This window comes from Podarcis vaucheri (genome assembly GCF_965113315.1).
Source record: "Podarcis vaucheri genome assembly, chromosome: 13".
Lineage (NCBI taxonomy): Eukaryota > Metazoa > Chordata > Lepidosauria > Squamata > Lacertidae > Podarcis > Podarcis vaucheri.
Window position 1 is genome coordinate 16,326,785 of NC_138751.1, and position 110,368 is coordinate 16,437,152.

General features: G+C 44.9%; 4 protein-coding genes across 20 annotated transcripts; all 4 read right to left on the reverse strand.

Annotated features, from left to right (window-relative positions):
• Positions 1-280: 280 nt before the first annotated feature.
• LOC309517118 (NACHT, LRR and PYD domains-containing protein 1a allele 5-like) lies at positions 281-11,686 on the reverse strand. 5 transcript variants are annotated; one of them, XM_082196181.1, is made up of 10 exons: positions 10,894-11,686; positions 10,444-10,854; positions 10,043-10,164; positions 8,966-9,030; positions 6,145-6,368; positions 5,224-5,477; positions 4,654-4,782; positions 3,919-4,060; positions 3,796-3,825; positions 2,826-3,395 (listed from the first exon to the last, which is right to left on the reverse strand). In XM_082196181.1, exons 1-10 carry the CDS (start codon positions 11,438-11,440, stop codon positions 3,103-3,105), a joined length of 2,217 nt encoding a protein of 738 aa, XP_082052307.1. In that variant the 5' UTR covers positions 11,441-11,686; the 3' UTR covers positions 2,826-3,102. The 5 variants fall into 5 exon arrangements, with proteins under 5 accessions (XP_082052308.1, XP_082052307.1, XP_082052305.1 ...); XM_082196182.1 differs by lacking the exon at positions 2,826-3,395 and adding an exon at positions 281-498 and having other exon boundaries at positions 10,444-11,686; XM_082196179.1 differs by having other exon boundaries at positions 3,796-3,822; positions 10,444-11,686.
• Positions 11,687-12,318: 632 nt separating this feature from the next.
• On the reverse strand, positions 12,319-31,912 carry LOC309517191 (uncharacterized protein). 4 transcript variants are annotated; one of them, XR_014213173.1, is made up of 21 exons: positions 30,940-31,912; positions 29,991-30,263; positions 29,528-29,639; positions 27,602-27,854; positions 27,338-27,487; positions 26,601-26,665; positions 25,993-26,216; positions 25,256-25,509; positions 24,723-24,851; positions 24,068-24,197; positions 23,931-23,966; positions 23,275-23,381; positions 22,842-22,916; positions 22,223-22,287; positions 20,129-20,352; positions 19,540-19,784; positions 18,442-18,564; positions 18,127-18,268; positions 17,962-18,012; positions 14,785-15,249; positions 12,319-14,614 (listed from the first exon to the last, which is right to left on the reverse strand). XR_014213173.1 is itself a non-coding variant. In XM_082196285.1 (20 exons), the coding sequence occupies exons 1-20, from the start codon at positions 31,355-31,357 to the stop codon at positions 14,969-14,971; spliced, it is 3,354 nt and encodes a 1,117-aa protein (XP_082052411.1). In that variant the 5' UTR covers positions 31,358-31,912; the 3' UTR covers positions 12,319-14,968. The 4 variants fall into 4 exon arrangements, 3 of the variants coding, with proteins under 3 accessions (XP_082052411.1, XP_082052410.1, XP_082052412.1); XM_082196285.1 differs by having other exon boundaries at positions 12,319-15,249; positions 29,528-29,636; XM_082196284.1 differs by having other exon boundaries at positions 12,319-15,249.
• Positions 31,913-33,064: 1,152 nt separating this feature from the next.
• On the reverse strand, positions 33,065-52,922 carry LOC309517193 (uncharacterized protein; the record flags this gene model as incomplete). Its single annotated transcript, XM_082196287.1, has 15 exons — positions 33,065-35,602; positions 36,678-36,747; positions 38,349-38,384; positions 38,499-38,640; positions 38,795-38,920; positions 40,121-40,374; positions 40,772-40,995; positions 41,987-42,051; positions 42,240-42,306; positions 46,150-46,214; positions 47,055-47,170; positions 47,259-47,554; positions 48,531-48,645; positions 51,324-51,596; positions 52,586-52,922. The coding sequence occupies 15 exons, from the start codon at positions 52,920-52,922 to the stop codon at positions 35,323-35,325; spliced, it is 2,466 nt and encodes an 821-aa protein (XP_082052413.1). The 3' UTR covers positions 33,065-35,322.
• A 2,444-nt stretch (positions 52,923-55,366) lies between these two features.
• LOC309517195 (uncharacterized protein) lies at positions 55,367-106,936 on the reverse strand. 10 transcript variants are annotated; one of them, XM_082196297.1, is made up of 13 exons: positions 106,360-106,929; positions 105,036-105,308; positions 93,540-93,654; positions 91,526-91,815; positions 91,346-91,430; positions 70,624-70,847; positions 69,776-70,020; positions 68,625-68,747; positions 68,314-68,455; positions 68,160-68,210; positions 58,425-58,494; positions 56,826-57,107; positions 55,367-56,235 (listed from the first exon to the last, which is right to left on the reverse strand). In XM_082196297.1, exons 1-13 carry the CDS (start codon positions 106,697-106,699, stop codon positions 56,205-56,207), a joined length of 2,271 nt encoding a protein of 756 aa, XP_082052423.1. In that variant the 5' UTR covers positions 106,700-106,929; the 3' UTR covers positions 55,367-56,204. The 10 variants fall into 10 exon arrangements, 9 of the variants coding, with proteins under 9 accessions (XP_082052423.1, XP_082052422.1, XP_082052419.1 ...); XM_082196296.1 differs by having other exon boundaries at positions 93,540-93,651; positions 106,345-106,929; XM_082196293.1 differs by having other exon boundaries at positions 106,345-106,929.
• Positions 106,937-110,368: the final 3,432 nt, after the last annotated feature.

Below are 110,368 nucleotides of genomic sequence, written 5' to 3' on the forward strand. Positions count from 1 at the left end.
TGGGCGAACTGCAGAGTAACTTCTTCTCTGGGAAATTGTTTGCAAGACCACAGGTCTTCTCCTTCACATCTCTCATCGAGACAACAGAGTCCTTCAAAACTGTCAACAAACTCATGTAAGACCCCAAGTTAATATCAGTATTCCATTAATGTACAAAATATACCTTTAATTAGCCATCCTAGTTACTATATCATTCCGTCTCCAGCGTCAAACTCAGGCCTGTGCCATTCATATTTCGAAGGCCTTCTAGGGGAATGGATAGCAGCAGAAAAAGGCAAAATAAGGTTTGATTAAATTTATTGTGGCAGGGAGTTCTGTAGAGCCTCAAGTATAAAAACTAAAGGAGCACAAATACCTAAACCTGTTCACTAAGGGAACTGTATGAATTTGCCCTTGGACTTCTTGAGTTCCTCCTCCCCAAGTCCTTCAAGATGTCTAAAAGATGGCTGTGGATGATCTTCACCATCACACCCATTCAAAGTCAGCACCAGCTGAGCCCTGTAGAAAAGCACAAAACAGGAGAGGCTGCATGTGGGAATTGTGGATAGTAGGAGAGGATATATTGATTAAATATTATCCTTCCTAACTCAAGCTAGTGAGTCATACAGCAGAGTTCATTCCCTTCTACACACAGCAGGAAGCTAGGTGTAAGTGGCTCCTGCCCTGCTTTGCTGCTTTAAAGCGAGCTGTGGAGTAGGGAGGGAGGGACAGGCTCACTTTAAAGCAGCAAAGAGGGAGAGGAGCCGTTTACACGAGAGGAGGCTGCTGGGATTCCTGTGTCAGGTCCATCCAGGGGTGTGCTGCCTCCCTGCTCGTCGCTCCTTGAGCGCGCATGCTAAAGAAACATAGAGCTCCTGTCCCTCTCTGTCTCACTCTGATATTATACTGGTAGTTTATTAAATAGTTGAGTACAACATTTGATTCAGAATATCCCCCCCCCCCCGTTTTCCTCCTCTAAAAACTAGGTGCGTCTTATGGTCAGATGCGTCTTATGGAGCAAAAAATATGGTATATTCCTGGTAAGACCCCTTTGATTCCCTCCTAAAATAAAAAAAAACACAAGAGTCTTCATTATAAGTAATGAAATGTTTACTCACATTCAGTTCAAAGTATGATCCCAGAAATAATAATAATAATAATAATAATAATAATAATAATAATAATAATAATAATAATTTATTATTTATACCCTGCCCATCTGGCTGGGTTTCCCCAGCCAATTTGGGCAGCTCCCAACTGAATATTAAAAACACAATACAGCATACAAAACATTATAAGTTCCCTAAACAGGGCTGCCTTCAGATGTCTTTTAAAACTAGAATAGTTGCTTATTTCCTTGACATCTGATGGGAGAGCGTTGCACAGGGCAGGCGCCACTACTGAGAAGGCCCTGTGCCTGGTTCCCTGTAACCTCACTTCTCGCAGTGAGGGAACTGCCAGAAGGCCCTCGGCACTGGATCTCAGTGTCTAGGCTGAACAATGGAGGTGGAGACATTCCTTCAGTTATACAGGACCGAGGCCATTTGGGGCTTTAAAGGTCAGCATCAACACTTTGAATTGTGCTCGGAAACATACTGGAAGCCAATACATGCCTCTCAGGACTAGTGTGGCTTACATCCTTGTAAGGATGGGCCTATGTGCTGCTGGCAGAGAGCCAGCAGACAGCATCAAATGCACCAGGAGCAGTGGCCAAAATAGGAGAGAAGAGATGGTTGCATGACTGGGCCTTTTGTTAGGTCTGCAAGGGTCATGCTCATCTACTTGGTCACATGCAGGGGGAGAAAGCTCCAGACCAGGTGTAACAGGAAATTCTACCTTGGCTGGAGTAACACTTCCTGTGTCCACTCTAGGGAAACAAGAAATGTTGTATTTGACTGCTCCAGTGGATTACATCCCACACTGCAGAGGTAAACAGGAAGGAGTGTCTCATTCTGTTGCCATTTCCAGTCCCTCTAGTTAGTGTGAGGGAGGCAGGGGGCTCAGCCTGAGGCCCAGAGTCCAGCCTGGAGCAGCCCCTGTTGCAATTCTTTCTCCCCACTTCTTCGCTACACTGCAGAAGGAACTCTTCTGGAGATCTCTTCAGCCTGTGAAGCTCTTTGAGGACTTCTTTTCTGCCTTGCTTAGTGCTTGCTGGTTTTGCAGTGCTTCGTTTTTGCTGGACTGTTGAGAGAAAAGTTAGGGTGGGAAGAAGCTGAAAGAAAAGCTGAGGGGACACAGTTAAGTGACAGAGGATCAGGCTTGTTATATATACTGTATATATATATATATATATATATATATATATATATATATATATATATATGAAACAACTGTGAGATTTGGGCAATTTCCTGCCATTCTGTTGTGCTCCCATAACTCTGGTTTTCAGAAATAACTGTGACACTTTTTCTATCAATCTAAAACCAGAACTTATCTGATTTAGGTTGAAAAACCTGTCAGCCTAAAATCCTTGTACGTTTTCTGATAGCTCACTGCTGATGACTGGGGTGTGTGTGTTTAAATGCTGCTCGATTTGGCAGTGGGCGTGCCTGTTCCCTGCTGGTGCAGCCAAAGCAAGCAGTCCCCTTATTTTTAAGACACCTGCTTAGGGAGAGACATCTCCCTCATGCTGCTGGTGCTTGCAATAAGCAAGTTTCTTTCTCCCACTCTTCTCTGGTGATGGACAAACTGGAAAAGGACAAGGCTCAGCCAGCAGCAATTGCTGATTTTGATGGCAATGGATTGAGGATTAATTTTGTAAATTAAAATTTAAACCTCCTGTCCCACACGTGTTTGAGAAACAGGCTGTGAAGCCCTTTTAGCAGAATAAAAAAAACCCCTAACCCTAGGAATTAGGCAATTGCACCTGTTTATTTGTGGTCAGCTGACCTCCCCTTCTTTGTCCTCATTGCTAAGAATGAACCACATGTTTTAGTAAGATAAACAAAAGAGAGCTCATGCAGGGGCAAATACATAATATTATTTCCTTTGTTGGAAATCCCCCCCCCAAGCATTAAGGAAGTGACCTCATACGGTCCCTTCTTTATTGATTAAGGAAGAACTGAAGTCACATAGTACATGCAGTTGGAGTTCCTGTTGTCTCTGTTTGACTTCATTGTGGTCTCATTTCCCTTCCAGTTCATCAAAAAGATATGGATTTCTGTTCTTCAGTACTTTGTAAAGCAGATCCTTGCAATAGCGGTTCCAACTTGGCGCCAGCATGTAGAGCGCCCTCATTTTCTCTTGGTTGGTTCCCTTCGAAGAGATCATTTCATACTGCTCATTATTCAGAATGGTGCCAAGGAGCATATCCAGCACCGCTTCAACGTTGCTGGTCCGCTGGATCAGCTCTTCCCGGTGTTGCTCAATGAAATGTTGTTTTGATGAGACTGGCATTGGATGAGGTGGGCTTGCCTCTGTCAGACAAAAATAAAAGAAAATGCTCTTTTTAAAAAATGGCTTCAGAGGATGTTTCAAGACAGTGAGCTCTAGAGAGAGGTGATCAAAGTAGAAGGCGTAGTTTGTCTTCGAGCTGTCCTGCCTCCCAGACATTTATAGGGATAGAAAATGGCTGAGAATATGAGAAATAACTCATGGCATGTTCCAGAGGCACTGCTGAGGAACAGTGCAGTAGTCTCTATGTAGCCACTAGCAGCTGGAAGAGAGAGAGAGAGACACAGAGAGAATGAGTAGATGCATGAAGCAAGCAGAGACTTCAAGGATGACTTCCAAATCTCACTCTAAAATTTCCCATAGTGAATATGCACCACTCCAGATGTGCAACCCTGGGTAGGCTATTACTGCATTCCTACTGACCTTCTGTTGGGTTAGAAGATTTCAGCTCTTCTGAAAGAGAACAGGGAAGATGCAGTCAGAGAGTGCATGTGTCCTTTTCAAGCTATGGTCTAATCTTGCGGTCTTCCCTTGAGCAAAGCTCACCTTGTCTCACAAAGGCCTCCCAGATGAGTTCATCCCTTTTCTTCTCTATCAGGTTGAAGTGGAACTTATCTTGCCTGTGTTCAGCATAGAGTTCAAGGTACTGCTGCTCCATGTCTGCATGCAAATATTGAAGCTCCAGTTCCTGTGGGAAAGAGGGAAAGCTGTGTGATTATGGCTTAGCCCATGGTCTACCAATTTTAAGGGGAGTAAATAAGAAGAAGAGAGTTTGGATTTGATATCCCGCCTTTCACTCCCCTTCAGGAGTCTCAAAGCGGCTAACATTCTCCTTTCCCTTCCTCCCCCACAACAAACACTCTGAGAGGTGAGTGGGGCTGAGAGACTTCACAGAAGTGTGACTGACCCAAGGTCACCCAGCAGCTGCATGTGGAGGAGCGGAGACGCGAACCCGGTTTCCCAGATTACGTGACTACCGCTCTTAACCACTACACCACATTGGCTCACCAGAGAGAGAAGACCCATTTTTTCTTGCCCACCTCCCTTTAGGTCTATTAGCTCACATGCCCTCTTTTCACCTTTGGGGTAGCCTATCTTGTTCCGGCAAGCACAACAGCTGCAGGACTTGGCTCAGCCTCATAGCACCACCCCACCCATTGCTGCTATCCCTCGTGGGAAGTGCATCCAATAAGAGGTTGAAGGGATCCTGGTATAGCTGTCCCCTTCTCATACCACACAGACTCCCTCCAGGTAACACTTTCCATCATTTTTGCGTCTTACCTTGGGGCAAATTTCAACATCATCTAACTTCTGCACAAAGAAGCGAGAGCCAATCCTCAGAGGCTTGAGGATGACAGAGGGTTTATCCAATCTCCACGAAGGGCATTTCCCTTCTTTCTCATGGACTGTCTGGGAAGCACAAACAGAGTGATTTTTGAGACATGCAAGGGAGATGCCAAGCTGCTAAGCCAATTCCAAGCCTCACTTCAGGGAAGACTTCCAAGTCAACATGCTGCATAACCTGGCATTAAGGTATTTTCTTTACACAATTCGATGACAACACTGTGTCTAGAGAAGAAGACAGTCATTTGGCTTCTGCCCAGCAAAGGAAATGGGTTTATTTTTATACTGGATATTTGAATACTAATGCTGGTGGGGGGCAACTGCTAATGTGGGTTCATGTTTGCTAGAACTTCAATCAATCAATCAATCAATCAATATCAATCAATCAATCAATCAATCAATCAATCAATCCAAGCACACCTTGATGAATGAGTTTGCCCACAGTTATTGCATCTAATTATATTGCAAGTCTCGTGCCACTTAGCAGAGTGAAAGATTCCCAATTACCTTTCTTAGAGAAGAGTCGTTTGGGAGGAGGTATAGGTGGAATTTTTGAGCTGGAACTTCAAGCACTTGATAGAGCAGTGTGATGCAGTGGACCTTCATCTTCCGTTTAAACCAAGGCTTTTTGAAAACTACTCCACGGGAAGAGAACTTGGGGTTTCTCAACACAGCATGACGTGACCCCACTCTGCTTGGCTTTTCTAGACTCATCCCCTCTTCCACAAAATGTCCAATGTAGACTTGGGAGCTGTCCCCATCTGTAAAAAAAGGAACACAAATGGAATATGGGTCAATAATAGGTAGCTTGCTTAGGGCAGTGGCTCTGGAGGTTATCTAAACATTTTTCAAAAAATAATTTTTATTAAGAATTTCATCATAACAAATTATCAAAAACATATCATCTTCATTTCCCCCATTTTCCCCTTCCCCCTCCCCAAGAAAAACCCTCCCTCCCTCCCTCCCTCCCTCCCTCCCTCCCTCCCTCCCTCCCTCCCCCCAAGACTTCCCTCAGCTCCTCTCTCTGATTTTTCAACACATATTATTCTCTGCATAATATAAACTTGTAAAGGTCCTTAATTTATCTGTCTATTATGTTAGCAATAATAAATTTGTGTATGTTTATTCAAAACCTGCCAAGGAGTCCAGTTCATTTTGTTGTTGTTTTAAGTAATTTGTAAAATGTTCCCATTCTTCTTTAAAGCCAGATATCTCCTCCTGCACACTAGCCCTTCTCTTTTCTGCACCAGCCCTCCTGGTAACAGTTCCTTCCTGTTTACCCGCCATCTCTGAGTCAAAACAGGTAATGTTGTACTTGACTGCTCCCAGTGGATTACATCCCACACATGTTATATCGTATTCTTGTTTAGTATTCATTCCTCCAGTTACAGTTATACCATTGGAAGGTTCCCCACCCCCCTACCGTACCTGCAAGGCACAGGAAGTGAGGGAAGTGAACGGCTGCCACAGCCTCGAGTGGATCCGCTTGGATGTTGAGCAAAGGACCAGCGACAGACAACCTCTGTGCATCCCTTCCATTCAGATGCTTGTGCCATGAATCAAAGTGGTATGTTATGGTGACACCCGCTCCCACCTCAAATATGAGATCAATGTAGTAGCACTGAAAGGAGCCAGCCTCAAGGGAGCACAACCTGAATGCAACAAAGAGAAAGATGAAAGGAACAGTGCAGTGGCGTAGCGTGGGTTGTCAGCACCCGGGGCAAGGCAAGTAATTTGCGCCCCCTAACCTGTGGATTTGCGCCCCCTAACTCGTGGATTTGCACCCCCTAACCCTAACCCCCAGATGTTGCGCCCGGTGCGGCCGGCCCCCCCTGCACCCCCCCACGCTACGCCACTGGAACAGTGATCAGTGCAGTTTCCCCTGCTGTTCAGGGACGCGGACTTATAAAAAATATTGGGGGGCCCCGGGAAAGCTCATGAATAATAAATAAGCTCATGAATATGCAAATAATGTGGCGCCGCCTCCTCGTGAGCGAATAGGGGAGAGCGTGCTGCGCCTATTAATCAGCTCCGGAACAGCTGATATGCGGGAAACGCGGGGCTAGTCGGAGAAGAGAGGGCGAGCCCCCTCTGCTCCGGCCCTAAACCGCTGAAACCGCCAGGAGGAAGGAAATTCCCCCCGGCAGTGCCTTGGCAGTGGCGGTGGTGCTGCGAAGCAGCGAGGCAGGAGCCCGGCCCCCGCCCCCAGGGATTCCCTAAACTCGCGGGGGACGGCCGGGGCTCTCCGACTAGGGCGCGCGGCTGGCTGGCTGGCTGGCGAGGGAGCAGGTGGGGAGGAGGCGGGGGATGGCGGCGGCGCTCTGCTGGAAGGGCGCCCGAGATTATTGGGGGGGCTGAGCCCCCCCAAAATTTTTTTTGAGGGGGCTCGAGCCCCCTCAGGCCCCATGGAGTCGGCACTTATGCTGCTGTTCTATTAGATCAGGGGTGGCCAGCTCCCAAGAGACTGTGATCTACTCACAGAGTTAAAAACTGGCAGTGATCTACCCACTTTTTGGGGGTTCAGGCCAAAGTAGCTGAGCTTTTTTCAGGGAGGAGGAAAGCCCCATTTTGGGGGGGGGTGCAGGGGGAAAATGTTGAGCTTTTTTTTAGAGGAGTTGTTAAGGGTTTTTTTGGGGGGAGCTGGTGATCTACCACAGACGTCCAGTGATCTACCGGTAGATCAGGATCTACCTGTTGGACATGACTGTATTAGATGTATCTGTAGCTCATCTCACAACTATTAATATGTACGGCCTGCATGTTCTTCTCATACTAATGACAATGTAGTAAAGGTCAATACCACCTGCATGTTCTGCTTCTTTGCTCTTGGCTCATCTGCATCTGATGCAGCTGTTGTGGGATGTGAAACACAAGAGCAGTTAAGTACAACATTCCTAGAGTGAACATGTTTACACATGGAGAGGAATGATTGTCCAGCCAGCAGATAAACTTCCTGTTTCCTTCTGGGCTGGGACAGACTTCCTTTGTATGTGACTAGAGGTGGGCGTGGCCTCACCTGTGCAGGTAACGACAAAAGCACAGGGCAGGGCAGCCATCTCTCTCTCTGTGACTACTTTTGTCGAAGAAGCAACATCTGCTTAGCCAAAGATGCTCTTTTGGCCTCCAGCCAAGAGAGGACAAAGGGACTGTATGTTTATGGGATAGTTTCCAGGTGTATGTTACTTTTCTAAGCTAAGTCTGCCTTCTGGGATCTGATTGTGAACAGAATGTGAGTAAACTTTTTATACTTTTAAATAAGACTGTGTCGTGTCTTATCTTTTATGAGGGAATAAGGGGGAAATACCAGAACAGTTATTATAGAGGCTTTAGCGAGCCTGAGCAAACACATCTGCTGTGAGTTTAAAAAGGGGAATGTTACCCTGCTAAATTGTGAACTTGTTTACACAACTTGGAAAGGCTATAATCAAACAATATATCCTCTCCTGCATCCCTGAACATTTCCACAGCTGTATGGGTGGCAGACCTATGCAAATAACATATTGGAAGCTGTATGGGGATGAGGAGAGTTGATTAGAAGGGTAAGGATAAGAAAAATATGGGCTCCCTTTGAAAGCTCTTTGCTACACAGTGGCCAAGTATAGGGATGAAGCTTTAAGTAAAGAGAATCTCCCAAGCAAACATCTTGCCACACACACGCAGCATTTTGTCATAGAGAAGTATTTTGGCTACAAGACTGCCCAGGAAGTAAGTAAGGCTTCTTTCGGTACTGGAAAAAAATGCTTTTAAATGCTGGAACTAACAAAAGGTTGTGTGAGTGACTCTTAGTAATTCTCTCAACCAGCCAAATCCAGTGAGCATGGGGAGGGCTCCAGTCTCCCTTCCATTACCATGGCAGATAAGCTTTTCTGTAACAGAATTCACTCACCGCACAATCACAACATGCTGTCACAGATGTAAGCTGGTTATATGAAGACCATGAGACCCCAGAGATGTACCTAGGGTCTTTTGTGCCCTTGCAAGGAGCTGTATCATCAACCCCACCCCCCTGCAAATCACGTTGCCTTTGTGCTGCAGTACGAGAAGGGTGGGAAACTTCTGTGTCTGATCTCTCTGAGATGCCGCCACACACACACACATATACATTGTATATTTCTGGGGCGATTTTGGGTATGCCTCCGTGAGACCCACATTAGTTGAATGTGTTCTGTAGTACCTTTCCCAGAATTGTCAGCAGACAATTCAGTGTTGAAAACATTATTTGAATGCAGAGATTGTAAAAAGATCTCACCTGTAGATTTCATGGTTCCTTTGTGAATCCCAAACCACATCTGGTATGATTCTCTCTGGAAGATCCTGTGGCAAAGCAGTAATGATTAATATTTATGCCATACTGCCCATCCTATCTGAAAATATAGGCATTCTTATCTTCTTGCAGTGCCCTAGTTCCTACACCAAGGAGCACTGCTTGAGTCCCTATAGAAACACTAAATGCTATTTCACAGCATCTGCCTTTGGTGTTTGTTTTGGCAGTGAGCTATAGTATGGTGATTACAGGCATTGTCTTTTCTTTTCTTTTTAATCTAGACTTTTACCCAAAAATGTTTACAGAATATTTGCCATTCTTTCCAAAGATCTCAGTGTACTTACCAAAGGCAGATGTAACCCAAAAATATTAAATTACCTGCACTCTCTAGGTAAGGAAAGATAAGGATGGGTGGGTGTGCAAGGAAGTAGTGAACCAACATTTTGTAGTCATATCAATGCATTTGCATGCAGGTACACACCCTCCTCTTTAGTCAAAGAATTGCCTCCTGCTCCTTCAGACACTGGGGACAGGTTGAAATCTGAAGAATTCTATTGAAACATGGGATTATTGCAAACTGCTAACATCATAGTATAGATCCCACACAGAACATTTCCACGCTATATACAGCAATCACAATAGGAGTGCGTGCAGTTGGCCATTTGCAGCTCACAACAAAAAACAACAACAATTATTTGTGTTGGAGACACCTGTCCATTCCAAGTACAGTGGTACCTCGGTTTACATACGCTTCAGGTTATAGACTCCGCTAACCCAGAAATAGTACCTCAGGTTAAGCACTTTGCTTCAGGATGGGAACAGAAATCATGCTCCGGCGGCGCAGCGGCAGCAGGAGACCCCATTAGCTAAAGTAGTGCTTCAGGTTAAGAACAGTTTCAGGTTAAGAACGAACCTCCTGAACAAATTTAGTACTTAACCTGAGGTACCACTGTAATTCGTGTTGAATAGCAAACCCACAAACTTACCTAAGCTTGAAATTCAAATTCACAAGTTAGGTGTTAAAAGGGGCTAATACAAATCAGGATGAGTCCAGTCCTTTACCTCTCTAGGACACTGGTAGCAAAATACACTTTTCCTGGAATTTGCAGGACTTGTCTTTCGGCACTGCCCTTTCTCTGCAAATAGAGGGGATTCTGATACTTGCACCGAGAACTCAGGAATGCCTGTAAAAACAAGTGATTTATTTTCCCACATGGCTGCTGTGAAAATGAAGAAGCAAACCTTGAAGATTAGACAAATGTGAAGTGAATTTCACCTTGTTCTGCTTGTATGAGGAATAGGGGAAAGGCCTACTGAGTTCAGATTGGGACTGTAAACCTTTGGGTCGTCAGGAAATGGAATGCAAAAAGTAGAGATGGTACTAATTCGGATGTTAACCCAATCTCTTCTCTCTCTCTCTCTCTCTCTCTCTCTCTCTCCTTTCCCCTTTCCGAGGTCCTTACTTGCCCTTCCACGGAGAAGCTTGTCCGCCTGCGGCTGGCAGTCGATGGCCTTCAGCACCTTGGCTGCCACCTCCACGGCACCATCCACATCATAGTGTCTGAGCAGCAGATGGCAGAGAGTCCAAGCACCACGTTCCTGCAGCAGCCAGTCCTGGGTGACCTGGAGATCGCCCATCGGAATGTAGAAATGGCAGAGTTCGCCCTTGAACTTTTTTAGCTCGGACTCATCTAAACTCTCCAGGGTGCACGCCAGGAGACCATAGATGGCTCTATTATAGGTCAAATGGTGACCTGACAGCAGAAATGATTTCATTGGGAGCCCAGAATCCTCTTCAGAAGAGCTCCAAGAATGAACCGCAGGGGCCAGAGACTTCCCCAAGCAGAGGGTACTGCAGTTCCCCACCTGGATGCCTGAAAGGAAGAGGTTTTCTCTCCCAGAGATAAAGTCACCATAGATGTCAGCAGGTTTGTAGGCATCATTGGGGACATAAGGGTTGTATCCTTCAAAGCCCAGAGCACCGAACAAGGGGAAGTGTATTTGCCTCAGTTGGGCTCTTGGCCTTTCAGAGTCATAAGTGCCAGAGTAGTATCCTTCAAGGTCCAGGGCATCCTCCGAGAAGATGTGTTTTTTTCTCTGCAACGCGCCTCTCTCCCCCATTGCGCCCTGCCCCCCCAAAGTCTCTGGGGCGCTCACTGAACGGCGCGAAGGGCTATAGACGGGGAGGATCCACAGCATTCCACCGCCTGCCCTCAGAGATCTTCCAACGACCCTGACCGACTCCTCTCTCCTTACCGGGCTGCTACTTCCTCTTCCCTCGGGCAGAGAAGCTCTGCGCCGATTTCTGTCCTCTGTCTGTGGGCCGCCCGCCCGCATTCTCGGTCGCGTGGCGTGTCGCGTCCGTAGAGAAGGAACCCCGCTTCCGACACCACCGGACTCGACGGCGGGGACGGAGCCCGCGATTGCCGCGAGCACGTTCGAAGGGGCGTCTTCCTGCATCTGATTTTCCCAAGCAGGAGCTCAACCCGCTCTGCTGCTACCTATCAGTCTTGTCCCGCTCTTGCTTCCTCCTAGTCAGAAGGAGGAGTGTCAGAAAAAGCCCGGGGGCGGGCTCCTCTGAGGTCGCTTTCCTATTCGTAGCTGTCAACGTTTCCTTTTTTAAAAGGGAAATTCCGTTATTCAGAATAGGATTCCTCGCAAGAAAAGAGAAAAGCTGACAGCTATTGTTTAGTCGTTTAGTCGTGTCCGACTCTTCGTGACCCCATGCACCAGAGCGCCAGGCACTCTTGTCTTCCACTGCCTCCCGCAGTTTGATCAGACTCATGTTTGTAGCTTCGAGAACACTGTCCAACCATCTCGTCCTCTGTCGTCCCCTTCTCCTTGCGCCCTCCATCTTTCCCAACATCAGGGTCTTTTCCAGGGAGTCTTCTCTTCTCATAAGGTGGCCAAAGTATTGGAGCCTCAGCTTCAGGATCTGTCCTTCCAGTGAGCACTCAGGGCTGATTTCCTTAAGAATGGATACGTTTGATCTCCTTGCAGTCCATGGCACTCTCAAGAGTCTCCTCCAGTACCATAATTCAAAAGCATCAATTCTTCGGCAATCAGCCTTCTTTATGGTCCAGCTCTCACTTCCAGCTATGCTTGACAGCTATGCCTCTGGATTTTTTCGCTGGCAGCGGATTTGTGGCAACGCCGACAGAGAATTTATGGCAGTGCTTTTTTCTTAAAAAATGTTTAGGGGTACTCTCATTTTAACTCAAGAAAACTATCATTTTATTGTTCAAATTGGGGAAAATTAAATACAGTAAATGGACAAAAGTACAAAGAGTCACAAAATGTTTAGGGTATACATGCCCCTGTGGCCTTCCCAGAAAAAAGCATTAATTTATGATATTAAAAGGAAATCTGAGGTGGAGTCTTTTCCCCAGTTTTGAATATCAAAGGTTGTCATAAGACTCACTGCAGGTAAAGCAAGCAGGCAAACAAAAAAAGCAGAATATATCTGTGGAAACGAGGATAGTGGGAAGCAAGCAAAATGATCAAGGGTCTGGAAACCAAGCCTTAAGAGGAAGGGTTGATGGAGCTGGGTATGTTTACCCTAGAAAAGAGGAGACTGAGAGGAGATAGCTGTCTTCAAATATCTAGAGGGCTGTCACATGGAAGAGGGAACAAGCCTGTGTTCTGTTCTAGAGGGAAGGACTCAAACCAATGGCTTCAAGTTACAAGAAAATTCTGACAATACACCAGGAAGACCTTTTGGACAGTAAGAGCTGTTTGACAGTGGAATGGCTAAAGAAACATTGGAATAGAACCCAAAAAGCACTATAAGTTGGAACAATTTCTCTGTATTTTTTGGATGTCTTGTGGTTTAATTTTAACTGATTTTATCCAGCTGTATTTTATATTGCTAAGTTGCTTTGAGACTTTTTTGTATAGAGACTAGGAAATGTAATAACTAATCATAATCATAAATATTCTTGTTGCTCTCTCCTTTCCAGTGCTCCTGCTCAGCCCTGAGTTTAAGTGAGTGTGCAAGGGCCCCCAGGAAGGAAGGACTCCAAAACCCGCTCAAGATTTTCCTGGGATGTTTTGGTTAGCTCTGAGTTTCTCCAATACTGGGTGCCACTGCCCCATCTTGCGCTGCAGCTGATTTTATGGGTAATGAAATTTATACATGCTTGGCTATTCCAGGAATTGTATCTCTTCTGGATCTATGAATTAGAAGGAGGTTGAGGCATATAACCTACCGCCCCCCCCCCTCAAACTTATAACAGTTATGTAGCAGGATCTCTGTCTCAGCTGGCTGGTTCCTGTCTTGGCTGGTCTGGATCAGGATTGTCTGTGTAAATTGGCCATCATGACTCAGCCAAAGCTGAGTTTTTCCAGTGCTCTAACCCAGGGGTCAGCAACCTTTTCCAGCTGTGGGCCGGTCCACCGTCCTTCAGATCATGTGGGGGGGCGGACTATATTTTGAAAATAAAAATAAAAATGAATGAATTTCTATGCCCCACAAATAACCCCGAGATGCATTTTAAATAAAAGGACCGTGGGCTGGATTGAGAAGGGGATTGGGTCTTAGGTTGCCTACCCCTGGGTTAGGGTATTCAAAGGGGTGTTCTAAGGGTTAGGGACAGCCCAAACAAACCATTTGCTAATCTTAATGCCCTGACCGTGCAGTGAAGGAAAAGACAGCTTTTAGGTAACCTGGTCTGCAGTTGTTTAGAGCTTTGCATGTAAGTAGCAAGACCTTAGCGCAGGCTCAGTAGCTAATAGGTGGACTCCACAGACCTTTTAGCATGGGTGTGATTTGTTCCTGATGAGGAAAGGCCACTCAGCCTCCACAACCCATTAGAATAAATGGGTTTAATTATTCTTCATTGACACTAGACAGCAGTATGATGCATTTTCTATTTGACTGTCAGCTAATTTAATAAGAAATTCATTACAGAAACAGGAAAGTCCAGCTGCAAAAATAAGTCACAAAACTAATTTATTTGCAAGTGATAGTTTAGTATTTTCAACACAGCAACACCTGCACCCTTTGAACCAGGAAAGCAATTCATCAGTGGCGTAGCTAGCCACTTGGGTGCCCGTGCCGGTGCACACGCCCTGCGCCTGGGGGCAGGGTGAGTCACCCATGGGGGCAGGGCAAGCTGTCCATAGGGTGGGGTGAGCTGGGGCACACTGCGTGGAACCTCCATGGGGTCCACCCACCACCTCCAGTGGGCAGATGCAAGCCCCATGGTGCTGTTTTGGGCAGCACGGAGCCTGCAGGCACCCGAGCCACTATGGCAGTCCTAGAGCCATGCCGCCTCTGAGGTCACGGCTCCATCGTCTGAAGTAAAATGTACAAGGAGGAGGATAATGAAGCCTTGAGGAGGGTTGGGCAGCAGCTGCAAGAGGCTCCGCAACTCAACTTTGTGCTGATGGATGGTGGCCAATGAGGGCTGCGGTTGTGGTGTGAAGTTGTTGTTGTTGTCGTTGTCCTCCTCCTCCTTGGAGCAATGGAAGCCCACGAGACCCAACTGTAGCTCAACTGTGGAGGCATTCAGTCTCACTCTCTCTTCCTCACACAGTAGTTCGAAGGAGAATGAGGTGACAGTGGAGTGTCGCACAACCCCAACCATCCAGTGTCCACTCCCAATGACATCAGCACCAACAAAGCTGAAGGCCCTAATGAGAGTGGGGGGAGAGTGGGGGAGAGAAATAAAGCTGATCATAGGGAGCGGGGGTGTTACAGCTCCATGTGAGAGTGCCTCTCAATCTACAGCAGAACATCATAGAGAGGTGGGGATGAGAATGGTATCTGGGCAACTGCCTAAGGGAGCAAAGGGGTGACATACTTGACAGAGTAGAGAACAGCCTCCTCCAATCACACTCCAGTTCTTATGGGAATATTGGAGGGTATGCATGTAAGTTCTTGGGAAAATACATGGTATGGCTTTGTCTTCAGGAGTCCCCTAGCAATAAGGAGGTGGATTTCTGGTGCCTTGAAAAGGGTCTTGTCTTCTGCCTTCCCTTGGGGCCTCATTGCCCTTCCAGGTCTTTCACGAGATGTGGGTTTTTGTCCTTCAGTGCCTCATACAGCTTATTCTTGCACTGGAGGTCCCAGCTTGGCACAAGCTTGTAGAGCTCTCGCATCTTGTCTGGGTTAGTTTCCTGGGCAATGATTTTTTGGTATTGCTCCTCACTGAGGACGGAGTTATGCAAACTATCCAGCACTGGTTCCACTGGGATGGTCCGTTGGATTAGCGCCTCCCTGTGCCGCTCGATGAAGTGCACGTTGGAAGAGTTTGGAAACTGCGGCCCTGCCAGGAAAGAGAGAAAGAATGGAAATCTTGCTACAGGTTCACACTGCAGGCTTAAGACTGGTTCCCCAACTCATTACCTCTTCCCCCATGTCCTGGGAATTGTAGTTCCATGAGGGGAGGGATCGTGAACAGAGCATTACTAGTAGCTAACCTGCCTAAAATTCCCAGAATTCACTGGGCAAAGCCATAACTGTTGAAGAAGTATAAAACTGAAATAAGTGAGAGCTGTTGGAAGGGAGCCAAGGCTGGGGCCAGCCCTACCATTAGGGAGAGTGAGGTGGCATCATAATTTGGGGTATCATAAACGACAGCAAATTGTCAGGCAATTAATTCATTACTATTTCACATAGTATTATATTTAGCTTTATCTTTTCTTACTTTAAAGCCCAGGAATTGATAGAGGGTGGGACTGAATGACACTTGGAACCCCTCCAAACTCTACAAATTCTATGCTTCTATTATTGTTGTTATCATTACTGAACCCAGCTTTCTTCCACAGAGGCAATTTTCCTCACTATCTAAATTCCACTATCCCCATATGGCCTAGGACCCTCATACTTATGGGACCTCCTCTCCTGGAATGCCTCGCGGAGGACCTTACGGTCCACAAACAATAACACCTTGGAGGTCCCGGGCCTCAAGGAGGTTAGACTGGCCTTCTCAGCCCTGGCCCCAGCCTGGTGGAACGCTATGTCGCAAGAGACCAGGGCCTTGCGGCACTTGACATCTTTCTGCAGAGCCTGCAAGATTGAGTTGTTCCTCCAGGCCTTTGGTCTGGGCCCAATCTGACCCCCCTCTTTTTACAAGACCCTGCATGTAAGTGACCTCTCTCACTCCTCCAGCCGGGTCATATAAGACCAGTACAAATAACACGGCCTGGTGAGCACTTAATTTTCCCAACCCCTATAGTTATAATTCGTGGGTTGCCATCATTCTGATCTTAACTTGTTTTTAAGCTGTATTTTAATCGATTGTATGACTTTATGTTTTAATGTATTATATACTTTGATGTTAGCAACCCTGAGCCCAGTCCTGGACGGGGAGGGCTGGATATAAATAAAATTTATGATGATGATGCCATGAAAACCTTATCCACAAGGCCTCTGTCCTTGGAAGAAGACAAAGTTATGGAACGTTGTCTCACAGATTTATGAATTATGCTTACAGTATCACTTCATAACAAATGACAATAAGAGCAAGTAACAGTTCATATTTTAAGAACTGCCACTCACTTTAAAATTGAGAAGCTCACACTGTAAAACCTAGAGTGAGGAGATCAATGTCAGCAAAAGCTGTTCTGCTTGCCGGATGGAACAATTCTCTTAGTTTCCCTCTGAACTGTGTTCTGCGGATTATTGTGACCCTCCAGAGAGGACTTGAGGGAGAGTGACAAGGTGGATATTGAGGAGAAAGTCCCATTGCATTAGTGGGAGCCCTTCTGATGCCATGTCAGATTAGTTGCATCTGGGTAAAAAATGTTCTTAAATACCTAGGTGAGTTGAAAGATCTTCATCTGGCACTAAACAAAACAATAAACCCAGACAACCTTGTCTAAGAAGGCGGTTGAATAAAGTTACAGTGGTACCTTGGTTCTCAAACTCAATCCGTTACGGAAGTCGGTTCCAAAACCAAAGCATTCCAAAACAAAAGGTGCACTTTCCCATAGAAAGTAATGCAAAATGGATTAATCCATTCCAGACTCTTAAAAACAACCCCTAAAACAGCAATTTAACATGAATTTTACTATCTAACGAGATCATTGGTCCATAAAATGAAAGCAGTAATCAATGTAAGGTAAGGTAAGGTAAGGTAAGGTAAAGGGACCCCTGACCATTAGGTCCAGTCGTGACCGACTCTGGGGTTGCGGCGCTCATCTTGCTTTATTGGCCAAGGGAGCTGGTGTACAGCTTCCAGGTCATGTGGCCAGCATGACTAGGCCACTTCTGGCGCACCAGAGCAGCGCACGGAAACGCCGTTTACCTTCCCGCCGGAGTGGTACCTAATTATCTACTTGCACTTTGCTAGGTTGGCAGGAGCAGGGATCGGGCAATGGGAGCTCACCCCATCGCGGGGATTCAAACCGTTGACCTTCTGATCAGCAAGTCCTAGGCTCTGTGGTTTAACCCACAGTGCCACCCACGTCCCTAATAATCAATGTACTGTACTATAAAAAAAGTAAGACGATATTGTAGATGATTAAAAAAAATATATCTTACCTGCACTGATGATAGCCATTGTTTGGATGGGGGGCTTTTATCCATTTCTGCAGTCACACAATCAATCAATCAATCAATCAATCAATCAGTCAGTAGCTGAATTGGGTTCCACACAGTCACAAAAACAAATTAACTGGAAAAGCCTCAAAAACCAAAATGCAAAATAAATAGCAGAAACAAAAGTGCCAAACTTAATCCATTCTGAAAGTCTGTTTAACTTCCAAAATGTTTGAAAACCTAGGCGCAGCTTCTGATTGGTGCAGGCACCCCAGAAACAATAGCCGACAGCCGCATCAGATGTTCAGTTTCCGAAAATTGTTCGAAAACCAGAACACTTACTTCCGGGTTTTTGGCATTTGAGAACCTAGGTACCACTGTAAAAAAGTTATTTTTCATTTTTGTGCAGTGTATGTTCTACTGTGTCACCAGCACTTCCTATTGGGAGGAAGATAAGATACAAGTACAATGAAAGAAACAATTAAAACCTGCTGACCTTGGGCTGGGTGTATAATAGGAGAACCCATCTGCCCTGAAGTTAACTCATCTGAAAATCAAGAAGAAAAAGTCAGTCAAAGAGGGAATGTGACCCGTGGTCCTTTTCCATCCTGCTTCCCAAGATATGACTCAACCTCACGATCATCCCTTGTTCAAAACTCACTTTTTTTTAAATGGGCCTTCCAAACAACTTCAGTCGTGCCCTTCTTCATCAGGTAGAAGTTGAACTTCTCTTGCATTTGTTCAGCAGACAGTTCTACGTACTGCTGCAGTTTCTCTGCATCTAGGTATTGAAGATGCAGTTCCTGTGGGAAAGAATGAAACCTCTGTAGGTGTGAATCTGGTTTGGCCCAACCCACCATTCCAAGGGAGTCAGATTTAAGGGTGAAGAAGGATCCTCGTTGAATTTCTCCCATTCTCAGACTTCACAGTCTTGGTTCTGCCCCATCAAAAAACCACCATCATCTTCATGTCTCACCTCAGGATTCACTGTGACATCCTCTGGAGTACTAAGAGAGACCTGAGAGCCAATCATCAGAGGTTTCAGGGTCACAGGGGGTTTCTCTATTCTCTTTGAATTTACTTCACGCTTATCGACCGCCTGGGAAGGGTAAAGAAAGTCACTTTTGACATACGCAGAGAGGGAACAAAATTTTTGGAAGACTAGATGCCTACAACATTATTGGCATTGTAGCACCAGGTAATGCAGGAATGGGGAACCTGGTGTCCCCCAGATGTTGTTGGACTCATATCCTCCCCAACAAACATGGGCCAAGGATGATGGGTTTCATAGTTCAAGCACATCTGCAGAGACATAGATTCTCCATATGCAATATAAAGAAAATTAAACCACTATGGCAATAGAAACTAAAATGTGGAGCGGAGATTTCCTGGCCTCATGAGGAACTGAAGGAAGCCAAGGCTCTTGGACTGGGCAGCCTGAACGATGAAGTGGCCAAGAGGTACCATGAATCCTGGGTCCACCTGCATCTTCTCTTGATGAGACCATGCAGGAAACCACAGAAGCCATGAAACTTCATTATTTGAATGAAGCATAAGAAGACATTTTAAGGAAAAGTTTAAATTGAGAAGGCAATATGATAGTGTGCTTTATCTCCCATGTGTCAACACTGCAAATCAGGAAGAATGTTTTTCCTCAGGAGTTATCTGAGAAAGCTCGTAACTACCAAGCTGATTCCTTAATGAACGAAGCAGTATTTGTTCATTGCTAAATACGTTTACTCTGAAGGAAGTGTTACTGATTTCAATGAAGGCTTGCAGGAGAATGTGCTTAGGATTTCACAAGTCAGTGACAACCCGTTTGTTTAGAGAACCAGACAGGCTGTGTAACAAATGAAAAGGGCATATTTCAATATTGGAAAAATCACTTTAAACCAACAGTGCTGGTGGGAAGCTAAGTAACCCAGCATTGGGCAACTTGCTAATCTTCTCTCTACTGGCATGTTGATGTTGGGTAGAAGAGATCAAGTCCAACAATTGTGCATAGTCGGGGTTAATATGATCAAGCAAATGATCCAGGCAATCGGGAATACCAGAGATGGAGATTCCTGGTTACCTTTATTATCGAAGGGTCATTGGGCAGAAGGTACAGGTGAAATGTTGGCGTTTCCAGCTGAAGCCTATGATAGAGCAGTACAACAGTGTTGATCTTTTGCTTAAACCACTTTTTGAAAACGACTCCAAGGGAAGAGAACTTGGGGTTTTCCAACACAGCATGGTGAGGCTCCACTCTGTCTGGTTTCTCCAGCCTCATCTCCCCTTCCACAAAATGTGCAATGTAGACATGGGAACTATCTTCACCTGAAAAGACAAACATGTTAGCAGTGGGAAAGTGACAAAAATATCATCACTTAACCCTCCCTATTTCATGCAAGTATTCATTTTCTCATTGTAATTTAAGAGGTTTATAACATCATTTCATAGGACAATATGCTTGCATGGCAGCTTAAAACAGAATGCAAATCACAGAAAATAATAAAACAGCACAGTTGGAACATTTTGAAAAATTGAAACAAATCACAAAAGTCTGGTATGCCAGCACTCCTGACCTCTAGAACCCACCCATAGCATTCTGGAAACATCAATGGACATTTAGGACTCCTCCTATTATGGTTATAATGCTGGAAACTTCTCCCCTGACATACCTTCAAGGCACAAGAAGTGAGGGATGCAAATGGATGCCACAGCCTCTGCTGCATCCACCTTAAAGTTGAGCAGAGGGCCAGCGACATGCAACTCCTCAGTGTTCTGTTCTTCCAGGAGCTTTGGCCATGAATCAAAGTAGTATGTTAAGGTCACAGCTTCTTTCACTTCACATATGAGACCAGTATCATCGCAATGGAAGGAGCCAGCCTCAGTCGAGCGCACTCTGAATGGCACAAAGAGAAAGATGAAAAGGAAAAGGGGACCCCACTCGGTGTACTTTGGGATCTCCAATTTCAGCAGCTCCCTGAGCAATGCCAAAATTCAGCACCTTACCCATGCCTCTCGCACTCCATTCTGAATAATAGTTGTGGCATCTCCTGCAGAGACCCTCAGGCTCCACACCCAGTGCAGCTGAAATGGCCGTGCTCCCCTAAATTTGCCTTTGAATAGCTGACATTTGGGTTGTTGAACCAAACTGTGGGAATGTTGAGGGTGGCAAGAGAGGGTATATTGATTATTAATATCCTAACTTGCGCTAGCAAGTTTCTTTATTTAGCAAAGTGCATTCCCCTTCTTACGCAGCAGAAACTGGTTGCAGACTCGTGTGTGTCTCTTAAGACTATAGGCAATTCAATCTGGCTTGTCCAGATTGAGATGTATTCTATTATTCCTGGTAAAACCCCTTTAGGTAAAGGTAAAGGACCCCTGACAGTTAAGTCCAGTCAAAGACGACTCTGGGGTTGCGGTGTTCATCTTGCTTTACTGGCCGAGAGAGCCGGCATTTGTCCGCAGACAGTTTTTCTGGGTCATGTGGCCAGCATGACTAAACCGCTTTTGGCAAAACCAGAGCGGCGCACGGAAATGCCATTTACCTTCCCGCCAGAGCAGTACCTATTTATCCACTTGCACTTTGACCTGCTAGGTTGGCTGATTAAAGACCCCTTTAATCCCTCCTAAAAGAATAAAGACACTGCAGTCTTATTCATAAGTGCTAAAAAGTTGTTTACTTACATTCAAAGAGAACATGGTGTGAATCCTGAAGGCAGGCTTAAGGCTTAAAGTTACAAGTATGTACGTACAATGTGCACTTACCCCATATCGGGGAATAACCCAATGCTGGCTGAGAGCCAGCAGTGCAGTCCAAGCTGGAAGCAGGTCGAAGGTGAAAGGTGAAAGAGAGAGGACGGGTGCATGACTTGGCCTCTTATCAGGTCTGGTAAGGTCACAACCACCTGCTAGTCACATGCAAGAGGAAGGATGCTCCAGCCAAGTGCAACAGGAAGTTCAGCTGGCTGGACCCAACATTCCCCTGCATGTCCACTCTAGCAAAACAAGCAATGTTGTATTTGACTGCTCTGGTGGATTACATCCCACAAAAACTAGTAGAGAAGAACAAGATAAATTGATTTTGGGGCAATGGCAATAATGCCAAGGAAGGGACAGGGGACAAGAGGAGCTGAAATGACTCCCTTGCTTCAAGAAACTCATTGGGTTATCTTGGGCCAGTCACTGCCTCTTAGCCTAAAGTACGGTACCTCACAGAGTTGTGAGGGGAAAATGGAGAGGGGAAAACCATGCATGCCAACTTGAACTCCTTGGGAGAAAGGTGGAATATTTTTAAGGAAAAGAAACAACAATTCCTCCAAAAATCCAGACTCCAGATTTTTCACCTTTCTCAAACTCTGCATCCTTCTTTTGATGCTACCCCAACCTGAAAAGGGGGTGGGATATATACAACTGGAAGTTAGCAACAGCAGTGCTTCAATGTAATGTTTTTCCCCAGCTCTGCTCCATGGAACCAAGGAATTCCTCAGTGAAGACATCAGGAATGGTGGTTAAGCTTCCTTCAGAGAGAATTTGTCCACCACAACTGACCATTCACTGCAATATGCAGATCACAGATGTACTCTGCATATGTTTTACCAATAACCACCATATGTGGTGACTGTGAGCCCCACAGAAACCAGATGTGCTCTGTTGGACAATTCAAAGTAGAAACCACTCCCTGAGGGGAGAATGTTTCAAAAGGTCTGAGAGAGATAGAGATGATAGAGATAGAGATAGAGAGATAGCGAGAGAGAGAGATCACACACCTGTAAGCTTCATGGCCCCTTTCTGAGTCCCAAACCACCTCTGGTTTTATTTTTTCTGGAAGATCCTATAATGAAACCATAATCATTCATGTAGATGCCAGAATCCACATCCCATCTGGAAACGGGGCGTTATTGTCTGTTCCTAAGACCCTTGAGACCACACCCTTCTAAAACAGATGTGACACAGGAAGATCCCACACTAAACCGGAATCACAGCATTAGAGTTCTGCAGTAGTGCAATGATCTTTTTCGATGGAAAGTGTTTAAGCACTGGAAAATATGGGACGATTTGAAATGTGACATCAACTGGACCACCCGTAAGATAAGAGCGAGGCAAGATGATTCCCAACTAAATGGAAACACAGTGTGCTAAGTGTGCATTCCAATGACTCTCACCATGAGTTATTAGCACAAGGAAACAGCTGTTTAGATGCAGCCTTATTTCCTGCTACCAGGCTCTAGCTTTGAATAACAAATATGTAAATAATTACCTAAGATGGGATAGTTGCTAACTTTAAGGGACTAGAAATTTAAATTCAGTGGCTTCATGTTAAAAATATCTTTGTGTACCTTATTCCTGTGGGCGGGAAATGCACATCAAGACATGTCAGCCTCTTACCTCACTGGGACACCGGCCACACGGCACACTTTCCCCAAAACCTGCTAAGTTCTCCATCTTCATGCTTCCTTCCCTCTGTAAATATGAGCAAAGCAAGATGATTCCCAACTAAATGTAAGCACAGCAAGGCAAGAAGATTCCACATGAAATTGGAATCACATAATTACAATTGCGCAGAAATGCAATGCTTTGTTTTTTATTATTTTTTTTAGCACTAGGAGCAACCTGTTTGGAAACAGCCTTGTGGCTCAATACCAGCAATTAGTGCCGACTAGCAAGATGATTAATTAATGTACAAAAATACCTAAAGAGGGACAAGGGCTTTTTACAGTGCACAAGAAATTCAAATTCAGAACCTTTCTGTTAGGAGTACCAATATAGGCTTCATTATCATGGGTGGTCAATGCAAATGAGAAGAATGCCCACCCTTTACCTCACTGAGACACCAGTTGCTTGTGATAATCTCCCCAGAACCTACTGGGTTCTCCATCTTCATGCTTCTTTGTTCCCCTTCATATAAGGGGGATTCTGAGTGTGGTGCTGTAAAAGAATGACAATTATTTGCCTGCTATGACTTTTGGAAGTTGGTTTGCAGGGTGAACACATAAAAATACAGTATTTCTTAAGAACCCATAGGATGTGAAGAGTAGTGCCTTGTGTGAGGCCAAAATTCCCTCACCTCTCTCTTTCCATACTACTCAATTCACTATGTTATAGTTGCAAAGCCCTGCAGTACCCTCTAGGAACCAGTCTCACTGCCCAAAATTCGCCTCTGGTGTGGATTGTGGCTAATGCCATGTTTCTGTCTCAGGGTTGGCCCAATACATTTTTCTACCTGAGTCAAACCAGAAAATACCCCCTATGTAACCTGATTAAGACACTGAACAGAAACCAGGTGATCACTACTACCCACTATGATCTTAGAAACATCCTCTTAATCCTTAAAAAACAAAAAAGAGTATTTCTTCAGTGTTGCTGAGAGCACATTGAGCAGCAGGTTGGCCTTGGTGACTTCCAAAGTCTGTTCCAACCCCAAAAGCTCAGCCTTGGTCAACCTCGTGGTAGAGCCATCTCATCTCTCCTACTGACCTTGTTCTGGATGTGGGCCTGAAAACTTCAGCTCCTCTGAAAGAGACCAGGAAAGAGGCAGTCAGATGGGATGTCCTTTCCAGCCTGCCCCCTGAGCTATGGCCCAACCTTATGGTCCTCCCTCAGCCAAAGCTCACCTTGCCTCACATGGGCTTCCCAGACCAGTTCATTCGTGCTCCTCTCTATCAGGTTGAAGTTGAGCTTGCCTTGCATGAATTCAGCACTGATTTCGAGGAACTGCTCCTCCATGTATTGAAGCTCCAGTTCCTGTGAAAAAGCTCTGTAGGTGTGAATGTGACTTAACTGATGGACATTTTATCTCCAAATGCTGAGAAGAAGCTGAACTGAACTAGCAGACTTTACTCTGGGCATAATCACACTCAGACTCTGGGTTTAGGAGATGCAAACAGCCATGGTTGTTTTTGCATCTCAGCAGGAGAGACACCAAAAATGTCTCCTTTACCAAGATGAGGATGAAGAAAAAGGAAGTAGTAAATGACATATCAGTGTAGCACCTGAGAGGACGTCAGCACAGGTTAGGTCAGACAAGACAATCTAGGAAACCGGGAAGTCTCTGTCCTCCTCTGCCTCCCTTTCCCCATGCAGACATATCTGCCTCAAGTGCAAGCTGAGATGCATCCCAACACTTCCAATGTAATTCCCCCACCTCCCCACCATTCAAAAGGGGGTACACAAAAGACTGAAGGGATCCTGGTTTGCTTCCTCCCATTGTTAAACCTCATAGCCTTGGTTCCCTCCAGACAACCCCTGTAATCATCTCTGGTCTCCTACCTCAGGGCAGACTGTGACGCCATCTAAATTTTGGATGAAGACGCGAGAGCCAATCTTCAAAGGCTTGAGTGCTCCGGAGGGTTTTGGCAGTCTCCTTGAAGGCCACATTTCCTCAAATTTATAGACATTCTGGGAACGGCAAACATGGTCACTTTGGAGACATGAAAGGAAGACACCAAATCTATGGAACACAGGGTCCCTTTGCTTACTCCTGGATCTCGGATAGAGAGAGATGTCTCCTCTCCCAAGGATGGCATGGAGAAGAAGGAAGTAGAAGTCAGCAACCCAAAGAATTTCACTCTAGCCTGAAGGAAGGTCAGCAAAGGTTAAAGGACAGTCTAGGAAAACTTAGAGAGTCCTCTCTCTAACTACTTTCACCCATGCAGCTACATCAGCCTTCAGCACATATGGAGTTGCATCTCAGCACTTCCAACAGAACAGACATTCAATAGTATCATTGTTTTCATAATCAAAATCAGACTAATAATCTAGCCTGCCCGGAACACAAATCAGAGTTGGAGATTCTTAGTTACCTTTCTTAGGGAAGAGTCATTGGGTAGGAGGTACAGGTGGAATTTTGGGACTGAGATTTCCAGCTCCTGATAGAGCAGTGCCATGGCGTGGACCATTATCTTCCGCTTAAACAATGCCTTTTTGAAGATGACCCCACAGGTATAGAAGAGGGGGGCTTTCAATACAGCATGATACGGCTGCACGCGATCTGGCTTCTTCAGCCTCATCTTTCCTTCAACAAAATGTGCTATGTAGACATGGGAACTGTCTTTTCCTGAAAAGAAACACAAGGGAAACATGGGCAAACAGTTCACTATACTGTAGACTTGAGTTTGGGTGAGAAAACTCACCCCTTCTCCCTTCCTGTTTAATGCAAGTCAAGCCATTGGCCTGATCCAGCAGACCCATTCTATGTTCTTAAGTGTTTATTTTGTTATCATAATCTAGAGGTGTTTTTAAAAGCCCACGTTACAGAGCAATGTCCTCCCAAAGCAAGTTACAGTACAAAATACAGTATACAGCAAGTCATACAGTACATATAGAGTAAGTCAAAGAAAAAAGCAGAATTTTTGCAAAAAGACAGAATTCTTACAAAATCAAAAGAAGCCACAAAAGGCAGATAAAGCATTGTGATCCACTGAACCAGCCCATAGCATTATTCAGCCATTAAGGAATGTACATGATAGACAAAAGGAAGAATCTTAAACAGGAATGAGTATTAACACACTATTATTGGAAGCTTTTCTTCCTACCATACCTGTAAGACACAAGAAGTGAGGGAAGTGAACTTCTGCCACAGCTTCTTCTGGATCCGCTTGGATGTTGAGCAAAGGACCAGCAACAGCCAGCTCTATCATTTGCCATTCGTGCAGGTGTTGAGTCCATGAATCAAAGTAGTATGTTATGGTCACAGCTCCCCTTACCTTAAATATAAGGTCAGTACAACAGCAAAGGAAAGAGCCAGCTTCAGTGAAGCAAAATCTTAAGGCAAGAAAGACAAAAGGGGTTGAAAGAGATTGATGCATCTTCCTCTACTGTTCCGGCTGATACTCTTATAAGCAATTTGGGGGTCATGTCAAATGTGCTCTCTTGATAACAATGATCATTAGCAGTATTTCAGTCCAGCATTGACTGGAATTTTGGTACTTAACTTTTGGCTCTTCATCTGATACTGTGCTGTGGCATGGGGGTAGCCAAGATTTATGTTAGGGGGTACATGCTTTATGTCCACTACTCATCTTCCACAGCGATGTGCACCCACAGGGGCAAGCAGAGTATGCCTTAGAGAGCATCACAATGTGGGAGCATCACCATATCCATATGCAATGCAGAAAACATTCTCTGATGGTAGGAAGTACTACTCACCTGTAAGTTTCATGGCTCATTTGTGAATCCCAAACTTTCTCTGGTCTTATCTTTCCTGGAAGCTCCTATAACAAAGAATAAAGGGTCCAAACTGATACCATATTCCTCCTCCCATCTGAAAATAGAAACACCCACTATGACCACATCAAGGATCCCTTCTTGAGCTCCACCCCACAGCTCCACATTGCTAAAAGCTCTTTATACCTGCTGCATTCTGTATTCATTTTTAGTATAGTAGTTGGACCTGTGCTGAATTCTGAAATACTGTGTGAACTGCTGATCCATTAAAAAAAAACTTTAAAAGAAGATATAATCTTCCAAAATATCTCATTATGGTGATTATAGCATGGCTGCAACCCAAACATCCATTAACATTTCCTCCCTAAGTACTGATGGGGGGTGGGGGAAGGGGACACTGTGGGTTGGCACTTGGTGTCCATCCATACCAGATTCTCCCACTCTCCTTTCACCCAGAGAATTATTTCTGGAGACACCTGTGGACATGGCAGTATTGGAAAGTTCTGTACCACAATGCATGCAAACGAAGAAAGATTTAAGCTCCGGGAAACAGGAGGATTGAAATGTAACAAATGGCTGGACCCCCCACAAAATATGAGTGAGGCAAGAAGATTCCAAACTAAACTGGATACACAGTGTCATAAGTGCCCATTGCCCATTTGCCATGGTTTATTAGCACATGGAGCCCCCTGTTTTGATGCAGCCAGTACAAACCTTACCTCGCTGGGACACTGGATGCACATGACGCTTTCTCCAGGATCTTCAGAATGCTCCATTTTCTGGTTCCTCGTTTCCTTTCTGAATAGGAGGGATTCAGACTGCAGCACTGACTGGTCAGAAACCTGGACTTTATTTTTAAACCAATATGACTGTTGTGAAAATGAAGAAAGGTGCAAAAAAATGACCTTGAGGAATAAGAATGACATGAAGTCAAATCCACCCAGTACTGCAAATAGTAGGATCAGAACAGAAGCTGGACGTACCATTTCTAAACATTCCAGGAACCGACAACAAGCTTGTTCTCCCCTTTCCAGGATTATACTTAGCAATTTTTTGATTTTCTCTTTAGAATCTTTCTCCATTTTGAAAACATCCTTGTATTCTTGTAGTGTGATGACAGAGCAAGAGTGTAGGGTGTGCAAAACGAAGTCTAGGTCCTCTTCAAGAATTTCAATCAACTGTTCTCTTCCCTTGCAGATCATCTCATCACTAAAGAATGCGTATCTTTTCAACGACCTGTGGCAGAAACAGAAGCAGGGGAAGAACTGGAACCTGGTTAGGTGGCCAACTTGCAGCCAGTGGACCATCGGTAGCTCTCAGGTGCACACCTTGGGGCCCACCAAGACTTGGGGAACCTTGCCTTCTTTTCTTAGCCTTAAGCTGTGCAATTTCACCATCATAATCAGGTGTGCCAGCAGGTGAAGAGGGAGCTAAAAGCGTACGTGTGAAATGAGCGGAGGGGAAAGTGGTGTGTGCAAGAGAGAGTGGGAATGAGAATTGTGAAGGTGGGTGTGTCTGTGCACATATCTGAGCAAGTGTGCAGCCCCCAACACACTACTCACCTGCACACACAACCCTCAGGGATAAAAAGATTGCCCTGCTATCCCCTATTCTAGAACAACAACAACAACAACAAATTTATACCCTGTCCATCTGGCTGGGTTTTCCCAGCCACTCTGGGCAGCTCCCAAGAGAATATTAAAAACATGATAAAACATCAAACATTAAAAACTTCCCTAAACAGGGCTGCCTTCAGATTTCTTCTAAAAGTCAGATAGTTGTTTACTTCCTTCCTTGACATCTGATGGGAGTCTATGAAATAGACTCCCTCGAATATCCTCCCAGTAACCCCAGTCAGTTCTTATCTTTAGTCCTTATCTTAGCATTATTATCTTTATATGGGCAGGATGGGGGAGGCTGAGAAACAGTCCCCACAGTGGCTTCGTTGTAGAGGCAAAATCTAACCCGGACTTCCCTGTTTCACAGCTCACTATATTCCAGTGGCTCTGCACTTTTATGGTTGTGGAGTGAGGACGGCCTGAAAAGTATCTGGCAGCCTGACAGCTTCAGCAGAAAATATGCACTTTGGTTTTACTGCCCAACGGTTGACTTGGAAAGTCATCTGTGGGCAGGAAACGGAAAGGTTCAACATGGTGATTTTAAAAATATTCTTTCTTCCAAGCAGCCTTTTCCTTTAAAAAGCACACACACAATTATTAAATTGGCGCTAAAGCATTTATTTGTTTTAAGCAGAAGAGCTTGCTAAATTACTTACAATGTTTACAGTGGTACTTCGGGTTAAGTACTTAATTCGTTCCGGAGGTCTGTTCTTAACCTGAAACTGTTCTTACCCTGAAGCACCACTTTAGCTAATGGGGCCTCCTATATACTTTTCAGATATATACATTTCACTGATTTTGACATTTTAAAACTTTACTTCCTTCCCCTTCTTTCTGCAGTTCCTTAAATTTATTTTCAATATTTTCTGCATATCCAGATTAACTTAACTTGCTCATGTATTTATCTTCTTTATATATATACTCTTATGTAGCTGCAGGTTATTACAATAATCCTGCCAGTATTTTTATCTGTTTACAATTTATCTGTAAATATTCAATAAACCATTTCCATTATTTTATATAAAAAAGTTTGTTATCTTGGTTTGTTACTCTTCCGGTAAGTTTCTCCATTTCTGCATATTCTATAAGTTTCTGTATCCATTCTTCCTTTGCTTGGACGACTTCTTTCCATTTTGGGGCAAGTAACATTCTTGTCATATAATGTTTAAAATTGAAGCGTTTTGCATTTGTTTTGCATTGAGAGTGTAGTTTGGTGTAGTGTTAACTGAGAGGGGAAAACACATTGCTAAAATGGTGGCTTCAGTCACTTAAGTAAAGTGTAGAAATTACCCTTTGGTGGCTCTTTCTGATGAAAGCAGCTCCTCCAGACCTTGAATAATTTTTGAAGACAATACTACAGCTGTCCGATGCCTTGAAACATGTGTTTGGGCGGGTTGCTCTCCTGTTAGATATATTGAGAAAGTGAGTACACACAAACAGTTTTAGTTAATCAAGCCCATGGCTTAGCTGAAGTTCTGCCACAACCTTCAGGGCCAGGAGGCATATGTAAGCAGAGGGGAAGGGATAATATTGTTCTGAAGTGATGGCATTGATTTTATAAAATCATTGTGAAACTTGAAGAGATTCTGATTTCAGAGTCTTCCCTCCGATTTTGTCCAGAATACATATTCAGAATGCTGCACAGATTTGAGACACACCCAAAGCCCTTCCAAGAAGCTTCCTTTACACCCAGCCCCACTCTTAGAAGAAGACCATCAGACTCAGCCAATGTTCTCCCTTCCAAGTTCCTTACCTTTCCCGATGAGACGAAAGAGCCATTCTGGCAAGGGCTCACATTCAATGGCCTTCAGCACCTCTGACACCACCTCCACAGAATAATCCTCAGCACAGTATGTAAGCAGCAATTCTGTGAGCTCCCAAAGATTTGCTTCCTCCAGCAACCCCTTGGGGATACTGACATAGCCTTCCTTGAAGGGGAACACGCTGAGTTTATCCTTGAACGTCTTCAGATCTGACTCCTTCAAGGTTTTCAGGGTGACCAGCAGGCATAAATGTGTAATCCTTACTGTTGGAATTATTGGTGTTAGTAGCAGTATTGAACAGCAAAAACCCAGCGTTCCTACATTCCCCTTCCCCTTCTCTTCCTGTTGGAAAACCTTGAATAGGTAGCACTAAGTGGGAAAGGGCCGTGGATCAGTGGTAGATCACATGCATACAAAGGATCCCAGGTTGAATCCCTAGCATCTCCAGACAGGGCTGGGAAATATTCCTGCCTAAAACCTTGGAATGAGCTGGACCAACTGGTCCAATGTGCCCTAAGGCAGCTTTCCATCTTTCTATGTTTTCCAATGATTCCAGCAATTCAGCCTGACTCAGAAGACAGAAAAAACTCCAAGGGGGTTAGGAAGGCCTGAAGACTCTATTAATTTACATGCCTCTTCTTAGCTATTTGCAGGCTTCAAACTCTCTTGGGGCAGCCCTAGCTCCGACAAAGCTTCTTTCTGGTCTAGATGGAGGGCAGAGGGATGTGTGAAAATATTAGCCCACTTTCGGCAGGTAACATTGACACCCGTCATTCTGCTCCCTTTCACTGCTGGCCCTGCCTAACATTGGCCTTGGCTGGAAAAGTTGCCCCACCCCTGGGCGACTACAGCCATGGGAAGGAGCTGTCAGTACAAACAGAACCCCGAGGTGTCACCACCACCAGCCGGATGGATCCACCCCTCTCCGGAGATCCTTACTTAGCCTGATGAACACAAAGAGAGAGCCCACCGGGGGCTTGTAGTCCATCGCCTGCAGCACCAGCGCCGTCACCTCCACCGCATAAGCCTCGCCATAGTAGTGGATTAATAGATCCCGGAGCTGCCGAGCATCGGCTTCCCTCAGCAACCTTTTGGGGATTCTTCCGACGCCCTCCTTGACCGGGAATCTGAGCAGTTCGCCCTTGAATTTCCTCCAGTCCTCGTCCCGCAAGTCCAGCAATGTGCCCAGAAGGAGGAGCGCGGCGCAGTGAATCGCCCAAGGCTGCGGCTCCAGAAAGAGCGAGGGACCCGCTTTGGGCAGCCGCGTCGCGGGGAAAATGCTGCCCTCGTCGTCCCCCTTTCTGGGGGGAGCTGTGAAGGAGAGGGCCGGGAGATTGAGGACGATCTTCTTCGACATCGCGCTTCTTCCCCGCCAGCCCCAGCGCAGCAGAAACCACGGCCACCCAAAGACCCAGATCTGGAGACTCTGCCAAGGGAAGTGGGTGCCAACTCGCGGCGCCTGACTCCCCGGGGGAGAAAGGCTTGGCGCGAGGGCAGCAGCGGGAAACCCGCTCCGAGCGCCGACGGCTCTCTCTCTTCTCCTGGTCTCTTTCTGTTCCCTTTGGCGAAGAAACTCGCCTTAAAGATCCTTCCCTCCGGCAGCTGCAGGAGACTCGAGGGCGGGGTTTCGCTTCACCATTCGAGCTCACCTGCTGCCCAGCCCTGCGCTGGAAGAACTTGGCCCAGAGGTTCCTCGAGGAAAGACTCCGAAGCGCAATTCTCCGAAGGGAAGAGAATTCGCTCGCGCGCTCTCTTTGCGCAGGATCTGAAGCAGGGATGAGCGGCCGGACAGTGGGACAGGAAAACGCTGAGTGTGCGAGAAGAAACTACTCGTCCTTCGCGAATTTAACCCTAACCCTAACCCCCCCAAAAAAGCAATACTGTATTTTGTTATGGTGCTGGGACGCGTCTGAGAGGTAAACCATGGTTCCCAGGATTCTTCTTGGGGGTGGCCTTGAGATGCGGGTCGGCAGCTTCTAGCGCTTTTGTTGTGCTCTGCAGCGCTAGTTTTCTTTCTCCTTTGGGGAATGTTATTACTAATTCCCGACCCACAAAGGGCTGGAGGAACTCCTTAACCCAGTCCCCCGGTAAGTTTTGTGACCCAACAAGTATTATTACTATTTTTTAACATACAAGCATGTGATTGCAACAGGTAAAATATTCTCTCTAAGCAGATTCAACAGCCACGCGGCTGCACCTTCTGTGTTACAATAAGTAATTGCCTCAGTTATTCCAGCGATTAATATTCCATTTCTGCACCCACATCCTGTCCCCTGGCAGGTCTCAGAAACGAATTCAAGACCTCTATATCCTCCCTGAAAGGATGTGAGGAGGGGAGAGAGGCGTATCCTCAGCATCCTATAGAGCTGGAGGGAGTTTTGTAGGCCATGTGGCCTGAGGCAGAAAATCCAGCCCTACAGCATGTTCAGCAGGTGGCTGAACTGAAGCCCTCCAGTGAGGAAGCTTCTCAGCCCACGAATTGGCTCCATGAAACCATAGGATAAATTCACAAAGAGCCAGTGTGGTGTAGTGGTTAAGAGCGGTAGTCACGTAATCTGGGAAACCGGGTTCGTGTCTCCGCTCCTCCACATGCAGCTGCTGGGTGACCTTGGGCCAGTCACACTTCTTTGAAGTCTCTCAGCCCCACTCACCTCACAGAGTGTTTGTTGTGGGGGAGGAAGGGAAAGGAGAATGTTAGCCGCTTTGAGACTCCTGAAGGGGAGTGAAAGGCGGGATATCAAATCCAAACTCTTCTTCTTCTTCTTCTTCCTGCTGACATTAATAGAAACAAGTCCAGGTATGTATTTTAGGGCACTGTTTTGTGAAGTATTCTCTGCATTTCCCCCATGCTTTTTGAAACTCTTGTCTAGTGTGATCTCTAATTGCCTCTGTTAATCTAGCCAGTTCAATATACTCTAACAGTTTGTCTTGCCAGTCCTTTTTTGTTGTCACAGTTTCTTTTTTCCAGTTTTTAGCAATTTGTGGATATTTAGGTTATAATTAGAAAAATCTTAATAATTATTCATAAACAAACAGCTTATAAGAAGTAAATAAAAAGGCCAGATACAGGATAAAGGAAGTATTTTATTTGGTTGTTTGTATTGTTGTTTGTTATGCTCATTGTATGTTATGTTCACATTTAATGAGGGTGGATTTCTGTATTGGGGGGTGGGAGGTTTATGTTAGGTTGTAAATAAAATTCCAATAAAAATTAAAAAGAAAAGAAAAGAAACCATAGGATAAATCACCAGATAAAACTCTTCCTGCAGCTTCTTGCAAATGCCAAGCTGCATAAGCGACCAGGTGATTTTCTGCAGGAACCCACAAGCCCAAAGGTCATGTATGTATGAATTCATGCCAAACCTTTCTCTACCTTGCTGTCAACAAGGAAGAGATCACCGCCCTGCAGTGCATTATACTGCTTATAATGTTTACTCTTGTTTACAGTAACTCTCATGCATCAGCAGACTTTATTATCTGGATTGGTAGGCATAAAACTAAAGTTCAACTCCTCTCCTCCCGATTTTTATGGCAAGGAAAAAAACCACGTATAAAATATAAACTGTTAACAGACACCAAAGAGAGGGGTGGATTTGGACTTCCGGATTGGAGAATTTACTACCAGGCTGCATGCTTAGGATGGATAAAAGACTGGGTTGTGCTAGACAAAACAGAGATTCTAGACTTGGCAGGATGGAACAACCGCTTTGGATGGCATGCCTATTTAATTTACAATAAAGGGGCAGTAAATAGGGACATCCTGAACCACATAGTCAGGAAGTCTCTATATAAAGTGTGGACAAATTACTGATGGTTGTTAGAACCTAAGATACCATGGTGGGTATCCCCACTAGAAATATTGGCGGTGGTAAATATGGAAAAGGGCTGGCCAACATATCAACAGTTACTAATAAAAGAGCACGGTGAGATAAAAATAAGACCCTATGGAGAGGTTAAGAACTGTTGTAACAGCTGGCTACAATATCACCAGGTATTGCTTATCTTCAACCAAGAAAAAAAAAAAGGATTTGAACAAAAAATGATAACGATAACGATAACGATATCTTTATTGTCATTGTCCCTTGCAGAACAATGAAATTGAAAAACTACACAAAACTACCACAAAACTACATAAAAAACTACATAAAACTACATAAAACATTCAAAAACCCCTAAAAACTCTAAAACCCCATTTTAAAATACACTATACTACAGAGACCCCTTATGCTGCGTTTAGAACCAGAATTGCATTAGCGTAGAAACTGTTTCTCAGGCGGCTAGTCCTGGCCTTTATAACCCTATACCTTCTTCCAGAAGGCAGAAGCTGAAAGAGATCATTTATGGGGTGCGTACTATCCTGTGCTATCTCTGCTGCTTTCTTATGGCACCTGGCAGCATAGATTTGATCTAAGGTGGGAAGAGTGCACCCAATAATTCTCTCTGCAGTCTTTACAACTCTGGATAGCATTGTTTTTTCCCTGGCTGTGCAGCTCCCAAACCACACACACAGGACCGTAAGTTAGTACGCTCTCCACAGTGCAATGGTAAAATGCCATCAACAGGTCCTTTGAGAGATTGTTTTTCCGGAGGATTCTCAGAAAATATAACCTCTGCTGTGCTCTCTTCACCAGGTCTTTGCTGTTCTCTCCCCAGGTTAGGTCATCTCTCAACTCCATTCCCAGAAATCGAAACACTGAGACCTGTTCCACGCACTTCCCCTCAATAATAAGTGGCTGAATATTCAATTTCCATTTCCTAAAGTCTAAACATCAAAATTATAAAGTGAACTTCCGCAACCAAAGAGGAAAATATCGAAATTATACACCTTGCTCCTTGAATGGGAAGTGAAAGATGAGGTAATAAAAGAACCAATGATAAAATGGTCACAAGAGCTGGGCCAGACAATTCATTTAGACAGATGGGAAAGATTATGGAAAACTGATATAAATTTTACAGTGTGCTATTCGATTAAGGAAAATATAATGAAGATGTTTTACTGCTGGTAGCTCACCCAGTGAAACTATAAAAATGTATAAAAAACGATCAAATCTCCGTTGGAGATGCAAAACAGAGGTGGGGACGATTTATTATATGTGGTGGGGGTGCAAAGTGGTGAAACAATTCTGGATTATGATACATGAAGAGCTTAAAAAGATATTTAGGAGTTCAATCTTTAAAAAACCAGAGGCATTTTTTGCTTGGTTTAGTATCAAGTGACATTCCTAATCTCCCTCCACTCACAGGGTGGTGTGGGGCTGGGGTAGGTGACAATCCCTTTGCCCTACCTCACAACGAATTCCATAAGCTGGGACTCCTCCTTTCTCACCCAGTGAGGCTGAGGAACTTCTTTGCCTCATCCCTGCAGTTGATAGCTCTGAGGACATCAGCCGTCACCTGCACGGCATAATCCTCCATGTAGAAACTCAGGAGGAGTTGGCTCAGGTCCATGACATCTGCCTTCTTCAGCCGCCCCAGAGGAATGTTGTTGTGGCCCTCACTGACAGGGAACTCATGGAGCTTGAGCTTGAATTTCTTGAGTTCGTCTTCACCCAAGTTCTCCAGAGTAGACACCAGGCAGTCTCTGATGCTCCTCACTGTCGCTCTGCATTGTCACCCCCAGACGCAGGGAAAAGCAGGCATAAAACAAAAGAAGTTCAGCAAAGGGACCCAGGAAGGACTCCTGATTATTTGGAGGTGCTGCTATAACTTCCAAAACTTAGATCAGCACAGAGGGAGTGGGAAGAACTGTAGCTGGAGGGGGTTCTAAAGCTTGGAGAGCCATCTTCGATTGCTGAGCAGAACACCTTAAAGAGCAACTCTCCTGCCTACTCTTTGAAGATTGCAAAGCAACAGCGCTAGCATGGGTGGAACTTCCATGCAGAGTGCAAGGCAACATGTCTACCCCTCTCCACACTACTGCAGGGAGTGTAAGGGAGTGCGGGAGAGAGGCACCATGCACATCTGTTTCTGTGTGAGAATGTACAGTTAACTCCCAACTTACACAGATTTCACTTATATGTATGTGACCCCCCCAACCAAGGAGATAAGTTACTAACCAACCTTTAGAAGACATCTGAAGGCTAGTCTTGTATAGGGAAGTTTCTTAATGTTTCATGTTTTATTATGTTTTTATATATGCTGGAAGCCACCCAGAGTGGCTGGGGAAACCCAGTCAGATGGGCAGGATATGATGATGATGATGATGATGATGATGATTAAATAGGGCATCCCTATTTTCATCAGTTAAACGCAATGCAGAAAGCCAAAAAGTGCTTCTGTACCAGGAAGATCCTGCACAAAGAAGTTTTTAAGCTCTCCACCTTGCTTATGGGGCTCTGGGAGAATCTCACATGGGCTCTGGTGGCTCTCATGAGAGAGATCAAACACCGGCTCAAAGCAAACCAGCTGAAGTCTACAGTGCATCAAGATGAAATTGACTGAGAAGATGGAACTAAGAGTAATTTGCACTAAGCTTTTTCAGCCAGCCTTAGGTGACTCTCTGTAACTATTATTTAAAGATATTGTAACTTCATTAAGGCAAATGTAAATAAGTCTTAAAGAAACTGTAATGTACCTCCCCACCCCCGCCCAATATCTGCTACCTTCCAGACACAACTGCCTCATTATTCTAATGGTAGTACTGGAAACGGAGTGTGAGAGAAAGGATCAGGCCCTACCTGCTTTCCACTCCATGTCCTGAGTCAGTTCTTCTGGGTGGTGCATTGGCGAGTGTGCCATCACGAGAGGCTGGAAAGAAGAGAGAGTGAGGATACGTACAATGCAAGCAGGTACCTTTGAGAAGACGAATGATCATGGTGAGAGATGAACCCAGGACTTCCAAATATCATCTAAATTGCTCTTCACTCTTCCCCAGTCATGATCCCAAGCATAGGCACCAACTATAGGGGGCCCTGGGGGTCAAGCCCCCCCCCCACAAAAGCTCGGCACCCACAGCGTGGACTCCAACATGACTTCTGGTACAAACTGGCAGTCTCGTCAAAGGTCTCACTAGGCCTTGTACATGATCTCCAAGGCCCTGTGAGGCCTCTGAGATCATGCCTGAGGCCCTACCAGGTCTTCCAGTTTATGTTGATGTTATGTGATGTCACAATGTCATGTTACGTCGTGGGTGCCATTGGGCACCCATAACCTGGGGCCCAAATTGGCACCTATAATCCCAAGAAGGGAGCTGAAAACCAGCAAGTAAACAATGGCTGGGGAAGAAAGTCAGGAATGCAGAAGCTCTTTCAATGTGAAGAATTTGCAGAGGAAGCTTGGCAGGCATTGCAGTGAGCAATCTAGTCAGAAAAATCCTGTTCTTATGGGTGCTGGGAGTTGTAAGGAGATCCTTAATGATTGAGTTCATATTGTGGGATGTAAACACAGGAGCAGTCAATGACAACATTCCTAGAGTGTACATGTTACAACATGGGAAGGGATGTCTGTCCAGCAAGCAGGTAAACTTCCTGGGGACGGACTTCCTCCACATGTGACCAGAGGTGGGTGTGGCCTCACCTGTGCAGGTAATGACAAAAAGCACAGGGCAGGCAGCCATCTCTCTCTCTCTCTCTCTCTGCCATCACCTTTCGAAGAAGCAGGATGCCCTCTTGGCTCTCAGCCAAGAGAGGAGAGGGCTATCTTCCTATAAGATAGATTCTAAGTGTATTTTACCTTTTTAAGCCTGTCTGCCATCTGGGATCATATTGTGAACAGATCGTGAGTAAACTCTTTTATACTTTTATAAAGACTGTGTTGTGTCTTGTATTTTAAGAGGGAACAAAGGGGAAATTACCAGAGTAATTATTATAGAGGTTCTAGCGAACCTGTGCACACGTTACCGTTGCGAACTTAAAGGGGAATGTTTATAAACTCTGCTGATATTTTGGAAACTTGTTAGCACAAGTTGGATAAGGATATAATTAGTCAATATATCCTCTCCTGCACCCCAGAACATTCCCACACATATGACTCTTGAGGTGATACAAAGTGGACTTTAAATGTATGGTGCACTACTAGAAGCCTACTGTGGGTGACCACCCCACATGATGACCCCTGATCTGTCATGATCTCCAGAGATCTGATAATGTATAGGGAAGTTTTTAATGTGTGATGTTTTACTGTGTTTGATGTTTTAATTTGTTGGAAGCTGTTTATTCTTATTGTTATCTTCATGTGACAGAAAAAGTCCATGAAGCCAAGTTAACTCATCCCTATTTCAGAATGTTACAATTTCCGTTGCTGTACCATGTAGGTAGTACCATATCACCAGCCACTCTTGTGCTCCCATTGGGAGAAAGAGAAGGGATACAGGTTAAGCAAAAGGAAATAAGTCATTAAAACCTGCTGACCTTGTGTTGAATTCATCTCATCTGAATTTAACTCCTCTGAAAGAGAACAGGAAAGAGACAGTCAGACAGGGAATGTGACTAGTGGTCCTTTTTCATTCTGCCTCCCAAGCCACAATCCAGATTGTGGTCCTTCACTGAAAAAACCCTCACCTCGTTTCACATGGGCCTTCCAAACAAGCTTATTTGTGTGCTTCTCTATCAGACAGAAGTTGAACTTGTCTTGTATTTGCTCAGCAGACAGTTCTAGGTACTGCTGCAGCTTCTCTGCATCCAGGTATTGAAACTCCAGTTCCTGTGGGAAAGAATGAAACCTCTGTAGATGTGAATAGGGCTTAGTATACCACCCAGTTCTAAGGGAGTCAAATTAAAGGGTAGAGAAAGATCCTGGTATAGTTTCTCCCATTCTGGGTTCTCCCCCGGCAAAACCTTTCTTCTTTGTTTCTCACCTCAGGACAGACAGTGACATCATTTGTCTCTACGAAGAAGCGAGAGCCAATCGTTAGAGGTCTTAGGGTCCGAGGGGGTTTCTCTATTCTGCGTGAAGGACAATTTACTTCATGTTCATCAACTGCCTGTGACGGACAAACAATGTTACTTTTGAGACATACAAAGAGGGCACCAAACTGCTAAAAGCTGGATCCCTACCTCTGCTTTGGCATTCTCACAGCACATAAATATTGAATATTGTGCATTTGGAAGTGAGAGGACGAAATAAAAATTGCCCAGTGTGAAAATATGTTTCAAAATGTTTACTATCAGAACTTGATCTAAAATAAACTTTCAACAATAATGTTACATTATAGTTGCATACTAGTATCATGTGCTGATCCCAGCACAGGTAAAAATATCTTAGAAATATAAACATCTTCATTCAGAGCTGAAATCAAAGCTCTACCTCTCCCATTCCAGCCTCCACTAAGCCTGAGGCTGCATTCTAGAGAGAGAATCACACATCCTTTCTCTTTGGTTCTTCAGACACAGAGCTAATTCACACAACCAAAATGGAGACCTGTTACGGAATACCTCATGATCTAACTCGTGACAGAGTGGTAGAGATACATTCTCACTAATCATTAACTGTTAGGCACTCTGCAGCTCAGTAGAAGTTTCCATAACATGTTGCACTTTTAGTACTACACATACAGAGTTATTTTCCATTTCAATGTGCAATTAAAGAATTATACTTAACAATACAGCCACCTTTCCTGATGAGACAACCCAGGAAACCATAGAAGGCATGACACTTTGACCAAAACATAGGACAGTATTCTGAGGAGCAGTTGAAATTGAGAAGGCAACTCAACATTTCCCTCATGAGTTCTTGGAGAAAGCTCCTAGTAAATACCAAACCAATTCCTAAACAAAGTAAGATGAATTTCTTCATTGCTAAATACATTTATTTTGAAGGAATCTCCATTAACTTCAGAGAAGGCTGAGTGTACTTAGAAATAGTAGCATAAGGATATTTTGTTTTCACAATTCAGTGACAATGCTGTTGTCTATGGAACCAGGCATGGCATTTGCCCTCTGGAAAGGAGGTTGCCTAGCACTTTTAAACATCACTACTGGTGCAAACCAAAGTAACTCAGTGAAGGGCAACTACTAATCTCTCTAGGGGCATGTTGATGTTGATGAGCAGTTTGGCAAATGAGTTCATGAACCATGACACACTCTGATGCATAATTTTGCATAGCTACTCTGTCAGGCTTCCTATGTTCAGGCAAATGATCCAGGCTGTCTGGAATACCAATCAGTTGCAGAATCCTGATTACCTTTCTCACAGAAGAGTCATTGGGTAGGAGGTATAGGTGAAATGTTGGTGCCTTGAATCGAAGCATTTGATAGAGCAGTGCCACAGTGTGGACCTTAATCTTTCGCTTAAACCATGACTTTCTGAAAATGGCTCCACGGGGAGAGAAGGTAGGATTTTCCAACACAACATGATATGGTCCCACTCTGTCTGGCCTCTCCAGTACCATCCCTTCTTCAACAAAGTGAGCAACATGGACTTGGGAACTGTCTTCACCTGAAAAGGAGCACAAAGGAATAATAAAGAAACCTGTTACAAGTGGGAAAGGGTGAATTTGAGTCTGGGTGACATAACTCATCACCCTGCCTGTTAATGCAGGCATGTACTGTATTGTGTTGTTGTCATCATCATCATCATAATCTAAGCCCCCCCCCCGTCTCCTTACAGGCAATGTCCTCTCAAGGCAGCTCACAAAGAAAATATAGAAATCATAGGAAATAAATAGCAGAGTTAAAATTGCAAAATTGAAACCAAGTACAAAAGATAGGTAAGTGAGCACTATTGATCCATAGAACCAACACTGCTGGCCTCATAGCATTCCTGATCCATTATTCTTGCTAAGGATTCTACCTATTTTGGTTGTACTATTGGAAGCCTTTGTTTCCTAGCATACCTTCAAGACACAGAAAATGAGGGAAGTGAACGGCTGACACAGCCTCCACTGGATCCACTTCAATGTTGAGCAGAGGGCCAGCAACATGCCACTCCTCGGTGGTCTGTCCTTCCAGGTGCTTAGGCCACGAATCAAAGTGGTAGGTTATGGTCACAGCTTCTTTCACCTCACATATGAGATCAGTCTCTAAACAATAGAAGGAGCCAGCCTTTGTGAAGCGCACACTGAATGCCACAAAGAGAAAGACAAAAGGGGAAGTAGGTTGGACATGGATAAAGATAATTTATATTGTTCTAATTTACCATACTTTTCCGTCTATTAGATGCCCCTGTGTATAAGGGACCCCCCCCATTTTGGGGGACTCAGTTTTGAGAAAATGAGGGGAAATGGCCCAAAGTTGTTGAGTCTCTCCCCCACATGCAGCTGCGGGCAGGAAACACTCCCTAGATCATTTCCCGTGAGCAGGTACGGAGTGTTTCCCTCGTGCAGCAGCACCAGGGGGAGTTGTGCTCCAGCCAGCCAGTGCCCCCAGATCACCCCCTGCTCGCTGTGGCATTGGGAGAAGCTGCATGCCACCAGCCAGTGCCCCCAGATCGCTCCCCATGCGCAGCAGCATCTCTCCCCATGCCACTATCCGTGTATTGGATGACTCCAGTTTTTTAACATATTTTTGTGTCAAAAAAACTCATCCAATACATAGAAAAATATGGTATATTTTTCGCAGGAGATGTTTCATATAATGAATTAGAAGTTGAAACTTTTAGGGAAGGAAACCTCCTGGGCAAGCATCATTCTACACACTCAGCATTATTCCATGGAGAAGCAGGTTTGCTGTGAGGCTGCCCTGTGAGTAAAAAAACTAGGTGGACTTGATAACTCTCATGGTCCCTTCCAACTCTACAGTTCTATAGTTATAGTCTATGATGCTACCCATATCTTCAACTGGATAAACAACTGGATATGTGCAACAGAATTGCTCCAGAGTAATGTTTTCCCCCCAACTGTGTTCCAAGAAACCTAGAAGCTCCTCATTGAAGATATCAGTGAGAACTTGCCCATCATGACAGATCTTTCATTGCAATGTGCAGGTCTCTAGTGTAATTGCATACATTTTAGAAAACACCACCATGTGTGATGACTATGAGATCAACATGTACCAAATGTGTTCCATGGTCTCTGAATCCCAAAAGGAAACAGTTCAAAAAGATCACTCACCTGTATTTTTCATGGCCCTTTTCTGAGTCCCAAAACACCTCTGGTCTCATTTTTTCTGGAAGATCCTGTAACACAGCAATCGTTAATATGGCTGCCAGACCTTTTGTCCTATCTGAAAACAGAGCATTCTTGTCTAAGACCCCTGCAGCCACACCAAGGAGTACTACTTAAAGCCAAACCCACAACTACACAAAAGGCTGATGTTCTCATTAGGTCAACTGGGGTGCAGACCTAAGAGGCATGCAGTACTGACCTTTCTCACCTCACATATGAGATCTGTGTCACAGCAACAGAAGAAGCCAGCCTCAGTGGAGCCCACTCTGAATGGCAAAAGGGAAAGATGAAAGGGGAATCAGGTTGAACATGGATAACTTCCTCCACTGGTCTAAATGATATTTTGGCAGGAGATGCTTCACATGCTGATATAAGGAGGTAAAAAATTGATAGAAGGATATCTCCTGGTGAAGCACAACTGAAGAACAACTGCTATGAGGCCACCCAATAAATAAAAAAGGTGTTTTTTCTTATACTGAGCTGTTTTTAAAATGGTGTCTTAAAACAGAGCAAAGCAAGCTGGTGAAAGAAACTACTAATCTTCTGTTTACCTGTGTGTTGATGATACTAGAATGCCAGGGAAATTTATCATACTCAGTAACCATGGTAAGAGTTCTGTAACCCATGTACCCATTTAGCTCTAACCACTGGACCAAAAAGCACACTGTTTTAAAGTGATGGGGAGGAGCCAGTTCTAATAAGGGAAACAGCCACTATCACATCTAGTTTGGGCCGTGGTAGCTGTAACAGCTCGTTGCATGTTATTTAAATAGGAAAGTTCTGGTGAAAAGCCCAAAACATGTATGTGCATGCCGTATTTTTCGTCCCATAGGACGCACCTGGTTTTTTTGGGGGGAAATAAAGGAATTTCCCCCCCTTTATTTTCCCCCAAAAGCAGGTCGGGGAAACAGAACCAGGTCAAGGAACAGCGGGATGGCGGCGCTGCGCCTCCCTGCTGTCCCCCGAGCTTGTGGGCTGGCCGATGTCTGCCTGGCATGAGGGGCGCTCTGCATCAGGGCGCCCCTCGCGCTGGGCAGCAGGCTGCTATCCGCAGCGTGGGGAGCCTTGCGGGGAACTCCTGCAGGGCTCCAACACACTGCAGATGTCTGCCCGGCGTGGGGGGCGCTCTGCTTCAGGGAGCCCCTCGCGCCAGGCGGCAGGCTGCTATCCGCAGCCTAGACATCCCTGCGGGACCTCCTGCAGGGCTGCCTAGGCTGCGGATGTGTTCCTGAAGCCTGGAGAGCGAGAGGGGTCGGTGCGCACCGACCCCTCTCGCCCTCCAAGCTTCAGCAAAAGCCTGCATTCGCCCCATAGGACGCACCCAGATTTCCCTTTCATTTTTGGAGGGGAAAAAGTGTGTCCTATAGGGCGAAAAATACGGTACATTGATTGATTGATTGATTGATTGATTGATTGATTTTTTTTACCCAGGCTTTACCATTATCTCCCAGGGTAGGTTATGTGGGATGTAACATAAGCAGTCAAGTACAACACTTCCTGTTTGCCCAGAGTGGACATGCGGGGGGGGGGTGTTACTCCAGCCAGGAGGACTTCCTGTCAAACCTGGTCTGGAGCTTCCTCCCCCTGCATGTGACCAGGTAAATGGGTATGACCCTGGGAGACCCCATAAAAGGGCTAGCCATGCAGCCATCTCCCCCCTTCTTTTTGTTCTTCTTCTTTTGATGCTGATACTGATGTATTTTGCTGTCTGCTGGCTCTCAGCCAGCAGCACAAGGGGCTCATTCCCATATGGGATGAACTCAAACTCTGTTCTGTAACTACAAGCTTAAGCCTGCCTTCAGGGATCCAACTGTGAACTGGAAATTATGATAAGTATAGAGTACATAAGATCTTTACAAACCACATAATAAAAAATTCCCTGTTTAGAGTTTGGGGAAAATATAAAAGACTCTATATTGGATATCGCCAGTTGAAGCAAACATGGTAAAAAAGAAGAACATGAAAGGAGACCGGATAACATATAATTCTTTATTGTTAGAAGAGGACGGCCAAATTAAATTTAGAAAATATGAGGAGATAAAAGACCAGCTTTCTGGTTGGTTGGAATACCATCAAATATACAAAATATTTAAACAAGATAAAAAGACTTGATTTGATCATCAGCCCTCTAAACAGAATTAATAAATAATAAAATCAGGGTAATTTCGAGAATATATCGGCTCCTCCTGGAATGGAAAGTTAAGGAGGTGATGGTTAAGGCAACAATGATTAGTTAGGCACAGGACATTGGACGTCCAATAATGATGGCCAAATGGGAAGAGCTTTGGAGAACAAATATGAAATTTACAGCGTGTTATAACATTAAAAAAAAATGTTAAAGATGCAGCACAGGTGGTACCTCACCCCCACAAGACTATCGAAGATGTATAAAAAATTAGCGAATACTTGTTGGAGGTATGGTGGGAGTAATGGCGACATGTATCATACGTGGTGGACATGTAGGAAGATCAAAGTATTCTGGGGCTTAATTTACGAGGAGTTGAAAAAAATGTTTGGAATAACTTTTTTAAAAAGACCAGAGGCATTTCTGTTAAGCCTTGTTGGCAGGGACATCCCGATGGCCTTTAGGAAGGTATTCTTATATGCAACAGCCGCAGATCAGACTTTGGTGGCAAAGGGGTGGAAGGAACAAGAAGCCCCGACAATAACGGACTGGCATTACAAGCTACAAGAATTTGCTGAAATGGTGCAGTTAACAAATACCCTGAGAGGCGATTCAAAACAAAAATTTATGTAAAAGTGGGATAGGCATAAAACATATGTTAAAAAATACAGTAATGGTTCGCTATCTATGCTAGCATTTGATTGACGTTGGAGCGAGAATGAGTTGAGAAATAAGACTAAAAGCACATATTGATGTAGGAATGTATTAGATAAAATGTAAAGAAATATACAATAATAAGAGTACATTCATTTGTAAAAAAGGAATATACAACGGAATAGACAGGAAGTCTAGTCTGTTGGTATGTATATGATCTTTTTTGGGGGGAAATTGTTTTTGTTTTTTCTCTTTGTTCTTTCTTTCTTTTTGTTTTATTTTCTTTCTAGGTATATAAAATTTGTATATAATTTTTGTATACATGTTGGAAATTATATTATAGTAAGTCCTGTAATGTAATATGTCAACATTTACTGATGTAATATAAGAATGTTAAATAAAATGCAAATTCAAAAAAGAAGAAGAAAAGAAAAACAAGCAGGTCAGTTCTGTACCTGCCTTGGTCCCAGTTGTCTTTTGTCCTCAGAGGGCCCCTGGTCTGGATCCTCTCACATAGAATGAGATGGGCAAGTTGCACTTGAGAACATCTGACCATGAAATATCAAAGAATGCAGAAAGCTACTCAAGACTAACAAGAGAACTGTGCACACCTATACTCCTTTATGTGAGTATTGGCTTAGAGATGTGGAAACACAACTCCAATACCTCAACTGAAAAAAATGGCATGAATGGTTCTTTTTCTAGTAGGAAAGAACAAAAAAATAGATTTTAGGGGAGTGGCAAGAAAGCTTAGGAAATGGCAGGGAGGCAGGGAGGTAAGGAGACAACTCCTTTCCTTCAAGAAGCTCCTTGGGCCAGTCACTGCCTCATAGCCTAAAGTACCTCATAGGGTTCTTGTGAGGGTAAAATGCAGAGAGGAAAACCATGCATGTCACCTTGAACTCCTTGGGAGAAAGGTGGGATATGACTTAAATCAAATCAATAAAAATATATTTAAGGAGGAGAAACAACAATTCCTCAAAAAATGCAGAGTTCCATATTTTTCACCCTCCTGGAAATAATAAGCAACAGCAATGCTCCAAGGTAATGCTTTTCCAGCTGTATTTGAGGGACCCAGGAGTTCCTCAGTGAAGAGATCAGGACTGGTGGGTAAGCTTCCTTCAGAGAGAATTTTCCCACCATGGCCAACTGTTCATTGCAACGTGCAGAACATACTGTAGATGTACTCTGTGTGTGTTTTAGGGAGCACCACCATATCTGATGACTGTGAGACCCACAGAAACCAGATGTGCTCTGTGGAACAATTAAATGTAAAAACCGTTCCCTGAATGGAAAAGGTTTTTAAATGTCTGATGGAGAGGTCACTCACCTGTGTGCTTCGTTGCCGCTTTCTGAGTCCGAAACCACCTCTGGTTTTATTTTTTCTGGAAGATCCTATAATGAAACTGTAATCATTTATGTGGATGCCAGAATGTCGATCCCATCTGAAAAGGCAGCATTCTTGTCTGTTTCTAACACCCCTGTGACCACACCAAGGGGCACTGCTTGAGCTCAAAGCCACAACTACACACTGCTACAGCTTCTTCTTCACCTGCTGTGCTTTGTATTCATTTTGGCCACAGTAGATTAACCTAGACTGATTCCTGAAGTAAAGTGTGTTACTTAATTGCTGATAATAGCATTATTTTTTAAATGTATGTTTAATACAACATTTCCCCTTTTCATTGTAAGATCTCATTACACTGAAACACATTCAATAATATTCATCATCCAGATAAGTAGGGATAACAGCAAAGCAGTATCCTGGAATTTAGAACATATGCATGTAACCAGGAGTCAAGATGCACTCAGAGAATTATTTTCTGGAGACAGGTGTCCACACAGTGGCATCTGAAGATGCCTATCATGAGTTGAATGCGTGTTAATAAAAAATGTTTACAACACTGAAAAATATAGGAGGATAGCAGATGGATGACCACATCAAGTGGGCCCCTTTAAAACTAATGTGACACAAGAAGATTCCACAGTAAACTGGAATCACATCATTACAATGACAATAAAGATATTATTATTATTATTATTAGCACCTGGCTAGATGCAGCCTTATTTCCCGCTACCAGCCATTAGCAAATATGTAAATAATTACCAAGGATGGGATAAATGCTATCCTTAGGGAACTAGAAATTTAAATTCAGTGGCTTCATGTTAAAAATATCAATGTGTACCTTATTCCTGTGGGTGAAAAATGCACATCAATAGAGGTCAGCCTCTTACCTCCCTGAGAGGTAACAGGACACTTTCCCCAGAACCTGCTGGGTTCTCCAGCTTCCTGCTTTCTTCCCACTGTGGCGCTATATGGCCAAGTGTCGGTAATGGAATTTGATCCAAACCTGTAAAAGGAAGACAGTTATTTGCCTGACATGACTGTTGCAAGGAGGAAGTAAGTTGAACTGCCCTTGAAGTTTAAGTCAAACTCACCATGCCTTGCACACAGCAAAATCAGAACTGAACCTGGACGTACAATTTCTATGCATTCCAGGAACCTGCAACAAGCTTGCTCCCCTCTTTCCTGGATTATACTCAGCAATTTTTTACTTTTCCTCTTTAAAAATTTCCACATTTTGAAAATGTCTCTGTATTCTTTCAGAGTGATGACATAGCAAAAGCATAGCACGTCTAAAAAAAGTTCAATATCCGCTTTAAGAATTTCCATTAATTGTTTTCTTCCCTTGCAGATCATCTCATCACTAGAGATTGTGGATCTTTCCAATGACCTGTGGTAGAAACATTTATTTTATTTAGGCAACAGAAGGTGGGGAGAGGAGAATTTGAACGTAGTTAGGATACAGACTGCTCCCTTACCATAAATGCCAACCAGGGTCCTTAGGCCAAACCCCCAATAATTTTCTTCTGGGAACACAACCCCTCAATATTTTCTCCCCACCACTGCCCACCCACCTGCCTTCCTGTCTCCCTCCCTTGGTTTGCTGTCTACCCCCAGCCAACCATCACTCTCTGTTTCTGTTTCACTCTCAGGTATACTGGGCCAAGGCCACCTAGGGCTTTAAAGGTCAGCACCAACACTTTGAATTGTGCTCGGAAACGTACTGGGAGCCAATGTAGGTCTTTCAGGACTGGTGGTCTCAGTGACCACTCCCAGTCACCAGTCTAGCTGCCATATTCTGGATTAATTGTTGTTTCTGGGTCACCTTCAAAGGTAGCCCCACATAGAGTGCATTGCAGTAGTCCAAACAGGAGATAACTAGGTATGCATCATTCAGTGAGACAGTCTGCAGATAGGTAGGGTCTCATCCTGCATACCAGATGAAGCTGGTAGACAGCTGCCCTGGACACAGAATTGACCTGCGCTTCCATGGACAGCTTTGAGTCCAATATGACCTCCATGTTGCACACCTGGTCCTTCAGGGGCACAGTTACCCCATTCAGGACCAGGTAGTTGTCCAAACCAGCCTGCCCCCTGTCCCCCCAAAACAGTACTTCTGTCTTGTCAGGATTCAACCTCAATCTGTTAGCTGCCATCCATCCTCCAACCACCTCCAGACACTTGTTAAATTAGTGGTAAGCATTTTTGTTTTAAGCAGGAGAGCTTGCGAACTGACTTGTATTGTTTTAAGATCAATAGATTTTACATTTGCTTTGGATTGGAAGGGTTAGTTGAGAGGGGGAAAACATTGCTAAAGCTGTAGCTAAAATTGTGGCTTCAGTCAATTATATAAGTACAGAAATTACCCTTTGGTGGCTTTTTCTGACGGAACCAGTTCCTTCAGAGCTTGATTAATTATTGACGACAAGAATTCAGCTGACCGGTGCCTTGAAACATGCATTTCACAAAGTCGCTCTGCTGCTAGATATTGAGAAAGTGAGTGCACATCAGAAGTGTTACTGAGTCAAACCCTTGGCCTATTTGAATCGGAGAAGAAGTCAAGATGAAACTGAACTGTCTCTTCCCAGTTTCACCTGGGCTAGCATTTATCATGGCATGGGAGTTCTTATCAGGAAAGAGATGGCCATGAAAAGGCCTCCTAGGAGCAACTGCAAACTCATGGGAACCATAGTTCATAGTGGAATGAGTTTTTTGCTCTATGGTTTAACCCACAGCGCCACCCACGTCCCGGAAACCAGGTTAGGGACCAATAATTTCTTTAGCTCAATTACCAATTTACCAATGGTTGTATGATGAGACATTATCTCCTGATTGACAGGAGCCCAGCACAGCTGAACTTTGTTTAGTCTTACAGACCTTGAGATCTAAAGGCTCCCCGCTTTGACATGTACCAGGCTTTTGAGCTGTATATTACTTAATTGCCTCTTGCACCTTTTCGAACCCAATCCACATTCAACCCCCAGCTGTGCCAGGATCTGCAAATCAGATAACATCTCTTCCTGCCCAAAGTCAGGATGCAATTTGATTCACACTTCTAAAGACAGAGTTTTACAATTAAAGAGACCAGATACACATTCCCCAGAAGGCCACAGTTTTAACTCTCCCACAATGCCTCACTCCTGCATGAACCAACGTTTAACATACCAAGTGTTATGTACTGAGTTCAATAGGATCCAAACTACAGCAGGCTGATTGGTCCTAGAACAATAGGATCCAAAAGGCAGCAGTCTGATTGGTCCTAGAACAATAGGATTCAGAATGCAGCAGTATGATTGGTTGGCAGGAACCACCCAATCCTGCTCCAGATAGAAGTGAATCCACAACCTGATTGGCTTACAGTAGAATTCCGGAATTAGCCAATCATGGGCAGCCTATTGTGTAAATAATGTATATAAAGCAGATACTGTGAGGGGACTTTCATTCATTCCTCCTCACCACTATGAGCTGAATAAAGAGCATGAAATCACTTTGCGACTCTGAGTATATTTCACCAAGGTTTCCCAACTTCACTACAGAAGGGCTATGAGGGCCGACCAAAGTTGTTAACCTTTTTTTAGGATTGAAGTAGTTGAGGTTTTTTAGGATTTTTTTTTACCCCAGGAAATAAACTGCCATGGAAGGGGCTGGATTAAACCAACCGATGGACTGGATTAGGCCCCTGAAATGGACTTTGGACATGCCTGGTATAGAAGGATTCACTTCCATCTCATACAGGTCAGCCTTCCAGTGATGTGGAGATATCATTTTGGGTGTCCTAGAGCGTAATATGGGATGCATACACACGACTTGCTCATTCTTTCCAACATTATTTTGGCTGTTAATGTCATGGGTGACCGACTGAAGGCACAAAGGTGGAGTAGACAATCCCAACAAGAAAGAAAAGTGGGAGGCATCTAAAGAAACCAGTGTGGCTGCATAAGGAGCTTACAGATGAGCTGAGAGTAAAGAAGGGCATGTATAAGAAATGTAAGAAAGGGAAATCACAATGGAGGAGTATATACAAGTAGCCAGTGCTTTTTTAAAAAAAAGTATTTACGGGTACTCTCATTTTCATATTCATATTGAAATACTGCCCCTCAATGAAGCCAAACTTAGATTCACAAAAAGTTTAGGCATATGTGTACCCCTGAACCCCCCCCCAAAAGCACTGCAAGTAGCCCATAGTTGCAGGGTGAAGGTCAGGCTGGCTAAAGCTCAGAGTGAGCTCAGGCTTGCAATAGAGATTAAAAATAATTTTAAAAGGTTTCTCAGGCTATGTTTGAAGCAAGAGAAAGAACAAGTAAGTGATAGGTCTCTGCGTGGAGAAGACAGAGAAATGCTATTGAGTGACAGAAATAAGGTGTAACTGCTCAACACCTCCTTTGCCTCTGTCTTTTCCCAAAAGAAAAGCACTGCTCAACTTGCAACAATAACATAATAAATTTTGTAAGGAGGGAGCTGTAGCCCAAGATAGGAAAGAGGTGGTTGGGGAACACCTAGCTACTTAAAATAAATTCAAATCTCCAGGGCTGATGAGCTGCACCCAAGTGTACTATAGGAGTTTACAGAAGTAATCTCAGAGCCTCTGACTATAATCTTTGAGAATTCTTGGAGAACAGGTGTATGTTTAGCTTGGAAAAGAGGAGACTGAGAGGAGATATGATAGCCATCTTCAAATATCTAATGGGCTGTCACATGGAGGAGGGAGCATGCTTGTTTTCTCCTGCTCTTGAGGGTAGGACACGAACCAATGGCTTCAAGTTACAAGAAAGGAGATTATGACTAAATACCAGGAAGAACTTTCTGACAGTAAGAGCTGTTCAGCAGTGCAAGTGACTCCCTTGGGCGGTGACGGTCTCTCCTTCCTTGGAGGTTTATCAGCAGAGGTTCTAACAAATAATCAACTTGCTTCCTATAAGTTGAAAAGCGAATGTGCTCTGCTATTTATCACTAGCGTGAGGAGTGATACTATCAAAACAATATATCATCTCCAACCTTCCTTAACATTCCCACAATGTCAAGAAGACATATTCAGATTGGCACAAAGGTTTCACACACACACACACACACACACACACACACACAGCCCTGCTCAAGAAGCCTCCTCTCCACCCAGTCCCATCAGACTCAGCCAAGGTTCTCCCTTCCAAGTTCCTTACCTTTCCTGGTGAAACAAGAGCGACATTCTGGCACCGGCTCACAGTCAAAGGCTTTCAGCACCTCTGAGGCCACTTCCACGGCATAATCCTCATCACAGTATGCAAGAAGCAGTTCTGTGAGCTCCCAAGCATTTGCTTTCTTCAGCAGTTTCCTGGGGATACTGACATAGCCTTCCTTGACGGGGAACATGCTGAGATCCTTCTTGAACTTCTTCAGATCTGACTCCTTCAAGGTATTCAGTGCGGCCAGCAGCCATAAATGTGTAATCTGCACTGCGGGGATTATTGATGTTAGTAGAAGTATTGAACAGAAAAATCCAGCATTCCTACATCGCCCTTCTCTTCCTGTTGGAGCACATTGAATAGGTAGCAATTTCAGACTGGACTAAGTAGGGAAGGGCTGTGGATTTGTAGGTGATCACATGCATGCAAAGGATCCCAGGTTTAATCCCTGGATATCTCCAGATAGGGCTTGGAAAGATTCCTGCCTAAATCCCTGGAACGAACTAGATGGACCCAGTGGCCCAATGTGCCCGAAGGCAGCTTGCCATCCTTCTAGCCTCTCAGGTGATTGAAGGAGCTCAGCCTGGCCCAGAAGAGAGAAGCTGATCCAGGAGGGTTTGAAGACTCTCTTAACTTACAGGCCTCTTCTTAACACTTTGCAGGCTTATACGTTTATCTCACACCCAAAGAGCCAAAGGGGGCAGAGGGGTGTGGGAAAACGCCACCTCACTTTACACAGGGAAGATTTACACCCATCATTCTGCTGATTTCACCCTGGCCCTGCCCCTTTGGCTCTTTTTTCCTGCTCTGGAGGGTAGGACTCGAGGCAATGGCTTCAAGCTGCAAAAAAAAAAAAAAAAAAAAAAAAAAGGAGATTCCGACTAAACATTCGGAAAAACCTTCTGACAGTAAGAGCTGTTCAGCAGTGGAACAGACTCCCACATGAGGTGGTGGACTCTCCTTCCTTGGAGGTTTTTAAGCAGAGGTTGGATGGCCATCCATCTGCCATGGATGCTTTAGCTGAAATCCCTAAATTTCAAGGGGTTGGACTAGATCTCCCTTGGGGTCCCTTCCAACTCTTAGATCCTGTGATTCTTTGGAATGTTACCCAGGAGGATATGGGGACTCGAGCAGGAAAGGTTTCCCCACCCAAGGACGAAGGCAACCATGGGAGGGAGCTGCGCTCTCGGTACAGACAGAACCCGCGGGGTCAGCACCATTAGTCGGATCGAGCCCCCGCCCCGCTCCCAGTCCCTTACTTAGGCAGGTGATAACCGAGGCATCTTCCACCAGCGGCTTGTAGTCAATTTCCTGCAGCACTAGGGCCGTCACCTCCACGGCATAGGCCTCTCCGTAGAAGCCAATCAGCAGCTCTACGAGCTGCACAGCATCGGCTTCCTGGAGCAACTCCTCGCGGATTCTTCCGACGCCCTCCTTGAATGGGAATCTGAGCAGTTCGCCCTTGAATTTCTCAATGTCCCCCTCCCTCAACTGCTGCAAGGTGTCCAGAAGGAGAAAAGCGGCGGATTGCATATCCCTCATGAGGGCACGCGACGGATTTGTGGAAAAGAAGAACTTAGTCCCCATTGCGCTCATTCTGCACCAGCCCAGCAACAACCTCGGCCAGAGAAAAACTCAGAAGATCTGGAGACTGTGCCAAGGCAGAGAGGCAGGTGGGCGCGATCCCCGGGCCAAGTCGCCTGGAAAGAGAGAGGCCTGGCCGGTGAGCAGCAGAAAACCCGCTCCGAGAGCCCCGTCTCTTGCCCTGCGCGTCGCCTTCTTTTCCCTTTGACGAGGAAACTCTTGGAGATCCTTCCCTCCGGCAGCAGCAGGAGACTGGAGGGCGGGGAGGGCGGAAGGGGCGTCTTTCCAGCAGCTCGCCTTTCGGGCTCCCCAGCCCAGCCCTGCGTTGGAAGAACTTGGCTGAGCGGTTCTTGGGGGAAGACCTCCGAAGGCAGCCCTCGCAAGATTTACAGGGGCGCTTTGGCTGCAAGACGGGGGGGGGGGAGAGAATCCGCTCTTGGTCTCCCTTTGCGCAGGATCTGAAGCCGGGAGGAGCGGCAAGGAGGCAGAGCAGGAAAATGTGGGAGCGCGCGAGAAAGACCTGCTCGTCCTTTGGAAATCTAACGCACCCCACCCAAAGAAAAGGAACCTGTGATTTTGTTCAGGGTGCTGGGACTTGTAGATCTCTCAGAGGTGAACTATGGTTTCCAGGATTCTTCCTGGGTGTGGGCTTGAAATGCGTGCCTTCTGGCACTTGTGCTGCGCTCTCGGAGGCTAGTTTCTTTTGAGGAGGACACAGCGCTCCCCTCCAAGAAATGCAGAAAGAATACCCACCCCGCATGTCAGCCATGTCATGCCCCACCTTGTAAGGGCTGCAGCTGAGGAGACTGGCACAGAAAAACCAAAGAGCCCACATTTTCCACACACACACACACACACACACACACACACACACAGCGTGGCAATCGAGCGCACTGGAATAGAACCAGCTTAGGCAGTGAATTATTTTTTAACTGCATGAGGCATAATCCTGCCACAGAAACTTTCATTTACTTGCGGCGTGGCAGCCAAGATACTAAACCTGCTGGGTGGGGGTCAGGAGTGCCAACTTGAAAAACACATGCGGGGGCGGAGAAGCCCAGCCCTGCGATGCATACACTGTCAGTCAGCATTTCTTAGTGCAGAGAGTATTGATATGATGTGTAGAGATCTTTCCTATTCTACTTAATTCAAGAGTCATGGATTGAATGTCAATGACTGTCAACTTTTTTTGGGGGGTATCATATTTTATGGGGGGGCAAAGGGTCCTTGGCCACTAGGAGTTGGCTCCTATGACCTCCAGCGAGGGAGCTCCCCACCCCAGGAATTGGCTCCATGAATCCATATGAGAAATTTCCTAATAAAACCCTTCCAGCAGTTTCATGCAAATGCTAAGCTGCATCAGAAACCAGATGGATCGCTGCAGGAGTCCACAAGCCCAATGCTCATATACGGATTCATCCATGCCTGATCTTTCTCCACCTTGCTGCCTACAAGGAAGAGATCACTGGCCCAGCCTTTGTTTACAGTAACCTGCCTGAAATCCTCATGCTACCAGGAAACTTTATTAGCTGGGTTGGTAGGCATAAAACTAAAGTTCAAAGTACAATGTAGGGCAGGTGTAAATCATAGAAATATAGAGTCCTTGTGCCCTCGGAAGATGTTTGCAGAAACACTTTGGACGTTTGTACTCAAGATCTATTGATGCTGAGGAATCACCATGCTAGAATCAGTCAGGGTGATTTCAGAGGGACAGACATGCTACAAAGGGGGAAATACAAGCCTGGGTTAGAAACCAAGCAACCCTATCTCTCTTCCTGTGTTCCACCACATTATATTTAATACAACTTAGAATTCCTGCTGCTGTGGGTATTTTCAGATGGGGTGTCATGGCACCTGGAGTTACTTGAGGAACATTCAGGGGAGGTGTGCTTTCATTACGGTAACTTGCAACCCTTATCTTCCTGCATTCTCATTCTCTCTCTCTCTCTCTCTCTCTCTCTCTCTCTCTCTCTCTCATTCTGAGGAACATTCAGGAGAGCCGGCTGCTTTAACTTGCAACACATTACCTTCCCAAAATAAAACAGTGACAAAACAAGAGGGGAACACTTTTGCATGACTGTTTATATTCTGAAAATCTCCCCCCTCCAAACAAAAATCCTCCCCAGCTTCAGTAACTAACAGTTCCTTAGTTTTACACAGAGGGCTTGAGAAATGCAAGAAACTAAAAAGTAGCTTGATGGTGTGTGTGTGTGCAGGAGAATGTTGCAGGAAAGGATCATGTCTGCATGTGTGTCCAGTGCTGTGTGTTTCTTGGTTTTCCTTCTCCACGGTAAAAAAAAAAAATCTGCTTCTGATTGTAATCTTGTTTTGCCCTCTCCATGCCCCCCACCCAACCAAAGGGAAGCTGGGCTGCCATGTGGAGTGCATCAGCTCAGCCCTGCAGAGCAGTGGCGTTTCTTGGCTTCCCTTCAACACATGCACTCCCACTTACATGTGTGCCAAAAATAGGGGTGGGACGGAATGGAGAGATTCCCCAGTACATGTGCCTTGTAGCAGAACCCCAGCGTCAGTGGCTCCCATAGGGGAGCTGCAGAAAGGATGAGTGGCTGGTCAAGGAAGCCGTGGACTTAAAAAGGTTGAAAACCACAGGGCGAGGTGAGACACAGGAAGTGAGGAAAGTGTATGGAACTGCTTGGACCAGCAACAAGGAATTGTCTTCCATTTGTGCAGATGCTTAGGCCATGAATCAAAGTGGTATGATATGATCAAAGATCCTCTTATCTCACATAGGAGATCAGTATCGCCGCAAAGTAAGGAGTCAGCCTCTGTGGAGCACACTCTGAATGTGAGGAAGCCAGGAAAGCAATTCACCCAGCAGTCTGTGTGCCCAGCTCACACCCAGCTGTCCATGTTGCCAGTCACTGAAGCACCCACTACCAGGATCCCTCTGGCCTCTGGAAAAATATCCTTAGAACGTGAAACAACTTCTTTGTTGAGACAGACCTGCTCAGAGAGCTAAAGCTGACAAGTGTTTTAATATGCACTTTACTTTTATAAAGCTATATTTTTCACCACTGATATTATTCATGTTTTATTCATTTTTAATTTCTGACTTTTATCAGAAATTTTAATGTTTATTTGGTATTCTTAAGAAACTGTGAAGGGATTTTTTACAACTAAGTGGTATACACATTCAATTTTTAAAAAATTGACAGCTGAAGAGCACTAGTTCATGTGCGGGTTGCAGCCATAAGAACACATGTTCTGCTAGACAGTACAGGGCTAGTATACACAGAGTTCTTGAACTTCCTAGAGAGGACTCTGTGTGTGTGGTCATTTCCTTTGGCTCCTCTGGGCAGGAACTCTGTAAAAAAGTAGACAATTATTTATATTTCCTTCTGCCTGTGACAAGACTCTCTCTTTCCACCATGCCTTCAAGCTGAGCAGACCTGTGTGGTTGAGGCTCCTACTTTCAGCCATGTTTGCTAAGACTACTGCAATTTTATTGTAACTTAGAAGTATTTTTCTGCATACTATATTACTTTTTCTGTATATGCTGCTTGCATGGAAATGTAAGGAAAGCCTTTTCCAATTATCTTACTAAAATGTGTGGTTCATTCTCTGCAATGGAGGTGAAGAGGAGGAAGGTAAGCAGACTGCAATTGAAAGGGATTGAATGGTGGGTTTGCTTAATTCCTAAGCTTTAGTAAACTGCAAAACTCATAGGTGCTTGCGAAAAAGGCTTCACAGCTAGATTTCATTTGCATTTCTCCCACACACTTAGAAGAGGGGGTTTAGATCGAAATCTACAGATTTAATCCTCAATCCATCTCTCATAGTTTGGCTATCCCTGATGTATCACTTTCCTCCTTCCGGCTCCTTAGCCCCCAAGTAGGGATGATCTGAATTGCTGTCCATGTTGGGGGTGGGCTGCCAGCATTCCTCTTTTCTTACCCCTTCCTGCAATGCCTGAGGAGCCTCTCTGCCTCATCCCTGCAGTTGATGGTTCTGAGCACCTCAGCTGTCACCTGCGCGGCATAATCCCCTGTATAGAAATTCAGCAGAAGCAGGCTCAGGTCCACCACATCTGCCTCCTCCAGTGTCCCTCGGGGGATGTTGTCATAGCCCTTCTTAACAGGAAACTCATGGAGCTTGAGCTTGAACTTCTTGAGTTCGTTCTCTCGCAAGTTCTCCAGGGTGGACACCAGGCTGTCTGTGATGGTCTTCTCCATCCCTCTGCATTGTCACCCCCCAGAGGCAGGAAAAAACAGACACGCTCTCAAGATTCAAAATGGACCACCCGTCTAAAAAGGTTGGCGACTCCTGCTTTAAATACTGTGATAAAGGATTGTAAGCTACATTTATTAAAGCAAATGTAAGTATGCCTTAAAAAACAGTAACGAAACAAAGTAGAGTATTCATTGTGGGATGTGAAACACAAGAGCAGTCAAGTACAACATTCCTAGAGTGAACATGTTTACACATGGGGAGGGATGTTTGTCCAGCCAGCAGGTAAACTTCCTGTTTCCTTCTGGGCTGAAACAGACTTCCTCTGCATGTGACTAGAGGTGGGTGTGGCCTCACCTGTGCAGGCAATGACAAAAGCACTGGGCAGGGCAGTCATCTCTCTCTCTTTCTCCGCATGCATCGAAGAAACAGCATCTACTAAGCCAAAGATGCCCTCTTGGCTTCCAGCCAAGAGAGAACAAAGGGACTGTCTTCTTAAGAGATAGATTCCAAGTGTATGTTACTTCATTAAGCTAAGTCTGCCTTCTGGGATCTGACTGTGAACAGAATGTGAGTAAACTCTTTTTATACTTTTGTAAAAGACTGTGTCGTCTCTTCTATTTAAGAGGGAATAAGGGGAAATTACCAGAATAGTTATTATAGAGGCTTTAGCGAGCCTGAGCAAACGCAGCCGCTGCAAACTTAAAATAAAGGGGAATGTTACTCTGCTGAAATTGTGGAACTTGTTAACACAAGTTAGATAAGGATATAATCAGACAATATATCATCTCCTGCATCCCTGAACATTCCCACATTCATCCCATCATACCTTTATAGATTAGAATAAATCAAGAATATAGTTACATTTATTTCATTAAAACAGTCTCTGGCTGGCTTTGTATCACATCAAAATTACCATAGCTAGTGGGATACAGTTCAAGGCATTGGCAAAGAGCAGAGTACAGGTAAATGTTGGCTTGGGTTAGGTGAATCTGCAGCAGTAGATAAAAGCTCCAGCCATAAAAAAATTGGTGCTCCCCCCCCCATTTGGTGGAATATCTCTCTCTCTCTCTCTCTCTCTCTCTCTCTCTCTCTCTCTCTCTCTCTCTTTACAGGAACACACATATCTGTCTTCAGAAGTGTTCATCATACATGCAATTTCCCCGAGAATTTATCTGAATTCTGAGTAACGACTTTCAGAGCCTCCCCATTGCTTCCCATCCTCCAATACCCGTTGCCCACCTGAGGCAGCTGCTTCACTGTGCCTAATGGCAAGATGGGTCTTTTTTGGTGAAATGGAGTGGGGGAGAAAGGGTTAAGCCTTACCTGCCTTCCGCACCATGTCCAGGGTTAGTTCTGCTGAATGATGCATTGCTTGGTGTGCAGCCACAAGCACCTGGGAAGGTGAAGAGGGAGGGAATACATACAAAGCAAGCAGGGACAAGGAATAAAATGAGCATGGTGGGAGATGAGCCCAAGACTTCCAAATCACATGCAAGTTTCTCTTGGATATGTTAAGAACTGATACTCAGTTTAAAATGGAGAAGCTCACACTGTAAAACTTCAAGGGAGGAATTCAGCGCCAGCAAAGGCAGTTCTGCTTGCCAGATGGGACAATTTCCCGACTCTTCCCTCTGAACTCTGTTCTGCAGAGTTTTATGACCCTCCAGAGAAGATTGAGGTGAGGAGGGCGAGGAGAGGACAAAGTCCCATTGCCCTGGTGGTGCCTTGTGCTGCCATGCTGAATTAGTTGAATCTGGGTGGGAAACGTCTGTAAAAAAAACCTAGCTGAGTTGAAAGGACATTTGGAGAGTAAAGAACCCTCTGGAGAGGGAGGGAACTTTTTTCTCTGAAGCTAAAATGACCTGGACAAGGATTGACCAAATTTGGGTAACTAGTTGTATGGCACCGAAGATAAAAAAAGCAGAAATCTGCCCAAAGACTTGCTCCGACCATAACGCAGTGAAGATGGAGATGAAACTAACAACAACTGGAACCTTCAGATGGAGGATGAAGGACACCCTATTTAGAGATGAAGAGATCTACAAAAAGGCCCAAAAAGCATTGAAAGATTATTTCGAGATAAATTTGAGAACTGATGTGGAAAAAAGAATAATTTGGGACGCTAGCAAGGCCGTGATGCGAGGTTTCCTAATACAACAAAATTCCATAAAGAGGAAAAAACAGAATGAGAGGAAAGAAAAACTTCTGGAAAAGATAAAGGAAGCTGAAAAGAAATTGAGGTCTAAACCAAAGTCTCATGAGATTTTGAGAGAAATAAAGTATTATCAGACGCAATATATGGAACTGATGAATCAAGAGATAGAATGGAAGATAAAGCAAATGAGACAAAGAACATTTGAATCGGCAGACAAATGTGGGAAACTCCTGTCATGGCAACTGAAAAAGAGACAAAAATTGAATACTGTGACAAGTCTGGAAATGGAAGGAAAAATTATCCACAAACCAAATGAGATAAATAACTGCTTTCAAAGTTTCTTTAGGAAACTATATGCACAAGGGCCGGTTAATGAGCAGGAAATAGAAGAATTTATTAAAAAGTACGGATTACCAAAGATCTCAGATCAAAGTAAAAGGATTTTGAATGGGAAAATAACAGGACAAGAAATAGAGGATGCCATTCAGAAGATGAAACTGGGAAAATCTCCAGGACCAGATGGTTTGACTGCTAGATATTACAAGGCATTGAAGGAATGGATAATACAACCATTGAAGGAGGTCTGTAATGAAATTTTGGAAGGGAAAAAGGCACCCGAATCGTGGAAAGAAGCTTTCATTTCACTTATACCGAAAACAGAGACTGAAAAGAACCAGGTTAAAAACTACCGCCCTATATCATTACTTAACGTGGATTACAAAATTTTTGCAGACATTTTAGCAAAAAGACTGAAGAGAGTTTTGGTGGAGGAGATTCATAAGGACCAAACAGGCTTTCTCCCAGGGAGACATATGTCAGACAATGTAAGGAACATTATAGACATTTTAGAGTTGTTGGAAGTAAATATTAATAGAAAGGCAGTGATAATTTTTGTGGATGCGGAGAAAGCCTTTGATAACATTTGCTGGACCTTTATGAAGAAGAATCTTCAAGGGATGGGGGTAGGCCAAGGATTTGAAAACGGTATAGGTGCTATATACTTTAAGCAAAAAGCAAAGTTGATTGTCAACAATGTGGTTACGGAAGAGATTCCTATAGAAAAAGGTACACGACAGGGATGCCCAATATCACCCTTACTTTTTATAACAGTCCTGGAGGTTTTGCTAAACATGATTAGAGGGGACCAACTGGTTAAAGGTGTTCAGCTCAGAGCTAAAAACTATAAACTAAGGGCATTTGCAGATGACTTAGTATTGACTTTGCAACAGCCAGAGACTAGTACCAAAAGAGTTCTAGAACTAATTGAGAAATTTGGTCAAGTAGCAGGATTCAAACTGAACATGCAAAAAACCAAAATGTTAGAGAAAAATCTAACAATGGCAGAAAAAGAGAAGTTTCAGAGTGAAACAGGTTTAACAATAACAAAAAAGGTGAAATACCTGGGTGTGAACTTGACTTCTAAAAATGCAAACCTATTTAAAGACAATTACGATAAATGTTGGACAGAGGTGAAGAAAGATCTAGAAATATGGTCAAGGTTGAGACTTTCCTTGTTAGGCCGAATTGCTGTTATTAAGATGAATGTATTGCCTAGAATGTTGTTTTTATTCCAGACACTCCAGATCTTGGATAAGATGGACTGTTTCAAGAGGTGGCAAAAAGACATATCAAAATTTGTCTGGCAGGGCAAAAAGCCCAGAATAAACTTCAAGATCTTAACTGATGCAAAAGACAGAGGGGGTTTTGCCCTGCCGGACTTGAGACTTTATTATGAATCGGCAGCTTTTTGCTGGCTGAAACAATGGCTACTTCTTGAGAATACAGACATTTTGGATCTGGAAGGGTATGACAATAGATTTGGTTGGCATGCATACTGTCAGGGAACTGACATCAGAGGAAAGGGAGGTGGTAGGGCTCCCAGAGACTGGGAGAGAGTCAGCAGCTAAAGCAGGGACAAGGAGGGGGAGCGAGGGGTCTCTGGAGGAGGAGCTCAGTAATGCTGAGAGAGACGCAGCAGCCCAGGCAGGAAACAGCAGGGGAGAGAAAGGGGTGAGAGACACTTCCAGCGAAAATAGCGGGGAGGTGTCAGAAGCAACTGCAGGGAGACCCATGCTTCGCCGGAAGCTGCTACGTCGTGAGTCCAGGAGACGCGTTTCCGTTAAGGAACTTCTTTGCTGGAAGCGCTTCCGCAGGCAGCCACTGTCAGACTCTACTAGTGACTAGAGCAGACATGTCTGAGGAGCTCTGTCACACACAGAGGTTTGTGGGGCCGCACAAACTCTGAAGGGGCACTATTTTAAGCACAAGCAGCTAATCATCCCCTGACAGCAGTCTGACAGTCTCTGTATGCTGCCTGTGCAGGAGAAAGCATCATGAGCAACCCAGCCGGAACCGGAGAGGCAGGGGTTGGAGCTGGTCCAAGCTTGGAGGAAAGGTATCAAGCTCTGGAGGTCCAACTTGCGCTGCAGACGGCGAGGCTCGAGGAGAGAAGGGCTCAGGATGCTGACAAAAAGGGGAGAACCACTCAGTTCCCCAGAAAGGTACCAGGATTGGTGCAGAAGTTTGGGGGGGACCCCAAGGATTACCATGCCTTTAGGACTGAGATGCAATATGCCCTGAATGTGCAGTTTGATGAGTTCCCTGATGAGGAATCGCGAGTTGCTTTCGTAATTGGGCATCTTGAGAAGGGGGCGCGGGACTGGGTTCGACCCCTGATGGCAACGCACAACGATATCCTAAAGGACACTATGAAATTCTTTCGTGCAATGGATATCATGTTTTCCAGCGATATTGAGGAAGGGGTGGTGCGCAGACAGCTAATGGCTTGCAAGCAGGGAAGCAGATCTGTCCGTGAGTACTGGACTGAATTTACCATGCTGATTCACCGATTGGGGTGGGATTTATCGGCAGCACCCATTCAGATGCTATTTGAAGAAGGTCTTTCTTCAGCTGTGAAAGACGAGCTGGCCAGGAGCCCCAGGGCGGTGTCTATGGATCAGCTGACCAAATCTGCGCTGACCATTGGAGCGCGCCAGGAGGCAAGAGCCTTGGAGAGGCGGGAAGGGAGAGGGGAACGTTGGAAGGAGTTACGCATTCCAGACATTCCTGAGCCAGCTTTCCCGCCGGCAGAGCCGATGGAAATCGGAACAGCCCGCGCGCGCGCAGTTTCAAAGCCCAGTGAGGGGGCGAAGAAGGAGGGAAAGGGAGCCCGGAAATGCTATCTCTGCCAACAGCCAGGCCACTTTGCCAGAGTCTGCCCCCAGAGGAAGGAATGGCAAGGGATGGTGGGAGCAGTTGAGGGGGGAGAGCAGGGAGAAACGGAGCAGGTAAAAGCCAACGCCTGGTTGCCAACGTCAGGGCACTGCAGCCAGGCCAAAGAGCAGTGAAAGTGCCCGTGCCAGAAGCTCCTCGACCTGCTCTAGTGATTGAAGTGTCGCTAGAGCTGCAAAATGGACACCCCCTAAAAATAAAGGCGCTGTTGGACTCAGGCAGCTCCTGCAATTTTATGAGCAAGGAGTTTGCTGCTGAACATCAGATACAGACTATCCCTTTAAGCAACCCCCTGCAGGTGACCACGATCGATGGCAGGGAACTGTTGGGAGGAGGAGTTAGCTTGCAGACCGTCCCAATGATAATGAGGGTGGCAAGGCACACAGAACTGATAGCGTTTAATGTGGCCACCTTGGGAGGCGCTCCCATTATTTTGGGAATGAGCTGGCTAGCCTTACATGATCCGCTGGTGGGCTGGCATCAAAGAGTGGTTTCCTTCGGTTCAGCACATTGCTTAGAACACTGCAGGGGGGAAAAGGGGTCAGCAGGGGCCCAAGCCACCCTAGCAGGGACTGAAGTAATGGGGAAGGGGAAGGTGCCACCACAGTATGCTGATCTCAGCGACGTGTTCAGCGAGAAGGAAGCTGACCAACTACCCCCGCATAGGCCCTTTGATTGCCAGATCAATTTACTCCCTGGAGCACAGCTTCCTGTAGGCAAGTTGTATGCCATGTCAGACAGGGAAATGCAGGAGTTGCGAGCGTTCATTGACAAGAACCTGAAGAGAGGCTTCATCAGAGAGTCCAAGGCAGCGGGGGGTAGCCCAGTGTTTTTTGTGGATAAAAAAAACACGGACAAGCCGAGGCTGGTATGTGACTTTCGGCGCCTAAATGCAGTGACAGAGCCGGCGGCTTTTCCTATGCCCAGGATTGATGATATTTTGACCAGGGTGCGAAAAGGAAAGATTTTTACAAAGCTGGACCTAAGGGGGGCGTACAACCTGATACGTATAAGGAAAGGGGATGAATGGAAGACCACCATGTTCACCCCTTTGGGGGCATTTGAATACCTCGTTATGCCTTTTGGATTACAAACAGGCTCCGCGTGTTTTCAAGCCTTCATGAACCACGTACTGGGGCCTTTGCTCTACAAGAATTGTGTGGCCTTCTTAGATGACGTGTTGGTGTATTCGGAGAATGAGGAGCAACATGTGAGAGACGTCAGAGAAGTGTTGAGCAGGCTGCAAGCCAACAGACTGTGGGTGAAACTGGAGAAGTGTCAGTTTCATACCAAGGAGGTGGAATTCCTGGGGTACCGCTTGTCAGACAAGGGGTTGGCCATGGACCCCGGCAAGGTTCAAGCGGTGCTGGAATGGAAAACACCCAAGACCAAGAAGGATGTGCAGAGGTTCCTAGGGTTTGGAAACTTTTATCGTAAGTTCATCCGAAACTTCGCCCACCTGACGGCGCCCATCACGGACTGTCTCAGCAGTAAAAAGAAGTTTGTTTGGACGGGGGAGGCGGAGCGAGCGTTTGAGGAACTGAAAAGGGCCTTCGCCTCTGATGAACAACTTCTACATGTGGATTTACAAAAAAAGCTGAGGGTCGAAACAGACGCTTCTGACAGAGCCATAGGGGCGGTGCTTCTTCTGCAGCCGGGGAAGGAGGGGTCAGAGTGGCGACCGTGTGCCTTCTTTTCGCGAAAGCTGAACAAATCTGAGAGGAACTACACGGTGTACGACCGGGAACTTCTTGCGATTCATGAGGCCTTCCGGAGATGGAGGCACCTGCTAATTGGTGCACAACAGAAGGTGCAAGTGTGCACGGACCATAAGAATCTAGAGTATTGGAGAACTGCGCGAGTGCTCAACCAACGGCAGTTGAGATGGGCCCAGGAGTTCTCCAAATTTAACTTTGAGATTTGTTACGTACCAGGCCCGGAGAACGTTAGGGCGGACGCTCTCTCACGCAAACCTGAATATTTGGAGGGAGAGGGTGCACCCGAAGAGACCCATGTCATTCCCGAGGACCGCTGGGTGTGTGGGGCGGCCTTGGTGGGGCAAAGGGAACTGGTAGAGGGAACGGTGCAGGATGAATACGCCCAGGACAAACTCAGGGGTCTCAGGAGGGAGGGAGACAAACTCGGGGGTTTTGAGGAGAGAAATGGGGCGTTGTACTATAAGGGAGCGTTATACATACCTGAAGGGGAATTGAGGGAAAAGGTACTCAAGCAACTGCACGATAGCCCCACAGCAGGGCATTTTGGGCAACACAAAACCATGTGGCTGGTTACCAGGGAATTCTGGTGGCCCAAGGTCAGGGAAGATGTGCGGGAATATGTGAGAGGGTGTGACCGATGCCAACGAGCCAAGGGGGAGAGGCGGGCACCGGCAGGTTTATTAGAACCACTACCCACGCCGGAAAGGCCATGGGAGGCAGTGGCCATAGATTTCATGACTGATCTGCCCAGGTCCAAAGGGAAAACAGCCATTATGGTTGTGGTAGACCTGTTAACCAAGATGGCCCACTTTATAGCCTGCTCACATGCGGTCACAGCGGAAGAAACCGCTAAATTGTTTGTGGAAAATGTGTTTAGGCTGCATGGCGCCCCCTTGAGGGTGGTTTCTGACCGAGGGAAACAATTTACTTCCAGGTTCTGGAGGAAGCTCATGAGCTTATTGCATGTAGAGGTGAATTTCTCTACGGCCCGTCATCCAGAAACCAACGGGCAGGCGGAAAGAGCTAATGGTGTCCTCCAGCAATATTTGAGGTGTTATGTGAATGACAGAGAGAATGATTGGGTGGAGAAGCTGGCGTTGGCAGAATTTGCCTACAACAATGCAGAGAACGTGTCCACGGGGATGAGCCCTTTTTTGGCTAATCCCGGGTGTCATCCCCGAGCCTTCCCAGGGGGGGAAGGGGAGAACTGGAGCGTTCCAGCAGCAGAACAGTTCGTTGAAGAAATGGAAGCGATCCATCGCCAGCTCCAACTTAATTTAAACAGGGCGAAGGAGGAATATAAGAGGCAGGCAGACAAAACCAGAAGGGAAGGGGAAAGCATTAGGGTGGGGGACCAGGTGTGGCTGTCCACCCAAGGGTTACCATTTAAAGGAGGTTGTAAGAAGTTAAGACCCAAAAGACTGGGCCCATTTGAAGTCACGCAACAGGTCAACCCAGTGGCTTTCAGACTCCGGTTACCGAACCACATGAAGTTGCACCCAGTGTTCCACAGGTCGTTGCTGTCACCGTATATAGGGGACAGAGAGGGGAGGGTCAATAGGGGACCAGCTATGGAGGAAAAAGAACACAGCTACCATGTAGCGGAGATTCTCGATTCCAGGTGGAAGGGAGAGCAAGTAGAGTATTTGGTAATGTGGGAAGGGGAGCCGGAGTCGGAAAACACCTGGGTCAGGGCAGAGGATGTAGATGACGAGGTTTTGATTGAAACTTTTCATCAGAGATTCCCTCGAAAACCCCAGCCAGTGGCGAGGTTCCGGAGGGAATACTTTGCCACCACCGACGAAGAAGAAGAGTTGGAGGGGTTCTCTGATTCCGAGGTGGAGGAGGATTCAGCGAGTCGGAACGAAGACCGATGGAGGGAAATGTTCGAGACGTCTGAAGATGAAGAGGATTCTTTTCGGGGTTTCAGCTCCTCACCGCCCAGAGGAGAGAGTAGGGGCGGGGGAGAAGGGGGCCCTGGAGGGGAGGTGGATGTCAGGGAACTGACATCAGAGGAAAGGGAGGTGGTAGGGCTCCCAGAGACTGGGAGAGAGTCAGCAGCTAAAGCAGGGACAAGGAGGGGGAGCGAGGGGTCTCTGGAGGAGGAGCTCAGTAATGCTGAGAGAGACGCAGCAGCCCAGGCAGGAAACAGCAGGGGAGAGAAAGGGGTGAGAGACACTTCCAGCGAAAATAGCGGGGAGGTGTCAGAAGCAACTGCAGGGAGACCCATGCTTCGCCGGAAGCTGCCACGTCGTGAGTCCAGGAGACGCGTTTCCGTTAAGGAACTTCTTTGCTGGAAGCGCTTCCGCAGGCAGCCACTGTCAGACTCTACTAGTGACTAGAGCAGACATGTCTGAGGAGCTCTGTCACACACAGAGGTTTGTGGGGCCGCACAAACTCTGAAGGGGCACAATTTTAAGCACAAGCAGCTAATCATCCCCTGACACATACATATGGTATGATAAGGTAAAACTGCATAAAGGCTTTAAAAACCATATTGTTAGGAAAGCACTGTATAATGTCTGGATAAGATATAAGGATCTACTGGAAAGTAAAACTCCCAGGTGGTTATCACCAATGGAGGCTAAAGAGATAAAAAAACTAAATATGGAGTCCAAATGGCCAAAGTATTGTGAAATTTTAGAACAAGATGGTGAAAGAGTTAAATTGCAGAGTTTTGACAAATTAAAGTCCAAAGTACGAGACTGGTTGCACTACCATCAGATAAACGAGGTATTTAAACAGGACAGGAAAATAGGTTTCCAGATGGAGAGGTCGAAATTAGAAACAGAATTGTTAGAACCCAATACTAAGAACTTGTCGAGAATGTACAATTTGCTGCTGAAGTGGAATATACAAGATGAAACAGTAAAATCAGCCATGATCAAATGGGCACAAGACATAGGTCATGACATAATGTTTGATGATTGGGAACAGTTATGGAATACAGGTGTTAAGTTTACAGCTTGTAATGCATTGAGAGAGAATATAATGAAAATGATCTATAGGTGGTACATGACCCCAGTCAAACTTGCAAAAATTTATCATTTGCCCAGTAATAAATGTTGGAAATGTAATGAGACTGAAGGTACCTTCTATCACCTTTGGTGGACCTGCCCGAGGGTAAAGGCCTACTGGGAAATGATCTATAATGAAATTTTAAAAGTCCTTAAACGGACATTTTTGAAAAAACCAGAGGCCTTTCTCCTGGGCATGGTGGGCCAATTGGTGTCAAGGAAGGACAAAACATTTTTTATGTATGCTACCACAGCGGCAAGAATTCTTCTGGCAAAGTATTGGAAGACGCAGCAGCTACCCACTCTGGAAGAATGGCAAGCGAAGGTGATTGAGTACATGGGAATGGCAGAGATGACCGGCAGAATCCGTGACCAGGGGAGTGAGACGGTGGAAGAAGACTGGAAGAAATTTAAAAAATATCTTAAAGACTGTTGTAAGATTGATGATGGCTGAGATGTTATGGTCATAAGAAATAGAGAATTGCAGCTGTAAATCATAACTTTAAAGAATGTAAAATGAAAATGAGCGAATCAATTGAACGAAGGGTTGCTGAGAAAGGGTTAACATAAGGATGCAGAAAAAGGGAGGTATGGGGAAGTCCGGGAAATAAGGTGTATGAAAATAAGTTTAAGTAATTATACATGTTTATTTGTTTGTATGTTTTGTATTGTTTTGTTTTGTTTTATTATTTGTTTTATTATATGTTTGGAAAATTAATAAAAATTATTATAAAAAAAATAAATGAAAGATTTTCATCTGGCGCCAAACCAAATGATAAGCCCAGACCACCTTATCCAGGAGGGCTGTTGTTGAATAAAGTCACAAACGTTACTTTTTATCTTCCTGCAGTTCATCTGCTACTGTATCCTCAGCCCTCTCTGCTCCTATTGGGAGGAAAGTGGGATACAAATACAAGGGAAATTAAAACCTGCTGACCTTGTGCTGGGTGTAGAATAGGAGAATCCAGCTCCCCTGAAATTAACTCTTCTGAAAAAGAATAAGAAAGAGGCAGTCAAAGAGGGAATGCCACCAGTGGTCCTTTTCTATCCTGCCTCCTTGATCCTGCTATGATCCCTTGATCAAAACTCACTTTTTTTTAAATGCGCCTCCCAAACAATTTCAGTGGTGCCCTTCTTCATCAGGTAGAAGTTGAACTTGTCTTGCATTTGCTCAGCAGACAGTTCTACGTACTGCTGCAGTTTCTCTGCATCCAGGTATTGAAACTCCAGTTCCTGTGGGAAAGAATGAAACCTCTGTAAGTCTGAATCTGGCTTAGCCCAACCCACCATTCCGAGGGAGTCAAATTAAAGGGTGAAGAGGGATTCTGGTTGAATTTCTCCCATTCTCAGACTTCACAGTTTGACTCTCCCCCAGTAAAACCTTTCGTCATATTTGTCTCACCTTAGGATAGACTGTGACATCCTCTGAAGCCTTCAAAGATACCTGAGAACCAATCATCAGCGGTTTCAGGGTCACAGGGGGTTTCTCTATTCTCTTTGAATTTACTTCACGCTTTTCGACCGCCTGGGAATGGCAAATAAATTCACTTTTTAGATATGCAAAGGGGGAACCAAACTTCTTGAAGACTGGATCCCTACAACCTTCTTGGCACCGTAACACCAGCTAAGGCAGGAACGGGGAACCTGATGGCCTCCAGATGTTGTTGGACTCAAATCAACCCTAACCAGCTTGGTTCAGGGATGATGGATGCTGTAGTCCAAGAGCACCGGCAGATACACAGATTCCACATCTGCAGTATGAAGAAGATTAAACCACTATGGCACCAGAAACTACACATGGGGAACTCAAGCCAGAGCTCTTGAACTGGGCAGCCTGAACTAAGCCTGAGCAAGTTGGCAGAGAGGTACCAGCAATCCTGCGTCCACCTCATCTTCTCTTGATGAGACCATGCAGGAAACCACAGAAGCCATAAAACCTCAATATCTGAATGAAGCATGAGAAGACATTTTTAAGAAAAGTTCAAATTGAGAATGTAATATGATAATGTGCTTTATCTCCCATGTGCCAACACTGCAAATCAGGAAGAATGTTCTTATAGACAGTTCTTATAGACAGTTCATAATTACCAAGCTGATTCCTTAATGAACAAAGCTGAATTTGTTCATCAATAAATCTGAAGGAAGTCTTACTTATTTCAGTGAAGGCTTCCAAGAAAATGTGCTTAGAATTTTGTTTTCACAAGTCAGTGACAACAACGTTTGTTTAGAGAACCAGACAGGATATTTGGCCTCTAGCAAGCAGGGTGGCTAACAAAGGAAAAGGGTGTATTTCAATATTGCAAACTTCACTTTGAAACAACAGTGTTGGTGAGAAGCTAAGTCACCCAGTGGAGGGCAACTGTGAATCTTCTCTCAAGTAGCATGTTGATGTTGGCTAGAAGTTTGGTAAAACAGATCAAGTCCAACAAAGGTAAGTACAGTTCATGCACCCTAATGTATAATTTTGCATAGCTATTCTGTCAGGGTTAGAGTGATCAAGCAAAAGATCCAGGTAATCTGCAATACCAATCAAAGTTGGAGATTCCAAGTTACCTTTACTATAGAAGAGTCATTCGGTAGGAGGTACAGGTGAAACGTTGGTGTTTCCAGTCGAAGTCTCTGATAGAGCAGTACGACAGTGTTGATCTTTTGCTTAAACCACTTTTTGAAAACGACTCCAAGGGAAGAGAACTTGCGGTTTTCCAACACAGCATGGTGAGGCTCCACTCTGTCTGGCTTCTCCAGCCTCATCTCCCCTTCAACAAAATGTGCAACGTAGACATGGGAACTGTCGTCACCTGAAAAGACAAGCATGTTAGCAGTGGGAAAGTGGGAAATAGGGAACCCCTCACTATTCCAGCTCCTGCCAACCTAGCAGTTTGAAAGCACATCAAATTGCAAGTAGAGAAATAGGTACTGCTCCGGTCGGAAGGTAAACAGCGTTTCCGTGTGCTGCTCTGGTTTCACCAGAAGCGGCTTAGTCATGCTGGCCACATGACCCAGAAAAACTGTCTGCAGACAAATGCCAGCTCCCTCAGCCAGTAAAGCATGATGAGCGTTGCAACCCCAGAGTTGTCTGCAACTGGACTTAATTGTCAGGGGTCCTTTACCTTTTTATTTCATGCAAACATTTATTTTCTTATTGTCTTTTAAGAGGTTTATAACATTGTTTCACAGGACAATATGGCACATGGCAGCTTAGAATGCAAATCACAGAAAATAATAAAACAGCACAGTTGGAACATTTTGAAAAAATATAAAAGACTGGTAAGCGAGGACTACTGACTTCTAGAATCCACACCGCAGACCCCATAGCATTCTGGAAACGTCAATGGAAGTTATTCCTGTTTAGGATTCCTCCTATTATGGTTATAATGCTGGTAACTTTCCCCCGGCCATACCTTCAAGACACAAGAAGTGAGGGACGTGAATGGCAGCCACAGCTTCTACTGCATCTACTTTAATGTTGAGCAGAGGGCCAGCGACATGCAACTCCTCAGTGGACTGTTCTTCCAGGTGCTTAGGCCATGAATCAAAGTGGTATGTTACAGTCACAGCTTCTTTCACATCACATATGAGATTTGTATCTCCACAACGGAAGGAGCCAGCCTCAGTGGAGCGCACTCTGAATGGTACAAAGGGAAAGATGAAAGGGGAGTCAGGTTGAACATGAATTGGGAGAACTTCCCCTGCTGGTCTAAACTGATATTTTTGCAGGAGATGCTTCAAACGCTGAGTTATGGAGGTAAAAAATAGATGGAAGGATATCTCCTGGTCAAGCATTACTCAGCTAAAACACAAGTGTTGTCAGGTCACCCAATAAATAAAAAAGGTGGTTTTTCTTATACTGAGAAGGTGTTTTTAAAATGGTGCCTTCATGCAGAGCAAAGCAAGCTGGTGAAAGTAACTACTCATCTTCTGTTTACCCTTGTGTTGATGATACTAGAACATCAGGGAAATTTCTCATACTCGGTAAGCAGGGCAAGAGTTCTGTAACCCATGTACCCATTTAGCTCTAAACACCAGACCAAAAAGCACACTGCTTTAAAGTGATGGGGAGGGAAACCATGCATGCCACCTTGAACTCTTTGGGAGAAATATGGGGTATAACTTAAATCATATCAATAAAATATTTTTAAGAAAAAATGCAGAGTTCTATATTTGTTCACCCTTCTGGAAATAATAAGCAACAGCAATGCTCCAAGGTAATGATTTTCCAGCTGTATTTGAGGGACCCAGGAGTTCCTCAATGAAGAGATCAAGATTGGTTCACAAGCTTCCTTCAGAGAGAATTTGCCCACCATGCCACTACAACGTGTAAAACATAGATGTATGTTTTAGAGAGCGCCATCATATGTGATGACTGTGAGACCCACAGAAACTAGATGTGCTCTGTGGAACAATTAAATGTAGAAACCATTCCCTGAAGGGAAAAGGTTTTAAAATGTCTGATGGAGAGATCACTCACCTGTATGCTCTGTTGCCCCTTTCTGAGTCCCAAACCACCTCTGGTTTTATTTTTTCTGGAAGACCCTATAATGAAAATATAATCATTTATGTGGATGCCAGAATGTGGATCCCATCTGAAAAGACGGCATTCTTGTCTGTTTCTAACACTCCTGTGACCACACCAAGGAGCACTGCTTGAGGCCAAAGCCACAACTATACAGTGGTACCTCTGGTTACATACGCTTCAGGTTACATACGCTTCAGGTTACTGACTCTGCTAACCCAGAAATAGTGCTTCAGGTTAAGAACTTTGCTTCAGGATGAGAACAGAAATCGTGCAGCGGCGGTGTAGCGGCAGCAGGAGAACCCATATGCTAAAGTGGTGCTTCAGGTTAAAAACAGTTTCAGGTTAAGTACGGACCTCTGTACTTAACCCGAGGTACCACTGTACACTGCTACAGCTTCTTCTTCACCTGCTGTGCTCTGTATTCATTTTGGCCACAGTAGACTAACCTAGACTGATTATTAAAATCAGCATTATTAAAAAATGTTTTTCTGATTTTAAGATCTCATTATACTGACACACATTCAATAATATTCATCATCCAACTAAGTAGGGATAACACAGAAGCAGCATCCTGGAATTTAGAACCAATCCATCCATGATTCCTGTGGGCGGGAAATGCACATCAAGACAGGTCAGCCTCTTACCTCACTGGGACACCAGCCACATAGGACACTTTCCCCAGGACCTGCCGGGTTCTCTATCTTTATGCTTCCTTCCCGCTGTGGCTCTATTGGGCCAGCTGCCTTGAGTGGAGTTTGATCCAAAGCTGTAAAAGGAAGACAATTATTTGCCTGACACGACTGTTGCAAGGAGGAACTTAGTTGAACTGTCCTTGAAGTTTAAGAACTCGAAGTCAAACTCACCATGCATTGCAGAGAGCAGAATCAGAACTGAACCTGGACGTACCATTTCTACACATTCCAGGAACCTGCAACAAGCTTGCTCCCCTCTTTCTTGGATTATACTCAGCAATTCTTTACTTTTCCACTTTAAATTTTTCAACATTTTTAAAAAGTTTCTGTATTCTTTCAGTGTGATAACAAAGCAAGAGTATAGCACGTCATAAAAAAGTTCAATATCCGATTCAAGAATTTCCATTAATTGCTTTCTTCCATTGCAGATCATCTCATTACCAGAGATTGTAGATCTTTCCAATGACCTGTGGCAAAGACATTTATTTTATTTAGGCAACAGAAGGTGGGGAGAGGAGAATTAGAACGTAGTTAGGATGCAGACTGCTCCCTTACCATAAATGCCAACCAGGGTCCTTAGGGCAACCCTCCAATAATTTTCTTCTGGTGACACAACCCCCTCAATATTTTCTCCCCACCACTGCCCACCCACCTGCCTTCCCATCTCCCTCCCTTGGTTTGCTGTCTACCCCCAGCCAGGCATCACTCTCTCTTTCTGGCTTTCTTCCAGGAGGAGCAAAGTGGGACACAGCAGTGGCAGAAGGTGCATGTGAGGGTGCGGTTTGTGTGTGTCCATTCCCCACCTGGCTGCCCACCCCTCCATCCATTGCTCCCTCGCTTCCTCTGTGTGTGGCACCCTCCTGTGGTGGGGACAACCCCCCCCACTCAACCCAGTGAGCATGCCTGGCCAGTGGGTGATGACAGGCATGGGCAAGGCCGGGTGCCAGGCTGAGAGGAGGCAGCTGACTGAGGGAGAGAGGAAGGCAGACGAAGAACCCTGGCCATGTTGCCAACACCAACACTGACTGCCTACACTCGATGCACCTGCCTGGGTGCACACCTGACACCTGACTTGACTGGCCTACCCCACCTAAATTCATATTATCATCATGTTATGATGAAACTATGCTAATTTGTCATATTACTATGAAATTGCTTTTGTAGTTGGCTTATGGGTTGCCCTCTAGCCTCCCACCTCAGGGTTGCCTCAAGTTTATGTGAACCATATCACACTTTGCTGTGGTCCTTTTCTTCAACCTTCCCCCAATCTTTGGGTTCCCTGCCCCTTAGGGGCTCGTTTCCCCGAAACAAATTCCAATCCTTACCGTGCCCTCCCAACTCGTCCCTCCACGGGGCGGGAGTGAGATGATAATCCCAGCCAAGCTATCCTGACTGTGAGCCATTCACTGACGACCACTTTGTCCCCCAAGCAACTGGAAAGTTCCCTGCCCTCAGACCAGCTTAATGTGACATGCAGGGCTGGAGGGTTAAAGGTCTTTCAGATACCAAGAGTCATTTGCTGGGGAGGCTGTAGCTCTTGCTTTCCTGCTTCAACAGCAGGTGTACTAGAACAGATGGCCCACTGAGTTCCCTCCAGGTCTTGTACAGTGGTACCTCGGTCTATGAACTTAATCCATTCCTGAAGTACTTTCTTATAACGACTCTGTTCTTAAACTGAGGCGTGCTTTCCCTAATGAGGCCTCCCGCCACCGGTGCCCTTCCACCATTCGGCTTCCGTTCTTAGACGGAGGTAAAGTTTGCAAACCACAACACTACTTCCAGTTTTGCGGAGTTCGTAAACCAAATAGTTCCTAAGCAGGACTGTTCATAAACTGAGGTACCTCTGTATTCTATGACACAGATAGGATTCCTGCAGCTAGTGGACCACAGGTAGTCCTCAGAAACACTCCCTGGAGCCTTCCAAGGCCTGTGGAGCCCTGCCTCCGTTTCCCAGCTACTAAGCTGTGTGATGGTGCCTTCATCAGGCGTGACAGTAAGTTGAGAGGGAGCTGAAAGTGTGTGGTTTCTGAGAGATGAGAGAAAGTGAGTGGAGGGGAAAGTTGCACGTGTGTGGGATGGAAAGGGCATTGTGAAGTTTATGCGTCTGATTGAGTGTGAAGCCCCCAACCCACCACTCACTCCCACATGCAGCCCTCAGGGCTAAAGAGATGGTCCTGTCATCCCCTGTTCTATGTAATACAGGAACTTGAATATCCTTCATAAAGTTCTATCATAATAAAGTTCTATCTTTATTATGTCAACATTATTACATTTATATTGGCTGCTCTCTCTCTCTCTCTCTCTCTCTCTCTCTCTCTGTGTGTGTGTGTGTGTGTGTGTGTGTGTGTGGAGACTGAGAAACTGTTCACATAGTGACTATCTTACAGAGCTGGACTTTTTGCTTCACTGCTCCCTGTACTCTGCTGGCTCCACTCCTCTAAGGTTGTAGACTGAGGTGTTTAAAGTATCTGGCAACCTGCCAGCACCAGCAGAACATATGCATAATAATAATAATAATAATAATAATAATAATAATAATAATAATAATAATTTATTACTTATACCCCACCGATCTGGCCAGGCCTCCCCACCACTCTGGGTGACTCCCAACAGAATATTAAAAACACAATAAAAGTTCAAACATTAAAACTTCCCTAAACAGGGCTGCCTTCAGATATCTTCTGAGAGTCAGATAGTTGTTTATATCCTTGAAATCTGGTGGGAGCGTGTTCCACAGGACGGGTGCCACTACCGAGAAGGCCCTCTGCCTGGTACTCTGTAACCTCACTTCTCACATTGAGGGAACCACCAGAAGGCCCACGGCGCTGGACCTCAGTGTCCTGGCAGAACGATGGGGGTGGAGACGCCAAGGCCATCTAGGGCTTTAAAGGTCACCACCAACACTTTGAATTGTGCTTGGAAATATACTGGGAGGCAATGTAGGTCTTTCAGGACTGGTGGTCTCAGTGACCACTCCCAGTCACCAGTCTAGCTGCCACATTCTGGATTAATTGTTGTTTCCGGGTCACCTTCAAAGGTAGTCCAAGTAGGAGATAACCACGGTATGCATCACTCAGGTGAAACAGTCTGCGGGTAGGTAGGGTCTCAGCCTGGAGCTGGTAGACAGCTGCCCTGGACACAGAATTGACCTGTGCTTCCATGGACAGCTGTGAGTCCAATATGACTCCCAGGCTGCGCACCTGGTCCTTCAGGGGCACAGTTACCCCATTCAGGACCAGGTAGTCGTCCAAACCGGCCTGCCCCCTGTCCCCCCAAAACAGTACTTCTGTCTTGTCAGGATTCAACCTCAATCTGTTAGCTGCCATCCACCCTCCAACCACCTCCAGACACTTATTAAATTAGTGCTAAAACATTTTTGTTTCTAGCAGGAGAGCTTGCAAACTGACTTGTTTTGTTTTAAGATCAATAGATTTTACATTTGCTTTGGATTGGAAGGGTTAGTTGAGAGGGGGAAAACATTGCTAAAGCTGTAGCTAAAATTGTGGCTTCAGTCAATTATATAAGTACAGAAATTACCCTTTGGTGGCTTTTTCTGACGGAACCAGTTCCTCCAGAGCTTGATTAATTTTTGACGACAAGAATTCAGCTGGCCGGTGCCTTGAAACATGCATTTCACAAAGTCGTTCTGCTGCTAGATATTGAGAAAGTGAGTGCACATCAGAAGTGTTACTGAGTCAAACCCTTGGCCTATTTGAATTGGAGAAGAAGTCAAGTTGGATTGAACCGTCTTCCCAGTTTCACCTGGGCTAGCATTTATCCTGGCATGGGAGTTCTTATCAGGAAAGAGATGGCCATGAAAAGGCCTCCTAGGAGCAACTGCAAACTCATGGGAACCATAGTTCATAGTGGAATGAGTTTCTTGCTTCCCAAAACAAAACTATCATATTTGCCAGCAGCAGGTATACCTTCCTGGGAAAGGGCTGTCTGGCTGAAATTCTCCCTGCACCAAGAGGCATAAGTGAGCAGTGAGAAATCATATACCGGTAACACCCACAATTCCTTTTCCCTTATTTTTCACCATTATTTGGCATCAACACACATATTAGGCATTGTATTGCCTGAAAGACAGCACTGGTATAGATTACAGTGGTGTCCAAACTTTTTTCAAAGAGGGCCAGATTTGATGAAGTGAAGGGCTGTGAGGGCCGACCAAAGGGCCGTCCAAAGTTGTTAACTGCCACAGGAGGGGCCGGATTAAACCAACCAATGGGCTGGATTAGGCCCCCAAAACGGACTTTTTGGATGCTGTGATTACTAAAACCCGGCATGGTTTTATCCAAAACAAGTCATGTCAAACTAATCTCATTTCTTTTTTTGATGGAGTTACAAGCTTTGTGGATCAGGAGAATGCTGTGGGCATTGTGAAACTTGATTTCAGGAAGGCTTTTGACAAAGTCTCCCCTGATATTCTTTTGACAAAGCCGGTAATAGTGTGGATTCAACAAGGTAACTGTTAGGTGGATTTGTAGCTGGTTGACTGACTGAACCCAAACAGTGCTCATTAATGCTCATAATCCGGGGGGTGGGGGTGACAAGTGGTGTGCTGCAGGATTCTGTCCTGGGCCTGTTGTTGTCTAGCATCTTTATAAATGACTTGCATGAAGGAATTGAAGCAATGCTAATCAAACTTGCAGGAGGCAAACTGGGAGGGGTGGCTAATGTTGCAGAAGACAGAATCAGGATTCAAGATAACCTTAACAGAATGAAGAACTGGGCCCAAACTAATAACATAAGTTTCAATAGGCACAAATGTAAGGTTCTGCACTTAGGCAGAAAGAGTCAGCAGTGTGATACAGCAGCAAAAAATGGCTAATGCTATTCTAGGCTGAATCAGCAGAAGTCTATTGTCCAGATCAAGGGAAATAATAGTATGACTTTATTTTGCCTTGGTCAAACCACATCTAGAATACTGTGTCCAGTTCTGGGCACCACAACATAAGAAGGATGTTGACAAGCTGGAACGTGTACAGAGGGGGGCAACCAAGATGATCAAGGGTCTGGAAATCAAGCCTTATGAGGAGCGCTTGAAGTAACTGGCTGTGTTTAGCCTGGAAAAGAGGAAACTGAGAGGAGATATGACAGCCATCTTCAAATATTTTATGGGCTGTAAACGGAGGGAGCATGTTTGTTTTCTCCTGCTCTTGAGGGTAGGACACGAACCAATGTCTTCAAGTTACAAGAAAGGAGATTATGACTAAATATCAGGAAGAACTTTCTGACAGTAAGAGCTGTTCAGCAGTGCAACTGACACCCTTGGTCAAAACAAAATGAAAAAATTCCTTCCTGTAGCACCCTAGAGCAGTGTTTCCCAAACGTTTTTGGGCAACGGCACACCTGTTTACCGGAAAAAAATCTCGCGGCACACCACCATTAAAGCCCCGCCCCGTGACTTCAGCGCGTAGCGTCACGCCGGGAGGGACGCACAAAAGTGAACGTTTTTTCCCTTCCCCTTGCTGGGGTGGGAGGAGGCAGCAGAGCGAGGGACTGAGGGACGGCGGCAGCTGAGGCGGCGGCGGCTGTTGTGGTGGTGGCGGCGATAGCGGGCGGAGGAGGAGCCGTCGCCGGGAGTTGCTGCTGCTGGTGTTGCTGCTGCTGCCCGGACATGCCGGCCTCCTCCTCCTCCGCTGTCTCGCGCTCCTCCCTTTTGCGCGCGCTGCCCCGCCGCTCGGCACCACCACCGCGGAGCCGCCCCCGGCTCGACGCGGATCCTCGCCGCCGCCGCCTTTCGCCGCCCGACTCGCCCGACTCCCTCCCACGGCACACCAGCCGGTGTCTCACGGCACACTAGTGTGCCGCGGAACACCGGTTGGGAAACACTGCCCTAGAGACCAACTAAGTTACTTATTGGTATGAGCTTTCTTGTGCATGCACACTTCTTCAGATGACTCCCTTGGGCGGTGATGGTCTCTCCTTCCTTGGAGGTTTTTCAGCAGAGGTTCTAACAAATCATCAACTTGCTTCCAATAAGTTGCAAAGGGAATGTGCTCTGCTATTTATCACTAGCGTGAGTGAGGAGGGATAATATCAAAACAATATATCATCTCCTACCTTCCTTAACATTCCCACAATGTCAAAAATACATATTCAGATTGGCACATAGGTTACACACACACACACACACACACACACACACACAGCCCTGCTCAAGAAGCCTCCTCTCCACCCAGTCCCATCAGACTCAGCCAACGTTCTCCCTTCCAAGTTCCTTACCTTCCCTGGTGAAACTCGGGGGACATTCTGGCAGGGGCTCACGGTCAAAGGCTTTCAGCACCTCTGAAGCCACTTCCACAGCATAATCCTCATCACAGTATGCAAGAAGCAGTTCTGTGAGCTCCCAAGCATTTGCTTTCTGCAGCAGTTTCCTGGGGATTCTGACATAGCCTTCCTTGACGGGGAACATGCTGAGATCCTTCTTGAACTTCTTCAGATCTGACTCCTTCAATGTATTCAGTGTGGCCAGCAGGCATAATTGTGTAAACTGCACTGTGGTGATTATTGATGTTAGTAGAAGTATTGAACAGAAAAATCCAGCATTCCTACATCACCCTTGTCTTCCTGTTGGAGCACATTGAATAGGTAGCACTTTCAGACTGGACTAAGTAGGGAAGGGCTGTGGATTCGTAGTAGATCACATGCATGCAAAGGATCCCAGGTTTAATCCCTGGATATCTCCAGATAGGGCTTGGAAAGATTCCTGCCTAAATCCCTGGAACGAACTAGATGGACCCAGTGGCCCTATGTGCCCGAAGACAGCTTCCCATCCTTCTAGCCTCTCAGGTGATTGAAGGAGCTCAGCCTGGCCCAGAAGAGAGAAGGTGATCCAGGAGGGTTTGAAGACTCTCTTGACTTCCAGGCCTCTTCTCAACACTTTGGAGGCTTCTACAATTATTTCCCACCCTGTTTCTGATGTTCCTTCTTCCCAGGTGGGGAGCGGATGTCGTATAGTGTTTTGCCTCAGGTGCTAACATGTCCTGGGCCAGCCCTGGTTTAGATGGAGGGCAGAGGGGTGTGGGAAGACGCCACCTCACTTTGAACACAGGGAAGATTTACATCCATCATTCTGCTCATTTCACCCTGCCCCTGCCCCTTCGACTCTATCTATCATGGATGCTTTAGCTGAAATCCCTAAATTGGAGGGGGTTGGACTAGATGTCCCTTGGGGTCCCTTCCAACTCTTAGATCCTATGATTCTTTGGAATGTTGCCCAGGAGGATATGCGACTCTTCTGCTCGAAAGGTTTCCCCACCCAAGGACGAAGGCAACCATGGGAGGTTGACAGAACCCGCGAGGTGTCAGCACCATCAGTCGGATCGAACCCCCGCCCCGCTCCCAGTCCCTTACTTAGGCAGCTGACAGCGAGGGGATGGTCCGCCGGAGGATTGTAGTCCATCGCCTGCAGCACCAGGGCCGTCACCTCCACAGCATAAGCCTCACCATAGTAGCCCATCAGCTGGTCACTGAGCTGCCAAGCATCGGCTTCCTTCAGCAACCTTTTGGGGATTCTTCTGACGCCCTCCTTGAATGGGAACCTGAGTAGTTCGTCCTTGAATTTCTCCCTGTCCCCATCCCGGAAGCTCAGCAAGGTGCCCAGAAGAAGGAGAGCGGCGGATTGACTCTCCTCGATCTCAGTATTTAAGAGAATGAAGCGACTCGACGGATTTCTGGAAAAGACTAACTTCTTCGCCATTGCGCTCCTCCCTCACCAGCCCCAGCCCAGCAAAAGCCTCGACCAGAGGAAAACCTCAAAGGTCTGGAGACTTTGTCAAGGCAGAGACGCAGGTGGACCCGATCCCCGTGCGAACTCGCCGTGGCTGATGCCCTGGAGGAGAAAGGCGTGGCCGGTGGACAGCAGGAAGCCCGCTCCGAGAGCCCCGTCTCTTGCCCTGCGCGTCGCTTTCTGCTCCCTTTGGCAAGGAAACTCTTGGAGATTCTTCCCTCTGGCAGGAACAGGAGACTCGAGGGCGGGGAGGGCGGGGAGGGCGACAGGGACGTCTTTCCAGCAGCTCACCTTTCGGGCTCCCCAGCCCCGCCCTGCGTTGGAAGAACTGAGAGGTTCTCGGCGGAAGATCTCCGAAGGCAGCCCTCGCAAGATTTGCAGGGGTGAAGAGAATCTGCTCTTGTTTTGAGGAGGTCATAGCACTGCCCTCCAAGAAATACAGAATAACACCCCCGCTGTAATCATGCCCATTTTCCAGACACGCACACAGCATGGCAATCGAGCGCAATGGAATACAGTAGAACAAAGTCAGACTGTGAGCGCTTTTATTTTTTAATTGCATGAGGCATAATCCTGCCACAGAAACTTTCATTTACTTACTGCGTGACAGTCAAATATTAAATCGGGGGTGGTGGCGGTCCAGGGGTGCCAATTTGAAAAACACATTAGGGGGGCAGTCAAGCCCAGCCCTGCATAATCAATCACATGACGCAATGCACATGCTGTCAGTTTGCATTTCTTAATGCGGAAAGTATTGATACGATGTGTAGAGATCTTCCCTATTCTACTTAATTCAAGAGGGTTCTGGAAGCTTCTCTGTGTGAAAGAAACAAGCAGAAGGTTCATGCCCATCAACTAGGGTAGGTGGTGGGGTGGGGAAAGCTCCCTAAAATATTTTCTTGGGCAGCCGAAGACCTCATAGCCCCTAGGAGTTGGCTCCTATGCTGGGGGTTCAAGGGAGCTCTGACTGCTGCCACTGCTTCTCCTCACTTCTAATGTATAACCATGACAAGATCAGCTTCCTCCAGAATCAGAGCTATTGCAGCAGCTTAAATAAGGCAAGAGCAGCCCTGGCTACCTAGGACCTCTGTTAGGTCCAAAAGCACTCCAAAGGGTGAGACTGCTTCTTAAAAAACCTGTTATCACCAGGTTGGACATACCTTTACTTCTGGATGAAGACATAGGCAAAGTAGGTGTTGAGTAGTTTTGCCTTTTCTCTGTCATCCAATAGTATTTTTCCATGTTCCCCATGCAGAAGATCTACCACTTGCTTGTTCTTCCTCTTACTTCAGACTAGAAATGGGAAGGCCTGGAAAAAACCTGGAAAAATTGAAAAAACACACAGTCTTTTTCTGTCCCCCCCCCCCAAGCCATTTGGAAAAAACGGAAAACAACTTAGTTTCCCCCATTTTTTCCTGTTTTTTTTCCAGGCCTTCCCATCTCTACTTCGGGCATAGCCAAAGAAACCTTTTTTAAAATTATTTTTAACATCTTGCAAGCCTCAGCTCATTCTGAGCTTTCGGCAGCCTGACTCCCCCCCTGAAACTGTTGGCTACTCATGTATATTCTTTCTTTGAGATTTCGCCTTTCTTATACATGCCCTTCTTAACTCTCAGCTCACCTGTAAGCCCCTTATGCAGCCATACCGATTTCCTTAGATGCCTCCCACTTTTCTTTCTTGTTGGTATTGTCTGCATTTGGGCCTTAAATATTTCTCCCTTTAGAAACTCCCATCCTTCTTGGACTTCCTTCTCATTGAATATTTCTGACCACGGGATGAAACCCATTAGATCCTTCAGCTTTTCAAAATTGGTCCGGAGTGCATGTCTGACTCTGTATCCTGAAACTAGGAGAACATGATCACTTCCCCTCAAGTTTCTGAGCACTTTGACTTCATCAGTCAGTTCCTCCCTATTGGTAAGGACCTGGTCCAAGACAGATGATCCCCTTGTTGGTTCTTCCACCTTCTAGGAAATGAATTTGTCAGTGATGCAATGGAGGAATTTGTCAGACCTTACACTCTTGGCAGAGTTTGAGTCTGCACAGATATTGGGGAAGCTGAACTCCCCCACGATAACTATTTCTCTCCTTTTGGAATGTTTGGTAATCTGCTCTAATAAGGCATCATCCAAGTCTTCAAGTCTGGCTTGGCGGTCTATAGCAGACATCCACAGTAAGATCACTGTTGTCTCTCTCTCCTACAATTTTTACCCATATCTGCTTTTCATGCTCCAGGTCATGGATTTTTTCTGAAGTGTACACATCCTTTTTATATAATGCTACTTTGCCTCCCTTCCTGATTGGTCTATTCCTTTTGAACAGCTTATACGCCTCAGTTCCTACAGTCCAGTCATGAGTCTCAGCCCACCAGAATTCAGTAATGCCTATCAAGTCGTATTTGCCATCCTGGATAAAAAGCTCTGGTTCATCTTGTTTGTTTCCCATGCTCTGTGCATTATGGAGAGACAACTGAAACCATGAGTTGTTCCCTGCTGCTGCTTCCTTCCTGCAGTTTCTTGCCCTTTAGCAGGTTTCTGGAGCATCACCTTCGTTTCCTGTGACTAAACTAATATCCTTAGTCAGGAGATGCTTCAGCTGAGATTCCTGCATTGCAGGAGGTTGGACTAGATTACCCTTGATGTCTCTTCCAACTCTAAGATTCTATGATTCTAATGAGATTCACCAGCCTAACACTGCAGATTTTGCTTACACAAGGGTTGCAGCAGGTAACCGGCCCACTTATCCCAGTAATTAATATCCAGATTCTTCACCTACAACTTGTCTGCAGAAAAGTCTCAGACAAGAATATAGGAGGAACCTCCACACCCTCCCTGAAATAATGTGAGGAGGGAAGAGAGGAGTATCATCAGCATCCTATAGAGCTGGAGGGAATTTTCTAGGTCATCTGGCCTGATGCAGAAAATCCAGCCCTACAGCATGTTCAGCAGGTGGCTGTCAAGAGTTTTCCTGAAGACTACCAGCAGGGGTGCCAACTTGAAAAAAATATGGGGGGGCAGATAAACCCCACCCCACATAATCGATCACAGTATGTGGTTTACACACACCATTTGAATGACATTGTCTGTCACCTTTAGGGGGGTCCTCAACTATTTTATGGGGGGACAAATGGTCCTTGGCCACTAGGACTTGGCTCCTATGACCTCCACTGAGGGAGCTCCCCACCCCAGGATTTGGCTCCATGAAACCTTATGAGAAATTTCCAAATAAAACTATTCCAGCAGTTTCATGCAAATGCTAAGCTGCATCTCTGCAGGAGCCCACAAGCCCAATGCTTATATACGGATTCATCCATGGCCAATGTTTCTCATCCTTGCTGCCTACAAAGAAGAGATCACTTTGCTACAGTGCAGATTATGCCTCCATAACATGCAGTGCTTCAGTGTTTACTCTTGCTGAGGCCTAGCCTTTGTTTATAATAACCTGCCTGAATTCTTCATGCTACCAGCAAACGTTATTAACTGGGTTGGTTGGCATAAAACTAAAGTTCAAAAATGCAGCTTCACATCTCCCTACAATGTAGGGCAGGGCCAGGTATGAGAAAGCAGCAGGTGTGAATCATAGAAATATAGAGTCCTTGTGCCCTGGGAAGATGTTTGCAGAAACACTTTGGAGGTTTGTACTCAAGAACTACTGATGCTGAGGAATCACCATGCTATAATAAATCAGGGTGATTTCAGAGGGACAGACATGCTACAAAGGGGGAAATACAAGCCTGGGTTTAGAAACCAAGCACCCCTATTTCTCTTTCTGTGTTCCACCACATTATATTCAATTCAACTTAGAATTCCTGCTGCTGTGGGTATTTTCAGATGGTGTGTCATGGCACCCTGGGGTGACTTGAGGAACATTCAGGGGAGCCGTCCTTTCATTAACTTGCAACCCTGATCTTCCTGCTCTCTCTCTCTCTCTCTCTCTCTCTCTCTCTCTCTCTCTCATTCTGAGGAACATTCAGGGGAGCTGGCAACTTTAACTTTCAACCCATTATCTTCCCGAAATAAAACAGTGACCAAAAAAGTGGCACACACTTTTGCATGACTGTTTATATTCTGAAAATCTCCCTCCTCCAAACAAAAAACCCTCCCCAGCTTCAGTAACTAACAGTTCCTTAGTTTTACACAGAGGGCTTGAGAAATGCAAGAAACCAACAAAGTAGCTCGATGTGTGTGTGTGTGTGTGTGTGTGTGTGTGTGTGCACGCACACACGCCCCATAAAGAGGGATTTAAAAATAACCCTGAAAGTGAGTTGTGTCTTTTGTTTTTCTTACTCCTTCTACCTTCAACATTCCCCCTCCCCTTCATCTCTACCTCTCCCCCCAGGCAACCCCCTCCTCCTTAACAGTCAGCCAGCTTTATGGGGACAGGGAGAATGTTGCAGGAAAGGATCATGTCTGCATGTGTGTCCAGTGCTGTGTGTTTCTTGCTTTTCCTTCTCTACGGTAACAAAAAAAATCTGCTTCTGATTGTAATCTTGTTTTGCCCTCTCCATGCCCAACCAAAGGGAAGCTGGGCTGCCATGTGGAGTCCATCAGCTCAGCCCTGCAGAGCAGTGGCGTTTCTTGGCTTCCCGTCAACACATGCACTCCCACTTACATGTGTGCCAAAAATAGGGGTGGGACGGAATGGAGAGATTCCCCAGTACATGTGCCTTGTAGCAGATCCCCAGTGTAAGTGTGGTTGGTCAAGGAAGAATGTGTAGTTGGTCAAGGAAGCTGTGGACTCAAAAGGGTTGAAAACCACTGGGCGATGAGAGACACAGGAAGTGAGGATAGTGTATGGAACTGCTTGGACCAACAACAAGGAATTGTCTTCCATTTGTGCAGGTGCTCAGGCCATGAATCAAAGTGGTATGTTATGGTCACTGATCCTCTCATCTCACATAGGAGATCAGTATCGCTGCAAAGGAAGCAGTGAGCCTTTGTGGAGCACAATCTGAATGTGAGGAAGCCAGGAAAGCAATTGACCCAGCAGTCTGTGTGCCCAGCTCAGACCCAGCTGTCCATGTTGCCAGTCATTGAAGCACCCACTACCAGGATCCCTCTGGCCTCTGGAAAAATATCCTCAGAACGTGAAACAACTTCTTTGTTGAGACAGGCCTGCTCAGAGAGCTAAAGCTGACAAGTGTTTTAATATGCACTTTACTTTTATAAAGTTATATTTTTAACTACTGATATTATTCATATTTTGATTTTTTAAAATCATTTTTAATTTCCAACTTTTATCAGAAATTTTAATATTTGGTATTCTTAAGAAACTGTGAAGGGATTTTTTACAACTAAGTGGTATACACATTCAATTTTTTAAAAATTGACAGCTGAAGAGCACTAATTTGTGTGGGGGTTGCAGCCATAAGAACACATGTTCTGCTAGACAGTACAGGGCTAGTATACAGAGAGTTCTTGAACTTCCTAGAGAGGACTCTCTGTGTGTGGTCACTTCCTTTGGCTCCTCTGGGCAGGAACTCTGTAAAAAAGTAGACAATTCTTTATATTTCCTTCTGCCTGTGACAAGACTCTCTCTTTCCACCATGCCTTCAAGCTGAGCAGACCTGTGTGGTTGAGGCTCCTACTTGCAGCCATGTTTGCTAAGACTACTGCAATTTTATTGTAACTTAGAAGTATTTTTCTGCATACTATACTACTTTTTCTGTATATGCTGCTTGCATGGAAATGTAAGGAAAGCCTTTTCCAATTATCTTACTAAAATGTGTGGTTCATTCTCTGCAATGGAGGTGAAGAGGAGGAAGGTACGCAGACTGCAATTGAAAGGGATAGAATGGTGGGTTTGCTTAATTCCTAAGCTTTAGTAAACTGCAAAACTCATAGGTGCTTGCGAAAAAGGCTTCACAGCTAGATTTCATTTGCATTTCTCCCACACACTTAGAAGAGGAGGTTTAGATCGAAATCTACAGATTTAATCCTCCATCCATCTCCCATAGTTTGGCTCATGTATCATGTATCACTTTCCTCCTTGCGGCTCCTTAGCCCCCAAGTAGGGATGTTCTGAATTGCTGTCCATGTTGGGGGTGGGCTGCCAGCATTCCTCTTTTCTTACCCCTTCCTGCAATGCCTGAGGAGCCTCTCTGCCTCATCCCTGCAGTTGATGGTTCTGAGCACCTCAGCTGTCACCTGCGCGGCATAATCCCTTGTATAGAAATTCAGCAGAAGCAGGCTCAGGTCCACCACATCTGCCTCCTCCAGTGTCCCTCGGGGGATGTTGTCATAGCCCTTCTTAACAGGAAACTCATGGAGCTTGAGCTTGAACTTCTTGAGTTCGTTCTCTCGCAAGTTCTCCAGGGTGGACACCAGGCTGTCTGTGATGGTCTTCTCCATCCCTCTGCATTGTCACCCCCCAGAGGCAGGAAAAAACAGACACGCTCTCAAGATTCAAAATGGACCACCCGTCTAAAAAGGTTGGCGACTCCTGGTTTAAATACTGAGATAAAGGACTGTAAGCTACATTTATTAAAGCAAATGTAAGTATGCCTTTAAAAACAATAACAAACTGAAGCAGAGTATTCATCCCATCATACCTTTATAGATTAGAATAAATCAAGAATATAATGTTACATTTATTTTATTAAAACAGTGTCTGGCTGGCTTTGTACCACATCAAAATTACCATAGCTAGTGGGATACAGTTCAAGGCATTGGTAAAGAGCAGAGTACAGGTAAATGTTGGCTTGGGTTAGGTGAATCTGCAGCGGTAGATAAAAGCTCCAGCCATAAAGAAATTGGTGCATTTCCCCACATTTGGTGGAATCGCTCGCTCTCTCTCTTTACAGGAACACACAGATCTGTCTTCAGAAGTGTTCATCATACATGCAATTTCCCCAAGAATTTATCTGAATTCTGAGTAACGACTTTCAGAGCCTCCCCATTGCTTCCCATCCTCCAATACCCGTTGCCCACCTGAGGCAGCTGCTTCACTGTGCCTAATGGCAAGATGGGTCTTTTTTGGTGAAATGGAGTGGGGGAGAAAGGGTTAAGCCTTACCTGCCTTCTGCACCATGTCCAGAGTTAGTTCTGCTGAATGATGCATTGCTTGGTGTGCAGCCACAAGCACCTGGGAAGGTGAAGAGGGAGGGAATACATACAAAGCAAGCAGGGACAAGGAATAACATGAGCATGGTGGGAGATGAGCCCAAGACTTCCAAATCACATCCAAGTTTCTCTTGGATATGTTAAGAAATGATACTCAATTTAAAATGGAGAAGCTCACACTGTAAAACTTCAAGGGAGGAATTCAACGCCAGCAAAGGCAGTTCTGCTTGTCAGATGGGATAATTTCCCGACTCCTGCCTCTGAACTCTGTTCTGCAGAGTTTTATGACCCTCCAGGGAAGATTGAGGCAAGCAGGGCAAGGAGAGGACAAAGTCCCATTGCCCTGGTGGTGCCTTGTGCTGCCATGCTGAATTAGTTGAATCTGGGTGGGAAACGTCTGTAAAAAAAACCTAGCTGAGTTGAAAGATTTTCATCTGGCACCAAACCAAATGATAAGCCCAGACCACCTTATCCAGGAGGGCTGTTGTTGAATAAAGTCACAAACGTTACTTTTTATTTTCCTGCAGTTCATCTGCTACTGTATCCTCAGCCCTCTCTGCTCCTATTGGGAGGAAAGTGGGATACAAATACAAGGGAAATTAAAACCTGCTGACCTTGTGCTGGGTGTAGAATAGGAGAATCCAGCTCCCCTGAAATTAACTCTTCTGAAAAAGAATAAGAAAGAGGCAGTCAAAGAGGGAATGCCACCAGTGGTCCTTTTCTATCCTGCCTCCTTGATCCTGCTATGATCCCTTGATCAAAACTCACTTTTTTTTAAATGTGCCTCCCAAACAATTTCAGTGGTGCCCTTCTTCATCAGGTAGAAGTTGAACTTGTCTTGCATTTGCTCAGCAGACAGTTCTACGTACTGCTGCAGTTTCTCTGCATCCAGGTATTGAAACTTCAGTTCCTGTGGGAAAGAATGAAACCTCTGTAAGTGTGAATCTGGCTTAGCCCAGCCCACCATTCCGAGGGAGTCAAATTAAAGGGTGAAGAGGGATTCTGGTTGAATTTCTCCCATTCTCAGACTTCACAGTTTGACTCTCCCCCAGTAAAACCTTTCGTCATATTTGTCTCACCTTAGGATAAACTGTGACATCCTCTGAAGCCTTCAAAGATACCTGAGAACCAATCATCAGCGGTTTCAGGGTCACAGGGGGTTTCTCTATTCTCTTTGAATTTACTTCACGCTTTTCGACTGCCTGGGAATGGCAAATAAATTCACTTGTTAGATATGCAAAGAGGGAACCAAACTTCTTGAAGACTGGATCCCTACGACCTTCTTGACACCGTAACACCAGCTAAGGCAGGAATGGGGAACCTGATGCCCTCCAGATGTTGTTGGACTCAAATCAACCCCAACCAGCTGGGGTCAGGGATGATGGATGCTGTAGTCCAAGAGCACCGGCAGATACTCAGATTCCACATCTGCAGTATGAAGAAGATTAAACCACTATGGCACCAGAAATTACACATGGGGAAGTCCAACAAAGATAAGTACAGTTCATGCACCCTAATGAATAATTTTGCATAGGTATTCTCTCATGGTTAGAGTGAGCAAGCAAAAGATCCAGGTAATCTGCAACACCAATCAAATTTGGAGATTCCAAGTTACCTTTACTATAGAAGGGTCATTTGGCAGGAGGTACAGGTGAAATGTTGGTGTTTCCAGTCGAAGTCTCTGATAGAGCAGTACGACAGTGTTGATCTTTTGCTTAAACCACTTTTTGAAAATGACTCCAAGGGAAGAGAACTTGGGGTTTTCCAACACAGCATGGTGAGGCTCCACTCTGTCTGGTTTCTCCAGCCTCATCTCCCCTTCAACAAAATGTGCAACGTAGACATGGGAACTGTCGTCACCTGAAAAGACAAGCATCTTAGCAGTGGGAAAGTGAAACTTAACCCCCCCCCCATTTCAGCTCCTGCCAGTTCGAAACACGTCAAGTGCAAGTAGATAAATAGGTACTGCTCCGGCAGGAAGGTAAACAGCGTTTCCGTGCGCTGCTCTGGTTCGCCAGAAGCAGCTTAGTCATGCTGGCCACATGACATGAAAAAACTGTCTGCGGACAAACACCGGCTCCCTCAGCCAGTAAGGTGAGATGAGCGCTGCAACCTCAGAGTTGTCTGCGACTGGACTTAATTGTCAAGGGTGCTTTACCTTATTATTTCACGCAAACATTTATTTTCCTATTGTCTTTTAAGAGGTTTATAATGTTGTTCCACAGGACAATATGCTTACAACAGAATGCAAATGCAAATCAAAGAAAATAAAACAGCACAGTTGGAACATTTTGAAAAATTACAAAAGACTGGAAAGCCAGCACTACTGATTTCTAGACTCCACACCGCAGGCCCCATAGCATTCTGGAAATGTCAATGGAAGTTATTCCTGTTTAGGATTCCGCCTATTATGGTTATAATGCTGGGGACTTTTCCCCTGCCATACCTTCAAGACACAAGAAGTGAGGGACGTGAATGGCGGCCACAGCTTCTACTGCATCTACTTTAATGTTGAGCAGAGGGCCAGCGACATGCAACTCCTCAGTGGTCTGTTCTTCCAGGTGCTTAGGCCATGAATCAAAGTAGTATGTTACGGTCACAGCTTCTTTCACTTCACATATGAGATCCGTATTACCGCAAAGGAAGGAGCCAGCCTCAGTGGAGTGCACCCTGAATGGCACAAAGGGAAAGATGAAAGTGGAATCAGGTTGAACATTGTATTTGAGAGCAGAAGCAGTAAAGGAGTCTAGAAATGTTGTGAAATGCTGAAAAGCTGCAGAATCATTTAGCATGTTGAATCACTGAATCCTGAGGATGAGTCATTCTCTGTATAAATATTGTATCTGTTTGCAGGCAGACCCAGTGTCTCTGGTGACTCTGTCTGCAGTGACTGTCTGAGCTTTGTGAAGCGTGTGCACACTGAAGACTCTGTGTGACTCTAACTTTGTGTATGCTCTAAAGCTAACTTAATCTTCTGTTCACTATGCTGTGAGAGCCAGTGTGGTGTTGTGGTAAGAGCGATGGACTCGTAATCTGGTGAACCGGGTTTGCGTCCCCGCTTCTCTGGCTGACCTTGGTCACACTTTGAAGTCTCTCAGTCTCACTCACCTCAAAGAGTGCTTGTTGTGGGGGAGGAAGGGAAAGGAGAATGTTAGCCGCTTTGAGACTCCTTAAAGGGAGTGAATGGCAGGATATTTATTTTAACTCAGTAAAACGTTTATTCTTTTACTGAAGAAGATTCTGCGTTATTAATTTACGCTGCACGTCAAACATGAATTGGGAGAACTTCCACACCTGGTCTAATTGATATTTTTGCAGGAGATGCTTCACACGCTGAGTTATGGAGGTAAAAAATTGATAGAAGGACATCTCCTGGTCAAGCATCACTCAACTGAAGCACAAGTGCTATGAGGCCACCCAATAAGTAAAAAAGGTGGTTTTTCTTATACCGAGAAGCTGTTTTTAAAATGGTGCCTTCATGCAGAGCAAAGCAAGCTGGTGAAAGTAACTACTCATCTTCTGTTTACCCTTGTGTTGATGATACTAGAACATCAGGGAAATTTCTCATACTCGGTAAGCAGGGCAAGAGTTCTGTAACCCATGAACCCATTTAGCTCTAAACACCAGACCAAAAAGGACACTGCTTTAAAGTGATTGGGAGGGAAACCATGCATGCCACCTTGAACTCTTTGGGAGAAAGGTGGGGTATAACATAAATCATATCAAATGTTCTTAAGGAGGAGAAACAACAGTTCCTCAAAAAATAAATAAATGCAGAGTTCCATATTTTTCACTCCCTGTGAAATAGTAAGGAACAGCAATGCTCCAAGGTAATGATTTTCCAGCTGTGTTTGAGGGACCCAGGAGTTCCTCAGTGAAGAGATCAGGATTGGTGGGTAAGCTTCCTTCAGAGGGAATTTGCCCACCATGGCCAACTGTTAATTGCAACGTGCAGAACATAGTGTAGATGTACTCTGTGTATGTTTTAGGGAGCACCACCATATCTGATGACTGTGAGACCCACAGAAACCAGATGTGCTCTGTGGAACAATTAAATGTAAAAACCATTCCCTGAATGGAAAAGGTTTTTAAATGTCTGATGGAGAGATCACTCACCTGTATGCTTCGTCGCCCCTTTCTGAGTCCCAAAGCACCTCTGGCTCTATTGGGCCAGCTGCCTTGAGTGGAGTTTGATCCAAATCTGTAAAAGGAAGACAATTATTTGCCTGATGACTGTTGTAAGGAGGAAGTTAGTTGAACTGCCCTTGAAGTTTAAGAACTCGAAGTCAAACTCACCATGCATTGCAGAGAGCAGAATCAGAATGGTACCTGGAAGTGCCATTTCTAAACATTCCAGGAACCTGCAACAAGCTTGCTCCCCCCTTTCCTGGATTAGACTCAGCAATTTTTCACTTTTTAAAATTCTCAACATTTCGCAAATTTCTCTGTATTCTTTCAGAGTGATGACATAGAAATAGTATAGCACATCTACAAAATGTTCAATATCCGGTTCAAGAATTTCCATTAATTGTTTTCTTCCCTTGCAGATCATCTCATTACTAGAGATTGTGGATCTTTCCAATGACCTGTGGAAGAAACATTTATTTTATTTAGGTGACAGAAGGCGGGGAGAGGAGAATTAGAACGTAGTTAGGATGCAGACTGCTCCCTTACCATAAATGCCAACCAGGGTCCTTAGGGCAACCCCCTAATAATTTTCTTCTGGGGACACAACCCCTCAATATTTTCTCCCCACCACTGCCCACCCACCTGCCTTCCCATCTCCCTCCCTTGGTTTGCTGTCTACCCCCATCCAGGCATCACTCTCTGTTTCTGGCTTTCCTCCAGGAGGAGCAAAGTGGGACGCAGCAGTGGCGGGGGGGGGGGTGGATGTGAGTGTGTGGTTTGTGTGTGTTTGTCTCCTACCTGGCTTCCCATCCCTCCATCCATTGCTCACTCCCTCCCTCTGTGTGGCACCCTCCTGCAGTGGGGACAGCCCCCACCCAACCTACCATGGTGGCAGCCTGAGCAAAGATGAGCATGCCTGGCCAGTGGGTGATGACAGGCATGGGCAAGGCGGATGCCTGGCTGAGAGGAGGCAGCTGACGTAGGGACAGAGGGAGGCAGAGCAAGCACCCTGGCCGTGCTGCAAACACCAACACCGACTGCCTACACTCAATGCAGCTGCCTGGGTGCACACTGGCCTGACACCAGACTTAGTGCAGCAAGGGGGCGGGGGCAGGGGAAGTAGGCAGGCCTGCCCCACCCATATTTTGTTTAAGTTGGCGCCACTGTCTCTCACACGGAATCAAACTGTTGGCCCACCTAAATTCATATTATCATCATGTTATGATGAAACTATGCTAATTTGTCATATTATTATGAAGTTGCTTTTGTAGTGTTTGAAATTGGCTTATGGGTTGCCCTCTAGCCTCCCACCTCAGGGTTGCCTCAAGTTTATGTGAACCATACCACTCCTTGCTGTGGTCCTTTCCTTCAACCTTCCCCCAATCTTTGGGTTCCCTGCCCCCTAGGGCTTCTTTCCCCCAAAACAAATTCCAATCCTTACCGTGCCCTCCCAACTCGTCCCTCCACGGGGCGGGAGTGAGATGATAATCCCAGCCGAGCTATCCTGACTGTGGGCCATTTGCTGACAACCACTTTGTCCCCCAAGCAACTGGAAAGTTCCCTGCCCTCAGACCAGCTTAATGTGGCATACAGGGCTGGAGGGTTTAAAAGGTCTTTCAGATACCAAGAGTCATTTGCTGGGGAGGCTGTAGCTCTTGCTTTTCGACTTCAAGCAGCAGTTGGACTAGAATAGATGGCCCACCGAGTTCCCTCCAGGTCTGGTATTCTATGACACAGGCAGGATACCTGCAGCCAGTGGACCACAGGTAGCCCTCGGATGCACTCCCTGGGGCCTTCCAAGGCCTGTGGAGCCCTGCCTCCACTCCCCAGCTGCTAAGCAGTAGTCCACTGGCTGCAGGTACCCTGCCTGTGTCATAGAATTCTATTCTAGTCCAACTGCTGCTTGAAGCCGAAAAGCAAGAGCTACAGCCTCCCCACACAGAAAGTGGGAAAGGTCCAAAATAGCAATTTTCAAAGTTTTTTTTCCCCAAGCAGGGGCACACACACATTTATTAAATTTGTGCTAAAGCATTTTTGTTTTAAGCAGGAAAGCTTGTATTGTTTTAAGATTAATGGATTTTACGTTTGTTTTGGATTGGAAGGGTTAGCTGAGAGGGGAAAACATTGCTATAATTGTAGCTAAAATGGTGGCTTCCATCAATTATATAAGTACAGAAATTACCCTTTGGTGGCTTTTTCTGATGTAACCAGTTCCTCCTGAGCTTGATTAATTTTTGACGACAAGAATTCAGCTGGCCGGTGCCTTGAAACATGCATTTTGCAAAGTCGCTCTGCTGCTAGATATTGAGAAAGTGAGTGCATGTCAACAGCTTTACTGAGTCCTTTCCCCTTTCTACATATTTTTAACCATTATTTGGCACTGACACACAGATTTGGCATTGTATTGCACGAAAGACAACATTGGTATAGAAAGGATTCACTTCCGTCTCATACAGGTCAGTCTGCCAGTGATGTGGAGGTATCGTTTTGGGTGGCCTAAAGCTTAATGTGGAATGCATACTTCTTTCCAACACTACTTTGGCTGTTAATGTCATGGGTGACATACTGAAGGCACAAAGGCAGACAACACCAACATGAAAGAAAAGTGGGAGGCATCTAAGAAAACTTATTAAGAATTATAGACCAATTTCACTACTAAAGATGGATTATAAAATATTTACAGGTATCCTGGCTAACAGGCTAAAAAAATTCTTAAACAGGGTAATAGGAAATGATCAAGCCGGCTTTTTACCGGGGAGGCAAATAAGAAATAATACAATGACTTACTGGAATATACATAAATGAAACCAAGCAAAAAGGTAGCAATGATACTGGAAGAAGGCTTTCGACAGCATATCGTGGAACTTCTTAATTACCGTAAAACTTTTGAGAGCTTGAGAATAGGAAACAACATCATGAATGGAATTAAGGCAATTTATGACAACCAGAAAGCCAAAATAATTATAATGAAATCACTGAAGAATTTAATATAGAAAGAGGGACTAGACAAAGTTGTCCCTTGTCCCCACTCTTATTTATCACAACGTTGGAGACTCTCTTAATAGCAATAAGGAAAGACCAGGAAATAAGGGGCATCCATTTAGGTAGCCGATATTACAAGGTGAAGGCATTTGCTCATGATGTGATTATTACTATAGTCATACCTCATGTTACGTCCGCTTCATGTTACATTCTTTCAGGTTACATCCCACAGTGACCCGGAAGTACCATAAAGGGTTACTTCCGGGTTTCACCACTCGTGCATGCACACAAGTGCAAAATGACATCCCGTTCGCAACCAGAGGTACCACTGTTCTGAAAACCCAATTGAAGGCATACAAAAAGCACTAGTGAAAATGAATGAATTTGGCGAAGTCTCGGGATTTAAACTGAATAAAAATAAATCTAAATTATTAACAAAAATATGGAAGAGATGGAACAAGAGGACCTAGAAAGAATAACGGGTCTAAAGATCACAAATAAAGTAAACTACCAGGGGGTCTGGATTACAAATAAGAACACTAATTTATTTAAAGACAATTACATAAAAAATTGGAAGGAAATTAAAGGAAATTTAGAAAATTGGAGTAAATTGAAGCTGTCATTATGGGGCAGAATATCAGTGATTAAAATGACAATACTTCCCAAAATCCTCTTTCTCTTTCAGACAATTCCAATAATTATTGGGACAAAATGTTTTCAAGATTGGCAGAGGGACCTGGCCAATTTCATTTGGCAGGGCAAAAAAGCAAGAATGAAATTTAAATTGTTGACGGAACCCAGAGAAAGAGGAGGGTTCGCGGTCCTGGACCTCAGAATGTACTTTTTTTTATATATATAATAATTTTTATTACATTTTTCCAAATTACAGAAAGAACAGAAGAAAAAGCAGAACAGAGGAAAAAAAGAAAAAAGAACAGAAAATCACATCCATTTCAACAACTTATTTCAAATTTCCATTGGACTTCCCCACATCTCCCGCATAATGCATTCTTGATAATAAAGTCATCAGCAAATTATACCCTTATTTCGTGTGTTTCTTTATATTTTCAATTGCAATTTAAGTTTAAATCTCTTATTCTCCATTTATTCTAAAAATATAACATAATATCATTTTTACCCATTTAAACTTTGATTCTTTCACAAATGTTAGCAATTTCATAGATAATTAAATTTCATTACTGGGGCTAACGTTCCAAGTCATACGACGTCTTATATTTCATACAACTTATAATACTTTTGCAAATAGTCTTTAAATTTTTTCCAGTCCTCCTCCATTGCCTCTTCTCCCAGGTCTCGGATTCTTGCAGTCATCTCGGCCAGTTCCATGTAGTTCATCAATTGCGTCTGCCACTCCTCCAGTGTGGGCAAATCTTGGGTCTTCCAATGCTTGGCGATAAGAATTCTTGCTGCAGTTGTAGCATACAGAAAAAAAGTTCTATCCTTTTTTAACACCTTCTGGCCGACAATGCCCAGAAGGAAGGCCTCTGGTTTCTTGGGAAAGGTGTACTTAAACACCTTTTTTAACTCGTTATAGATCATTTCCCAAAAGGCCTTCAATCTTGGACAAGTCCACCAGAGGTGAAAGAATGTCCCTTCAGCCTCCTTACATTTCCAACATTTATTATCAGACAAATGGTATATCTTAGCGAGCTTGACTGGGGTCATGTACCACCTGTATACCATTTTCATAATGTTTTCTTTCAAGGCATTACATGCCGTAAACTTCATACCGGTGGTCCATAACCTTTCCCAGTCCTCAGACATAATATTGTAACCAATGTCTTGAGCCCATTTTATCATGGCTGATTTAACTGTCTCATCCTGAGTGTTCCATTTAAGCAGCAAGTTGTACATTCTCGATATTACCTTGGTCTTTGGTTCTAACAACTCTGTCTCAAGTTTCGATTTTTCCACCTGGAATCCTATTTTTTTATCTAGCTTAAAAACCTCATTAATTTGGGCATAATGTAGCCAATTTTGCACCTTATCCTTTAATTTTTCAAAGCTCTGCAACCTCCAATTACCTCCAATGTTTTCTATTATTTCCCAATATTTCGGCCAATATGCCTCCATATTGGATGTTTTCCGAGCTTTGGCCTCTATTGGTGAAATCCACCTCGGGGTTTTACTTTCCAATAAGTCTTTGTATTTTTTCCAGACCATAAATATTGCTTTTCTGACAATATGGTTTTTAAACATTCCATGTGTTTTCCCCTTGTCATACCACAAATACGCATGCCAACCTAACGAATTATTGAAGCCTTCCAGATCTAGGACATCAGTATTTTCCAATAAAATCCAATCTTTCATCCAGCAGAAGGCCGCAGCTTCATAGTATAACCTTAAGTCCGGCAGGGCAAACCCCCCTCTCTCCTTTGCATCAGTTAGTATTTTAAACTTTATTCGGGGCTTTTTGCCCTGCCAGACAAATTTAGAGATGTCCTTCTGCCACTTTCCGAAACAATCCACTCTGTCCACAATCTGCAAGGCCTGGAACAAAAACAACATTTTTGGCAGAACGTTCATTTTTATAGCTGCAATTCAGCCTAACAAGGATAGTTTCAATCTTGACCAAATTTCTAGATCTTTTTTGACTTCTGACCAACATTTTTCATAATTATCTTTAAATAGATTCAAGTTCTTGGAGGACAGATTGACCCCCAGGTATTTCACTTTTTTTACAATGTTTAGTTCTGTTTCCTTCTGAAACCCCTCTGTTTCAGTAACCGTCAAGTTTTTCCCTAACACCTTAGTTTTTTGTTTGTTCAGCTTAAAACCCGCCACCCGACCAAATTTCTGAATCAATTCCAAAACTCTTTTTGTACTAGGTTCTGGCTCCTGTAATGTTAAAACCAAGTCATCTGCAAATGCTTTCAGTTTATATTGTTTCGCTCCGACCCGTATTCCTTGTACCTGCCGATCCTCCCTTATCATATTCAGCAAAACCTCCAGGACTGAAATAAACAACAGAGGGGATAGGGGGCACCCCTGGCGTGTTCCTTTTTCAATATGAAGTTCTTCTGTCACCACATTGTTCACTATCAACTTAGCTTTTTGTTCTGAATAGATTGCCTCTATTCCATTCTCAAACCCCCTTCCCACTCCCATCCCTTCCAAGTTTTTCTTCATAAATTTCCAAGAAATGTTGTCAAAGGCCTTCTCCGCATCAATAAAAATTAACACTGCTTTAGTGTTAATATTTGTTTGTAAAAGTTCCAGAATATCGATAATGTTCCTGGTATTATCATACAAATGTCTACCTGGGAGAAAGCCTGCTTGGTCCTTATGGATTACTTCATTTAGTACTTTTTTAAATCTGTTAGCCAAAACATCCGCAAATATTTTGTAATCCACGTTTAGGAGTGAGATGGGGCGGTAGTTCTTGAGTTGAGTCTTTTCAGTTTCCACTTTAGGTATCAGTGTGATGAATGCTTCTTTCCACGTATCCGGTGCCCTCCCTCCCCCCATAATCTGGTTGCAAACCTCCATTAATGGTTGTATCAAATAGTCTTTTAAAATCCTGTAGTACTTGGAGGTGAGTCCATCAGGGCCCGGAGATTTGCCTAGTTGCATATTCTGAATGGCATCCTCGATTTCCTGTTGTGTTATTTTACAATTCAAGATTGATCTCTTCTCTTGAGATAATTTTGGTAGGCCGTTATCTTTCAAAAATTGTTCTATCTCAGTTGCTTCCTCGGATTCTTGTGTATACAGTTTTTTAAAGTATTTCTGGAAACACCTTCTAATTTCTCCCGGTTTCTGAATATTTTTCCCTTCAACTTCTAAGTTGGTGACATAATTTAATTTTTGTCTCTTTTTCAACTGCCAAGCAAGCAGTTTCCCACATTTGTTCGCAGATTCAAAGGATCTTTGTTTCATTTGTTTGATTTTCCATTCCACTTCTTGGTTAATCAATTTCGCATATTGTGACTGGTGAAATTTGATTTCTCTTAAAGTCTCTTTTGATTTTGGATTCACTCTTAATTTTTTCTCTCCATCACTTATCTTCTCCAATATCTTGTCTTTTTTACTATTCCAAAGTTTTTTCTTTATTGTATTCTGTTGTATCAGAAACCCTCTCATAACAGCTTTGCTTGCGTCCCAGATAATTCTTTTTTCCACCGAGGTATTCAAGTTAATTTCAAAATAATCCTTTAAAGTTTTTTGGGCCTTCTTTACGATCTCTTGATCTCTTAACAGGTTGTCATTCATTTTCCATCTGAAGGAGTCGGCAGTAGTAAATCTCATTTCCATTTTCAAAGCGTTATGGTCGGAGCAAGTCTTTGGGCAGATTTCTATTTTTGTAGTCTTAGGTGCCAGCCCTCTAGTTGCCCAGATTTGGTCGATTCTTGTCCATGACAGGTGGGCCTCAGAAAAGAAAGTTCCTTCTTTACCTAGGGGGTTTCTCGTCCTCCATAAATCAATTAGGTCCATATTGTCAGTTAGTTCAAAAAAAGTTTTTGGTAGTCTTCCATCTTTGGTCAGATTCTGATTCTGTGACTTATCCATCAAAGTAGAAACGACCCCATTCATATCTCCCATCATAATGATGTTGGAATAGTCCAGATAGTCCAGTAGTGTCTCATGCAGCTTCTTATAAAATTCTGATTTCCCCTCATTTGGTGCATAAATTCCTAATATCAAAACTTTTTCTCCTTGGGTCGAAATTTCAATAGCCAGGATTCTTCCTTGTTCATCTTTAAACAAAAATTTTGGTGATAAATTCTCTTTGGCGTAAATCACCACGCCTCTCTTCTTGACTCTGTCTGATGAGATAAATTCTTGGCCTAATCTTTTATTTGTTAGCACCTTCCTGTGTAACCTGGTCACATGGGTTTCTTGCAAGCAAATTATATCCAAATTCTCTTTCTTTAGGATATGGAAGATCCTTTTGCGTTTTTCTGGGGAATTCGCGCCGTTAATGTTCCAACTATACAGCTGCAGAGACATCCTGTGTCAATCTGTTGTTACTCTTGTTGGGTGTCTTCTTTTTTGTCCAAATCCGAGGGTGGTAACTCTTTTCCTGACTCTGGTGGTGGCCAAATAGCTGCCGCTCCTTTCTGCAAGTCTTCTCCGTGGTCGTGTAGGAACTTCTGGCTATCCTCTTTCGTTTTGATTTTTATCTTCTTTCCTTTGTATTTGAATGAGAGGCCTTGTGGGAACTCCCACCTGTAAGGTATTCCGTTACCTCTCAAAAGTCCAGCTAGGTCAGTGTAGTTAGATCTTAGATCCAGTAATTGTTTAGGAATATCCTTGTAAATTTGTGCTCTTCTGTCCTGGATCACAAGTGCTTTGTTAAAATGTAGGTCAAGTATCTTGTCTCTCTCCTGCTTAGTCCTTAAAATAATCAAACAGTCTCTAGGTCTGTCCTTCCCAGCAGCCCTTCCCAATCTGAATGCAGTTGTTATTTTGAAGTCTATATCTTCGTTTATACCCCAGAATTTAGCAAATTCTGCTGTTAAAAAGCCAATCAAGTCCTCTTTCTCAATCTCTGGGATAGAGCGTAATCTCAAATTATTTTCCCTGTTTCGCAGTTCCACCAAAGACAGATAGGCCTGCTGGTCAGTAATATGTTTATGGAGCGGCCTTACCTCTCCTTTCAATTCCTCCACTTCTTTAGTTACTGCTTCTACTTTTTCATTCGCAGCCTCGGCCAATTTTCGATTTTCGGATACAACGTCCTTTAGGTTTCCAATATCTTGTGAATGCTTAGCCACCTGTTCAGAAAGTTTGGTAATTGAGGATGTGGCTAAGTCAATTTTTGCAGTTTGGTCATCCACTTTTTTGTTCAAAATTGCAAATTGTTGTAGCATTTCCTCTAGGAGAGTGTTGGATCCCCCAGCTGCCATATCTTCACTTGTTGATTGTTCTGATTCTTCAGCTGGGGTTGTTGGTAATGGTACAGCCTGTAGAACCGCAGGGACTGAAGATCTGCGGGCCTGGGAAACCAAAGTTGTTTGTACCAATTTGCCTTTCCCTGCTTTCGACGCAGCTCTTGTTTTTGGTTTACCACTCATTCCACACTCATTCCACACCTGTCTTTGGATTCAAGGTCAAGCTGTCAAAAGTTCCATGGGAAAGACAGGCCTCAGAGTGAGTAACCAGACCACAGAGAGACAAAACAAAGTCAGTTCTCAGGAAATTGTAAATCCCAAACTCCACTAGGGGGAGTGTTGTTCAGTTCATGAAAGAAGAAACAAAGTTTCAGTCGCCATTAAAGTTCCTACAATTTGTTAAATTAATCAGTGTCTTTAGAGAAGATCTTTTCCCTCTGGCAGAGCCCTCTCAATTTTGCCACAATAGTTTCTTAAAAGGTGCAAAATACAGTTACTTAATTGTATCCACCGGTAATGCCTCTAAGTGTCTGTTTCAGCTTTGTAAGTGTATCCGCAACACAACTTTTTGCCCGCTGCAAGTCCGGGACTAGGGATTTTCAAGTCTTTAAAGTTTTTAAAAGTTTTAGCGGAGAAGAAACCCCAAGCAGAATAGACACAATCACAGGAAAATAAAGATAACTTGCCTTTCCCTTCAGTTTCCAAACTTCTCCAGACGTATGCTGTCTCTCATTTAAAAACCCTTTTGTACTGCTTCCAGCTTGTCAGTTCCTTTGCCTTTGATCATTAAGCACCTCCGGGAGACGGACTTCCTTTTTCTCGTCTCCCGCTTTCAGCCAAATTCACAATTTGTAATCCAATCTCAAATAAATCCTACTCACGAGTATTTGATTTGTAATCCAATGTGAAGGAAGAAAGGTCGGCGCTCATCGGTAACAGCCGCGCGGCTTCACTCCCGCAGAAAGAGCGATGAATCCACAGCACCGCTTCCCCTCCGCGCTTCCGGAGCCCCTTACGGGGTCCCTTCTTCGTTTTGGGGGTCGCTCTCGGTGCCCGCCGGATCCCACGGCCACGAGCTCGCTCTGCTCGTGGTTTAACTTAATGGGTTGTCGCTTCGCCGTAGCGAACAACCCTTTTCTGCGGAGCCCCTCTTTGCTGCGCAAAGAGGACCGCCATTACTCGTTTCGCGCCGCCTCCGGAAGTCTGGACCTCAGAATGTACTTTGAGGCCACATGCTGGACTTGGTTGAAAGACTGGATGTTGCTTAGGAATACCAAAGTCTTGGATTTAGAGGGCTGGGACAAGGTTTTCGGGTGGCATAAAAGCACATAAAGGCTTCACGAACCACCTAATGAGAAAGGCCTTATTCGAGGTTTGGGAGAGGAATAAATCCAAAGTTATAACAAAAACCCCTTGGTGGATATCACCTATAGAGTCAAGTGCCATTCATAAGAATAACATGAACAATAACTGGCCAACTTACAGAGACTTGGTGGATGAGATAAATTATTGCCCCAAACTGAAAAGGTTTGAAGAACTCAAGCAACTAGGGCTAAATTAGCTAGAATATTACCAGAGATCAGAAAGTTCTGGGATATGATCCATGAAGAAATAAAAAAGTTACTAAGAACTTCACATGGCAAAAGACCAGAAACATACCTTTTGGGTATACAATGGTATCTCAGGTTAAGTACTTAATTCATTCCGGAGGTCCGTTCTTAACCTGAAACTGTTCTTAACCTGAAGCAACATGTTAGCTAATGGGGCCTCCTGCTGCCGCTGCGCTGCCGGAGCACGACTTCTGTTCTCATCCTGAAGCAAAGTTCTTAACCTGAGGTACTATTTCTGGGTTAGCGGAGTCTGTAACCTGAAGCGTCTGTAACCTGAAGTGTATGTAACCCGAGGTACCACTGTATTAAATAGTAATATTTCTAGAGAAAATACTAAATTCTTCCTGTATGCGACATCTGTGGCGAGAATCCTGGTGGCTAAGTACTGGAAGGGTAACCAGGTACTGACCAAAGTGGAATGGTTATGTAAATTATGTGAATATTTGGAACTGGCCAAATGGTTGGATATAATAAGACTAAAGCCAATGAATACAGTCAAGAAGGAATGGAAGTGCTTGAATGATTATTTAGAAAGACAAGGTTCTAATGTAAAAATTTGGCTGTGTCTAGAATGACCTCGTGAATGGAAAAAGTACGAACAAATAATGATCAATTATCGGGATGGCTGGAATACCACCAGCTCTTTGAGACATTTAAACAAGATTTAAAAAATGGATTTAATAACGAGCCCTCAAAATTAGATAAAGAACTCTTAAATAATAATAACAAAATTATTTCCAGAATGTACTGACTCCTCCTTGACTGGGAAGGAGTCAGTAAGTTTTTTCCCTGGCAAGGGAAAAAAAACCAGAATTAAATATAAAATACTAACAGATTCAAAAGTGAGAGGGGGATTTTCCCTGCTAGATTTGAAGATATACTTTGAAGCTGTGACTTTCTGCTGGATCAAGGACTGGATTCAGTTAGACAATGCTGATGTATTAGTTTTGGAAGGATTTGACAATGTATTTGGATGGCATGCATATTTATGGTATGATAAGATATCGGCACATAAAGGTTTAAAAAAATCATGTAATTAGAAAATCATTATATCATGTTTGGATAAGGTATAAAGATCTCTTAGAAAGGAGAACACCCAGGTGGATTTCACCAATGGAAGCAAAGGCACACAAAAAGTAAAATATGGAGAGTAAATGGTTGAAATACACCGATTTATTGTTGGAAGATAATGAAGGATTTACAATGGAGACCATTTGACCAAATTAAAGATAAATTGGATGGATGGTTATCAATGAATTGCATAAACTTGATAAGAAAAATGATTTTGCGACAGAAAAATCCAAATTGGAAACAGAATTGTTAGATACCAATGTTAAAAATCTCTTTAAAATGTATAATTTACTGTTGGAATGGCATACAAAGGATGAACAAGTTAAATCTGTGGTGATTGATTGGGCAAGAGATGTTGGACACAATATAATGCTGGATGATTGGGAAAAGCTATGGAAGAAAGGGGTTAAGATTACTGCATGTACTGTATTAAAATGAAATATTATGAAAATGATGTATAGATGGTACTTAACCCCAGTAAAATTAGCAAAGATCTACCATACAAATGATAATCTTTGTTGGAAATGTAAAGAAAAAGAAGGTACTTTTTACCATATGTGGTGGACGTGTCCTAAGGTGAAAGACTTCTGGGGAAAGATTTATAATGAGCTGAAAAAAATGTTGAAAAATACATTTATTAAGAAACCAGAAGCCTTTCTACTTGGTATAATAGGATTGGAATTGCCCAAAAAAGATGTTAGACTGTTTGTTTATGCCACTGCAGCGGCAAGACTTTTATTAGCCAAAAATTGGAAATTGCAAAAAATACCAACAATAGCAGCTTGGCAGATGAAGATGTTGGATTTATTGACTGGAAGAATCCGCGACCAGAAAGAAGAGGAGACACAAGAGGATTGGAAGAAATGTAAAGAATATTTAGCTAAATATTGTAATATAAGATAACTAGAAAATTCTTGGAAGCAACAAATAGGCTTAGGGGTAGAATAAGAATATGTGTTAGTAAATATTAAGGATTAGAATGTTAATAAAGGAGAAGAGGTTAGTAAATGTTAGGAGTCAATATTATTAGAAATATGAATTTGGAGAACTGTCATACAGGTGATATAATGAAATTCAGTTAGAGGGGATGCGAGGAAGTCAGTTATAATGTTATGAGAATTAAATATCTGAAGAAATATTTTTTGTGTGTGCTTAGCTTACTGTATTGTACAGTGTTTTTCTTTGTTGTGTGTTTTGTAATGTCTTTTTTGTCATAAATGTGGAAAAACAATAAAAAAGGGGGGGGAGAGAAAATAATCAGAGAGCTTGTCTTCTGTGGGAGAGCCTATCGACCTGACAACCCGTAGCATATGTGAAAAGGATCAAGGGGTCTTAGTGGACTACAAGCTTGACATGAGTCAACAGTATGATACAGCAGCATAAAAAAGCTAATGCTATTCTAGGCTGAATCAACAGAACTATATTGTCCAGAACAAGGGAAATAATAGTATGACTTTATTTTGCCTTGGTCAAACTATGTCTGGAATACTGTGTCCTGTTCTGGGCACCACAACTTAAGAAGGATGTTGACAAGGTGGAACGTGTGCAGAGGGGGGCAACCAAGATGATCAAGGGTCTGGAAACAAAGCCTTATGAGGAATGCTTGAAGGAGATGTGTATGTTTAGCCTGGAAAAGAGGAGACTGAGAGGAGATATAACAGCCATCTTCAAATATCTAATGGGCTGTCACATGGAGGAGGGAGCATGCTTGTTTTCTCCTGCTCTTGAGGGTAGGACACGAACCAATGGCTTCAAGTTACAAGAATGGAGATTATGACTAAATACCAGGAAGAACTTTCTGACAGTAAGAGCTGTTCAGCAGTGCAACTGACTCTCTTGTGGGGTGATGGTCTCTCCTTCCTTGGAGGTTTATCAGCAGAGGTTCTAACGAATCATCAACTTGCTTCCAATAAGTTGCAAAGGGAATGTGCTCTGCTATTTATCACTAGCGTGAGTGAGGAGGGATAATATCAAAACAATATATCATCTCCAACCTTCTTTAACATTCCCACAATGTCAAGAAGACATACAGAGATTGGCACATAGGTTTCACACACACACACACACACACACACACACACACACAGCCCTGCTCAAGAAGCCTCCTCTCCACCCAGTCCCATCAGACTCAGCCAACGTTCTCCCTTCCAAGTTCCTTACCTTTCCTGGTGAGACTCGGGGGACATCCTGGCAGGGGCTCATGGTCGAAGGCTTTCAGCACCTCTGAGGCCACTTCCACAGCATAATCCTCATCACAGTATGCAAGAAGCAGTTCTGTGAGCTCCCAAGCATTTGCTTTCTTCAGCAGTTTCCTGGGGATTCTGACATAGCCTTCCTTGACGGGGAACATGCTGAGATCCTTCTTGAACTTCTTCAGATCTGACTCCTTCAATGTATTCAGTGCAGCCAGCAGGCATAATTGTGTAAACTGCACTGTGGTGATTATTGATGTTAGTACAAGTATTGAACAGAAAAATCCAGCATTCCTACATTCCCCTTCTCTTCCTGTTGGAGCACTTTCAGACTGGACTAAGTAGGGAAGGGCTGTGGATTTGTAGTAGATCACATGCATGCAAAGGATCCCAGGTTTAATCCCTGGAGGATCCAGAAAGGGCTGGGAAAGATTCCTGCCTAAATCCCTGGAACGAACTAGATGGACCCACTGGCCTAATGTGCCCTAAGGCAGCTTGCCATCCTTCTAGCCTCTCAGGTGATTGAAGGAGCTCAGCCTGGCCCAGAAGAGAGAAGCTGATCCAGGAGGGTTTGAAGAATCTCTTAACTTACATGCCTCTTCTTAACACTTTGGAGGCTTCTACAATTATTTCACACCCTGTTTCTGATGTTCCTTCTTCCCTGGTGGGGAGCGGATGCGGTGTAATGTTTTGCCTCAGGTGCTAACATGTCCTGGGCCAGCCCTGGTTTAGATGGAGGGCAGAGGGGTGTGGGAAGACGCCACCTCACTTTACACAGGGAAGATTTACATCCATCATTCCACTCACTTTCACCCTGGACCTCCACACACACACCCCACTGGACTTTGGCTCTGTTCTCCTGCTCTGGAAGGTAGGACTCGAGGCAATGGCTTCAAGCTGCAAGAAAGGAGATTCCGACTAAACATTTGGAAAAACCTTCTGGCAGTAAGAACTGTTCAGCAGTGGAACAGATTCCTACAAGAGATTTTTAAGCAGAGGTTGGATGGCCATCTATCTGCCATGGATGCTTTAGCTGAAATCCCTAAATTTCAAGGGGTTGGACTAGATGTCCCTTGGGTTCCCTTCCAACTCTTAGATCCTGTGATTCTTTGGAATATTGCCCAGGAGGATACGCGACTCTCCTGCTGGAAAGGTTTCCCCACCCAAGGACGAAGGCAATCATGGGAGGGAGCTGAGCTCTCGGTACTGACAGAACCCGCGAGGTGTCAGCACCATCAGTCGGATCTAGCCCCCCCCCCCTGCTCCCAGTCCCTTACTTAGCCAGGTGATACCCGAGGGATCGTCCACCGGCGGATTGTAGTCCATTGCCTGCAGCACCAGGGCCGTCACCTCCACAGCATAAGCCTCACCGTAGTAGCTGAACAGCAGGTCTACGAGCTGCAAAGGCATGGCTTCCTTGAGCAACTCCTCGGAGATTCTTCTTCCATTGACCGGGAATCTGAGCAGTTCGCGCTTGAATTTCTCCCACTCCCCTCCCCCCTCCTTCAACTCCTGCAAGACGTCCAGAAGGAGGTACCTGGCGGATTGCAGATTCGGGTACTCAGGATTTAAGAAAATGAGGGCACGCATGTGATTTGTGGAAAAGAAGAAGTTAGTCCCCATTGCGCTCATTCTCCGCCAGCCCAGCAAAAACCTCGGCCAGAGAAAAACTCAGAAGATCTGGAGACTGTGCCGAGACAGAGAGGCAGGCGGGCGCGATCCCCGGGCCAACTCGCCTGGAAAGAGAGAGGCCTGGCCGGTGAGCAGCAGAAAACCCGCTCCGAGAGCCCCGTCTCTTGCCCTGCGCGTCGCTTTCTACTACCTTTGACGAGGAAACTCTTGGAGATCCTTCCCTCCGGCAGCAGCAGGAGACTGGAGGGCGGGGAGGGCGGAAGGGGCGTCTTTCCAGCAGCTCCCCTTTCGGGCTCCCCAGCCCAGCCCTGCGTTGGAAGAACTTGGCTGAGCGGTTCTCGGGGGAAGACCTCCGAAGGCAGCCCTCGCAAGATTTACAGGGGCGCTTTGGCTGCAAGACGGGGGGGGGGAGAGAGAGAATCCGCTCTTGGTCTCCCTTTGCGCAGGATCTGAAACCGGGAGGAGCGGCGAGGAGGCAGAGCAGGAAAATGTGGGAGCGCGCGAGAAAAACCTGCTCGTCCTTTGGAAATCTAACGCACCCCACCCACAGAAAAGGAACCTGTGATTTTGTTCAGGGTGCTGGGACTTGTGGATCTCTCAGAGGTGAACTATGGTTTCCAGGATTCTTCCTGGGTGTGGGCTTGAAATGCGTGCCTTCTGGCACTTGTGCTGCGCTCTCGGAGGCTAGTTTCTAAGGGCGGCAGCTGAGGAGACTGGCACAGAAAAACCAAAGAGCCCACCGGAACATTTTCCACACAAACACACACAGAGACACACAGCGTGGCAATCGAGCGCAATGGAATAGAACAAACCTAGGCAGTGAGTGCTTTTATTTTTTAACTGCTTGAGGCATAATCCTGCCACAGAAACTTTCGTTTACTTGCAGCGTGGCAGCCAAGATACTAAACCTGGTGGGTGGGGGTCAGGAGTGCCAACTTGAGAAACACATGGGGGGGGCGGAGAAGCCCAGACCTGCATTATCGATCACATGAGGCAATGCACACACTATCAGTCTGCATTTCTTTTTTTTTATAAATATTTTTTATTACATTTTTTCCAGATACAGTTATACCATACAAGAGAACAAAGAAAACAAGAAAAGAAAAGAAAAAAAGAAGTTATTTCAAGAGCTTGTTTCAATCTTCTAACGGACTTCCCCACATCTCCCGCACAATGCACTCTTGATAATAAATTTATCAGCAAATTATAACCTTGTTTCATGTGTTTCTTTTATACTTTCAATTACGTTTTAAGTTTAAATTACTTATTATCCATTTACTCATAAACCAATATGTTATCCTTTTTTAAACATTTAAACCTTGGTTCTTTCATTAATATTGTCTAATTTCATATATATTCCACTCTCATTGCTGGAGCAAAATAAAATTTTTGCAAATAATCCTTAAATTTTTTTCCAGTCCTCCTCCATTGCTTCTTCTCCAAAATCCCGGATCCTGGCAGTAATCTCGGCCAACTCCATATCAGTCTGCATTTCTTAGTGCAGAGTGTATTGATACGATGTGTAGACATCTTTCCTATTCTACTTAATTCAAGAGGGTTCTGGAAGCTTCTCTGTGTGAAAGAAACAAGCACAAGTCACCATGATTACTATTTCTCTCCTTTTTGAATGTTTGGTTATCTGCTCATCCAAGTCTTCAATCTGGTAAGGTCACTGCTGTTTCTTTCTCCTACAATTTTTACCCATAACCCTCAATCTGCTTTTCATCCTCAAAGTCATGGATTTTTTTCAAAAATTTACACATCCTTCATATATAATGCTACTCCTCCACCCTTCCTGATTGGTCAATCCCTACAGCCCAGTCATAAGTCTCATCCCCCCTGGTTTCAGTAATGCCTACCAGGTCGTATTTGTGATCCTGGATAAAAAGCTCCAGTTCATCTTGTTTGTGTCCCATGCTTTGTGCATTATGGAGAGACAAATGAAACCATGAGTTGTTCTCTGCAGCTGCTTGCTTCCTGCAGTTTCTTGCTCTTTAGCAGGTTTCTAGAGCATCACCTCAGTTTCCTGTGACTAAACTAATACAGTGGTGCCTCGCAAGACGAAATTAATTTGTTCCGCAAGTCTCTTCGTCTTGCGAGTTTTTCGTCTTGCGATGCACGGTTTCCCATAGGAATGCATTGAAAATCAATTAATGCGTTCCTAGGGAAACCGCCTTCAGACCAGGTCCGGGGACAGTCTGTCCCCGGACCTCGTCTGAAGGCTGGGGGGGGGGACAAGGGCTTTTCTTCCCACCCCCAGCATTTTAAAAAACCCTGGGACAGCGGAGGACTTCTCCGCTGTCCGGGCGATCTTAAAATGCTGGCGGGCGGCATTTTAAAATCGCCCCAGGACAGCGGAGAACTTCTCCGCTGTCCGGGGCGATTTAAAAGCCCCTGGGAAGGCAGGCAGGGGGGACAAAGACTTTCGCCCCCCGCCCGCCTTCAGAAGGTGTTCCCGCCCCGTCGCCCGGCTTCGGAGCAGCGTTCCAAAGCCGGGTGGCGGGGGCAGGTGTTCCCGCCCCCCCGCCCGGCTTCGGAGCAGCGTTCCAAAGCCGGGCGGCGGGGGCAGGTGTTCCCGCCCCCCCCGCCCGGCTTCGGAGGCAGGTGTTCCCGCCCCCCCCGCCCAGCTTCGGAGCAGCATTCCGAAGCCCGGCGGCGGGGGCAGGTGTTCCCGCCCCCCCCGCCCAGCTTCGGAGCAGCGTTCTGAAGCCCGGCGGCGGGGGCAGGTGTTCCCGCCCCGCCGCCCGGCTTCAGAACATCGTTCCGAAGCCCGGCGGCGGCGGGAGGAGGCATTCCCGCCCCACCGCCCGGCTTCGGAAGAGGTCCGAGGACAGTGGGGAAGACGCGCTGCGCTTCCCGCTGTCCCGGATATTTCCCTATGGGCTGTCGTCTTGCGAAGCAAGCCCATAGGGAAATTCGTCTTGCGAAGCGCCTCCAAAACGGAAAACCCTTTCGTCTAGCGGGTTTTCTGTCTTGCGAGGCGTTCGTCTTGCGAGGTACAACTGTATCTTTAGTCAGGAGATACTTCAGCTGAGATTCCTGCATTGCAGGGGGTTGGACTAGATTACCCTTGATGTCTCTTCCAACTCTAAGATTCTATGATTCTAATGAGATTCACCAGCCTAACACTGCAGATTTTGCTTACAAAAGGGTTGCAACAGGTAACCGGCCCACTTATCCCAGTAATTAATATCCAGATTCTGCACCCACAACTTGTCTGCAGACAAGTCTCAGACCTGAATGCAGGACTCCACCTTCTCCCTGAAATAATGTGAGGAGGGGAGAGAGGAGTATCATCAGCATCTTCTAGGGCTGGAGGAAATTTTCTAGGTCATCTGGCCTGATGCAGAAAATCCAGCCCTACAGCATTTTCAACAGGTGGCTGTCAAGAGTCTGCCTGAAGACCCCCCAGCAGGGGTGCCAACTTGAAAAAATATGAACAGGTTGCAGATTTAACATATAGAAGAGAACAAGAAGAATATATCACAATATGTGGTACACACAAACCTTTTGAATGTCAATGACTGTCAACTTGGGGGGGTCACATGTTTTATGAGGGGGCAAAGGGTCCTTGGCCACTAGGAGTTGGCTCCTATGACCTTCAGTGAGGGAGCTCCCCACCCCAGGAATTGGCTCCATGAATCCATATGAGAAATTTCCAAATAAAAC

Excerpts from the sequence above, each read along its gene's own strand:
- LOC309517195 (XM_082196293.1), bottom strand. The coding sequence starts at position 106,699 with ATGAGCGCAATGGGGACTAACTTCTTCTTTTCCACAAATCACATGCGT. Across the intron at positions 68,456-68,624 it reads ATGTCACAGTCTATCCTAAG|GAACTGGAGTTTCAATACCT; the intron begins GTGAGACAAATA and ends TCTTTCCCACAG. Across the intron at positions 58,495-68,159 it reads TATTCTACACCCAGCACAAG|GTGCTTGTGGCTGCACACCA; the intron begins GTCAGCAGGTTT and ends TCACCTTCCCAG.
- LOC309517118 (XM_082196178.1), bottom strand. The coding sequence starts at position 11,440 with ATGCAGGAAGACGCCCCTTCGAACGTGCTCGCGGCAATCGCGGGCTCC. Across the intron at positions 5,478-6,144 it reads TCACTTCCTGTGCCTTGCAG|ATGGGGACAGCTCCCAAGTC; the intron begins GTACGGTAGGGG and ends CTTTTTTTACAG. Across the intron at positions 3,396-3,795 it reads ATCTTCTAACCCAACAGAAG|AGGCAAGCCCACCTCATCCA; the intron begins GTCAGTAGGAAT and ends TTTGTCTGACAG.
- LOC309517191 (XM_082196284.1), bottom strand. The coding sequence starts at position 31,357 with ATGTCGAAGAAGATCGTCCTCAATCTCCCGGCCCTCTCCTTCACAGCT. Across the intron at positions 26,666-27,337 it reads GCATCCAGTGTCCCAGCGAG|GAGCTTCCAGGAAAGATAAG; the intron begins GTAAGGTTTGTA and ends TCTTTGTTATAG. Across the intron at positions 18,013-18,126 it reads GAAGGCCCATTTAAAAAAAA|ATGAGTTAACTTCAGGGCAG; the intron begins GTGAGTTTTGAA and ends CTTGATTTTCAG.